The sequence below is a fragment of the Hypomesus nipponensis genome, chromosome 5 (genome assembly GCF_054491055.1).
Source record: "Hypomesus nipponensis isolate SF chromosome 5, ASM5449105v1, whole genome shotgun sequence".
Taxonomy (NCBI): Eukaryota; Metazoa; Chordata; class Actinopteri; order Osmeriformes; family Osmeridae; genus Hypomesus; species Hypomesus nipponensis.
The window spans coordinates 1224607-1363174 of record NC_140365.1 but is presented as its reverse complement, the minus strand read 5'-3'; the positions used below and the strand labels follow the sequence as shown (position 1 = coordinate 1363174).

The window sequence follows — 138568 nt, the reverse complement described above, 5'->3', positions numbered from 1 at the left end:
GGGGGTGTGGCGTGCCAATAATCACCACTCCAACAACCCGTCTATGACGAGGCGAAAGGTGCATTAACTGGTGCCACGTTGATAAACGGTACCCAGAAACTTAACTCCATGTTAAAGCTAATGTGTTTTAGCCACTTCATTTAATTAGATAGCCACATGTATATTCCATATGTTCACTCTTTAAAAAGACAGTCAGTGTAAAATTCTAGATCACTGGTTAGTCTATCAGTATCCCACAACATATTCAGCTAAATAACAGACCCATATAATAACTGCAGTTGATGTTAACATTAATGACTGAAAACGTGTGTAGGTTACAGTACAATCTCACTCTTGGCAAACCCAACCCAGGCATATTCGTCCCAGTCATAAATGTATAGTAAACAATATGCAGCATGAACAATGATGGATGCAGACAGATCCAGACCGGCAAGGGAAACAACCCAGTTCGAGAACTAGATGCTTTTTCCAGTTAGTATTCAAGGCTGCTACCTTATCATGGCTAATTTGAATTGCAATCTGTTTGCGCTAGGGTCCTGCCAGGGGGAACCAAGGACTGAGTCTTATAAACTCTGGGAGGCCACACTCTTGTGCGTCAAGGCAACGTGATTAATCAATACAGCAAGTTTAAATACATACAGGCTCGCTGCATCATTGAGCATTATCCAGGAATATTTAATAGGTCAACAAAAAGCAGGGGAAAGAGAAGGGCTTTCAGACTAAAGGTATGTCTACTGTATCTATAAAACCCATAAAGATACTTACATTTTATTGTTCTTTAAAGAAAATACTGTGTTAACGTCATGCATAAAAGTGTCTTTTGTTTCATTTTTTCTGTCTGTTTTTATTTATTTTTTTATCTTGTCTTATTGTAAGTTTGCAGGGTTACACCAGAGGGGAAATTAATCCTATCTTTCACACTGCAGTCACTTACTTTAATTGTACTTTAATTTCTTACTTTAAGCATGGAAAATACCATAGCCTCTGTTAGTGCTTTTTTAAAACATGATTTTTGATGGGTAATCACATTTTGTTCAGTAGGCTGGTTCTGTGTTGGAAAGCAACTGCTTCTGTGTACTGTTGTGACCGTATGAGATGAACCTTTGTTTTACAAACTGACTTTCTCCCTGTCTCTTTCTCTCCCTGTCTCTCTCTCCCTTTCCCTCTCTCCTTGTCTCTCTCCCTGTCTCTCTCTCCCTTTCCCACTCTCCCTGTCTCTCTCTTTCCCTGACTGTCTCTCTGCTTGTCTCTCTCTCAACTTTGTTGAAGTCACAGCCAAGAGACAGAGCTTCCCCCGGATGCTTTGATCTGAGTCTGAGCAAAGACAGAGATATAGGGGTTAAAACGGGAGTAAATTCTAGCAGAGATCATTACTCCCTACCTTGTTAAGGCACAAATGATAGCTTGCTCTATTGCAAAAGGTAAGCGAGGGGGAACATTTTCTAAATCATTGAAGCCTGTGATTGAAATTAAAGTTTATGACAAGAAGAGTCTCAGTTATTTAACAAGCGTGGAGGTCTTACTGGGTATGAAGAAGGTTAGGGCTGTAAAACCGGATATGTTCATGATATTGTAGGCCTACGATCCAAAGCGATGTAGGAATGTGCAAAACCCACAACAAAAACGATGTGATTTTATTCCAATGCCGGAGAGTAAAAGTATTTGGTATGTAGTCTTAAGGTGCTGGCAAGGTTACAGAATGTGCAGCTGCTTTTTTTGTCAGCTCAACTAGCTCACAAAAAGCCTTGAAAATGCTTAAGATGCTAAATACTATTCCTTGTTCTCAAGTGAATCATCCACTTCCTTATCGTAGGTATTTGTCAGCTATTAAGAACTAGCGTTAGATGACTGTATGGACTGAAAGTTCACCTCAAGGTTGAATCCCTATGCTCTGAACCTCGTGGTTCTCTCACTAAGAAAAGAAACAGCCTTAAATGTAATCAAAGTTGGAAGCCTTTTTGTTCTGACCCTCTCCTTTGCCTGTCACATTAGACTTTCACTGCTCCTTTCTTGATATCTCGTTGAATTTCAAAAGAGTGGAGCGATGCAAGTGTTGTGTATGGTCCGAGGACAGTCAGCAAATGTTTGCTACAGACAGCCAGTTCTGCAGTGAGGTTTAAATCCTTCCTGACCTGCCACTGACTACACTGGGGGGAGACAAGTCTTCTCTCCGTCGTCAAGCACATGAATGGCAACACCGCGTGTAACGCGTCACATAGGTAAGGCCAGGCTTCTGTATTACTTAACCGTTGAGGGTTTGGAGGGTGAGTTTCCATCAAAAGGTCTCGACAGAGATGGCAAAAGTACACACATCCAAGGCCGGATCTACCATATGGGCAATCTGGGCACGTGCCCAGGTGCCTTTGAGCAAAGAGGGGTCCTCCGTGATCAGAGAGTTGTATAATTTTTAAAATATATTTTTAGCTACATAAAAACAGTCTACACAAGGCTTGGTTGGCTTGAAAATTATCCAATCAGAATAAAATAAAAGTTGTTTACAAAAAATTAAATATGAGTACCCTTTAGGTTGAATTCTTTTTAAACTAATGTTTCCAAAGGTAAACATAAAATAATAAAAATAATTAGTTTTGAAAAAACAGTTTTAACAGTTTTTTAAACAGTTGCAAAAATATTTTAGCAAAAATGTACAAAAAAAAGTTTCTAAAGGTTCCAAAATTGATACAAGTTTCCAAAGGTTGAATGTAGGGAGTGAAAGATTTAAGGAGTGAAAGTAAAAAACAAATAAATAGTTATTAATTAATTAAAGTACTGATACCAGAAAAATCGACTTAAGTACAGTAAAATTTAAGCTATCGCTACGTAGCTATAGCCTTTGAATTGATCAAACGTCACTCTGCTTTTTCATCTGCCTCTAAGCCTGCTTTCTTCCAGATCTCTTTTATGGCATTGTAGTCCTGTCAAAGAGGATCTCATTGTGCCCTGGAGAAGCACTCATTTGAATGCATAAGTGAATAATGAATATGCTCCAATGCAATTAGCTAGTCATGTCTGGACATCTTGTACTTATGTGTTCTAATGAGAGGCAATAAAGCTAAAAGCATGGCTTCCAGCCTCCAGAAAATTAGTGTAATTGTGAATACCTGACAACTGGGGAGGAAATAGTGCCCACGATATCAAAAAATTGGCAGCTGAGTTGAAAGTAAACAAAGTGGGAAAACAAATCAAACTCAATGTTTCTTTATTTGAACACAAGAATTATTGTTAGACATTCTTACATTTGCTTACAATCTGCTTACACACAATAATACCCATCTATCTGTTCTAGGGATACAGGCATTTATTTGTATATGTAGGCTTTAACATGAAAAACTGAAATTATCTGTACCTGTTATATGACTAAATATGGTAGCCCAGATGAATACTGACAGTTCAATGCTGTACTGTACCGTAGCAAACATTTAATCTAGCCTAGCACACAAGCTTTAAATACTAAATTCAGTAGGCTGTGTTTAATGTTAAATATGTTACAAGTACCTTCCCAGCTCGTGGCACATTTGGTCCGTGTGACGTTCCCACCATCGTCTCCCCCCCCCCCAAGATCTGCTTCCTGAGATGGGGTCAGGCACAGCTTATACGCACCCTCCCTCCCTGGGGGTATGGAGATCTCACTTAATGGAATGGAAAACTGGAGCTTCTCCCAGATTGTACTTCCTCTCCTGGCAGCTGAGTCACGTGTCCAGCATCCTTCCATACCGGGATCTCTGTCTTTCCTGCAGATGGGGGAAGAGACATGATGGATTTTAGCACAGTGTCAAGACCACACACAGCAGTTCCTGATGAGAACAATGCATCTGTGCTTTCAGAGTAAACAGAGGCAGAGCGAGAGGAGCAGTCTGTTTATGCCAGGGGACAAACTGCCTTCTGGTTTCATTTTCTTTTCCTCAGCAACGGGGCAGCACATTAAGTGTAGTGTCAAACACTGGAAACATTGTCATCTTCAACTACTGGGCGACTTGTATTCAAGCTTTCTTAGCCTCAAGGCTGGTTGATACAGCAATGGCACCATCAAGATGGAATTTGTAACACATGTGTGACATAACATTTTTACAATGCAGCTAATTTAGGGTAAGGTGTTGGACCGTGTACTGTTCTCCCAAGTCCATCAAACAAGTGAAATAATTATTTTTGCCTTTTATCTTTTGATAATATGCAGCTGCAGTACATTTACAGTATACATTTTTCCAGAAATATTGTTAGCTTACACACTACAAGGAATGACTACATTACACTCTTAATTTATTTCTTATTTACAGTGTTACATTTAAATGTGTCTGTTTTCATACAACCATTTGTAGCTATCATACTTTATAGCTGGATCATTATTTAGTACACCCTCAGTAAGACCATTAGCACTATATCTCATCAACAAATGAATATGCTAATAGCTGTGGCTGTGTGACCATATCTCCATATCTGGGGTCCTTCTGGTCTCTGCAGGAAATAACATTGTGCCAGATCGTGAAACAGGTCATTAATTTGGGTGCTATGGCCTGATGTGTAATTGGGTGCTGGAGTTCTATTCCCTTGACTCATAACATAAAACCGAATACACTCCTGGTTGTTAGTTCCCCCTGGGCAGTTTTATTTGTACAAAGTTTCTCAAGTGAAAACAAAACTGGAAAAACACTAATGGCTATTAATTGTGTTAAACCGAGAGGCCATTAAGTGGGTGGCTGGGCATTAAGGGGAACAAACCACTCTAGAGAGAACAGGCCATGAAGGGGAAAGATCAAACTGCTTTGGCCATGCTGCGACTGTATTAACTCAGGTCAAACCAGTGGGATTCAGTCACACTCAAGTCATATCTTCATATGACCTCGTCCACAACCAGCACTGAAAGATAACAAGCTAACAATTAGCATTACATTAAACGAAATAAATGTCATGGAGGGAGTGATGTTGTTGTCAGGGTGATCATGTGATCATTTGACTGAAGCTGAAAAAATAGCATATAAATGTTGTACAGTCAAGAGGTATCGTCAGAAAGTACTTTAACAGTCTTTTCTCTTAAAAACGCCAAGCAGAACAGGTTCTCAGTATGTCTTCTCTTGACGTTTTTAAAGGGATTCCTAACATCTGCCCGGCAACATGAGGATGAAGGTGAAAACAGGACCGTGGTTGAGGAAAGGATGCACTCGATCTGTAACTCTTCAGGGACCAGACAGTGGACTGTCTGTGCAGATAAACAAGAGAACATTTAACATGTCAAACACCCACCATCCTCCTGTGCATGTCCAATAATCCAGAACCACAGCACATGCAGCACATGCTACTATATCCAAGCCAATGTAGTCTATGATGGTCAAAATGCTCTTTCAACAGTAATGAAATTCTGGCCTGTGGCTCTATTGAATTGAGATGAATGCTTCTCCAAGCCTTACATCAGAAAGTTCTAGAAGTTCATTTGTACACCTCAGTCTGACTTTAGCACAATAATGAGAGTTCACACTGTGGGACCTAAGTCACCTAGCTAAAGGCACCAGGCTGCGTGTACAGCTGTTTCTGGTTTGCCACAGAGAACATCTTTCATTTATTGAGTGTTCATTCAGTGTTCTTCAGCAGTGTGGGTGCAGGGGGTGCGCTTGGTTCCCTTCCCGGGCCACTCCAGGGTTGCCCCTCCACCTGCGCTGGTTAAGAGAGAGTCTCAGCCAGAGATGCAGCGCAAATGAAGCAGACAAACGATCCTGGGCTGTCCTCCAATACCACCCCTCTTCAGGAACACCGCCTCCAGGGAACCCAGGACGTCTCCAACAAAACACGTAATCGCCCATGTGCACTAAATCCTTCTGAGGTTGCCTTCACCGAGGCCTGAGCTTTGAGACTGGACACAATGTAACTATTTTTACATAGTTATTTATGTTCAGCTCACCAGACAACTCACATTCAGATACAATAAAATGTGGAACAGTGATCTTTTATGGATTTTCAGTGAATGGGACAGAAAAATAATGTCTGTTGTTCGTCCATGGATGATCAAAGCTATTCAACACTTCCTTCTGTTTTTATATTATCTAAGACTTCCTACAGTAGATTTTGATCAAATGAACTGTAAATAGGGAAAAATAAGATTGGTTTACAAATCAGAAAAGCAGTTTGTCCCAGAGACGTGATCGTATTTTGTTGATGGAAAAAGAAGCTGGCTTCCTTACAGCTTACAACAACATTGACAGATTCCATGTAACAAACTGCACAGGAACAATACAATTATTCAACAAGCTTTATTAGAAAACAAAGCCCCTTTTCCGGCGTACTGTAGCGGGATCTGGCCACTGAGAGAGCCAAAGAAGGAGAATACAGAGATTAGGGTTTAGTACTGTAGTAGAAGAGCTGAGATTCAATTAGAGCTGAAAAGCCTCCTTAGATAAGTGCTTCATCTGCACGGAGTCTCACACTCCAGAGCATGTGCATGGAGTACATCGCAGCTACATCCTCCCAGTTACAGCCAGACTTGGTGTCTGCCAAACAAGTAACAGTACCTGATTCACTGATTAGTGCACCATGTTGACTCAGTTGATTGTGGTTGTACCTATTTTTAATTGCCTCAATTCATCAGTTTCATGTGGTTGAGTTCAAATGAAAAGGCACGTTGAGAATGCAAATACAGCAATCCACAAATCACAAGCTCCTCTTTCCGGCATCAACCTTTTGTTAACTGCATTTGTTCTCTTAGATAATACATTTTTTGTGTCTGAAAAGTGCATGTTTCTGGCTTTGGTCAGCCATGACTCTTGAGAGCCCATCCATACATCAGCGGAGGTTCTAGACCATTTCAAGTTGGGGGGGGGGGGGCAAGCTGGGGGGGCATGCTAGGGGGGGCCAAGCTGGGACCAGTTGTACTGTTGGAGGGGCCAATTACTTTAAACATAATTTTTGTCATATCGTTTTATTTTCACTGCATTGCAAGTATTAACAGGCAAAAGATGAAGTTTATTATTACTCAGACTCTTCATTTAGGGGAGCCACAAGGGGGTCCTAACATGATGTCACAGGGGCACTGTCCCCCCACCCCCAAAACCGCCCCTGCTGTTCTTACGACAAGTCTGTGGAATCGCAGGTATGATAGAACAAAGTTGTGACTCCACGTTGTTCACCTTTGGAGGAAAGGGATCATTTCTACACTTTCAGTGTAAAACAACATGCGTACTGACCTGTATCTGAGCAACATTCCCATAACATTTACATTTAGTAGACCCTCTTATCTAGAGCGACTTACAGTAAGTTCAGGGACATTCCCCCCAAGGCAAGTAGGGTGAAGACACAACATCATTTTTGCATGGCTGGGAATTGAACTGGCAACCTTCAGATTACTAGCCCGATTCCCTAACCGCTCAGCCACCTGACTCCTGACTAACCTACCACTGAGTTCCTCCTGTCAGAACAGTTTGTACCTTTAGACTTCCTCCTGTGTTCCCGTGATCCTTCCCTAGAGCTGATGTAACTTCCTGTTGTCCTTCAGCTGTTCATCCATCCAGACGCCTGAGGACTTCCTGCTACTTCAGAACTGTCTGAAAGATGTCGAGGACATCTGGACAAAGAAGGAAGGAGCTGAGATGAAACATGAAAAAAACAACACAGAACTTGGCGAATCATCCAATCTCAAATCTCTAATTGAACTGCAGCATTTTCTTTGTGAAGCGCTCTCTCTTTTTCAGGACCTTGGAGAGCAACCATGCTCTGTTTGCTGGTTAAAGTAGATGCTTTGGTGAGGACACACTTTGCTTTAAACGTACCAACTTTGCTATGGTACTTTGTGTGATTCACCCTTGCTCAGAATGAAAATTATACAATGAAAATCGGGGGGGATCAACTTCTTCTCCAGCAAGCTGACCTTTTTTGGCCCTGTGTGCATAAGGATTTAAAAAAATATATTAGTAGTATTATACAATAAGTGGGAAGGGTTTTGCTCAGAGGAATAATGAGAATATTTTATGGCAAATCATCGGTTTGTATAAGTGTCTGCTAAATGAAAATGTTATTACATTAAATACATTTCCAATTCATTTGAGGAAATGTCCGTATTTAATTGTAGAACAGATTGCTTGCTATACCTTAATTGGTTAATTTGATGACGAGTTACTGTACACCTACACAAATGTAATCTACTCTGGTATCAAACTCACACAGTGAAGCAGATCCGCTTTATAACCTCAAACTATTCAAATGCTGCCCTTTAACAAACAATACATGTTAGAGTTGCATCTTCTCCCTAGATTAATCCAAACGGTATAATCCTGAAACATCACCATCTGAACCGCGAGTATAGATAATTTGCTTTCCAAATACGCCCGGAACTTCCAGCCAAGGAAAGGTCACTCGAAGAGGTCAGCGAGCTACAGAAGCTGAATCCAAATGAGACCGTTATTCCGTCTTCACAGCTTCAGATGCAGATGTCTAACCCAGGATTTGCACCCACTGACACACGCGATGGTAATGAGTTGTTGAGTGTGAGTAATAACAGTTGACTTGCAGAGGTGCATGTTGCTACCAGAGCAGGTGAAAGGTCACGCACCTTGGCTTGTAACGTGTGGCAGGTGTTCAACACCAGCTCTCATTCTGGATGAAAAAACAAGTCTTTCGTTGGTCGAGACAGAGTTGTAAATTGAGACTTTAGTGGTGGAAAAATGATGTATTGATCTAACGTTGTACGATATTCTACATGGATGCCCTGGCAACGGGCCTTTGGGACTTGATGCAAACAAGAAATATGAGGCTGCAGTGTTTGATCCTTGTTGACTGACAGACAGAAAGAATGAGGCTTCAAAGCTTCGCGTTTTGACTGCTTTTATTCAGATGATGAAAATGCAGTATGATGGAAAATTGCTTGAACTAAATCTTGTGGAGGAACAAAAAATGTCTTTGCATATTTGAGTTTGAAAATACCCACAGCAGCCATCTTAAAATGTTGTTTTAAATGATTTTGATGTTTGAAATTCAGTTTAGTTATGGCCAGGGTGTGAAGGAGGAGAGATTTATTTCATGTTTTTTGTTTACTAATGCTATACAATTGTATCAAAAGCAATTCCCTAAATGAACATTGACGGAATTTCTGCAATAATCTATCATGATCAATCTTCTCACGTTGTTCTTGTTTGGAACAAGGCAGTAGTGCTCTCTTGCCACTCATTTGCATTTTGATGGTATGAGCCGTTTTTAGGATGTTTCGCTGGGACTTCAATATATGCAAGTCCTTGGAGAGAATAAAAAAACTTAAGGCAAAATACAGATCTGCTCCGCCTTCTCCCCTACTGTCTCTCTCCCTTCTCTCTCGCTCTCTCTCTCCCCACTTTTGCTCTCATTGTTCTCAAAGTCCTCCCATTAGGGTTCCCTAGAGCAGATACGCAGTTTCTTGGACTCCACTGCTAACAAGAAAATGTTGGCTTCTCTTACTCAGCCACATCCATATATTCAGGAAGATTCATCAACTATTTATTCAGAACAATGTCTTCCTTTCTGGCTCTCTCCCTGGTGAGATCCCTTTGCACAGGAAGCTTGGTACCAGCTCACAGAAAAGTATTTTTTTACCAATCTTTTACAGTATCTTTATTGATCTGGACATTTCAAGTCCAACATCAAAAACATGCTTTGAATGTTGTAAGCAAAAGATTGCAGAGGTACAAATTTATACTTGGAATTCACCAACAGGAATGTGTTATTTATTCAACAGGGTAGTTGAAACACATTTGTGTTTTTCATACATTATCAGTGTAGTATTAGGTTTGGGACCAACACAAAATACATACACAATACACTCTTACTCTAACAACATGGATTATTCATGTGAACAGTATCACAGTATTAGATCTATTTTGTCACAAACAAATATAATCATACGGGCAAAGCAACATTATCAGTCTGTACGAATATGTAATAATAATAAGTAATTATCAACAGATATTATATTGTCACAAACAAATATAATCATACGGGCAAAGCAACATAATCAGTCTGTACGAATATGTGTCTGCCTATATTAACCAGCTCCTAATATATCTACTTGCTGTAAATCACAGATATACAGTCAATCCCTTTACTTTGTCTCTTAACAGTGCCTTTTTGTAGATAGACGACTTCTTCAAAAAACTGACCACCATCACAAATCATGTAAAACACTCCACAGACATGAGTCATGTGTGGCTGGAGAGAGACAGCACCCAGCAGGGACCTCTTATCACGCCGTGCCACCAAGCCTGCTCCAGACCACGGTGGAGACAGCAGGCCTGAACCCTCTCCTGCACCTCTCCAGGACAGTTATTTTCTCAGAAACTCTGCTCATGCTCCCCTGGGGAGCTAATTCATCACAGGGTGGCCCTGCCATCCTGGCCTCGGTGACCCGGGTCTTTCCAGTCGACAACGACCCCTCCCCCCCCCCCCGAGTAGATCACTACGCCTGGATCCAGGGGCATCCATCTTGGTGGTGCCTCCCTTGCAGACAGAGCTGAGGATGTCCGTGGGGGCTGTCCACCGACCGACCCTCCCCTCTCTGAGAGCCTGGGGGGGCTGGCCACCGACCGACCCTCCCCTCTCTGAGAGCCTGGCGGGGCTGGAGGCCGAGGCCAGCCCGCCACGACTCCAGGATCTCAAAGTGAAACCCTCCGTTCCTCAGAACCGGCAGACCAACAGGGACGTATCAGTATTCAGCCCAACACATTGACGCCCATTTATCATTTTGAGTGTGTGTGTCTGTGTGTGCACATGCAGCAGATGTGTGTGTGTTTGTGTTTGTGAACTGGCTATCATATGCTGTAAGGACCAGAATAGTAAGAATAGTAAGAAAGGAATCATTGAGATCATTGAGCTTGTGGAGACATCCTCTCTGTCCTTTCCAGGTCTATAGGGGGTTAGGGTTGGAATTATATTGAGATGGGGTTAGGAGTAAGGTATAGTTTTAGGATCAGGGCTTGGGTTAAGATTAGGGAATTCTGGATTCTAAATATGACCGACAGTTCACACAAAATCAGCCAATAAATGTGTGTGTTGTGTGTGTGTGTAAAGTTAAACAGAAAGCCATCCAGCTCTGGACTGAGTGGAACTCTGTTCCTCCTAGGAGGTCCTGTCATTATCTGCTAAGAGGAAATGACCAACAGAAGGGGTCTCTAACAGGGTCAAAACTGTCAAATCATCTCACTCTAGATCAGAGCTGACAGATCTGACAACATTGGGGAAAGTGTTGGCTTGTCAACTGTTTCTGGATCCAAGTGTCACATTTAATGAAAGGTAACTGACAGTTTAAAGAGTCTCTGCTACAGTAGCTCAGGCCACTCAGATTGAGTTGACCGCTTCAGGTTTCACACGGTGTTGTGATGGTGCTTACCTCATACTATGTCTTCAGAAATTATCCACCAGAATCTGCAGATTAGCTTTCCTGGATCTTCACAAACACTGACTGTTTACAGTTTGGAATTAGGTGAGTAGCATTTCATACAATACAACCATGTTTACATGGTTAGGATCCGGCACAAGACATAGGAAATGCATTTGAGTTCATAAAATATACACACATTCTGTTCAACCTTCCAGGATGGATTTGCATCTCTGGGGTCCCTTGCTGTGCATATTGCCAAGTAATTATCAACAGATATTAAATAATTTCATCAAATTCAGAACAGCGTGTTCTTTGATTCTGCTGGAGACAGATTCATCCCTTTGAAATTATAATGTTCGCTTGCAATAGTTTGGTGGGTTGTAATGTTGTTGCTTTGTTATCCAAATGCCATGTGTACAGGCATTGTACTAGGAAAACAGGTTTGGGCACATGGCATTTGGGGAACAAAGTAACAATTAAACCGCCCCAACCATTATAAGCGAATGTTAGTCTCTGCTACATGATGATTTTCAAAACCCTGTAGTATGGTACATATTCAGGTTTTTGCATACTGTACTCTAAGTATACTGTGCTCTGTAGGTATGCACCATCACTAGGGAGGGCTGAGGGTGAAGCGGTGATGCAGTGGGCAGAGCTGAGAGGAGATGCTGGGAATCAGGCTGAGAAGGTTGACCGACTCCGGCCTGCTGTTCCTGTTCTCAGCGATTTCTTCTGCTTTTTACATATGAAAGTGGAGCGTGGGAGCAGAGTGACAGCTAAGTGCACCCTTCATTAGTCATGCTGTGTGTAACAGAATCCCTCCTCCACTCACTGCACACCAAGGTTGGAGCCCGGTGACTTTGAGAACCTCACATTTGCGATATTTAATTAACGCACAAAAAATACATACCTTCTCTCTGCAGGTTGATTAAGATATTTGTGTATCTCTGTATGGTACCTCTACCACGCATACTGAAGGTACCCCGTTGGAAAACGGGTTTGTCATTTGATCATTTTTGTTGTGCAAACATAAATAATTTTATGGAATGAACTGTAGTGTCTTGTATTGTCTTAGCCAAGAAAAATCTGACAAGCAAACAGGTATTTGTGTCAGAACAATGCAGATATTATTAAAAAACACAACAACTAAGGAATCGTTCTTTAGCAAAAAGTTGAATTACATTAGAATATGGTGTCACTATTTAGAATAATAAACAAAAAGAAAATAAAGCAAGCGCACATCCCTTCTACGTTCTACACTAACGTTACATTAACTACCATGTAACTTCACAGCAAAACCTACCCTTTAGGGTAGGGAACTGCCTTGTAGTTAGACTTCATTCAGGGTTTAGTGGTACAAGCTGTGCTGTCTGAGGATGAAAACAAATCCTACTTCTCAGGCCCCCTTGTTGATAGCTGAAAATCACTTCTCAATACATAATTGATGACTTCTATGAAGCTCAATATTGTTTATGAAAGCTAAAAGATCATTTAAAAGAGTGCTCTCTGTAAAATAAATCTATGATCCAACAGAGTCCCTGTTGTACCTTCATTCTCGACTTTTGAACAGAATTTTTTATTTTCTGATCTTCTAAACTTTGGTTGCTGAAGATCTGAGATTCTCCAAAGATTATTTCTAATTACAGCATTCTGGTCCTGCTGTTTACACCAATCTGCCCGATGTTGACGAACCTGCAAGACGTTCAGAGTGCGCAAGGGGTTCCAGCTTCACCAGACCAAGATTCCATCCCTGATGGAGCCGAATGTACGGTCTCAAGGTTCGAGACAGTAGCAGAACCGAATGTGGTTGTTTAGGAGGCTGGCTTGGTTTGCCACCTCAAAGAACAACTGTCTTCTGTCTTCGGGTCTCATTGTGTGGGCTCCCCTACAGACCCCCCCCCCCACACACACACAACACACCTACGCAACACACCTAAACCTAGTACACATGAAGGAAATCTTCCTGAACTCATCCTGTCATGTCTTCCTCTTGTTCGTGTTGAAATTCTGCTGACTGCACAGGTTTGTATTCCACTGTAACAAGGCTAAGCAGTGAAGGGGAAAACGTGATTTTCTGCCGGGGTAACAATTCCCAGCGCTTTCTACTCTAAAAACTAATTAAAGATGTGAGCTATGAAAATGTATCATCCTTGTTGTGCAGCTTGGAAAACTTCATTACTGCCTTCTATTCCCCTGTCTTTCACTCTGTCATATCCTGCTACTGGCTCCAGAGGAGAATGACAGTGAGAGGCAGGGATCAAGGTGTCTATATAGATTAGAGGGGATTAGGAAACACTCAGCCATATGAGAATACTGAATACAAAATATTTAGACACAAAGTTTTTAATGTATTGCTGCATAATACACAATGGAGAAATCAATGATACGAGTGTCATATGAAGATATATGATTGAGACGTGCATTTTAAAGATGGCGTGGCATTGGCCAGGAATGGAGAATATATGGTCATTAGAATATTGATTTTTCTAGAAGATTATGTGCTTCCTGAAAGCAGTCCTAATAGTCCTATATTGTGTTCGAAATTGAACTTATTTCAAGCTATAAGTATAATGAAGGGATAAAGAAAGAGTCTAATTGTACACATGTCCAAAAGCGTGAACCAGGAGAAGCTCTTAAATGATGCGATCCAGTCTCTCAATCTTCACTAGCTTCTCTTTTGCAAGGAGGCAGAGGTTTTGAACGATGCCCACTGTCACTACCAAGTGCAGGACACATGCCATTAGATTCTGTGTTGGCAGAGCTGGCCATTGTCTGAGTATGATCTGTACGTGAGTAATCAGGTCAGTATAACAGGCAGGGGAGCAGGTTTCAGTTTAGAAAATGGCAAATCAGTCCCACACACTTTTAATCAAGAAAATCATATTTAACATCTGTATCCTCAGTTCAAATGAGTCCCACCCACATTTGAAGACCAATCTATGCCCCTGGTCAGAAGTCCTGTATCTCTGTGAGGCGAGTCCTCACCAGTTAGAGCTGGACCGGAGGGGATAGGGGCCGCGCTTTTCACCAGTTTTCACTTTAACATCATTTCATCCTTCATAATCAGACTCACAAGCACATTTTCCCAATATGGTCTCTTTCAAAGTAGATTTATGGCAGCATATTTGTTAGTAATTTGTTGCTGTAATAAAGTGTATGATTACAATAGCATTCTTGCATTCAGTAAGGACGCTAATTAGTTTTATTTTTGTTTGTTGTCTTCTTGCTGTGTGATTGTGAATTAGGATAAAAACTCATCTGCTCTGAGCTCATTTATTAGATGTGGGATTTCTTTATGCTACTGATCCAAACATGAACCAAACAACAGCTTCAGCATGGCTGCTATTCATTCCTACCCTCATGTTTCTCACAACAAAACTGTAAGCTGATTGGTCCTATTGAATTGCATTGATAAGTGAGGTGCTTGACTGGCAAATGAGTGACCACAGCATTTGAGCAATCAATCATACTGTGTCATAACACTATACTGTATTTATTCGTATTAGGTTCTGGGAACATGTTGTGAGTCTGGTCCAGTAGTAGGCGTATAAGCCCTTGCAACACCAACACAGCTGTTAACACTGGCAGCTCCAACCACTAAACCAACTCTGTTAGCTATGTGTTATTGACCCAGGGATCCAGGCAAACACCAGTCTGTTCTTTTTCTCACGATAACGTTGTACCGTTTGACCGGCGGTGTCAGTGCCCAGACCTGAGAGTTCTCTACAGAGCAACTGTCTGACACGCGCCAAGCCCCGATGACAATTCAATCAGGGTGCTATGGAGGGGGGCCCATTGAGGGGGGCCCTTCGATGGGGGCCCATCGAGGGGGGCCCAGGTTTATTGACAGACAGATGTGGGCAGATCCTTGGCAACCAGTCAGAAACATGGCCTTCATGCCCGGAGGGCCGAACTCGTTTAACAGGATCTCTGTGCTGCAGAGAGAGGATCTCCTACTGTGGTCTCACGGCTCTCTGCATAACAATGAATTTAAATCAACTGCCCCCCTCTTGATAAATATTGTGCAAATGCGAAATAAATAGAACAATCTGAAGGGGTTTTCGGCACATTTATCTTGCAGGAATGTCAAGCTGACCTACAGTAAATGGAAGTGCTGAGAGACGATATTCACTGGCTCGATCCTACACTGTCCAGACCACTCTGAGATTGAAAGGCTACAACGTCAATGTTTGGGTTGTTTTAGCGTCGACGCAAAACCAGGAACAAGCCATGACGAGCCATGACAAGCCATCTCATCGGCTTGATAGACAACTGCATCGCGGATAAAAAAAGATGTTTTACTGAAGAATCAGAATCATGTCACTGTGGAGTAGATCTGATGTCAGTCAGTGAGAAAGGAGGTGTTTCTCGTGGTGAGCGTGAGGCGGGAGATACGGCTCACACGTGTCTCAGACGCTTCCGTCTTTAACACAAGGTGACATGTCATTTCTGGGACACACACGACCAAACAAGATGTGTGAAGAATCAGCCCCACTCCCCAAACGCATACTAAAACCCTCCTGGTCTCCTTCTGAAGGACGAGACACAGCCTCGTGTATGTCACACTGCTGGACGACTTGGTATGCATGCCTTCTCTTTCATTGAACAAATACTTTACTACTGCACAATTGCTTTTTGCACCGAGCGCAGTGGGTGTAATCATATTGGCTTTGCAGCTCAAAGCGCTCAGCGTGTGCCAAAGAGAGTAGAAAAGACTGTAGCTTAACAAAATCCAGGAGGGAAGGAATTCTCTTTTGAATCTTACAAAAGGTTTTGTTTGTTTTCACGGTAAATAAAACAGTCGGACTTAGATTTTTACACTTAGGCCTACTCAAAGTCCAAGATCCGATGTTAAACAAGTAAAATATATGTGGCACAGTAATAATCAATTTAGTTAGAAACTGAGGTGTGACACAGACACTATACAGCATGTTGTATGAATGTTTTCTTAAAAACAAACTCTTCTCCCTCTGCTGCACCGGGGGCGGGTGGTTGAAGGGGGCCGTGTCGCCTGGAAGTAGCTTTCAGTCGCCTTGATAATATCTGTGCTTTGCCGTTAATGCCCTCAGTATAACATTTGCAGCAAGAGGTTTATTTTGCAAATGTGAACTCTTTTCCTTAGAAGACCCGATAGCTCTCCAAGGGTGCAGAGGATCATGAATCATGTTAGCACTAGACCCCCAGCCTTACATCGCACATCCCAGCTGGAAACTTAAATACTATCAAGAGAGGCATCTTCACCCAGGGACAGTTTAGAAAACACCTGTGGCTGTTTTTTTCTTTGTCGACTCTTACCCAGCCTGACTCGTGTTATCACCCGTGATGATCGCCTTCCTGCTCTGGAGACGGTTACACTTGGCCTTTTGCTGCAGTAGCGATGTTCCAGTCTTGCCGGTCCAGCCATCAGTGTTGAAACTCCTGGCGGTGTTTCCATGGTGACGAGCTCTCTGCCTCTCAGGGTATTGAGACACGCTGGTGGTCGCTGCAAGGGCTGTCTCCTGTCACTCTGTCTGCTGAGGGTACAATCTCCTCTCTCTCCCTCTCTTTGGTAATCTCTCTCTTATTCTCTCTTTTTCTAAAAGTCTCTCTCTCTAAATCCCCCTTCTCTCTTTTCGACTCTTGCTCGCTCCACGTTTCTCTTCTTTCTGGTCTCAAGGACGTTTAATCAATTCAGTATTTTGTGTAATGTTGCTCAGCACTTTAGTATTTAGTATGTGTCACGCGTCTAGATTCATCTTTGAAAGTGTAGCAAGTATTGCAATCAGTTGTGTTGCAGCAGACACATTATGGCCAGTGTGATCTATTATGTTTGGACATTAGGCAGGAGGACGGATATGGAAACCAGCCATTTATCAGCACACTGCCAAACCTGTGCAGTTAAGGAGTCTTTTAGAGGGGGGAGAGGGGGGCAGGGTCACCCCCATCCTTGGCCCAACCTGTGACATCATTGTACAAACAGATGCTCTCTCATGTGACCTTCCTCATTCACTACCTCCTCTCAGATCTCAGAAAGTGATTTTGTGACTTTCCTGTAGGTGGAACTGCATCTTGATTTGTGTTATTTGCCAAACGTCCCCGTTGTCTCAGCATGCCAATCTCGTTAATCAACCTTGATTATGGGGAGATTATTTCACCTGAATAATTGCGTTTTTTGCTCTAGTAACTTTCTCAAATGTCTCTCTATTAAACGCATGACTAATGTCGCAGGGAATATAAAATGGGTCATTATAAGTGATTATTTCCATAATCTTAAGTGACCCTGTAAGCATAGCCCTTTCCATATTCCTTCACTGTTCTTTATTACTTGCTGATTCGACTGAAAAGAGCAGAGGCCAATTACGCTGGATACCCTGGCAGCTCATTTTATTATTTATTTATTTAACTGTTTAAAAGGACAAACCCTGGACTCGATGTTAAGGGCTGATGTTGCCATTTGAAATTAAATTGCAGTCATGTAAAATGTCATCATTACACAGGCAGGAGAGCTCAACTCCTAACCCAACAGGGTTAACCCGACAGGGGTAGGAGTTGGAAGTGTTGATACGACTGTTGACACTTCATCTTCCCCTGATGTGACGGAAAACAAATCCAAGATGACCACGGCTAACGCAGTCTGTTTTTCTACTCATGGCCTTTTTTGGGGAATACGGCAGTTGGTGGGTGTTGGTGTGGTGGGTAGGACGCAGGCCGGGGGGCTCTGCAGGAGGGAGGGGGGCAGATGCAGATGTGTGTGGACACAGCGAGGTGGATGTGCCAGGAAGGGTGAGTGCTGTTCCAACCTGTCACCGTGATTGGCTAATTGGCAGACCCCCTAAATCCGATGAAGCGGCAGGCGTGTTCATTACCGTGCCAGCGTGGCACCTCTACAAAGATAATTACTCTGCTAAAAACAAGGCAAATTGCCATAGTCTGGGGTCTTTATGCTGCGTTAACGCAACAATTTTCTGCTGGAAAAATTGTCCAGTGAATGTCACCAGTGGGTAGCTGTGAACCTGAAACAATCAGATAGTTCAACATGAATAGAATTAAATTCTAATGTAATAGGGCCCTTTAAACCAAAATCTTCCATGTAGTATGTTGGTGATTCTACCTGGTTTAGTTTCCCCTCTGTCATACAGTACTTCAGTGACTATTAACCGTATACATCAACACAGGTGAATACCCTTCTAATCTAAGAACTTTACACATCTACATAGAGAAAAGATGTACACAACATCAAGCTATATGCAATATCATAGGACAGGCAATAAACACTGAATATTAAACTTCCATCTCATCTTGGCTGTTAGATTGTGAGGAGCCGCATTGCTGTGTTTGAGTCACAAGTGCTCTGACCTGCAGTCATACATAATTGATATGTAGCCAGTCTAGGATTGTGTGTGTAATCTGATTAAAGGTGTACTTTGTCGAATAGACTCAGGGTGTGAAAAGAGAGCTTCACTTTTTCACTTATTGCCAAGTTTAAATTACACGTTATTACAGTGCGGAGATTGACTGTGTGCCGTGTATTGACCCAGAGACACTGTAGAGGACTGTCATGTGTTTTCCAATCACATCTATCGAGGGACATGAGTCCAGTCCAGTGAGTATAGATCGGATCCATCGCTTTGCAGATGACTGATGGTTTCACAGTAAAGACACAGAAAATATTCTGTTGGAGGTTGCTTTCCTGTAAACATACCCTTTGGAAATTAATCGCATGATCAATATTCTTTTGCATGTGTGTATGAGTGAGTCTGATCTCAGATTGTTGTTCTAAAGAATGTCAAGGGGTTTTGTTTTTTTCTTTCACCACCCACCCACTCCCTACCTTTCCCCCCCAAAAACGCCAGAGACGTCAAAGAGAATGCCGTCATGTTTCCTGACACCGTGGGAGTTTTGTTACAAGCAAATGTCAAGGGAAGAGTTCTTTGTTTGTCTTCAAAGATACCCCGACACCTGTCGCTAAAGTCCTTTTTTTGGAGGCTAATTACGTCTCCCCCGACGGTAGTTTGTTTCCAGTGAGGTTTGAGACAAATGTTAAAAATGTTTTTGTTTGGCAGTATTATAACTTTTGTTGTCTTTCACCACAATCTTCAACACGAGATTACAAGACATGCTATCCCCATTGTGGAGCACATTTGGAGCTTTTCAAGTTCAATACTCAGGAGTGAGACAAAACAATAAGTTACCATCACGATCACAATGCAACAATAGTGAGATTTTCTTGGATCTGAATACAAAATAAATGAATATTTCCTTGAGAGAGAAAAAACACCCACACTTCTTCACAAGATGTAACTCTACAGTTCTTCAAAGCCAAATCTTAGGACACACAAATATAAAAACATTTCAAAGAGGCCTTCACCTCTTGAGGTGATCATTTCATTTGTATTCATTGGTATTCCTGACCCTTTCACCACACGGCCATAAGGCTTCCCAGATCCCTAAGCACCAACCGCTCCCAAACTCCACCCAGTATACGTGCAGCTTGCATAATACGTGCAGCCTGGGAAAACATATGCTCACTGTGAATACAAATACTACTTCTACCACAATATATCTATGATAGATGCCAGAATTAATTAGTTTGACACCACATTTTGTCACACAATGGATAGACCCAAGTGTTTTCTGAGGTAAATTAAGAATATCACCAGTGAAATGTCAGTGTGGTAACCGTGTTGTCAAATCACTCTTTAATTTCCCATGTTCATGCTCCACGAGGACCAAGGACATGCAATTTTGCAGACATAGTACGCATTTATATAGCAGTGGTAGTCTGTTATCAGGTAACACTATGTGATTATTTTCTCACTGTCACCATACAATTTCACAATGCAGCAAAACCACTTTTAGCCTTCTGCACAGATTTATAATGGAGATGTAGATGTACAAAATTGTGAGAGAGCTCTAACTGAATTGATTAAAACATTAAGAGTAATTGTACTCCAAATCAATGAGCAGATCCCATGAAATACACAGCCCAGGAGCGAAAAGAAGGTTGATTTTGACTGTTTGGTTTTTTTTTATCAGTATACTTGGCTGCATCAAATCTTCATTATATTAGTAGTGCAAATCAAAGCAGATATCTTAATTACGGTTGAACAATGATTGTTTAATGGTAATGCTCCTCTCAGAGAGTGGGTTTCATTCTTTAGTTACTGGAATAAAACGGGACATTCCTGCAAAGCAATCCCTTGATGACGATTACTCAAACCCTCTTCTCACAGAGAAAGAACTGTGATAAAAGTAGTATTGTTCAGAGACTAGCTATGGCACCATTCAACAATCCCCCGGTCCAACTGTTCCGCTGATGCCAGCTGTACCCCTTGTGCCAGCTGTACCATTTGAAAGGAGCGAGCCAAGAAAGGGAAGGCAGTGTCCAGTAAGATCTGATTCAACCAAACGACAAACTGTACAATACAATGTTTTACTTCCCCCCCCCCCCCCCCCCACTCTGAGAAGTTGGGAGTTTCTTCTTTCTATCTTCTTTTGAGGGTTTTGGTTGGTTATAGGTGCTGCAGATGTCTGTGAAACCCTCTGTGACATTGCAGATGAAGTGGGCTTTAATAATAAGATTTCACTTGATTTAATAGAACCTGTACTTACTGATAACTATTTGAGTGTTCTTGTCTTGTGGTGAGACATTCCACGGTCAACACGGCTCAAACGAAGCAATGACAGTAGTGCAAGTGATTACTGCTTGCAAAAACACCGTCTGTGGTAGCGAGAGCTGTTTTGTGTGCAGCCCCTTTATTGATGCCCCTCAAAGAAACCCTCCTACTGTTGGGGAAAGAGTGAACCAAAGCACACATCCTAATGGTTTCTGTAATGTCTGAAACATGGAAACAAGATTTCTGTACTGCACTTATCCTCCTGACTGCTAAATTATGGTCTGTAGTAATACATCTACAGAATTATATGATGCTCGTTCTTCCAACTGCAGAGGGTGGGGTGCGATCTTTCAAATACACGATCAGGGTGATGGCCCTGCCAGATTGGAGGCGGTCAAAAGATGAACAGATTTTCATTTTCCAACATGGCAATTAGGGTATTTTTGAGCTTTCAACAAAAGTGGCAGATGGATGAAGCAGTATGCTGTTTCACAAAACTTTGAGCCAGTTACTTTTCTTCCTCCACCCACTATCAGGGTGTTCACATGTCTGAGACACAGCCTCTGTGGGATACAATGTGGGTGGACCACCGTGGGTTATAATTCTGTAACATTTGTGTACATAGATTAAATTAAAGATCGTTGTTGATCTAATTATGGGGATGCTGCATTGGTGGAACATATCTCAGTCAGTGAGAGGGCATCAGGTGAAAACAGAAATATTTAGTTTTTTTTATCGGACACTGTATCCTAGCTACAGATGTGTCACTGTATATAATTGGCTGTCCTACTGTGGCAGGTGTCTACAATCTCCTCAAGGCTTCTTTGCTCACACTGTGCCTTTGAGAAGAGCACTCTCCAGTCTCCTTTACCTTTCAGAGCTTCACGCTACCACAGCAACACGTAAACAAAAAGGAAAGGCCTTCTTTTGATGAAAAAGCTTCGAGAAGAAGTTTGAGATCTTGCTGAGATGAAACAATCAACAAGGCCAAAGTGTGGCTTCCCAGGCCGGTATCGACGTGTGTCATCTGTTGTCTAAGCAGTGGCGATCACACAGCAGTTTCAGGGCCATGCCTGCTGTCCGCTTCTTTCAGCACTCAACCACAGCTCTGCTGGAAGCAGCCCTTGCAATCTACGACCATATCTATAATACAGCAACATTTTTACATGACAAAACACCAGTGTGTGTGTGTGTGTGTGTGTGGTGTGCAACAATGTCAGCCTACTGTTGTTGTTCGGATAGATCTGCAGCAATTAAACTGGGACTAGGGTGTTGTTTGAAACGTCGTACAACACTGTGCTTTAAAGCACGTGAAAGGGTCTACCAGCCCTTAGGTGGGCAGTCATTAGCTAATTACAGTCTGCCATAGTCACTCATTTCGTCTGACACATACTCATAAAGCTTTCATAAAGCTTTCATAAAGCTTTCTATACAACACGTCAGTCTAGTCAGTTGTCTGATGTCATCTAGCTTTAGGTTGCCTGTCAACCAATCATTAATGTGACAATACAGTTATTTCTGGCTTTTTCTGCAAAGTATAAAGACTTATTTTTATTTCATGCACACTATTCCACAATCATATATAAACAAACCAAAGTGTATCTTTGCAACTAAATGCTTTCAATGTAATAAAATGTATTTTGATGTGTTGCATTGCTGCAGTTCAGATACTCACAAAAAAACAGCCAAAGTCTCCATTACATGCAGGTATTACAGCATGTGATTATAGTATTACAGCATGTGATTATGTTAACATGGTTGGGGTTCAGAGACTTCATGTGTTGAAATGACAAATCAACACAGGCTCTTACAAGGTGAGATCCCAACAGTGGTTTCACAGAAGAAACCTCGGACCCCCCCACCCCTCGGAGAAGGCGTTGTTAGAGGGGGAAATGCATGGCTAATTTAACATACCATCAGCAGTGACATTTTGATGAATGGAATAACCTATACCTGCACATGCAGTATGATGCTCGATTTACTTTTGCTCGCAAGTCCGAAGGCTGAAGATAAAAGGCACTGAGCTCGCAGTATAGAAGACTGAACCAAGATTGGACAGCTGTTAACTGGGGTTTTTTCTTGTGTACTGAATGAGGCATTGTCATTTGGTTTCAAGCAAAAACAAATAACAAACATGATGACACTAACTGTAATTCGTAATAAAATGACATGAGATCTGGGTGGGTTCTACAGGAAGTTATGACACTTTCCTGTCTTCAGCATTTGCCTGGAGCCATTTTAACATGTGGCATAACCCTCTTCAATGGCTTCAAGATGGTAAATATTTATTTTGTTTCTGACTTTGCAAGCGAGACTGCTGAAACATCTGGATTCCCAGATTGCAGAGTGACATGGGAAATCGAGCACAACTGTTTAATTGCCTTCAAGGAAGACGATAGCTTTTCACTGTCTCCCAAGGAGGCAAAAGATATTTAAACTTCAAGAGACAGATTATTTTTGAGTATGCAGCCTAACATGACATATGTCAGTCAAGTTTGAGCTCCACATCTGAAAATAGTTTTATCCTGCTGCTATACCCAGCTTGTCATCCGGGCAACGTCATCCAATGTCACCAAACGGTTCCAATATCCATTGTTGTGACTGACATTTTGTTGGGAGTGTGCCTAACAATTGCCCCAACACGGCTACCTCTACCAACTTCCATATGGTGAAAACTGAGAAAAGCCGAAACTCCCATTTAGGATCCGATTTACTGCAGTTTAAACAGAGGAAAAGTAATTTTTCATAGAATGATTTGAAGAATTCTAAGACCACAGCGTTTTAGATATGGGTCTACAGGCATTTATGGCAATTGGAAGAAAGTGTAAGAACATTCACAGTTATCATATTACACTAGGCTAACTAAGCAATAATGATCGTACTATGAATGTTGATTCAGTGTCTGATGTCATCTAATTTATGTTAATTTCCTCTGCCTTGGTAAATCAGACTTTATTACTATTACTGTCAGGCTTTTTTCCATCATCAAAAACAATTTGGCTTCCCTCCAAGACTGAAGTCTGCTTTCTGAAATGAGCTGTGTAGTGTTTCCTTCTGTGTATGTCTCAACAGGAAGACAGAGAGAGAGAGGAAGTCTCTCTCCTGCCCTCTCTCTCTGCCTGCCCTGTCTGCAAAGGGACATGATTGGAGTGAAATTAATCTAATTAATGACTCATTCAAGGTCACATTTATCAGTTACACCCTCAAGGGTGAAATCTATATTTAAAAACTGGGAGCAGATATGTGGAGGCCTCTGTGCTGTCTACTCACCAACGGCAGACTGAGTATGTTTGCAGTTTCCTTGCATCTAAAATGTTATCACATTCTCAGTGGCTCAAGTCCCCAAATATTCACAAAGATGATAACTGGTATGTTTACCACACCAGTCAAAAGCTGCAGACCAATGAAACAAGACCAGATGATGCCCACAGGTAAATGAACATGTTACTGATGAATATTCACGAGTGTTTGCGCTTGAAAAACAAGAGATTTGTATTAATTGAACCAATTAAAATACAGGTGATGCCCATTAGTCAATCTTTTTTACAGTCTTCATATATATACGCCTCCCAAATCTAAACTGTATTATCCAGACAACACTGTTGACAGTTTGAATCTAGTAGGCCTGTTCCTCATCTTTTATGCTCCGGCAAAAAAAATAAAGAACATCTGTACCTCGTTCTCCCAGCCTCCTCGCTGCGTACCTGAACAGAATACAAATCAACACGTACTAAGGCAACAGACTGACACGTATGAATGGTTAACAAAAGACATTTGGTAAACACGATTTCGAAGAATATAAATGTAAATTCTAGCAAGTCTCTTGTCTTTGGACACTAATTGGGTTATGCTCCAGTTTGCGTCATCCCAAAAAAGTTTTTTGCAGCGGGACACTTTATGTACTTTTACGCCAATTAATGCATTTCTTCCTGACGTACTTGAAATCCTCCGTGTGTCAATGCAGTTCAGGGGTGTACTCAAGGTAATCCTCCCGAAAGACTATCTTGACACAATCAAAGCTGGCTTGTCTAAAGTAGAGCTAATCAAGGGCCACACAGTCAAGCATGTTAGACGTGAACAACCCCGCAGGGGTGACTCACGCTGCTCAGTCAAATCTTTGTTCCTTTTATTGGCAGGTAACCTTGGCAGAAGTGAGAATATTTCTTAAATCAATTAATTCAATTAAAACTGTTTTTAAGTGCTAACTTGAAGCTTGCCCTTAGATCTGCATTGACAATGAAATAATCAACTACTGTTTGGGCTGTGGGTCTCTCTGCTTGGCACTTACCAGCAGACCTGCTGTGAGTACATGATTCTGAACCGTAGAGATGCTTTAAGACTGATTGCCCAATGGGCAAAGTTTATGTAGGATTTGAGGCAAGAGTAAGAACTGAGATTTACGGATATCCTGAAGGGGGGAGGCATTAGCAATGCAGCCGTGGGGAGAGAATGTGTGGAGGAGGGAGGGGAGGCCAGGAAGGGGTTGAGCTTGAAGAACGAATCCCAGGTTTATTGGATTTTCTGACCAGCTCAGTAGCAGGCTGGGAATGGATCGGGCCCTGAAGACCGGGCAGAAAGTGGTGAGGCGTGTGAATGATAAAGATCAGCTATCGGCAAATAGATTTTTTTTTTTTTGCTCTGTCTCACATTGTTCCCAGATTCTTGATTCCTCTCGTCAAAAACGTTTCGAAGCAAATAAAGCCATCAAAATAATTGTGTCAATGCTTTATTGCAGAAGTATGATGAGCCGGGGTGAGTTCTCGTGTGTTCAAATTGTATTATTTGGTTGCAAGTCTCGTGAGGGAAAGCTAGTGAAGGTTGTTTTGAAGAACTGTTTCCGAGGTCGAGACATTACGAGGTGTTTTCATCATGGCGGCGGACTCCCTTGGCTCCTCGTGAGCTTCTGAACGAAGACATGAAGCCGTCCAGAAGGCAGAGCAGCAGAGGGTTAAGAGAGGAACAAAGTTAAGAGGCAGCCTCCAACTGGAGTCTACTTACTTTACTGTCTTGATCTCTGACACCCCAGAGAGGCCTGGGATATTTCCAGACTCTTTCCCACATTTGTTTCACCACCCTAATTGTCCCATAGGGACAACAAGCTCCAGGCTCGGGTGCGAGATAATCTGCAAATCAATGAAGGTGGTTGTAAAACTCTTACTAAGCCATGTCACCCCAGCTGGAGGTAAATTCACTCTGGAAACTTCTAATTAGGAGTGTCAAATGTGTGTCCACCTATAGAGATGAAGCGATATTTTGTGACATGGTGACAGTACGCTTTCGGGCAGAACAGGGCAGATTTAGTCTGATAAAACTAACACCAGGAGTCACGATCACAGCACAGTTGAAGGTTAGACAGGAAGCAGAGACTGTTGGATGTGATCCGTGTCATGTTTAAATACTCAACAAGATCTTGCAACTGAAAAAAATGTGTGGTTAAAAACCATACTGGTTTTGATATCATGTGGCCTCACCCAACAGTTCTTGATGTTCTCTATGAGGTTCGTCGGTGTACTTGTTTCCTGACAGCAGTCTGCTGGGACGTCCTTGACGTGAATCTGTATGCAGTGTGTTCCCTCCCCGTAATCCATGATTTACACAGTTTGTCTCTAAAGAACTTGCTGCCCTGACTAAGACAAACAAAGGATCTGCTTGAAGCCCTTCAGGATTACAGCCAAAAAATTATTATACCTACATTCCTACATCATTTAACGCCAATATAAACATTCTCATGGACGGTCATCTAACTGACAGACATCTGTCTCTAAGTGAATTATGGTCCTGCATTCCTAAAACCCTCATTGTGACAATGTTAAAGGGACAATCAAAACCAAACTTGGTATATCACATGCAGTATGCACTAAAATGTTGGTCAATCTGACTAATTTACTTGAAATGACTTGACCTCACAATTATTTCTACTCAGGATAATTGCTTACAGTAGATACAACAAATTAAAGGGGATTATTTGACATTTGGTAGGTGTATTAAGTGCGTGAATGTGTTATAACCCTCGAGACCTATTGGCAGAGCCAGCGTATTCACTGTCATGCTGTAAAGAAATTCATTCTCTAATCCCTCCATATAAATGAGGCTGCTATTCTGCCATGTCACGTCCAGGCTTAGAAAGATTATTCTTGAACCACATCGAATGCCTAAATAGATTAAGAAAACCAATAGCGCATCCAGTTAGGAAACTTAAAAGCTTTAAAGTCAGAATTAACTACAGGCGGTGCTCTTAAATATACTGTTTTAAATAGTAGATATGTCATTTCTAATTGTAAAGAACATATTTTTTATTGCCTTATAAAGTACATCCCATTGCTATAGCCTGCACACTGGACCATTTATAGAGTAAGTTAATAGAGTAGTGACCACAATAGGCTACTACTAGATATTAATCCCAATGTTCTCTCTTGGATTGCCATTCCTCTTCACAACATAAGTAAAAATAACTTTTAAAATCTATGCTAATGAGTTTTCCGTCACCAACATACAAGCACAAAAGCAGCTCCAATCTCAAAACATACAGTCTCCCACACGTATCGATATATTAATATAACACAGGCTATATATACTGTACTCTTACCTAACCCAAGCTAATTCATTTTTTTGTTGTTGCATTAATCAAGAAAGCCAGTGCTGGCATCTAAGTAAATTAACCACGTGGCTTACCTTTTACAAGAGTTGCAGTTGGCTAGCGCCGCCGAACCTGAGTTGTGCATTTTCGCGTAAACTCCTTTTCAAGCGCAGGCTCTGGCTGAACCATGGGCCTTTTTTGTGGAGCATTGCTCGTCTATAGTTCGGAAATTTTATTTAAGTCTAGGTTGTGATACCAAGTGGAGATAAATTAACGCCCTCTACCACTCAAAATGTGGGCAGGATACTTAAGTAAAACGGATTGGTTGGGCTAGTCAGTGCCAAGGTTACCTATGGGTTGTCTTCCACAGCTAGCTAGTAACATTAGCTTCTTAAATGTTTAGGAGTATCGCTTCAGCTAGCAGGTGTATCGTGGCTGTAACTGAAGGACACTCTTGCTAGGTGGCGCGGGTGGGCGCATTTTTTGTAAAAAAAAGTCTTGCTCCCTCTTCATTTCTGGAACTGCAGAAAGCACCATGCAGCCATTCCCCAAAGGGGAACACGCGCTTCCCCCGATGTGACCTCACTTACATGTCTAACTACACCCACAGACACCAGCAGCCTATTCAAATCTAGTTCTTGAAATTGTTTTTCTTTTACCACATACGACCAAACGCAGAAAGTTAAAATACGTTTAAACAATACGTAGCCATTTAACAAGATTTAGTCAGTCTTAAAAAAATCTAGATGGAAATAAGTTGGATTTCTTTTCAACTTCAGCCCTATAGTGTCCCTTTCATGAGTTTAACATTTCAAAGTGTGCAAGTCTTTGTAGTTTGATTTCGAACCTGTGTTCACAGGGGATGAAAGAGATTTACTTTTCCTGATGCCTTGTAAGCATGCATAAAGGTGGCCTTGATGAACCAATTCTTTCAAAGCAAAGCTTGAGAAGTCTGAAGCTCACTTCAGATAGGCCTACGTCAGATGTTCCTGTTGAGCTGTTCGACAGTTGAAATTATTCCATATTTAATCAGAAATTCACTACTGGGTTCAGATGTGTTGCAAAGAAACCTCGTAGAGAGTGCAGAAAACGGCTATAGCCGTTGTACCCGTCAAACATGATGACATCACCAACCTTTGATTTCACGCTGCTTTACCTGATCGAGGAATGTTCTCGGAGAGAAACACTAATGGATGTTTGAGTTTAAACAAATTTGTGTCCTTAGTGGACCCTATACTGCCGGCTAATCTGAGATGGAATGATGAACGGTGCTAATCGCAATGAAAACGTATTAATTGTCAGCATCAGCAATTAATTAAATATGAGCATGACCAGTTAAAATAGAAGGTAAGTTCAACTGGAAAACTATTAATACTTATTTACAATAATTCTGAAATGTTCTGCTCATATGTATGGAGATAGACGTACAGTAAAGACAAAGGTATTGTGTATAAACATCTAAATAATTAATCGCAGGAGTGGAGACAAATTCAAGAACCCAGTGACCCTTTAAAGATTTACTCAACTGTTATCTCCAGTTGCATCTTGTACAGAATGATTATTCTCCCTGAAGCCAGTCTTCAATGGCCCTTTGTCAAGTCCACATCTCAGGGAAAAAAAATAAAGTTAAGCAAATCAATTTTAAAGAGATACATTTTCGACTAGTAGGTAGAGATCTGACAGAGTCATTCATCATCTGGGCAGAATCCTAATAAAGACAAATTCAAAGTCCTTTACTCTTACAATAGGGAACTTATCAAACGGCTTCAGACGCTACTGAAACCAGTTTACAGCCAATTAGTATTTTTAGCAACCAGTCTGACCCCTCAAACTGAAAAGATTTAATGGTTGTTGACAGGAACATCTTTGATGCACTAGTTGAGCTGAGTGTGTGTGGAAAATGAGAACATCTTCTCCAGTAGTGTGAGTATTTCTGAACACAGTTCAGTTTCCACCTTCGAAATTTTTTTATCTTGTTTGACATGTCTTGTGGTGTCTCTGCAAGAAAAGAAGTAGATGTTTATGTAGGCTATGTATATGTAGGTACAGTAGTCATTAGTGGATATTAGTCATCAAGCTATAAACAGCATTTCTAAATAACATTCCACCATCACTCCAGAGCCCACATTAAGAGAATCGTTCAGAAGACAGATTAGCAGTAGACATGTTTCACAGTGAGTTCTGTTCCGGTTCCCACAGACAGAAGGATGGCTTTGCTTGAAAGAAAGGATATAACAACGGTTGTCCAGGGTGACTGATGGAGCTGGGGTAGAGAGCAATTGTCAGGAGACAAAATATGGACTTTCTTGGTCTCAGATGTAGTTTTCCAAACTAAGAAACAGACAGGACCATGTGGTGTTCACATCCACTGGATTTTGAGAAATGACTGAATATCTACTTGGATTTTCTCATCAGTTTATTCCATGCAAAAGTAATCATTTTGCATTTCAATTGGCTAGCACTAATGTATTACAAATAACTCTGGTACAATTTAAAGACCTGTTGCTAAGAAACAACATTTCTCAACAGACTGTGCTGTAATATTCTCTGCTGTCAGCTCCAATGAGAGAGCTCTCAAATGATAGAGAGACATAGAGGCAGCACATTAATACAAAACTAGATTAATATGACAGTAATTGATCATGTCATATATGACACTGAATCATGGCGCTGTTTGGCATTTCTGAATGAAGCAATTGCAACAGCCCCAAATTCAAGAAATCAAGACATTTTTTTAAAATGTTTTAGTTGTTTGTGTTAGAAATGAGGCAAACAGTTAATGGGAGGTTTGATAACATATCAAAGGCAAAGGAAAAGTTACATAAACAAAATCTAATTAAATACAAAACCAAACCTGCATGAATATTATCTGGTCACATCATGGGTGTAAAAACAAATTTCCATTCAATGATTTTATGCAGTTGATTTTTTATCAAGCTTAACTTCTTTATGTACATGGTTAAAAAATAAAAAAGCAAAATAAATGTCAATTCTAGTCACACGGTTGATAGTAATGGTATTACTCATAACTTGGAAAAAGACTAGGGAATCATGTAGCCATGTTTTATGAATTTTATTTAGGCCTATTCGTTTCTCTCTGATACTGTCTCTGTAGACAAAGAGAGAAAAAATGCAATGCAATAGCAAGATATGACACAGTCCTCCAAATAAATTGTGGAGATTGGATTTCCAGCTCATTTAACCGACAGAAAACATGAGAATGTTATTCAGAATGGGAGTCATTTGGATTGTAATGACTAATCCGGGGCCCCAGGAAGAGGAATTTCTGTGACTGAGTAGGGAGGTTAATTTGAGCACCTCTACAGGTGTTGGACACAATCATATCTCTGCTGCCTCAGTAATATAATAGTTACTTTCTTTCCATCACACACATATCTGCGCGGAGATTGGATGCCGGCCTTTACCTTCGGCAGCATGACAGCTGGTCTTGATTAGTGTCGTCGCGGTGCCCATTCTGAACACCCAGGTGACTACTCACACTGCACGCTACAACCTGTGGCAGAATACAACCAGAGGTCCCACGAAGTCGCATTGATTTCCAATCAAGTCACATCCAGATGTGGCCGGGCACTCAAGTGACATTTAGGGGCTCGCAACCCTGGGCTTTACAACTGGATAACAGGAAGCATGTCTTTAGAAGAGACGGAAAGAAACAGCATTACATGGTGTAATGATGTGAATAATCATAAAAAAATAAAGATTATTCATGACAAAGTACAGACTAAAGATGGTGAGAGAGAGCAAGAGAGAGACAGAGAGCGAGGGGGGACTCAGAATTAACATTAAGCTAACATGGCTTGTGTTCTCTCACACAAGGTAGAATGAACCCCTCTAAACAGATGTACAGCAAACTCTCAAAGGAGAGGTTCTCTCACAATCTGACAGGCAGCCGTCAGGGTGTAAAAACTGACTTGGGGACGAGCCAAGGTTTGCCCATCCTCCTATTACTCCCTGACAGTGGGAATAGAAGCCATTATCACTGGCTGTTCAGACAGTGTTTATTGGCCAACTAGACATGCACTCAAGGGCATCTTTGCAACCTCCTGGAGCGTCAATGCTCTTATGTAATTTGACTGGTTCACACAAGCTTACTGACAGCACGTACAACATCCTCTGCTAATCTTAATGTTTTGCCAATCCTCCTACAACTTCAGCGAAATTATTTTTAAAAAGCCATCAAAGTTTTAATCACTGAACTCCTTTTAAAACATGTGTTCTTTGTTAATGGCGACGTGACAAATGTAATTACAAACAATGTCAGAAAGTAAATAAAATGGTCATGTTTTGGATTACTACACCAGCAGTTAAGTGTAGATTGGCTAAATACAGATTATATCTAATGTCAGTTTATTCTGCTGCTACAGCTATCATGAGTTCAAGACAGCGTTGTGTTGCCCCCATGTGTGCATGCAATGCACTTCAACTGCAAGAATCTGAGCCACAAACAGGCAACATATTGTGATCTGCATGTGATTCCAATTTCTGGAACAACTCGTTTCAATTAATCGAAAAATGCCAGTAACATAGAACCAGATTTGGCTGGTTTTGTTTTAATAACACGGAATTCATACATAAAAAAAATTATATAGCAAAAGCAGGGTACATCATTGTTTTGTTAAAATACTACTACTCAAGTTATGCTTAAAAGGTAAGATAAAATGTAATTTAACGTAAGAGCAGTAATTGTGCAAACTAAGCGATGGGCTACAAGGTGCATACAAATCACTTTTTGTAAGAGAATATGTCAAACACAGACCTGCAAGAGCCAAATGCAGAAAAAAATGAAAACATACAAAGCTGTTTTTCTTCTTCACGCTGCCAAACAACACCAGCTCTGGCAGTGCAAATGTTACATATGAAACCATGCCAGGTTTCAATATCCACCAAAATGCCATCTAACACTCCCTGGCATTCCCCTTTGCGGCACTAGCTTATAACCTCTCAGGCCCGGAGCTGGATAAAACAACAGAACAGATTTAGACTGACACGACAGCATGTTAGGTTTCAAAGTGCATCAAACAACTGCAAAAAGAGTTTTACAAAATGTCTTAAAAAATTAGAGAAGCCACTCACTTCGACAAGTAACAATAGCTGTGTTTTGTTGACTAACATTTCATTTATTTTTTATTTTTTATGATTGACCAAACCTGTGACCTCAGTATGATTCAGATGAAAGATTGATTACGCAAGTGTTCCTCAGCTCTGACCCAGGCTTCAGGCTCTGACCCAGGCTTAAGAATCTGATCCAGGCTTCAGGCTCTGACCCAGGCTTCAGGCTCTGACCCAGGCTTAAGAATCTGATCCAGGCTTCAGGCTCTGATCCAGGCTTCAGGCTCTGATCCAGGCTTCAGGCTGACCCAGGCTTCAGGCTCTGACCCAGGCTTCAGGCTCTGACCCAGGCTTCAGGCTCTGACGAAGGCCTAGGGTCAGGCTCTGGACTTCTTGTCTTTTCTTCCAGCTTCGCAGGATCCATCAGCTTTTCTTTTGTGAGCCTGAAAAATAAATGAGAAGCAGAATATTTTTTTACACAGTCGGGTTCTTAAATCCCCTTTATTAAATCTTTACTCATTAACCACCCCCTGGACATGAGGATTAAGTTAGTTGAGTCAATACACATCATTGTTTCCAAAAGCTGTAAACATCCGTTACTGTTTGGCTTTTGGGAGCTCTCTTCTTCTTCTCAGCTCTCTCTTTCTCCTCAATCTCCAGGTTCTCTTTCTCGATGAGAGAGATGAGTGTGTTACAACGGCGTTGCAGTTCCTGAGAAACACGCAACAGTATTGAAACAGATGCTCCTACATCAAACAACCATCGATGAACCCTTTGTTAATCCCGTCGCCCCTTCACTTTTTCTTTCAACTGTCATCTCCGTACGTACCATGGCTGTCCGGGACTTGATGAACCAGTCGAATCTGAACTGCGGAGCGTTCCGGACGCACTGCCTCAGTTCCTCGTAGACGCACTCCTTGTCAAAGCCCATCTTGTGCAGCATGCAGATCAGGAAGCGATCCTCCTCCTCGGTGTAGTTCTTGCCTTTGTTGGTCCCGTACTGGATCCTCAGCTGGTGGAACGGAGCCTTGTACCTCGCAATCTGCAGCACACGCCAACATACGAGGTTAGGGCCCGACCGTGAGAAGCTGGCTGAATGACCTAGCTTCAGACTGACAGGGAGCTTTGAAACACGGGCGGCACCTTGGCGTCTAACGCCTTCTTGATGCTGATCCTGCGCTGGATCCGAGCCTCCCCACGCTCGATCTGGGCCATGATCTTCTCAACGTCCTGGAGTTCATTGCAGCGCTCCCAGAAAATGGCTTGAATGCGAAAAAATATGTTTTAGAGCACTGGATTGACATGCATTTATCAATGACGCATGTCTGAATTTTTGTCAAAAATAAGCAAGTAATAATATTTTGGAAACTGGAGCAAATAAAACGTTTATTCAGATGATGTGGATGATAACAGCAGTAATCTTGTGTATCTCACCAGAATACTCGATGACTTCCTCAGGGCTTTTGCCCTCCACTTCACGGGCGATGTTGTCAATGTCGTCACGGCCGTATTTCTCGTTGGCTTTGATGAACTGATTGAAATCTCGCTTGTTCCAGCTGGTGAAGCCCTGCATAACAAGCAGTGGAAAACAAACAAGCCCCAAACTGCAGCAGGTCCAAGTAAATACTAGATCCACTTACTTTTGATAGGAACACCCCTACCAGATCAAAAGGAGTTTTAGATTGTAAAAATTTAACATTTTGCATCTATGATCTGAAAAAAGATGGTGTGGTTTATTTTGAAACGACGGACTGCCTGTACGGTGTCCCCTCGGGGTCACACTGTACCTGCGTCAGCAGCTTCTCCTTTTCCTCCGTCTCTTCGGCTGTTAGAGGCCCCGCCTCGTCGATCTTCTTCTGCTCCTCCTTCTGCACCTGGGCAGAGCCGGGGACATCAGGGCTCCTGGGCACCTGGAGCACCACGGAGGGACAGAACACTCTCAGGCTCCAGGGACTCTGCATCCCTCCACCTCTCTCTGGCCCCACCTCTCTCTCTCCCCTCCCTCCCCCCATCTCCCCTCTCTTTCTCTGTAAGAGCAGGGGCCACAGACCGGCCGATCCAGGGTGACAGCAGAGCCCTGGGCAGATGTATGCAGGGAACAGGTGGCATTAGAGGGGGCGTGTGTGACTGTGTGCCTGGCACCAAGACACCGCTGTTCAGGTGCTGGCAGCTGCTTCCCTGGCCCAGCGAGGACCCCGGCCCCTCTGTCTGGGACACCCTGACTCTGTCCACTCTCTCACAACTCATTTGCCTCAGTCCAGAGCCAGCGCCAGGGAATTCAAACTGTCGTTTTTTCCGATACAGAACTTCTCAAATACAGAGCCACTCTAAAAAATCGTGTTTGCAGGAAGTGCCACTGGAGGTATTGTGGAATTGAAAGGATTTTGTTCCATACTGCACGACAGCTGACTCGCAGGTCACGGTGATCGTTATTGCCCAGGAGGGCCAATTTAAAAACTAGACAATGGGCACCCTGGCGGCTCACCAGATAAGTGCGTAGACCATGTAGGCTGAGGCCTTACCGCAGCGACCCGGGTTCAAATCCCTGAGCTGCATATCTTCCTCTCTCTCTCCTCTTGCCTTTCCTGTCACACTTCAACCTAAGAACCGTCTAATAAAGCATTAAAAACTCTCCCCCCCAAAATACATTAAAAAATAAAATCACCTTGTAGCCTATGGTCTTCCTGTAGTGAAGGATCTCCATTTCCAGCAGCTCAAACAGGCGAGGGGGAAAGAACTGGAAGTCCTGGATGCTGGGCTGTTTGGGCGGCCGAGGAGCCTGAAAGCCAGTCAACACGTCTCAGTTACCACCGCAAGGACCAGACCAACATTTACCACTGAACACCCCTCATGACTCCACTGACCAGCATCGCATCAACACGGCTGAAAATGGAGTCGAGTTGCAAAAGCCATCCTCTGTAGCACACACTGTAGGCAAGGCCGCCCTTGAAATTTCCCGGTGATTAATGTGTGAGTGAGCGTTACCTTCGGGGCCCGAGGTTCACTGACGCGCAGGGCTTCTCTGAAGTACGCGTCCACCGCATAGTTGGCTTTCCGCTCTCGTTTAGGAGGTTCGATCCACTCCATCATGCTCAGCTGAAAGGAGAGGCCCGCGTGGGGTCAGCCGTCAGTGCAAGACTCGGCCCTGTATGGTGACCGTTATAACTGGGAGGCAGATGGGTTCTTAAACAGCAAACGCTTTTCTCCAAAGCTACATTACAGGGTGGATCTGAACCTGAGACCGCTTAATCTGCAGTAGTTTCACCAAAGATCCACACCCATCCCCAGTGCAGTACAATGAGAATGTAAACACAACACATAACTCCAATCAACTCCATCGAGTCCCATTAATAATACTTTTGAAATATAACCGTAAAAACCGCGGGTCTGAAGGTTGTTTACTTTCTGCTTCTCTCTGTAATCCTCCCCTTCAAAGTTGTAGAGGCTGGTCTCTGCGGCTCCCATGTCCATGGTGAAGTTCCTGAGAGAGTCTTCCCCCAGCTTCTCCATGCGCTCGTTCATCTCCGCCGTCTGGGACAAACATCACAACAGTTACACTGCGTCCCGGCTGGACGCAAGAGTCCCACTGCCGCGAGGCATAGCTCACCTTCTTAGCTCCTCGCTCCAGGATGGTGTTGATGTCTTCCTCCGTGAGCTCACTGTCCTTGGAGGCGAACACGTGCGTGGCGCCGTGGCGAATCATCTGCAGCATTTCGTCCTTCCCCAGTTTGGTGGACTGCTGGTCGATCAGCCTCCCTAAGACGCACACAGCATCGTGGTGGGAAACACAACCATGCCAAGCTCCAGTTCATCTCCTAACGTAAAGTCCTTTTCTTGCCTGTCCCAAAGAAGGTTTTCCACAGAGGTTACTCCACAAAACTAAAGGAGAGTCTGTGGTTTGTGGAATTACAATCGTTAAAACGTGTTGAAAACTATCTTGATTGTTTTGCGATACATTTGTGATACAAGCCATGCTAAATACCTTGTTGAATAACAATGGAGTCTAGCCTCAACTTCCTCTCAGCTCTCTCTACAATCCTCTCCTCGACTGTATTATCAGTGATGAGGCGGAACACACGCACTGGTTTCTTCTGACCAATTCTATGAGCCCTGTCCTAGAGGGTCAAACACAAACACACTGGTTGCCTTTCAGAGTCTACATTTCAAACAAACACAACATCATCAGTAGGGGTGGGAATCTTTTGGTACCTCACGATTTGAGTCTTGGGGTCACGAATCGATAAAAAATCGATTCATGATAAATAAATAAAAATTGAATAAATTACATTGCAACAAAAAAAACACAACCCCCCCCCCCCCCGATTTTATACATTTGTGAAATGATGTGAATTGCGATTCAAATGTGAATCGATTTTTTCCCCACCCCTAATCATCAGTCAGGCGTTAAGGAAACCCCGTCGTTTCATCCGAGGTATTTTAAGACGAGCAGTTGAGGCTCCAGCAAGAAGGAATTCGGTCGTACTTCAGGGACATTAGCGATAGTGACTCTTTAACATCCAACACAGACAGGACTGAGATGTTTCTAACCATGGCCTGCAGGTCTACTTGAGGGTTCCAGTCAGAGTCGTACAGGATGACCACATCGGCGGTTGCCAGGTTTATGCCCAAACCCCCAGCTCTGGTGCTCAACATGAAAATGAACTTGCTACTGTTCGGAGCATTGTAGGCCTCTATGGCTTGCTACAAAACATGTTCACAAGGAAGAAGAAAAAAAAACAACATTATGTACAATATTTCAAATGTCTTCATTGTGGCAGGGAGGGAAAAGCAACACAGAGCAGAGGATGGAGGAGTCTTGTTTTGGTGTGTGAGGACTGCAGACGTGTCTCTTCTCTACCTGTCTGGCTTCGTGTGACGTGTTCCCGTCCAGACGACAGTACTCATAACCCCTCCACATGCAGTAGTCCTCCAGGATGTCAAGGACGCGGGTCATCTGACTGAAGATGAGCACTCGAGACCCTACGGCCAATCAGACAGTACAGTCGGACGGTTACAGAACTCGGCACACAGCCAGGGCACAGGAGCAAGGAGCAATTCCTGTCTTCATAGAGAGAGAGGGCAAAGAAAACTAACAGATTATTCATGAGGCTCCCTTGCAAGGCAGTAAGGTTTAATTAATGTAATGTCAAATGAGCCTATTTGACAGTCAAATGAACTTTCCTCATCAAAAAACCCAACATGAGCTAATGAGGAATTCAGCATAAATTCAGTCAGGAAGCGGAGATAGGAGTCTGCATGGCATAAGGATGTCCTCACTCTTTGCAGAGATAATCATCAGGTTCAAAGAATAGGTATTCTGACTGGCACAGAAAAAAAGTACCTGTATCTATTCATGCAATATTACATTTCTCAATTCCTCCCATCTCCTCAATATAAATCAGAGTAATTTTTTATCTCATTCACATCCTATTATGTAAATAAATGAAAAACAATCTGCGTGGAAACCTTGTTCTTGGACTTTGGGCAGAAGCTTGTCCAGAGCCATCATCTTGCCACTGTTGATGACCAGGTGTGTGTCTGTGGTGTAGGGGGGCCCCGGCTCGGCCCCGTCAAACAGGTAGGGGTGGTTACAGCACTTCCTCAGCTGCATGAGGATGTTCAGCAGACGCATCTTATCCATCTTCCCTGCTGAGTTCAGGATGTCGATGTCCTTCATCAGGATACGAGTGTACCTGTAACAGATGCAGACATATTCAAGGACGAAGCATCTCAAATAGATTCTACGGGTTACAGTGGAATAAAAGCTCCAGTCTGTCAGAAATACCCACCATTCTCTCTGCATCTTACTCAGTCCCAGGTAAATTTTCACTTCCTTTTTAGGAGGTAGGTTTTTTTCCACCTCCGCTTTGATGCGACGCAGGAGAAAAGGCCTCAGAACCTGAACAAACATACCACACACAGCGAAACACCATTCACATCATGTCAGGGGGAAGCTTCAAACCCATGACAGGGTTGCAAAACATTTTATATGTGCATGTTTTGTGTTCGGTGAGATTGTTTCCCGTTTCAGGTACAAACTAACTACAGAGAAACACACAGTGAGCAGTTTGGGTAGGTATTCTCTAAGGACCAGGAATTCAAATCAAAGCTTACCGCATGCAGTCTCTCAACCAGCTTCTGGTCCCCTAGACAGTTGTTTGTGTCGAACCAAGAATCGAAGTCCTGAAAATGTAAAAAAAAAAATACAAAAGAAATGTTGTTCTGTTCCCGATGCTGTAGAATGCTGGGTAACAGCTCGCAGCCTTCAGATAATGAGACGAGAGGATTTCCTTTTGATTCAGAGATGCAATCTGGAGAAGCTGCGACAGGATCCGTTTGTTGAGCAGAGCGCTCAGGGGGCAGTCTACGAGCCTCGACACTGGGATGAGTCTGAGGGATGATGACTGTGCTTGGGGCGAGACTTTTCTCTCAGAAAGACAACAGTGTGGTCCCTTGATGCTTAGAAGTTCAGCGAATGACTGAGTCTCACTGAATCTGGTGTATATGTGACATCAGAGACAAAGACATTTAACGAAATAAACACCCAAAGGGTGTTTCGACGCAGAGCAACACTCATCTCTTTTTCCGCAGCAACATACCGTCTGAGCAGAGATATGGACCGTGGGGGTGTCCTCTGTATTTCACCTGGAGGACAGGACTGGATCAAGAGCAGTGTTTCCAGGCGGGGGGAGACTTACGTTGGCAGAGTTGAAGACATCCGGTAGGAGGAAGTTGAGCAGAGCCCACAGCTCATGGAGGTTGTTCTGCAGCGGCGTGCCGGTGAGAAGGAGGCGGTTGGTGGTTTTAAACTCCCGCACAATCTCAGAGAGCTGAGGACAGATGACAAATCTGAAATGAGTTTCACCACTGAACACCGTGGGAGCTTCTGATAATCGGATAAAAAACGACTGTATACAGAATGATGGAAGTTGAAATAAAGGGTACATATGAAGGGGAGATAATTACTTTGGATTTCTCATTTTTGATCCTGTGAGCTTCATCGATGACCAGATATCTCCAGTTGAACCTCTTGAACACAGACTTTTCTCGGATGACCATTTCATAGGACGTCACACACACATCCCATTCTCCAGGCATCATGACGTCACGCACAAACGCAGCCTAGACAAGTAGGACCCAATCAATACAGTAATTCTTACGTTTCTAGTCTTTGATAGTGATCGATATATAGTTAAGACAATATGTAGGCCAGGAGCATAGCTTTATTTTAAAATGTGTGAGACTGCTTTTTAATATTTTAATAACTGAGGAATGCGACCGTTAAATATGTCCCACCAACATATGAAACCTACACAACTGCTGTAGGAGACTAGTTAAAAAATGACAGTTCAATACCCGAGCATCCTTGTCTCCGATAAGACAAACAGCCTTCAGAGTCGGCACCCATCTCTTGAACTCATTCATCCAGTTGTGTAGCGTTGACTTGGGAACCAACACCATGTGAGGGCCCGGAATGTTCCTGTAGTGCTTCAGGTATCCTAGCAAAGCGATGGTCTGCAGGGTCTTCCCTAAGCCCTGGGGTGCAACACACAAGTACAGGATTAGTTGGGCCCAATCTCAATCGGGACAGGGGCCCACAGGGAAGACACGTTTGATTGGACACCGGTCGTTACGTTACGAGTTGTGTCATTACCATCTCATCAGCCAGGATCCCGTTGATGCCGTTCTCGTACAGAGAGATCATCCAGTTGAGCCCTCTGACTTGGTAATCCCTCAGCGTTCCGTTTTTAACATCTGACGAGACGTTTCATACGGTAAAAACAAATGAAATATGTTGTAAGTTAAGTATCTTCAGAGATCTAAACATGTTTTAGTATCTAAGATCTAAATATGTTTTAGTATCTAAGAGATCTAAATATGTTTTAGTATCTTCAGAGATCTAAATATGTTAGTATCTTCAGAGATCTAAATATGTTTTAGTATCTTCAGAGATCTAAATATGTTTTAGTATCTTCAGAGATCTGATTCTTTCAGAGCAGTGTGGCGACAGAGGCAGGAGTGACAGTCAAACAAAACAAGAGCGTCCTACAGGAGGGAGACTCTTCGAAGCGGACGAGGACGTTGGCAGCCTTCCTACTCTCCGACAGAAGCTCTTCATCCTCTTCCTGTTCTGTTCTTCTGTGACGATTACTGAAATCAGATCCACAGTCACTGATTACAACGACAACACTTGGTTATCTTGTACTGGAGCACAGTGAGTTATTTCTTAAACATATCTCATTCACCAATATTCTTCCCTGCCTGCATGTTTTTTCTGATGTTGCTCCTTGATGTTATTTGTTTTACGCTGATGTTTTAACACAAGTGTGTTCTTTGCTCTCTCACTTTACTACTGTGCTCTTACAATCGTCGTTTGTGTGTTTGACTTACTCTCCGATAGAGAGCAGGTTTTGTGTGTTTCACTTACTCTCCGATAGAGAGCAGGTTTTGTGTGTTTCACTTACTCTCCGATAGAGAGCAGGTTTTGTTTTTCGTCCTGTTTGACACGCGGACGTCCGAGCTTCACTTTCAGAGGGGAAGTGGGAGACTTCTGGGACGCAGGCTGAATGAAATGTGCAAACAGCTCTGTCTGCTTCAACAGGAACTCAAAACGATTTGCTCGGTCTGTTTTCTAGACAAGAGAAGAGGGGAGACAATGAAAAAGAAGAAAAACAGACAAGTTGTGTTTGGGTAATTTACATGATGTTGGTTTTGAATCTTTACTCTCCCTACTGATTATGAATCCCAATGTGCACTACCTCTATCTTACCACAGGGGGGAGACAGAAGGCAGAATCAGACAAGGAGTTGTTTTTCAGTCTCAATCTATACTGTTACATTGTAATTCTCGTTTCTTGAAATGTTTACTGAGTAAACAACATGGATCTCCAATTAAATCACCTTGACGTAACATATCTCTGGGTATCTACCTGCTTCTTATACTGGGAGATTTTGCTGTAAGCTATAATTAATTACCTAATCTATTTATTGACGATATTGAACTCTGCAGGGAGCGATCAATCCCTTAAAAGTGAGTGGCAGGTTATGTTGGATCGAGGAGACAGAGATTCCTCACCAGCTTCTCTTCATACTCAGGGTCCACATCGCCCTCCACTTTAGCCACAGCCTTGGGAGGTATCTTGAGCTGGAAAGGTGGGTCGTCAGCTGCCTGCTTCCAATCATGAGATCCCCAAACATGCAAAGTTATGTCCAGGAAAATACCACATGGTCTGTCTTTCATAAAACCGTACAACATGTCTATTGAAAATGGGAGGCGATATTAAATATAACAGTAAACGAGCCCAAAACAGTGGAACTTCAAAATACACCCAACTACATGTTTTGGAAATGTATTTATGATTATTCGCTCCTATCTTGCGTTAGCTCATGGTTATATATACATATATCTTTTTTTTTTTTTTTTAATTTTTTAACGTGGATTACTGTTACAAACATAGGCCTTTGCTACATATATCTAATGTGAATGCATTTGTATTGGGCTTGATTCTACCTATCTATATTGTGCTACATATTACTAGCAAACATGTTGCTGACAGTACCATGAGCAACAAGCATAGACAGTTGTATACTAATAGGCAGGCTGCTTAATGCACATTGTGATTGACTGGCCGCCAGCTAGTGTGAAGCTAGACTGGCTACGAGAAACCTGACGACTTTGGCAGTGACAGCGCAGGTAGCTTTAGTGGAACCAGGAGGTATTGCCATGCTGTTTTTGACAGCTTTAAAAGTCTGCAGGACTCACATTGTCATACAGCTACGATGTACATGTCGATAAGCATAACAGTGCATGTTAGCCTGCCTGAATACATGAAGCTAGCTAGCTAGCTCACATCTGTAGCTAGCTAGCTCGCTAGGACTGGGCAGATGTGCCTTCGCGCCATTTTCACCCCGAGCCCCCCACCCCCCACTCCCCCAAATGAACAATACAGCAAACTTCTGCACTGTACCTCAAATGTCTAAAAATGAGATGTCCGTCCGTGTATCTACTCACCTCATCCATTTCAGGATCAGGCTCTCTGGAAGTTGACGGAACCTCTTCATCTGACATTGTGTCGAATATCTATTTTTCATCAGTTAGCTAGCTGGCTCGGTAACGTTATTTGATTTCAGTCACTGTAAGTTCGACATGGCCAAAAACCTCCTACGTCACTGTGCGGGGAGCGAGCCCTGTACACGCCCCCTGGCACAGAACATCTCTCGCGCGGATGTGGCAGTGAAATGCCGCGATACCACAAGTAAGAGGGGCATTCCCACTGTGAATTAAGAAATAAACATTCTAAAAACCGTCAACCAACATCTTGTGTCACCCTGAAATTACTACACTGGTGACTAACGACCTTTGTGAAAATACTTGATCGATGTCGTGAGTTTACACAATTCATTTTATGAACCTGTGATTGAGCGCCACGAGAGGGCGACTAGTTATTAGTTACTGATGTGTACAAGTAAATGTATTTGGAGGGTTTGCCATTCTATTTACCACAGATTCTACAGTTACAACCAAACAGTTCACCCAATATTCAGCGATATAGCGTTCTCTTATGCAATATATACTTTAAATGAATTTATTCCAAATATAAAGCACTGTCATTGTTGCTGAAATTGATAACTGAATAAAATAAATCGATATGATTAATTTTTTTCGAACATATGATGTAAAATATTATCAACTGTAAAATATCCACTCTACAGCAGTAATGTTTTTATTTTTCCTCCATAGCTATGCTGTATGAAAGAAGCCACGAGCCTAAGTGACAGATGGCAGAGAAAAGTTCCCACACAGCATTTTTCTGTGGCGCAACCATTTGTCTTTTATCCTTTTCAAGATCTTAGTTGTGGCTGGTTTTACAAACAAATTTAGATGAGAGTACGGTCCTACTCCACCCTGCACACCGTAATTCTCTCTCTCTATAAACGTTTTCTCGCCAATATATGAAAATAAATGTTACAACCCCCGCCCTTCCCTCTTTCCCTCTCTCTCCTCAGCCACTCGCTATTCTGTCAGAGACGCACGCTTACTCACACCGCTTCTCCCCACCCACCCACCCATCCTCTCTCTTTCTCTCTCTCTCTCTCTCTCTCTCTCTCTCTCTCTCTCTCTCTCTCTCTCTCTCTCACACACACACACACACACACTCCCTCTCTCTCTCTCTCTCTCTCTCTCTGCTCTCCTTGTCTGTCAGTGTGATCAATGGCTTGACTTCCTCCTTTTGGTACGGCTGTAGGCTGTATACAAGAACACAGGATCTGCCTGGCGATACGTTCAGTTTCACAACAGCGGTTACATTAGCTTGAAGACAAGTACACCTTGAAAACACAACGGATTTACTCTGCAGTCAAGATGAGCGCAGGGGATGAGGTCTGCACCGGCTGGCTCATCAAATCTCCCCCTGAGAAAAAACTAAAGAGATTTGTGAGTATGGTAACAGGCTGGGTGGGTGTTTTATGTGCTATTGTGATGTTTTCTACCCAAGCTGGAGTAGCACCAGTTCCTGCTGCAGAGCAATGTGTGTGTGTTTGTAAGTGTGTGTGTGTGTGTTTATGTGTTTGTAAGTGTGTGTGCACACGAGAGAGACACACAGAGAGAGAGACAGAGACAGAGACAGAGACAGAGACAGAGACACAGAGAGAGAGAGAGAGAGAGAGAGAGAGAGAGAGAGAGAGAGAGAGAGAGAGAGGAATAAGACAGACAGAAAATAGAGATGTTCCTCTATCAACACAACAGCTCTGCTGCGCAGCTGTTTACATTAACATTTTCAGATGTTCCTTTTGCATGTTGCTAGCTGGGACACGTATCAGGATTAGTGTACAGCTTCTGGTTTTTCTATCTCTGAGTCTTTCTTCCTCATTTTCACAGTAGTGGTACTGTAGTCAATACTGATGTTCAGCATCGCTGCTCTTTCAAAACAATAGATGTTTTTCCCATGGTCCACAACGTAGACTTGCTTGGAGGTCCCTTTTGGTTGTGTTGTTTTTGTCCTGCACCTGTGAGCAAAACATCGTCTTTCGCTTTAAACTTTGTTTTGAAATTGTGTCTTTCCACATCAAGATAAATGGAACTTAACTGCATGAGTGTTATTCTGTTGGGATCATGTGAGAGTGTTATTGTGTGGGAGGGAAGAGGCAACACACCCATTAGGAGTTTGGCGTTGAGGGTGTTATATTCTGTGAAATTTGGGTGTGTATTGCGAAACATGGGAAGTCCTGCCAAGCACTTCAAAATGACCCGACAGGCAGAAATGACCAGGCGGTATGATGGCTGTTAGCACTTCCTTTACACAGAACATAGCTCCGAGAGGACTGTTGTTAAAACTAGAACAGTGAAAGAGGGACTGTGGTGTTTCTCTTGAGGTAGAGTAACTTCACAGACGTTTTTTTGGCAGAATATAGTTCAAGGGCTTTGTGGAGGACACAGACAAACAGGAAGTACAAGGGTTTCCATTGTAAGGTCGGACCATGAACAGTGCTCTGTGTAAGGGACCGTCAGAGTAACTTGAAGAAACAGACAAGACAGAGAAAGACACCAGGGATCCAGTCCAATGACAGTGTGAATGTCTTCTAACATGTCGAAACAGCAACACATCATTTCAGACACAGTGGTTGAGAACGAATTCATAAGAAAATAAATGTATACTAATGTAAGACTCTTTTCGTGAACTTCTATTTATACATTTCCTTATTAGATAAATTCTGTAAATTAAAATACCATAATTTAATTCTGAATTAGTTTATGTAATGTATTTTTATCCATCCTCAAAAGTTTGTTTCTAAACAAATTGCTGTTTAGATGTAATCATATATACAGATTCCGCCAAGAAGTGAGTTAACACTAAGGGTTATGACATAGATAGTGAAGAAACCAAAACTGGCCTTATCTCTGTTACAGTGTGGGAAGAATGGATGTAAATGTGCGTCTGTATATGGATGTAAATCTTTGGGTTAGCCTCTGTTTACGGTAGGACTGAATAGGACTCTGGGTACAATAAGGCAAAGTTTTGGTTTAAAACAAAGAGAAATGGTCACATGTTGTCATGTTCATACCTTTCGAAACACAACACAAGTCTTACAAGTCTAACACGACTTCTTGAGAGAAGTAGCTGGCAGGGTAACAAGCCAAGCTACATTGCAGATATTGATGGTACTACAACAACAGGAGGATTGACCTCACAGTGTTGTTGACAATATATTCACCCTTTAGTGACTCAATAACTGGCAGCAGTCCTCTTGCCTTCATTAAATATGTATTTATGTATTTTTAAAATATTTTCTTAACTTTTAAAAGGAGGTTATCATTCTATGCCTCCCAAAATGTCATGCTGGCAGTCTACTGACAAGATCAATAATATATGAATAACCTGGATTCTGAATTCATGAGGCAGTTGGGCTAAAATATAACAACCAAACAAAAACACACTGTAACATGGCTCTTTAATCGCCTCACAGCAACATTAAATAGTTTACCGGGCCATCTAAAAACCAAATGACCAGAGGATGTAGCCTACTAAGGTGATATAGCTGTTTGTGACTCTCTTTTTACACAGAAATAACTTCCCCTTTGTGGCACTTCTGGGAATCATTGCTGTCAGTTCCTCCCAACACACAAGATGAGAACATGGATGTCTATTCTGGGGGTCTGTCCATGAACATTAGGTGATATGCATGGTCAGAGGAGCAGCACTGCTTTTTCCATGACTAAGTCTGTCTGTTCCACGCTGAATTGCATTTGACACAGGCTGACACAGGCCCTGATGCTGAGAGGGGCCCCATCATGATGACAGTGCTTTGTATTTTATCTGGTGCTGTCAGGTGTTTACATAGTGACAAAGGGATTTGTGAAGTTTTTTTTGTTTTGTGAGATGCTTTTGTTGTTTTCAATATGCAGATTTTTTTTCAAATACTGCATACTGTATAATTCATTACCCCTAAGTCACAGCAACATAACAAAAAAAGGCAGAACAAGGACTGTCCTTTCTCTCACAGAAGTGTTTGGAAAGTAACTAAATAACTGATAAACCATTCAGGTGCACAAAGGATCTGACCCTGTATTCCACTGTAATATAAAGTTATAATACATGGAACAAGTCAATTTAGCAATAAGCAGGTGCTTTTTTCCAAAGCGACATACAGGAGCAGATTTTAAACCTCTTGATCTGCAGTCAAAAGTTTTAACTTTTGTTTGAACCCCCACCACTCTCCCCTCATCCCCCAGGCGTGGAGGAAGCGATGGTTTGTGCTTCGCCGTGGGCGCATGAGCGGGAACCCTGACGTTCTGGAGTACTACAGGAACAAGACGTCTAGGAAGCCCATCCGCACCATCGACCTGAAGGACTGTGAGGTCCAGCTCATGGAAGAGCAGTGGCTGGTCAGGAGGGAGTTCCAGAACCAGCATCTGTTCGTGGTGAAGACCTCCTCACGGATCTTTTACCTGGTGGCCAAAACGGAGGAGGAGATGAACTGCTGGGTGTACAGCATCAGCCAGATCTGCCACTTCGGACCTCTGGACGATGGGACAGGTAGGAGCCATGAAACATCCAATCAACACAGACTAGAGTTAACCCAACTAACCCAACTAACCAAACTGACCTAGACTAGAGTTAACCCAACTAACCCAACTGACCCAACTGACCCAGACTAGAGTTTACCCAACTGACCCAACTGACCGAGATTGGAGTTAACCCAACTGACCCAACTGACTCAGACTAGTGTCATAGCAACAGTGTCCAAGCCTCCTCAGCTCAGATAACATACATTTTCCTATGTACATTCACCTATTTGAATACCGCACTCTGTCATTTGCATTCGTCATTTCAAAAGTGTTTACAGAGCGTTCTGTGTGGCTGCTCGCCGCATGCTGAAGCTCAGGCTGAAGCGTGGTTCAGGCAGGGCCCCTCAGCCTCCGTCTGGTTCAGACAGGATAGGCACTCTGGGTAAGAGCCGGCAGTTGGAACATTGAGTAAAACATTGTCATCTGTGTGGAATAGATAGAGAGACGGCCTGATGCTGTAACAAAGAGGGGAGATATGGGAGTGGAGCTGGTCTGCACATCAGGGTTACACATTACTGGAAAAGATAACACAGAGTGAGTCAATGAAACACCCAGTCCTGGTTGACCCCCCTGCACAGCACAGACAGACCTCCTCCAGACCCCCCTGCACAGCACAGACAGACCTCCTCCAGACTCCCCTGCACAGCACAGACAGACCTCCTCCAGACCCCCCTGCACAGCACAGACAGACCTCCTCCAGACCGCCCTGCACAGCACAGACAGACCTCCTCCAGACTCCCCTGCACAGCACAGACAGACCTCCTCCAGACCCCCCTGCACACCACAGACAGACCTCCTCCAGTCTCCCCTGCACACCACAGACAGACCTCCTCCAGTCTCCCCTGCACAGCACAGACAGACCTCCTCCAGACCCCCCTGCACACCACAGACAGACCTCCTCCAGTCTCCCCTGCACAGCACAGACAGACCTCCTCCAGACCCCCCTGCACACCACAGACAGACCTCCTCCAGTCTGGGGAAGGAATTATTTTTCAACCAAGAGAAAAGTGCAAAACGTTTATTTCTCCGAAGCTGGATTATTTTCCATCTTCAAGCATTATATTATTCAACAATAACCTTTGAAATGACATGAAAACATACGTACCATCACCAGTTCAGTCTGGGCCTTTCAAACTCTCCATACAATTTCTGACCTATTTTCAGTAGCAAGATCGTGTTTATGCTACACATGTTGAATGTTTATGCAACATGAAAGGTGTTTACACAACACAAGTCTTGTGGGGGTTGAGCCACACAGAACATTGTGTTTAGCAGATAGGTTTTTCAGTTTAGATGGTTGATTAAGCAGCTTATCTTTGTGGAGGTAGTTCAGTTGAGGGGGCTCCAAGACAGGGCCCCCTGCTGGACATTTAGTGTAACAACGTTTAAGACAAACGTTCGACAGATACTGCATGAAGTCATGTATGATGCTTCCCACCGTAACACTGGTCACCATCTTCGTTGCTCTCTCTCTCTCCCTCTCTCTCTCTCTCTCTCTCTCTCTCTCTCTCTCTCTCTCTCTCTCTCTCTCTCTCTCTCTCTCTCTCTCTCTCTCTCTCTCTCTCTCTCTCTCTCTCTCTCTCTCTCTCTCTCTCTCTCTCTCTCTCTCTCTCTATCTCACACTCTCTCACATCTCTCTCTCTCTCTCTCTCTATCTCACACTCTCTCACATCTCTCTCTCTCTCTCTCTGTCGTTTCAGAATCAGAGGAAGGCTTCTCTCAGACCCCAACCTCCCAGCAGCCCTCGCCCGCGGCGTCCTTTACAGGAAACCATGACAGGCGAGCGACGCTGAACCAATCAGAATCCAGCTACCCCCGGGACTACCTCTTCCTGTCGCAGTGCGAGACGGGGGATAGGGTCAGTATCAGAAGGTACGGCTGCCTCCTGACCCAGCGTGTGGGGTGGAACATCCCTGGGGACACCCTGTGTGCTAACACCGCTACCCTGCTCTGCTGCTGATAGCTGGTGTTGATGTTTCACTGGTGTCTTGATATTGGTAGGGACATGCTGACCCCATTCTCAACTCCATTCTTCTAATGCCCTGGGATATCAGACCAATAATGACAATGTTTGTTGTTAAAGATATATTATGTTGTATGCTGTTTGTTAATTTTTGTATTTTCTTTTTTTTCTGACAGTGACAGTTTTTCGAACTCGGAGAGATCTCTGGAACAGAACTCGTCAGACAACACTATCGAAGACTCCTTCTCTTCACCTCCATGCACCGACCCCTCTCCATCCCCTTTCCCCCTCACAGGACCCTGTCCATCCCCTTTCCCCCTCACAGGACCCTGTCTGTCCCCCTTCCCCCTCACAGGACCCTGTCCATCCCCTTTCCCCCTCACAGGACCCTGTCTGTCCCCCTTCCCCCTCACAGGACCCTGTCTGTCCCCCTTCCCCCTCACAGGACCCTGTCCATCCCCCTTCCCCCTCACAGGACCCTGTCTGTCCCCCTTTCCCCACGCCAGGACATCCGAACCCCCCTTCAGCGCTCCCTGCGCCCCCACCTTTCTTGACAGGCCGTTCAACTTCTCATCCTCATCCTCCTCTCCACCAACCCTTCATCGCACCCCCGACGTTTTTCAGTTCGACAAGCTCTATTCTTCTCCCCTGTCGGAGGTGAGTGTGGAGGGGCAGACCCCTCCCCCTCTGCCCCCGAAGCCCGTTCACCTGTCGGAGGCCACGGCGGATGAGGGTGCCCGGGTGGCCCTGGGGGCTGCAGGGGGTCTACCTGCCCCTCTCCCCAGGAGGATATCCCTGTCAAGCCTGGACTATCCCAGACGAGGTGAAGTATACACCTGCACAGCCCCTCCCTACGGCTCTACACTCACACTAAGAGACACTGACATATTAGTTGTGATGCTTTTTATTGCACATTGGCCCTACGAGGTGATTTAAGACCTATTAGCCACACAGCCACAGCAACACATTTATTGAGGATACATTTTTTCATTTCCAGTAGATGTTGAAGGCAGTGCAGTGAGGAACTGGAACAAACGACTAAGTCTTAATTTGGTGAGAGAACAGTTTTTTCCCCCTCATTGTTTCACATAGAGAACTGATAACTGCATCATCATCAACTCTTCTGCCTCGCATGTCACAGACGACATCTGACAGGTCAAGTTTTCAATCTCACGTTCCGCTCGTGTTTTGTCTGCTGATCTTGCCGGGTCTGTGTCCAGAGTCCCTTTGGAGGCCGACAGAGCTACCTGGACGACTCCTACGTCCCCATGGCTTCCCCCGCTCTCTGCGGAGTAGAGGAGGGGTCAGACGGCTACCTTCCCATGAGCCCCACCTCCATGAGCTTCACCAGCTCCAGCATGAGCACAGACTCTGTCTCCCCTATGGGGCTCCCTGCAGCGCTGGCTCCGCCGCCTGTGAATCGGGATCTTAAACCTCGCAGGAGGGGTGAGGACAGAGAACACATTCCTATTTTTAGCGTCAAAACTGTTTTGTTTGTTTTTTTATTACGGGGAATTGCTTTAAGAAGCGTTGAAACTTGCTTTCGCAAGCATGTTGTGCACTGACACATCAGGTTTTTTCACAACACACTTCATCTTGTGACTCCCATGAGTCTCTCTATGACACATGAGGAAAAAGACTGTTTTTTTTTCCCCCCAGTTCTTCTTTTGTTTCATGACTCATGGTTTGCTGCACAGCTGAAGTGTCATAACAAGCATGTGTTTCTCTCTGGTCCTCAGCACGGCCGCCCCCTCTAGATCTGAGAGGGCTGTCCACCATCAGGGAAAGCTCTCACCTTCCTCTGAGCAGGACCATGACAGAGCCGGGGTGAGATACCTGCTCACACCCACAACATCCTGACCTGCGTCATGAAGCATTGTTTTAGATTAGAAGATAATCATTCTACGACTTGTCATGCAGAACTTTGTTTGATTGCGTGTGTATATTTAGCTTTGTTTGTTCTATTCCTAGAAATGTCCTCCTGGAAAGAAGACATGTAACAGCGGGGGTTAAAGATCAAGACGTCAGCTGCAGTCCAATAGTAATGTTGTATTGTTACACAGTTGCACATATTAGTGTTACACAAGGGTTGTCATGTTACCATGAGCACAAACAAACTCTTAAGAAAGTTCAGGTCAAAGCAAAAGCTGGACAACTTTTTCACTTTAGATAGTGTAAGAATCTAATCCTTTCAATATACCTTCCTATGACGTGTGTCGCTTTGACTGAGGTTGTCCTCATCCCCAGCAGGAGTCCAGACAGATGTTCCTCCCATCTGCCGACACCACAGCCCAGCTCTGGGGCCGGAGATCCAACCTCGACTACCTTTCTCTGGCCTTCAACCCTGCATCTCCCTCTCCTGTACAGAAGGTAAAGAATTATGTTGAATGCAGTGGTCAACAGATGGGAATAGACTGTCTCCGCAGCCCGACAGGAAATCAATTCAACCTTTTAATGGCATTAACAGGGCCTGTTCCTCCGGTTTATCACACAATTACAGTTTTAAGGACACCTACATAAAATCGTAGTCTGGATTTTGTGTATCCAGTATCACAGAGCCTTTCTCCTCAATAAGTATCTTTTCTTTAACATGTATTAGCAAACATTGTAGAAAACCAACTGGCATCATATTCCTACAGACAGCCAATACATAGAAGGCATTAGATTTTCTATTATTCAATCTTTTATGTCACTCAATCTCGAACCGAAAGAGAAATTCTGCGGTATCCAGGCAACAAGTCCTCGTGCATGTACATATTGTGTTTAAGTGCAACATATTGTTGAAGTGGCACTCCGGCTCTCTGTTGTGGAGTGTACCCAATATCGATGGATCTGGACGCTTGATGGAGTCTCTGCATTATTTAATGTTGTTTCCATCAGATCGTCATTTCTAAAAGCCAAGAATACTGTATGTTAGTATCCTTGTTTGGTCTCCTCTCTGTGGCAGACATTTTTTGTAACAACGTTCTTAAAGCGATGGATTCACCTCCAACATTAAGCACATCTGCAGCAGAAAACAGAAAATAAAAAAAGACTGCCATCCCCATTGAATGGTGCAGAAGTGTCTATCTCCATAGTAATAAGCCGGTGACTCAGTTTTTGTGACGTTCTTTCTGACGGTAGATGAAATGCTGAAAGTGCAGAGAATACTAATGCTTGCTCACAGGCTGCCTCATTTGAGAGAACATATGACAAGAATTTGTATTTGAATTTGGACGCATCCTCTGCATAACTGACAGTCAACAGTTACTCCTGCTGCAGTGTGCAGTTTTTGTTACAGTCTTTATGATGAAGTCTGATTATGAAATGAGAGAGACAGAAAGAGAAAAAGAGATAGAGAGACAGAGAGAGAAAAAGAGAGTGAGAAATAGACTGCAATACCGATAGGTCAATGGACCTATCAACAATAGGACGATATGTTTAGGGGGCATCTTTCAGCAGGATTGTTTATCAACTCCCCCCCTTTCCCTCCTCCAGAAGCCCCTGCTTGCTGATGAGTACAGGGTGGACTACGTCCAGTTGGATGAGAAGAAGACCCAGGCACTGAAGTACACTCAGATGGAGTGGAAGGACGTCCGACAGTCCAAGGTGTGAAACACAGATGTTGTTGGGAGAGTTGGACGACATCTCAATGTCACGCGTTTACGCGCGCTGGTATGGTCGGATGAAGAAAGAAAACACACTTTGTAACACACCTGTTCGAATATAAACATTTGAGGATGGAAAGCAGTGTTGTCGGAAGGTGTCTAAACTCGTTGTCTATGGTCTGGGGGACACTCTGTTTAAACAAAAAAGAAATAGAGAGAGAGAAGTAATGGTTGATACACTGTGAAAGTCATCCGACTGTGCTTTGTGTCTCTGTTGTTTTTGTATCAAGTAATTTAATTTAGCAAAGGTGAAAAAGACACTTAAATACCTATGTTCATTCTTAGGTGAAACTAGATTTCGAAATAAATAATACAGAAAGTCACAACACAATCTTAGACGTAGACTGGTCAGAGTATGAAACAACTGAACCCTCAGCTGAAAGGAAGGCCTTCGTGGAAGTATGTCCACAGATATAGATCTTTGCTCAAAGAGGCGTACATGCACACATTTTCATGTTTGAAGGCTATCTAATCATGGCTTTGCAGCAGACTGGTTTGTGGCCATGTGATATCAGAACAGGGAGTTGTAAGGAATGGTACAGTCCATAAAGCTAATGCTGTCTGTCATAAAGTTTAGACCTGATGCTGTGTTCTTCAGTCAAGCCACTGTAACCCACGCCATCTAAATAGAGAAGCACAACTCACTCAGCACGCCTTTCTGCTGAGATGAAGAAGGTAAGAAGCCTGATTGGGTCAAAAAAGCCATTCTCATTGCATAGATAAACAAAGAGAATATGTGGAAAACGTAGCTTAGCTCAAACTGTACAGTCATCATGCTCTCTTGTTAATTTCAACAAATGTATGCTTTAACTGGTAAGTGTAATGTGTGCAAAAATGCACACCGCACGAATATTTTCATGCTTTAATAAAAATCTGCCAAATCGTTTGTGCCTAAATGCGATATCTGTCGTTCCCATTATTTGCCTGGTGAGGGCGCTGTGATGCACCACGGTGAATTATACCACAAAGATTTGTAATTTGACTGCTCCAGTGAAAATACATGATAAAATGGATAAGATTAAACAATAACATATGTACGCATCATCTTAAATTGTTCAAATGTGGATTTGATGTTCGTGTGCCGATATAAACGTCCTTTAGAATGTCTGTCATTACATCACGTTGAGCGTTACGATGACAACAATCAATGAAAACGCGCGGTAAACACGGTAGTGCAGCTTTGCTGTGAAATCAGAGTCCTTCAGTTTCAGTTTTTGGGTGGCATACTTATGTTCAGTTTGGGTTAATTGATGACACTGCAACATTCACAATAGAAGACCTCAACAAGCACGTCGATGTGTTTCAATTTATTCCAAGCCATAGTCACAGAATAAATTATAGATCGTCCATGATCATTGATAAAACAAACAAAAAAATAACAACTTAACAATTCAGATACAGTACTTAAGCATTTGTTTCCATTGTTACAATGCATTTATTATAAATTAATGACAATTCATACATCAGTTTAAGATACTTAACTTAATAATCAAAGCTCTTTGTCCTTCCAATATTACTGCAGACTTTCATAATGCACTTTTTTAATATATCCAGTGCAATCTAACATCTTATATCATTTTTGAGGCATATAAATATCCTTTTAAAAATTGTTTTGTCCCCTTGGATATAAATATAGAGAACGATAACCAGCTTGAGCAATTAAATTGCATCCTCTATGTGAAATTCTGCTAAAACTTTGAAACGTGAGACATTTTATTCAAATGCCTTACAACCCTTAAAGACTAGAATTTGCCGTGTCATTTCAGCCTTTTGGCAAGCATCAAAGTGAAGGCTTTAAACTGCTATGACAGGCATAGAATCAGGATGTCATCACATTGTGCTGGCACCATTTCAACTATCCCTGGAATAGGACAACTGACATGTTGTATTGTAATTTTTTGAATAAAAGTAGTAGTTTGTTATTCTTTCACTTTCAAGATCAAGGATGAATTTCACATAAAAATATAGTTCCTAGGTAAGGAACTTATTGACTTGGACCATCAAGGCCCAGAGTGTATTGTGTGTTTTCATGTTTTCATTCAAACTCTTAAGACAGAAGTATTGTTGTTGAATGGCTAATTTGGGTGGCTGAAGTGCATTATAGCCATATATTCCCTCTCATGAAATTAGAGGTGCGTTTTGGAGAAGTGCAACTATCTCAACATGACTGTGATAAGCCCAAAAATAGTTTTTCATGGCCCAGAAAAGCTCTCGGTCCTAGTCATTAAAGCAATATGCAATTTATGAGAGATTAATAAATCATAACATCACTAACTGACTCTGCTGTCTTGGTGCTGTAACTGGTTAAGGAGACCATTCACAGGACAACACAGGATCGTCGCTGTCTGTCAGCAAAATATATACACCATGAGTACCCTGTCAACAGTATAAGATGTCAAAATTGAAGTTGATGATGTTAATTCTCTTTTCTTTGACCCGTACGAATATAATTGCACAAAGAATACCTGCAATGGAGAGTTGTCATGCATTGTAAATAAAACACTGATTCTAGATGGGGAGGAAAATAATATTTACAAAAACAATAAGAGTGTTTAATTTGGCCGGCATCGTCAATGCTAAAACTCTACGAGAAAGAAAAACGAGAACTCATAAAATGCCCATTAAGGTCACAGTGAACTGTAGGACACAACCAATTTTGGCATAAAGATAAGTGGACGACGAGTGCTTCCTCCTTTTCCCACGTGGACACTTGTGTTTTGTGGTTCACCACAGTTCCCTAATCACGTCCACAGACAGAGATCATGAACAACATTCCCACAGGTGGAGGGGAGGGTGTTTTGGTTTTCTGTTGGTTTCCGAAGGTCATCGATCTTTGTGGTGGAGCAGTTGCTACTTGCAGTCATACGGATAAAGTGATTAGAACAGTACAGTCATCAGTACGATGTTCACAAGCTAAATGTTTCCAAAAATCCAAAATACTTCCGGTCCATACTTTTCGCGTCCGGTTTCCACGACAACCGTGCCTCTCAAAAATAAGTTGGTCTTGCAGGAGCGTCTCTTACTTCCTAAACGGGGTTAACCTGCTGAAGTTCTGCCAGAAAGGTGACTGGCTCCTTTTAGGTTCATTGAATTCAAAGACATCTGATTGTGCCATTCCATCAGCTACCAGGTACTGTCCTGGGGCCATGGGGTCACCAGGGGGGGGGTAAGCAGGGGGCACCGATCTCTGGCCTGCATATGAGATGACAGGAGAGTTAGACAGGGGGGGGGGGGGGGGTTTACACAGATGTACCTAAAGATAAATGAGCTTCATGGGTACACTACAGATGGAGTTTACCTTTCTGTTTGGTCATTCTTCGCACTGTCATGGCAGCCTGCTTCTTCTGATATTGAGATATCTCAAACCCTGAGGGAACAGACACCGAACGCCAAAAGTGTTAATCGAAGCACACGGCACCCACGCTGAGAGACATGTGTTGTTTTTTTAGGGACACAATTCTTTTATTACACCATGTTTTGCTATACTTTCTTTTATTTTTAAATGAACAACAAAAAAAAGCACACCTATTTTTTCATCCTCCTGCACCATTTTCCTCTCCTCGTGAAATGCTCTGAGCCAGCGAACTTTCTCCTCCAGCTTCTTGGCCAGAAAGATGTGGATCTCGTCTGAGTCTTTGTTACTCAGCTTGAACGCGTTCTTTACGCTCACGTTGAAGTCGTCGTCCCGCCCATCCACGGCGTCCACAACGTGGTACCTGTCCATGTCGATGCGGCCCTTGTAGTACAAAATGTCTCTTCGTATTAAATCCTGTGATAAATGAGAAAGACAGATTGCAGTGTGCAGCGTGCTGTCAGAGACACAAAGAGGAACAGATTCTCCTCGCTGCCAACGTCCACTTTGCGAGCTCTTTAATGCAGAGAGACACAGTAAAACACCAGGGACGACAGGCAGATAATGAAATAGGTACGGGTTTCTGGCCAGGATCAAGCACAAGTCCATTTGACTAATTGCTGCCTATCAATATCATTCTGACAGGAGTCCATGCAATCAGCCCGGCAGTATGAATAGTGGACTTTGCTGCCAGCAGATGTTCAAGATTCCTGGCGTCCCTGTTAGCGCGACCCTGTTAACGCATCCCTGTTAGCGCTGCCTATTCCTTCCACGTGCTTGCATCTCGCATCCCATCTGCCAGCGGTAAACTCAGACACAGCCCTGCTGTGCTGTACTCACAGATCTGTTTGGACAGGACAGATCTGACATAACATGCAGCTGTCATGCAGCTCAATCAATGACAGGGTGAAACATCAATGACAGGGTGAAGAGTCAATGACAGGGTGAAACATCAATGACAGGGTGAAACATCAATGACAGGGTGAAGAGTCAATGACAGGGTGAAACATCAATGACAGGGTGAAACATCAATGACAGGGTGAAGAGTCAATGACAGGGTGAAACATCAATGACAGGGTGAAACATCAATGACAGGGTGAAACATCAATGACAGGGTGAAACATCAATGACAGGGTGAAGAGTCAAGAGAAGACCCAGGACTCACAGACACTGAGAGAATGATGGGAGACGAGCCCAATCACATTCAACCAACCAGCAATGAGGGTCAGTGTAAATGGAAGTTTTACTTTTACTCAACTATTCGACTGACTGTTCGCTACAAATGCTAACATGGTCTGAACTAATGCTGGAGGTGTCATCAATTCTTCAAAGTGTGCATTATCACAGGTGAACTATCCATTTCAGAAGTGAAAAAGTGTGGGGTTTTGTGGCAAAACAAATAACTAGAGGCAGAATAGAGATTAACTAGAGGCACAATACAAACTCCAGCTTGTATCCTCAGTAGGCAGAGCTCTGGGATGTAAGCAGCACTCTCATCTCGAACCTCTGTACGGCTGGAACAAGACACGGGCTCAGCACTTTCTGCTGTTTCCCTGTGACTTTGTGTTTAGCACAATAAATCATTACCTCGGCTCAGACCCTCCGGCAAGCTGAGCTGGAGAAGTGACTTTCTCCCTCAGTATTGACCTTCCTCTGGATTCCTGGGAGAGGAACTAAATGTGCAAACACACATTCTGATTTTTCTGCCAAGGTTTTCACAAACCACGACCGATTGATCATGCGAGGCGTGTTCACAACAACTGGAAAAGTGCGGACTGATACAAAATGGAAGGCAGATGAGTAATGTGTGGATGCAGATGCAGGTTCAGAGTTTGTTAAAACAGCACGAGAGGGACCTCGCCCTCACCTTTTTACACATCACCATCTGGTGGTCGAACAGGAAGAAAACCCTGGTCTGACTCCTCCCGTAGGGCTGGTATATCCAAGACAACTCCCCAGTGTAGACAAGCTCCGAACTCCTGTCCAGGAGATCCTCCCCCTGCATGCACAGGGGAATAAAACAAACGTCTTGTTTTGAAGAGAAAAACTTTTCTAACTATCTCATCTGCGAGCAGTGAGCAATCTCACTGTATGTATTTCGTTTTTGGTTTTGTAATTTGAAGAGTGAAGGAGGGCCTACAGGTGATTTTGTAGCTCAGGTGACCTTGTCTGAAGTTAATCTACTGTCGTAGACCACAGCTTTCCAAAGGGGTAACCCAACACAGACAATAAATACACAGCAAAGTAAGGAAATTCTTACACTCGTAAAGAAAAAGAATTTGACCTTTTTTACTTGACATAATTACAGTGCCTCTGTGACTATGCAACCTCAAGAAAAATCCTCCCGAACTGGGTCAGAGCGACCTGCCAACGCACTGCCTCTCCTGCACCAGGCATCCTGTTCAGCAGAGATCAATTCAGAACTCATTTCATTAGCTTCATCTGGATGAAAAGGGGAGCTTCAAAAACCCTGTCAACAACTAAGTCTGCTTCTCATTAGAACGAAGACAAGTGAGAAGGAGGCCATTTATATTTGTTCCATCTTGAAGAGAGAAAAAACCCCACATTCCTTCCTCTCCAGCTAACTCTTATCAAAGGTTCTGTGTGACAACATATCAACATCTTCCTTGTGAAAATAAGATCCTTTGAGCCTCAACTCAAAAATAAAGTTTCTGTGTTGAGAAAAGATGTAATGAGACCACAGTGAAAGTCCTTGGTCTGTGATCACCAACAACTCTGGTTTGCTGTCCTGTTTGACTCTTACCTCCCAGTGTATCTGTTTCCTGTTTGACTCCTACCTCCCAGTCTATCTGTTTCCTGTTTGACTCCTACCTCCCAGTCTGTTTCCTGTTTGACTCCTACCTCCCAGTCTGTTTCCTGTTTGACTCCTACCTCCCAGTCTATCTGTTTCCTGTTTGACTCCTACCTCCCAGTCTGTTTCCTGTTTGACTCCTACCTCCCAGTCTGTTTCCTGTTTGACTCCTACCTCCCAGTCTGTTTCCTGTTTGACTCCTACCTCCCAGTCTGTTTCCTGTTTGACTCCTACCTCCCAGTCTGTTTCCTGTTTGACTCCTACCTCCCAGTCTATCTGTTTCCTGTTTGACTCCTACCTCCCAGTCTGTTTCTTGTTTGACTCCTACCTCCCAGTCTATCTGTTTCCTGTTTGACTCCTACCTCCCAGTCTGTTTCCTGTTTGACTCCTACCTCCCAGTCTGTTTCCTGTTTGACTCCTACCTCCCAGTCTATCTGTTTCCTGTTTGACTCCTACCTCCCAGTCTATCTGTTTCCTGTTTGACTCCTACCTCCCAGTCTGTTTCCTGTTTGACTCCTACCTCCCAGTCTGTTTCCTGTTTGACTCCGACCTCCCAGTCTGTTTCCTGTTTGACTCCTACCTCCCAGTCTATCTGTTTCCTGTTTGACTCCTACCTCCCAGTCTATCTGTTTCCTGTTTGACTCCTACCTCCCAGTCCAGAACAGACGCCTGCCACTGGGCCATCTTGTCGATGTTTTCCAGGCGACGCTTGCGTTCGTTAATCTGCTGTGTGACGTTCCGCATGACTGCCAGACCAGCCGCAACATAACGGTAGTCGCTACAAGAAGAATGAAAACACAAACTGAAACATTCAAATCCGGTCTGGTGGTTAGACAAGCCTGGAAGTACAACTGACGACTACCAATAGTAGATGGATGGCAAACACACCATTTGTAAGTAAGAAAACACTTTGCGGCATACCTGTGGTCCTGGACGGTGTACTTTAGCAGTTCGGCCAGCTGCAGAGGGTACTTGCAGATCTTCTGGACCGGAGTGAGCAGGAAGCCGTCAATGGCGATGTCAATCATCTGCTGGACCAGACGACAAGCCTCAAAGAAGTGCTGGTAGCGTCCGTCCCTCATCAGTCTGGACAGCTCCATGCAGGCGTCCACGTGGTTGTTGCAGTACTCTGAGTATATCCAGAAGCCATCTTGCTGCGGGACAAAACACGGATCACAACATCACAGTTTTAAAAACTGTCCCTCAAATCACAACCCACCAGAGTTGGCAAAAGTACACACATCCTTCACACTCAAATAGAAGATACTCTAATTAAAAAGACATGAGTTGAAGGACTGAATGAATATTTTCCAAAAAAGGTTGAATTATGTTTTTCATATTCAAACTGTCTAAACTAAATTAAAAAAATTAAAAAGTATTTTTGGGGAATTCTTTTTTTGCAAATATTTGCACTTTTGTTACTTCCCATATCTGCAACCCGCCATTACAGTTAATACAGTATAACTGTTGACGATTATGTATGCAGTTGAACAAATGCTGATTCCGGTGTGTCTCTTTCTAGTGTGAGTGCAGAGTATCTTACGTGCTCCAGGAAGCAGGGGCCTATCTCACTGAGGTGGGGTTCTTCTGTGTTGTACTGCTTCTCCAAATCTCGAACAAACCCCAACTGGAATCTGTAGATGTCCTCAATGTTCCCGAATATGACTTTCAACTGGTCATCGTTAAACATGTCCCTTCTTTTTTTGCATTGTCGAAAGTAACCCTGCAGAGACAGAACAACATCAAGGAAAGAGTGAGACTGGTCTCACAATACGTTTACGAACCCCTACTTGTCAATATAATACACAATACATATTCAACACATTTAAATAACAGGTTAGCCAGACTTAAGTGGCTTATAAATACTTTGTTGGGCATTCATATCTATAAAGGTTATAAAGTTGTTATTTATTACAAAGAAAATATTTTAACTATTTGAACTTCCAATCCCCTACCAAAACGGAATAATCTTAATAAAATGTTTAGAATTGACAGAGCACATCAAACCAGAGGACTTTCTACATGCCTCCAGCAAAGCTGTTTCTGTACGCAGGAGTCTGTGTTATGCAACACAGGCCTTTCCCTGACTCCTTCTCTGGAAGCTCATTTCTCCAATAACATTTCCAGTCATTCATGAAAAATCCTCCACTTTCACAGAGAGCCCGGTTACGCTTCACTTGCCTTCTCCATCCACCTAGACGTGCCCCATTTGGACCATGGGATGGTTGTGCTTAGTGCGATACCGACTTAATGTTTCAAAAGTTCACTTTGAAGAATAGTGTAATTCTGCAGGGGACCTGTGATTCATAATGTGTTTCCCTGAAATCCACAAGATTTAAAAAATGATTACAGTGAAAAACCCTGATGTGAGTGTTAGCTTGGTTCTTTGCCTCACAGCCAGAAAAGGTCAACCCGGACCACATTATTTGTGTGACAATCAGAGCCTCGGAGATACTTCCTGCTATTTTTCCACTTAAAAGTTTTGATGGCGTAACGTCTTTGTGAAAAGAGCAAAAACGAATAAAATAATAATAAAAGCTTTTTGAGATCTTTTTCATGTAGCCTCTTAAGTGTGTTGTTTGACAGAGACCGTCAGAGCGTGAAGAGATGGAGTGCTTGTTACTATATCTGTTGGTGGAGAGTGCAGTGAGACGGGGGAACTGCTATTTCCACACGGAGCACCAGCTCTCACGGGTCAGTGTTCTCAGTCATTGGTTTTCAACTCTCATCGGGACACACTGTAGCTGTGTCACTTTTGTTTAGGACGCCGTTGATTGAAGCCAAGCCTCTGTGAGACTTGTTCCAGTCCCGGCCTGAGAGCAGGCCGTGTCACACCACATGCAGAGACGGGGAGCAGAACCACGTCGGTTTTGTTTTGTTTTGTTGTTTTACCTCAGCGATTTTCAGGCGTTACTGATCGTTACTTACTGACTTTTAGAACGACGACTGGATGACAAGTGCGTCTTTCCAGCGAGTGTTCTGCCCGCACTCCCCGCCTACCTCACAGATGTCCTTCAGGTGTTTGATGTAGTGGCGTTCTGTGCTCATGATCTCGTTGATGACGTTGGCCCTCATCTGGTCGCGGTTCTGCGCGGGCTGGCCCAGGCAGAGGCAGTCGCTGCTGGGGCTGGCCTCCGCGTGGCCGTTCTGGACCTCACTGGGCCCCTCCACGGCCTCCACCACTGAGCTCTCTTCCTGGTTCACCCACAGCTGACAGGAAACACACCCAGTCAGCCTGGACACGTGCAACCACAATACGACTTCATCTTAACGGAGATAGAACGCAAATACTAAACAAAAAGGTTATTGTATTAGTATAATTATCCTTGTAGGAAATGCAAAAAAATAACACAACCAGTCAGATTGGACATGAACAACCAAAATAAGAGTTAAACTAAATTGATATAGAATACAAAAATGCAACAAACAAAAAAATTGTTGGTATATGTATCTTTGTTGAATATTCAAGAGAGAGAATCAATTCACGCCCGGCAGATCTCTACAGCGTGTGTAATATAACCGTCCTTATTGAAATAATAATACTGCATTATGCAACAGTCATTTTGTTGCTGACAGCACAGGACTAAATGACCAAGGCCGTTACAGCAGGGATGTAATGGTTATAAAACACGTACATGATTGTCTTTAGGAGTCTGCAAGACTGCTCCATGTTATGGAGACTAGGCCTACAGCAAAACACACGTCTACACTGGACAACAGAGACAATCTAACCTGATTATATAAACATGGAGTTAGTCGCAAAAACACTCTACTGCTAGCATTACTCCACTGCAGTCCAAAGCACTTTCTTTTTTGTAACATTATGTGCAAACAATGTTGTTACAATGACAGCCTGTTTAGGCAACAGTGTTCTGAAGGCTAGTGTTAGACTCAAACTACATAAATGATTAGCTCTTCTACTGCATCTGTAAAAGAACAGACTGTTAGAAACGTGTGAAAAGATTTGCCATCCTTATGAATTCTAATAAACACATAGCAGTTATGTTGAAGTTAAATAGTTTATGCAACAAAATATGAGACGCTTACTTTGTGTAGTTGAGCATCAAAAAGTAACAAGCATGTAATTGGAGGTTAGTTTGAGTATACATCACTGCAAAATAAAACTTGAAGCATGTAAGGCCACAGAATGAGAGAAAGAGATATTGGAATGCCATAACACAGACTGGATTATAACACAACAGAATGTTAATCCACAGTACATCCACGTTATGCTGGCTCCAACGGAACGCATGCATCCACATACGTCTATAAACACCCATTATCAGGTGCTATTTCACATCAACTGCAGTAACTATCTGCACATAATGGCCACAACTTTAAAGCTAGGGAAAGAGTAGAAAATACAAACAAAGAAGGTGACGTCTTCCTGTTCTTTGTTCTATCATTATCTGTCACCTTCTCCTGGGTGGAGGAGTTGCAGGAGTTGTGAGCACATTAGCGCATTGCATGCTGGAAGGCATCTCAAGGAATGAACTGTCACTTTGTGTAATCCTCAAAGGGAACTAATTTTAGACTGTTTGCCAGAGGACACTGGGTAGGTAGCTGACTCCTGCTACAAATCCAAGTAATCATGTTGTTCAGGAAAACACACATTAGAAGCCAGCTATGATGCAACTGCATTGTTAATCTGTACTTTTTGCTCTAGGGTCTGATAAAGCCTTGTTCCTGGAGTTTTATCTTATCCTGTTTTATCTCTAACAAAGCATGTCATTAAGTAAGTGATAAAGGAGAAGATGAGATAGCAAGTGTGAGCTTAAGTATTTATTCCAGATACTGAAGGTTAATGGTCACCACAAACCCGAGCTCTGGCCTGCATGCCAGTGTACTGTGACATACAAACAGGCTGGTGTCTTGAATGCAATAATCTGCCGACATGTATGCAAAACGACGTCACTACCCAGTATTATTAGAATTATTGACTGTTGGACGGTGAAGCAAATTGTCCTCCTGAATTGTTCTTTGTTTATGCATCCACAGGACATAGAAGAAGATTGGATATCAAACAGCAACTCCAGCTCATCCAGCCACGGATCCAAACATCCCATAATGCCAACCGAGATCTCCTCTGAATGTGATGTTAAATATGCATGTGTCCATATGGAGGCCTTGTGAAATGCGGACTCTATTTCAGACATCTGGCCGCAGTCCTGGTCCTCTCTTGTCTCTGCTTGAGTCACATCTTCTATGCGTGTCTATTTAGAGCATACTCCCCCCCCCTTTCCTCAGAGCACTGGACAAAACCGTATGGAACATTCATTGAGTAGGTGCAAGAATCGTGAAAGGCTCTTAGGGTTTTAAAAGAATGTATGCTACCTAAAGTAACTTTCAGCATGCTAACAAATCCTGCTCCATAAAAGAACCATTAAAATTGCTTTTCTTCTGAAAATCTTCTCCGTCCCCATTGGTCGCTGAGCAATCCTCGTTCTTTTGGCCGAACCTGTTTGATATGTTGCTAAAAGGTTCATTAAATATGTTTTACTGTTGATGATACAAATCAGTGTCTTAGTAGTTCCTCTTGAGTGAGAGGAGGTGGAGAGTCAGAGCAATTAACTAGTGCAGCACAGGCCTGCACACCCAATCTGAGCAGACACAACTGGCATAATCAATAAAAACACCTCTCTATGGTACATCACAATCATTCAGAGGCAATAAAACATCTAATTAATTATTTATTCAATCGTTTCTAGATCTACCTCAAATTTTCCTGCTTACAAGCACATTGTTAAAAGTGGTTCTGTTCTGTCTGCACTCAGACACCCACAATTATGGCCTTTGTTTTGCAGATACCAGGAGATAGCAATATTTGCTGAAGGTAAATTCACATCATTTTGGTGAGGGAGGAAGGGGAGATAGGTAGATTGTGGGTCATACACTCTTAAGATTCTCCCTGGTGGTAAAGTAGACAGTTGAATGCCTCACAGGTTCGAGATTTGGAATATGATCAATGGAAGCAGCAGTAGATAAGCAACAGGATGCCAGTTATGGGGTGTGAGATGCTAGTATAACAGTTATTCTTTTCATTTAAAAACTCGGTTAGACGCACCTTGGTCGTTGTGTTTTGGAACCGTGACGCTGCTATTGGGTTGATATAGAAAACCTGTTTTGTTTGAGGTTGGGATGGGTGAGATTCAACCTTTGAAAAGAAAAACATGGCACACCTGGTTCATATCTGGTCAAGCACTTCAATTTCACGGGTACCAAGCAAAGACAACCAGCCAGTGACGCCCTGACTATATATGTTTCAGCAAACAACAGTATGAGTCATCAATGTACACATCTATCTTCAACATAGGCTCTAGAGTGAGATTGTCGTGACCTATGCTGAATAACAATGACACGACAAATAACAATCAATCATCACACTGAGATCCGGCCGAACCAGCATACGGCTTCAGAGACGAGAGATACAACCGACAACAAGAATCAGCTTCTCACCCTCACAAAGCTGGCAGGGAACCATCCCTCCTCATCATCGATCTGGCCCCACCACCAGTCCTTATTGGACGCGTCCAGGACCTTGATGACATCCCCCGCCTTAAATGCCAGCTCCCTGTCGGCCATGGTGACATGATCCCAGACGGCTTCTGCACTGACGATGGATCCTCCACTGATCAGCTGGGGGGGAGACAGGAGGGAGAGAGGAGGGAGAGAGGAGGGAGAGAGGAGGGAGAGAGGAGGGAGACAGGAGGGAGAGAGGGGGAGAGAGGGGGAGAGAGGAGGGAGAGAGGAGGGAGAGAGGAGGGAGAGAGGGGGAGAGAGGAGGGAGAGAGGAGGGAGAGAGTAGGGAGAGAGGAGGGAGAGAGGAGGGAGAGAGGAGGGAGAGAGGAGGGAGAGAGGAGGGAGAGAGGGGGAGAGAGGAGGGAGAGAGGAGGGAGAGAGGAGGGAGAGAGGGGGAGAGAGGAGGGAGAGAGGAGGGAGACAGGAGGGAGAGAGGAGGGAGAGAGGGGGGAGAGAGGAGGGAGAGAGGAGGGAGAGAGGAGGGAGAGAGGGGGAGAGGAGGGAGAGAGGAGGGAGAGAGGGGGGAGACAGGAGGGAGAGAGGAGGGAGAGAGGAGGGAGAGAGGAGGGAGAGAGGAGGGAGAGAGGAGGGAGAGAGGAGGGAGACAGGAGGGAGAGAGGAGGGAGAGAGGGGGGAGAGAGGAGGGAGAGAGGAGGGAGAGAGGAGGGAGAGAGGGAGAGAGGAGGGAGAGAGGAGGGAGAGAGGGGGGAGACAGGAGGGAGAGAGGAGGGAGAGAGGAGGGAGAGAGGAGGGAGAGAGGAGGGAGAGAGGAGGGAGACAGGAGGGAGAGAGGAGGGAGACAGGAGGGAGAGAGGAGGGAGACAGGAGGGAGAGAGGAGGGAGAGAGGAGGGAGAGAGGAGGGAGAGAGGAGGGAGAGAGGAGGGAGACAGGAGGGAGAGAGGAGGGAGGGAGAGAGGGGAGAGAGGAGGGAGAGAGGACCTAGAGGAGGGAGAGAGGAGAGAGCTAGACAGGAGGGAGAGAGGAGGGAGAGAGGAGGGAGAGACTGGAGAGAGGAGGGAGAGAGGAGGGAGAGGAGGGAGACAGGAGGGAGAGAGGAGGGAGAGAGGAGGGAGAGAGGAGGGAGACAGGAGGGAGAGACCTGGAGAGAGGAGCTAGAGAGGAGGGAGACAGGGGGAGAGAGGAGGGAGACAGGAGGGATACAGGAGGGAGAGAGGAGGGAGACAGGAGGGAGAGAGGAGGGAGAGAGGAGGGAGAGAGGGAGAGAGGGAGGGATAGAGGAGGGAGAGACTAGGGAGAGAGGAGGGAGAGAGGGGGAGAGATTATTAGACGGGAGAGAGGAGGGAGAGAGGAGGGAGAGAGTAGGGAGAGAGTAGGGAGAGAGGAGGGAGAGAGGGAGAGAGGAGGGAGAGAGAGGGAGAGAGAGGGAGAGAGGAGGGAGAGAGGATGGAGAGACCTGAGAGAGAGGAGAGAGGATCTAGAGAGGAAGGAGAGAGGAGGAAATAGACCAGAGAGACGACTAGACACCGAGAGAGGGGAGAGAGGAGGGAGAGAGGAGGGAGAGAGGGGAGAGAGAGGAGGGAGAGAGGATCTAGAGGAGGGAGAGAGGAGGGAGAGAGGGGGGAGAGAGGAGGGAGAGAGGAGGGAGAGAGGAGGGAGAGAGGAGGGAGAGAGGAGGGAGAGAGGAGGGAGACAGGAGGGAGAGAGGAGGGAGAGAGGAGGGAGACAGGGGGGAGAGAGGAGGGAGAGAGGAGGGAGACAGGAGGGAGAGAGGAGGGAGAGAGGAGGGAGAGAGGAGGGAGACAGGAGGGAGAGAGGGGGAGAGAGGAGGGAGAGAGGAGGGAGACAGGGGGGAGAGAGGAGGGAGAGAGGAGGGAGACAGGAGGGAGAGAGGAGGGAGAGAGGAGGGAGAGAGGAGGGAGAGAGGAGGGAGAGAGGGGGAGAGAGGAGGGAGAGAGGAGGGAGACAGGGGGGAGAGAGGAGGGAGAGAGGAGGGAGACAGGAGGGAGAGAGGAGGGAGAGAGGAGGGAGAGAGGGGGAGAGAGGAGGGAGAGAGGAGGGAGAGAGGAGGGAGAGAGGAGGGAGAGAGGAGGGAAACAGAAGACATCCAGAGAGAGACAGCACTCAGACATCAGATTTTCATACATTTTCATGCGTCTTTCCGTAAGTTTTGGTTGTTTTGAATGACTGTGGGTGTACAGAGAATTTCTCAGAGCAGCCGTGCGAGTGACAGCAGATAACCATGTCACATGTGCAGCTAGGATGGAAAGATTCTCCTGATCCCACTGTTCCTTTCAGCTTTGCACATGTCGTCATAGTCTGGTCACACTAACTAGGCTCCCAGCAGCAGCATCCCCAGCAGCAGCATCTTCTAAAGGGACTTGAGAATTTCACAGCACCTGTGCTACTTTCAGTCCTACTTTTCCATCTTTCTAAATTGTCCTCAGTTGGGCAGCAAAGGCAGTATATTTACCTTATCATATCTAATGCGGATTCCCTATGTCCAAATACCCTTTCTACACATAAAGGACCATTTTTATGGAAGATGTTAAAATGTTGGTCTATATTGTTCTCAAGGTAGTGCGCTTGTGTGGATGTTCTTTGCTTCAGTAGCCCATACTAAGTGTACTGAGGGATATGTTGTGGACACCAGAAAAAAATAAGTCAACAATAAAACAATCATGTGATACTATAATGGAACAGATCTTCTATGTAGTTTACAGCCCTCACAAAGACTGCTGCAGATGTGACCCCATAAGGAATGAAATACAAATATGTTTAGAGTTAGAGGCAAATAATGACTGGCACAATGGCACAGTGAGTCACTGATTAAAAACTTCAAAACCGAGATGTAAATTACAGTCAATAAAGCCAATATGTTCTGTCTGATACATTTTTAGCATGAGACTTGACTCAGTCTGGAGAAGAAAAAGTATTTGTATCTCTATGTGCATCAGTGCATTTCTATTGGAACGTACCTCTGACTACTTTAAACACACACACCTCTGTTTTGATATTACATCCTGTTTAAATCTTTTTCAAAAACGTGTCTTTTGAGCTTTTGGACAATTCATTTTACAATTGTTTTCATGATAATCATATTACCACCCAAGCTTTTGGTTGACAAAGATCTATTCTGGGATACTACACCGTGAATTCAATGCATTTTTACATACTTTATCTCAATTTACTGTTCTGCTGTAACTGACTGCATTCTAACTCTGTTTTAGGTTACTGGAAATTATTATACAGGAAATTATTCTATAGAATCGACAACTGTATACACAATGGTTTTACATGCACAGCTCTTGGAAGCCAACTGTATAATGAAATACAAGACATGTCTGTGCTATCAATATGCTGTGGCACAGCAAAAGTATTCGGTCAGAAATCGGCCTAGCCAAACAAACATTTAAATGCCAAACAGACAAGCTGTTCCATGGAGCACCGGGCCTTCAACTGATAAACAAGACAACCTGACAAGATGCGCATAAAAACTCCATAATAAATTAATCTTAATCAATACTGTCACATTGCCTATGGTCCTAAACCCTAACAGCTTTTTTTTTTCCTCACAGATGATTCGTTTTATAGCCCACTAAACAATATGACACACACATCTCAACACATGGCTCGTCGACATACTATTATGTAGCCTATTATCAACAAATAATGTATCCATTGGCTTTTGCTTAATTGCGTTCTAGATTCATCCGTACGGCCTAGCACTTCCTACACCTGAAACGTGCGACAAGGACATATTTTAAACACCGCTAACAGTCTTGGTCTAAGCAATAGCTCAAGCTAAGACGTTATTGCCCACATCACGCCAATAAAATAGAACGCAGGTCTGGGAAAAGTGAAGCGAGACCTAGATATCCTTACAAACCACAGTTGCAGTCTCTAGCAAGCTACAGTAACGACATTGACGGTCGAAATATAGTCTATTGTGGATTAAATGTCCTCCACAATACGACAAAATAGCTGAAGATGAAATAAAAAATAATACCAGCGCCATTCATGAAGCGTTAAGGCCTTCAGTGCCCCTCCGATGAACGCGCTATTGCTCCCACTCCCATTGCCTCCGTTCAGCTCCACAGTGCGTAGGCTTCCTGAGTGCGAGCTGTGATCCATATGCTACGCGCAGTGAGGTAGGCTACAGCAGACGCGCCACAAATCAACTTGCCATTGGTTTCTTACGTGCAATTGAAGGTCTTAACGTGATCCAATAGAATAATTTGCCCACAAAAAAAACGTAATATTGGCTTAAAATTTATGACATCTACATTTGCAGCCCATGCTCAAAGTCTTGTCAGTACACAACCTCAATCATCATCCTCACCATCATCATCCTCATCATCATCAGGGTCAATACCGTAAGATCCCCTTCCACTCTTGCTCCCTTCGCACGGTGGTTCCCTGAATAGACGAACCTAGTGCAGTTCTCTATTTGCTCGTACGCGCATACACCCAATGTGATGATAACGTTGCCGCTGTGAAATGATGCTGCAAGTCTCTGCTTACTGGGGAGGAAACGTGGGCGGGGCTTCTTGCCTGGGATTCAACAAACACAGCCAAGCAATGCATGACTGATGCTTTACTTTGGGATGCCGGGAATAGCCTTGTAACCTGCACGCAAGATCAGATTAACGTCAAAAAACAAGCAATTGCTTGTGATCGATCTCTTGAAGCACCTTCACTAGCAATATTGTCGGTCTCCACGTTATCATTATCAAATAACTGACCAATACCCTTCGCCCAGACTTGACATTTTACATCACGCTGGGGGCAGGGACACCTCAGGCTGTAAAAGAAGATCCACTGTGAGCTTGTGGAGAAAAATGAGCTGACATTTGTCATTTCAAGAAACTGGAGAAAACTCTGTATTTTCAATCAATATTGTCTTCCGGCAACATTCCTGACAAGAGCAGGGAACAGGGATTAAAGCAAAGACACAATTATTCATATAGCTTCCGTCATAAAAAAATAATCAGGTAAAGTTAATATTTTACGTCACTTTAAATGAAAAATCATCACAAACAGTATGTTTTTTTCTTGCTGGACTTCCATTCTTTTTTCTCTCACAAATTGATCAAATAAATTGTTTGACTGCAGGATAGTGTAAACACATCTCTGCCCTCAGATAACATTTTGCCTAAACCTTCCACATTTAAGAATCTCCAACTGTCTTCACTGAGTTTCCCGGGACAATGACAGTGTAGAAAGGCCTTCACTGCTGTTAATGAAACAACAGAAAAGGTTGTAAATCCAGTCAGCTCTGAGAGCAGGGACGGCTGCAGCAGCATGCTGGGGCTACACCACTGCAGCAGAAAATCTACATACTTCTCCAGCCTTTGTAGTAGATGTAGTGTGGTGCAGTGACCCAGTCAAGGCCCAGATCCCCCCTGCCTCACATGCAGTCTGGAGGTCTAATCCATTTCCACTGTTTCGTTTCATTTTCCTAACAAGATGTAGAAATAAACAATCATTATATTACATTATATTATACTAATAACAATGAGTATTGGCATGTGTATATATAAAACATCATATTTTAAGAGGGGTGCCATAAAGAAATAAAAGCCATCTGCTGTGATGAAAACTTGGAGTGAGCACAGTGGCTGTCCACAAGGACTTGGATAGAGGCCAGACCACCTTAGGAGCAGCCTTTTCCCTCATCTCAATGTGTTTACAGTTCAGAGAGCACAAGGAGTTACATAACTCAGGAAAACAGCCCTGCCATCACAGTCTTGCCTTAGCAGACTGTTGAGATGAGTGATAGACAATGGTGACAAATCTGTCACAGTCAACGTTACATAGCAGGCTTTTTTAATAACTAGTCTTTAGTGGTTACACATTTTGACCTCTAATTTTTGATTTTCTCTCATTGAAAAATGTTCTTACATTTGGTCAAATCTTCTTTGATTGGACTTTTATTCAAAAAGCACATTGAAATAGAATGACAAACAAAAATTTATGCCAAACATGAATCACAACAAATTACACTCTTAGCATTAGTTCACCCATCTGACACAAAATGTGCTAACATTAATTGAATCCCCATATAACAGCAGTGACACTCTGCGGTGGGATGTTTAATCTCTTACAACGCTGTAAGGATTCAGAAGCTGTTTAAGACCGCCTGTGTGCCTCCAGGGCAGATGGGTGGGCACTGACTCGCTCCCTCACCATTCTGCCTCTGATGGGTGGGCACTGACTCGCTCCCTCACCATTCTGCCTCTGATGGGTGGGCACTGACTCGCTCCCTCACCATTCTGCCTCTGATGGGTGGGCACTGACTCGCTCCCTCACCATTCTGCCTCTGATGGGTGGGCACTGACTCGCTCCCTCACCATTCTGCCTCTGATGGGTGGGCACTGACTCGCTGCCTCACCATTCTGCCTCTGTTTTTGGTCTGTCACAATGTATGCTTCATGTTTTGGCTGCTTCCAATGTTTGGGGCTATCTCATTGTTATGATCAGTGACCTATGCTCTTTTGTAAAGCTCTCTCTTGGAAGTCGCTTTGGATAAAAGCGTCTGCTAAATGAATAAATGTAATGTTTCAGATGGTTTCTGTTGGCCAGCTTCAAACCAAATCTCTTTTGGTCAAGACACTTGACAAGTGTCATCGATGGTCCATCATGGGAAGATCCTCAACTGAATCACGTCATACCTCCTGTGACCAGTAGAGGGTCCCGTCTTTTGTTTTACTGAAGACTCTTCCTTGGGGCCCAGTTTCCCCAGACATTAAGCCTAGTTCTTAAGTATGAGAAATATTCTATGAAGATCTCTGTTGAAAATGTTTTATGTCTAGGACAAGGCTTAATCCAAGTCTGGGAAACTGTGCCTAGAAGTTCAATCTGATGGGTTCTGCTGTAATAACATGGATTCACATTATGGATTAACACATTAATTCATACTTCTTTTATTTGTTTCCATGAATATCAACTTTGACACAGCCCTGTCTTGTGAAACTGCTGTAACATTGAAAGGTTTTATTATTATTGGTTTATATGAAAGAAAATGAAGGATGTTGAAACCTAACATGGTGAATTTTCTCTAAAGGTGAAATAATATTCCAGACACTAATTAGTTCTTGATATAAACTAGAATAGCAGCTAAACTGTAATGTGAGTCAGCTTTCCTATGATCAGTGATTGCATCAGAGGAAATAGAGACTAGGCTATAGATTGAAGTATCAACTGGTAAAGTTATATGAAAATGACTGATATTTAGGAAAAGAGGAGGATATGACACAATAACTTATAGTTCACCTCACATATTAAAAGTAACACCTCTCCAGTAACAACTCTCCCAGTAATAACCATGTTCAGTATTTTCTACAAACAAAACAATATTCTGATACTTTAAGAGATGAGAGCTAAAGTTACCTTTCCGTGGTGTCAGCAAACATGCCAGTGACACAAAATACAGCCTAAAAATCATGATAAAACCGGATACATTTACAGGTATTTTCTCACATAAAAATACTGTAAATTATTTTCAAGAATACAGTACTACATTATACAGATCTGAAGAAAAACAAAGCATAACTTCTTCAAAACAAAAAAGGTCTATAAACTAGACTATTAGAACATTGTGAAATGATGGAGGATGAGCTCAAACTGATCGCGGTCTATATATTGTCTACAGCTCAGCTCAGAAACAGGGCTCCTCAACAGTCTCTGAAAATAGTGTCTGATGAGGTTGCACTGCCATTAAGATCTTCACATTGCAGACACATTTGACAAACGCATTTCAAAATCACTTACTAATTTAGCAGACTATAACAGAGAACTGAAATCTAAAGTTCAGCTGCCCTATCTATAAATGAAACTAGAAAGACAAACTTACAAAATATACAAACATTAACAGCTGTAAATTGGATCCTGAAATCCAGCCAAGTGTGTAACAAACTATTTCTGAAACTTTGTACAAATACCAGGCGTGTTGTGATGGTAGTGTGCAGAGGATAACGCAACAACATCAATAATAAGGCTTGTGCATCACAGTGAAATACAGTAGCTTATCAATAAAAAAAAAAAGAAAGAAAATAAATCTACTACATGTCAAAAATGTAACAATCATTAAATTTTCGGTGATGTAAACACACTATATGGTGTCTTTGGTGGCACATTGTGTATGAGTATGGGTGGCAGGCCTACGTTAAGTGTTGTGTAAAGGTGTCAGCAGGTCAGATTGTAGGTTTGCTCCAGCCGTGTGTTTGTTACCAGCCGGAGGAAACCCTGTATCCATGGCTGGTCTGGCTCTGCTGCAGAAGCTCCTGTCTCTGTCCCCCAGGTCCAGAGAGCCGGAGACAGGCCTGCCGTGAGCGACGCCTCCTGCTCTCATCTTACACAGCTGACCAGAAGACTGACAGTTCAGTGAAGAGGTGTAAAAAAGTTCCTCGCCCCCACCATCTGAAGCCAGATCCGACCTCATGTACAAGGTTTCCCGGTTCACTGATGAGAAAACGCATGGGGCTTGGGCTCCACTGGCCTCTGATTGCAAAGGAAGGTGACAGGGTCTATTCACAAGGCCTGTGTTTTGAGAGTTAAAACTGCAGGACATTCTTTCCGCTATTATGCTTACAGACTGCTGCTGTGAGTTTCTTGCGGTCTGCCCGCCAGGCTGACAGGACGGCGGGGCGTGTCTGGCTGGGGTCAGACGGCGGCTGGGAAAGTTCTCTGCTCTTCTCCCGTCTGTCAGAGTGGACACTGAGGATCTCTCTGCCTCTTGTTGCCATGACAGAAACATGAAGCTGCCTCCGTCTTTCCTCTCCGCCGAGGGCGTGTGTCCGTTCTTCTTACGGTGGAGAGAGGACACTCTCTTTGACACTCTCTCAGTCACATGACTGGACGGCGGCGCAGCCCCACTTCCCAGGTAGATGTTCTCCAACTCCAAGCAGTCCGTATCCAAAGATCTGCTCCTCCTGTTTAACGCCAGGCGGCTGGGCGTTGCCCGATTGGCTGGAGTAAGGCTGAGGTGACGTGGTAGGCTTGTGATAGCCCAAGTGTTACTTAAGAGACTCTGTTCATAGAGGTCAAACATTCGATCGTCACATTCGGCAAACGCATCTTTCTGCAGGTAGCTCTCTTCAAATACTTCGTAAGGCGACGTGATGTCCTCTTCTATCGTCATGTCAACCTGCTGGTCGTACTCTCCTTCATTATCCATGTCAACCACATCAAAGGTTACCATGGCAGGAAGGGCCTGCAGGTTTTGGGCAAAGGGAGAGGTTGACTCAGAGCCACTCATTCCTTCAGTAGGACCCCCGAATAAACGTGCATTTTTTGTAAAGTCAACAAGGGCTTGAGAGAAGCTAACTGCTAGGTCATCCTCCATTTCCGCTGTTTTTTGCTTTGAAGTATTTTTGTTGTTTTTTAATTGTGGGGCAATTATCTTGTTTTTCTCTGAGCTCTGTTCATGGGCTTGACTTTTGAGGTTACTAAATTTGTTTCCGTGTTGAGAACTTTTCCCTTGATTGAAAGCTTCCGAGGTGACTAGGTCTACAGAGGCCTGTGCTTTTGAAGTCATGCTTTTATTCAAGCCTTGGCGGTGGAGGCCTTTGGTGAACAAAGCAAGCTCTTTGGATTGTTTACTGCTGTCACTTGGCAGCTTTGCAGAGTGAAGATCCTGGAGAATCCTAGTTAAACTCGTGTTTTCAAACTCTAACGAACCCATTTCAGAACCAAACGCCTGGTGTTCTTTTACATCAGCAGACTTGTCTAAGTACCCATGGATCACGGGGCCGGTCAGCTTCAACTGGTTATCAAAAGCTGGACTTATAAGACTGTCATCTGGCCCAAAAAGCTCATAAAGAGCGTCGCCACTGTAACTGTCCCTCGGAAGTCTGTCTCTCCTCATCTGGTCAGCCTTTTCGTGGCCTTCTTCATCCGGCCCCGGGGTCGTCGAGTCGTAGTAACCCTCGTCGCTGTTGGGAACGGACTCCTGATGGTCACTCTGAGGAGTCAAAGCATCTCCGGAGGTGACGGTGTCTGTGGGTCCCAGGGTGCCGCTGCTGCTGAGGTCTGTGTAGAGGCAGCTGGACGGCTCCTCTGGAGTCAGCCTCAGGCTGTCAGAGTGTTCCACCGAGCTTTCGTTTTGGTTGTGATTAAAGCTAACGTCCTCGGCAGCCTCGTTGTCCCAGAGGTCTTGGAGGTCCACCTCGTCGGGTGTGGCCATGTCTTCCCCTCCACCCTGGTAAGTTACGTAACAGGAACTCCTTTTGCCCCCATTCCTACTCCTTTCCCCTGAAACCGTGCTCTCTGCGATACTGTCATCGTCCTGGTCGGCGATGATGTCACCACATCCCGTTAGCGAATCAAAACTCTTCAAGGAGGCCACGTCTCCAAAGATCAGGCTGATCTGGTCAGAAGAGCCGACAGACAGTTGGCTGTTCACGGGGTATTCAGGATCGTTGTTCGGGAGAGAGTCGAACGTGTTTGAGATTAGTTTACTGTCGGAACCAGGCGAGTCGTTATTCTTTACAGCCACTTCTTCCTCCAGTTTGTTCTCGGAGCCAACATTCAGGAAATCTTCTTTTGTTGTTTTTTCAGAAACCACGACTCCAACATCAATACATTCAGGAACAGCAGGCTCACCCTCTCCTGTGTTTGCATTCAAGTCAGGCACATACGGTTCAGTCATCTTACCCAGGCACTCAGTGATATTTTGGTCAACGTTGACCTGGGCAACAGGCACCTCTTTGCTACAGACAAAATACATTGGGACCCTTTCATGTTTCTCAAGTTCACCATTTCTGTTCTTTTTATGTCGCCTGATGCTGTTAAACAGTCCCCTCAAACCTTTTTTCTGCCGTGGAAGAGACATAGACTTCTGATCACCAACTGGATGTCCAAATTCACTGCAACCGCTGTTTGCAGCAGCGTCTTTTTCGATGTGGTATTCGAAGTCTCCTGCCGGTGCAAATCCACTTCCGACGCCGTCCTCCCAGTTTGCCTTGCTGAGTCCATCATGTGTTCTGCTCTTTCGAACTCCCTTTTTAGAGGACCACTTGTTCTGGTTTTTGTTTCTACCCCCAAAGAAGCTCGGAAGTACACAAATGCTTTTCCTTCCACCAAACAATCTGAGGGCCGTTCTCCGAAGTTTCCCTGAAGGTGGTGGCTCGTGGGGGGCATCGTTTGTCAGATCAGACGGAGGCGTAACAGCGGCGTGGCCACTCGACTGCTCACAGCTGGCTGACAAACACTTGGACTCACTCTCTGTCTCATTCACCCTGCTTGGCTCCATGGCAATATGATTTAAAAAAGGCTGAAACCAACAGATACCATGATGGGTATGCTGTCAGGTCATGAGAACCTATCGATACATGTCTGTCCTCCAATCGCCATCTGCTGCCATATTCTGAGAATCAAAACAAACAAAAGGATTAGCCTATCTATACAGCAGACTATTTAAGATGAGTAATAGTTGTATTTATGATCATTTAAATGTCTTAACACAACGTTTACATGCTGGCTAGATCGATATCCTCATTTAGTTTCATACTGTCTGCCTTTGTTCAGCGAGTAACGTTAGCCACATGTATAGCGAAATAGCACGCTATGGCTAAATCCATGTAGAACTAGCAAGGCTAGTCAAAATAGATTTGGTGATAAACGTTCAACACCTCGTATCATCCTATTTTGGCACAAAGTTAACTTGCTGTCTAGCTGTTAAACGTGAGAAAAACGTTAAATGGCTGGATAGCTACAGGTAGCTAACGTGTTGTTAGCTAGAACGTCGTCTCAGTCTAGAAAACAAATAGCTCGCTGGCAAGCTAAGTCAGTGGCAAATGCTATGCTTGTTAGCGTAGCTAATTTAGCTGGCTAGTCGCTGCTATACAATGTCAACTCATCGCAATGGGACAATCAGGCTCCGTTAAATATTCCCATATTATTCTTGTGTTATCAATGCACTTTTTAAGATTGAGGGAATTAGATGACTTACATATTTGACCGGAGTTCTCGCAAGGTAGCTATGGGTGACTAGCTCAGCAAACTAGCCAGCTTGGTCCAACGATAATAAACAATCCGGCTCCAGACGAGGTACAGACGGTGGCATGGAGTTAAATCCGATCCATCCTGAGAACGGTAGCGAAGCAGAAACGCCACCTACCATTGGTCAATTGGTTTTGTTACCATGGTACCTCACCGACGCTCTGTGTGGCGTCAAGTCGGCATTACGACAGTCACGACTATGACTTTGTCAGTCACGATCAGACTGAATAATTTTCATTTGACTTAGAAATTCTTAGTTTATATATTGTTCACATTTGTACAACGAGAATCGAATAGTACAACTTTATAGTCTTGATTCCATATTGTTGATAAATCCCAACTGTGTGTAGAGAGATAATTCAGTATCGGTAGCTGCCATTGTCATCTCAAGATATGACAAATCTGGAGTTTAGGTTAACATATTTATGACATTTTATTGACTTTTATGCCTTCAATTACAGTGACATTGCAGCATACATTTGAGAAAAAAATTGGTAAAAAGTCATAATTAACAGTTTCATATATTATACAAAGAAAAAAGATGACCTCATCACGCTCAAACAACTTCAACCAAAGCCATTTTAATGTTTCACACAGTTGGTATAGTTTGTTTTAACACCAATGGTTCTTGGTGTGATCAGAGTTGTAGCGTAGTTGTTGGTGTGGATTTGTATTGCAAGAAGTTAATCAGTCTAGGTGGCATTTCCAGATTATCAATGGAATGGATTCTGTTTATCTTCATGAGGTGTCCCCGGATTGCAAGTCGGCACTGAGAGAGGAGGGATTTGGGACATCCTTAAAATGAGAAAAACACAGAAAATTAAGACACATAACAAGGGTCTGGAGAAAAAGCCTAAGGAACTAAATAAGTTATATATCTATATTGGTTGATGTTATTGATAGGAAGAACTGCAGCATGACTTCACCTCTTTCCTGCAGAAGCAGCTCCACTGCTTCGTTCTGCTTTGTGGATTTCTCTATTATCAGCGTGGGGAGGTACACGTTCGCACCAAAGTCAATCAACAGCTGGATGTATTCCACGCCACAACCATGCCTGAGGCACATTTCAAGCACTGTTTTAGGCTGCTTTATTTTGCTGAGCAGCTTAGTGTCCGTGCAGTTGTAATTCGGATCAGCCCCATAGAGGAGTAAGACTTTAAAACAGTCCAGGTGACCATACACTGCTGACAGATAGAGAGGCCCGCTAGATACGCTAGCGCTTGAGGTCCACAGCAAGACTTTAGATCTGGAGTTGACCTCTGCACCGTGTTTAAGTAGCTGTTTTAGGATCTCAACATCCCCTTCTCTGGCTGCTGTAAGGACAGGCGAGCAGTTGTTGTACAAGCTGCCGTTTGGGTTAGCCCCGGCTCTGAGAAGTGCTAAAACACAGTTCAAGTATTTCCCACAGACAGCGGTGAAGAGAGGAGTCTGCGCTTTCACGTCTAGGCAGTCCACTTCTGCGCCGTGGGACAGCAGCACCTGTAGACACCCGAGATGACCCCGGGATGCAGCCATTCGTAATGGTGTGCCTGGAATTCCCCAGCCACTTCTACAGTTAATGAACTTCTTATATTGTTCTTGTGAGAGTAGCTCATCAAGGTATCTGTCATCGTTGTTTGACACTGCTTGATTGAGCAGCTGGCTTTCACCGCTACAGGCGCCTTCGTCTGCAACAACTTCCAAATGGTGCATAGGAATCTACATCGAAACGGAATAGATTGACGAACAAAGTTATTTTGAGATCTTGACATGATTAAATAATATGAGCTAAAGTAGCTAAATTAACTAAAATACTCCAACGTCATCCAATCACTTCCTGAAACACTACGATGCTGCTAGATAGCTTGTTGCTAGCCTAGCTTCCACGGTCCATAGTCTTCAACTGTTTGCAAAAATTGTGACTGGGAACTCGTAACGAAAGATGTACATTGGGTGTAGTATAGTCGCGAACGTGCAAAGGAAATGGACACGTTTTACCATACATTTTGTGTGGTTTATCAAGCTAACGGCTAAGACTAGCTAGCTAGAGCTAATGTCATCTGAAAAGCTGGGCTGTGTTGTTGTCACACGGCTGCCACGCCAGCCTGAACCTGCAGTAGTCAAGATACCAGGTTACATTGCCAGAAAGTTTTACTAAACTATTACGTACTAAAATCTAACCAAGTATTAATCTACAACAAACTGCAATGTAATTAATAATATAGCAACCAATCTTTTGCCTACCTGCGAAGATCAACTGTGCGATGACGTCAGTGATACTGGGAAACGCATGCGCAACTGTCATGATTAGGTAAAAATAAATAAAAAACTAATACAAGAGCCATAGAAAAAGTTTGTAGTAAATCGGGCAGACCCTTTTTTTTTCCTTTATTTGAAACCCCCCCAAAAAACATTTTTTGGAAATGGCAGCAGTTCATACATGAACTAGGCTACAGTGGCAAACAAACTCTGAATACAAAGTGGTTGTTCAGCTGATCTTTGACCTCTTGTCATGGACTAGGATCATTACAATAGATTGAAATCAATAAGGTTGATTATGACAACGGATAACCTAAAGTACACGAATACTAGAACTAACATCAAACCAGTGCATCTACAACTGATTTATAAAAAGATAGTTATTATATAGAATGTATGTAGAATAGAAAATTACTTTGTAAAATAATCTTAGCTGCACTTGTGGTAGCGCTCATATGTAAAAAATAAAATGTGTCTGGCTGTGCTACATTTTCTTAGTAAACAAAATGTTGTTCCCTTTCGCATGTACATAGAATTTGTAGAAAAGTGCTCAAAAAGTACAGTTGCATCTAATAATGGCTCATAACATAAAGCCCAAGAGTAATGAAATGTCATACAACAACAGTGTACAAAAATCTTTTCATGTTAATAAACGTTTTTTTTTTTTTAAGGAATACAACATTGAAGTCATCATTTGCTGAGTTGACTGTTTCCACCCTGTTTTGGACAGTGGTATTCAAGCAGCCTCAGGTCAAGAGGGTTGGTCAACTAAACATGCTGTATAATTTCCCTATGCATTCTTCCCTTGTTTTCATATCCTATATTCGTCCCTAAATATAAACCTTGAACTTTCAACACATCCCTTTGTTTCTGCTGATTCACAGGATTCCAAGCCTTTGTCCAGAAAAAGTGGCCCGGTGATAAAAAAATCGCAATAATTTGATACTATCAGTGCAGAGTGGTCAGTATGAATCATTTTCGATTGTATTTTAAAAGAAACCTATGCCACCTCCTTGGATTCTCCATCTGGATTTTCGATCACATCACTTCCATCCTTGGCATCCGTATCACCATTTTTGTAGAGGACGATCCCTTTGTCTCTATCAGCTTCAGCGGTCTGTAACAGCAGTTCAGCCTCTTCAGCACCATTCATCTCTGGTTCCACCTGTGTGGTTGAGTTGCTAGTGGGTTCCGGAGATGGAGAACTTTCTTCTTCTGGTGACGCTGGGCACAGGATCTTTCTGGTCTGATCTGGCAAAACCCCATCAATGACTGCCAACTGCTTCAATGAAAAACAAAAGTGGAAAATTCAATATGGCTTCCTAGTGATCTATCTTAACTCCCAAATAAACTGCAGCCCTGCATAAGTACTAGATACTAACCTGTATCCTTGGTATGCTGATACAGGCTCTTACAAGTACTAATGCATGCCAAGAATATTTTACGTGTACAGACTTAAACATAAAAAGAAACATTTGTTCAAATAATTAAGGCAGTGTGGCCATTTAAAGAAAACACTTTGCCTTCACAACAACCTGTACCAACTTACTCTCTGGAGATCAGTCATTTTCTTCTCCTCCTCGACCTTCTTCTGAGTGATGCTCAGCAGGTGGTTCAGTATAGATTGCTTTGGTTGCATGCCCTTATCAAAATGATTATACATGGAACACCAGAACCTGCAAACTCAAAATATTGAGCAACAAGTACACAAAAAACAGAAAAATCCTTCTGGACTGGAGTGATATATCGGATTGAGGGAAAGTTTGAGCAGTGACAAAAAAAAGCTCACTTGAAATTCAGCGGCAGCGTGTTTGGCTTCAGAACATCTCTGCTTAAGGAGAATTTGTGCAGAGGGTTACGGAACTGCTGACTGTTATCCAGAAGGAAAGGCCAAACAGAGAAGGTCCTCTCCTGTAGTCTGAAAATGTAAACAAATACAGATCACAGGACAGAGACGTTCAAGTTACCAGGCTGCTTTAAGGAGACATTGTTTAAAAACAGGCCTACATACCTTATCTCCTGTCGTTCTCTCTCGCAGTTACCTATGAAGTTCCCAAACTGGCACGTGTACACGGTGTTGTGGATTTCAAGAAGGTATTTCTCATTGTACTCAAAGGAACAAGGAAACTGCTCCATCAGGTGCCAGAGGCATTCAATAAACTGGGTGAATACAGGAGACACCTCCTTGGGATCTCCCTCCAGGTGTCCACACCTGCCATGAAGAAGAAAACATCATGATCCTCATCTTCAACACCATTTAAAATGTTCCATCATATTAACATAACCCCATTCACAATGCTATTCTAATGTAGCAACAAGCATAATGTGAAACACAGCCAGCACTGCCAAATCAGTTCCCTTGTTCTTGCAGCTCACTGTACACATATTTAGAGACAGATGTATATTATTTAAAGTTACACATCCATCTCCCCAATGATTAGTATTCTAGGGTCTCCTAGAATGAAGTTGGTCTAAATACCTTTGTGTGAATTTATGACCCATGGATATCCATTCCTTTTCGATCAGGACCTTAAATAAAAACAACAAAAACATGTCTGTGGCCTATTCTTAGATGGGACACAACCTTGTCTTATAAATACAAGTGTGGCGTGAAATGACAGTTATCTCACCATGAGTCCCTTAATAGTCCTGTAGTAGGGGTCTAGAAGGATGCTCGCCAGCGAGCAGACCTGGGCAGTGCGATCCCAGCCGTCAGAGCAGTGAACCAGAACACTAGCCTTTTCCTCAGACACAGCCTTGACAGAAAACATGGGAACTCTCTCTTCAGCTAAGCACACACATGCTATACACATGGAGTTGTACCTTATTACTATTCTTATTGTAATTCTGAATTTCCCTCATGATGTAACTTAAAATGTGAAAAACCTTCGCCAGAAACACTCCAGCATCCATCACAGACTTGATATGTCGCAGCCATCCCGAGTTCTCCAGGCCTGTCAGGTAGTCACTCATAGTAGGAGCCTTCAGGGTGCAGACTGGTGGAAATAAAGGATGACAATTTCACAGCACAAACATGAAAATTGTCAATATTGCCAACAAGCTTACATATTTATAGGACATGAACTTTGTCTCGAGTTTGATCCAGCAACAGTAAGACACAGCAAAGTCATTTATTAATACAACCCCATGATTCATTTTTGTCTGAGTGAGAACAATATGGCACTAACCTTCCACAAGCTTCTGCAAACTATTTCTCATCACATGGATGTTCTCAATACCCACAAACTGGAAACGGATGTTGGAGTAATTATCTTCATTTTCATAGCCTTTTCCAGCAGCTCTGTTGGCCATGGCATTCAACTGCGTATTAAAAAAAGAAAACCGTTGGGGTTTGACTGAAATGCATCGCTAAGTCTGGTCTAAGTACAGAGGAAGTGGGCCAATAAGCGTAGATCACTTTACCTTGGGCCTGGTATCCACTACATACATGAAGGGAGAGTTGGGATTTGCCCTGCTAATAGCTTGAAGCATCTGTTCGTCTTCCAAACTTCGTGTGTTGAATCCAGACAGAGGCTGACTGCAACGGCAAATGGCAGCCTGGTCAGGGAAGGGAAGGACAGAAGACTTACTGTCTCAAAACATCTCAAATTGACTGTACATACATATGCTAGGACATTGTAATTGATTTTAATAATAATCATCACTGTAACCCAAAACACGGCTGGGCTTACGTTGGTCTGCTTGTGGAAATAGGACAGAGTAGGCATACGTCCTCTGCTCCTGAATTTAGCGCTTCCTACGACAACATCTTTACTGGCCGATTTAGGAATTCCAAGTTCTGAAGGATACGTGCTGCAAATCTGAAGAAAGTGAAATCATTCTTCAGTGTAAAACAAGTCGTATCTTGCACAAATATTATTGAGTAATTGTGCAAGATATGACATGTGTAGGCTTTATTTTAATATACCGTTAAATAGTCAAATAATCATTGTACTGGTAAAGAGCACACATCCAACTGATAGAAAAAGTGATTGACACCAAGTCTGACTGACCTCGTAGTTTTTATTGAGATCAGTCACTTCCCAAAACTCATTGGGTAATCCCATTCTCTTGTAATCCATGGCCATGTTTATTTTACTCCAGCCAATGGCTCTTTCATCTTCCTGTTGTTTGGGATTGTAAAGAAAAGCATAGAGCTCTTCTAATTTCTCTGTGAAGAGTAACACACATCATGTATCCAAGTCACTGCATTACCACACAGTTTTGCAAACTTTACATCTCGAGTCAAGCTCTAACACGTCACTTCAGGTAAGTGTCTGTTCAATAAATAAGTTAACAGTTTACATAAATAAGGTATTTTTAAATGATTTTACAGGAGCAGAGGCAACAGTACCTGGTTGGGCAAGTCTGACCAGGGACTGATAAACATTCTGACAATCCTGCTCGCTGGGAATCAGAAAGTGAAGAACGAGGAAGTTTTTGCAGTGAATGAGAAGGGGACACCCTGTCGCAGAAAGCTGGAGTTTCTCTACAGTTGCTATGACATGGTGAATGTTCTGTTGGAAGAGATTAAATAAGCACAAAAATTCTTACTGCACTAACATCTTTCTAAGTCAATACCAATCCACTTCTTGGCCTCAAGTTAAGTCCTTGTGTACAGTAGATGCCTTCAACATTCTGCATTCAATGACTTAACATTTGATCAGAAATTCAGTAAACACCATGATTAGAGGAAGGGGAGAGAGTAAGATGTAGGCCCCAATATCCTACCCATGTTTCTTTGCGAGTGTTGGAAGATGTGTCAACAAAGATTAGATGAGTTGCTGTCAGGTACAGTGTTCCCACAAGTGGCTTCTTGGCAGCGTGCCTGTCCAACAGTTTCACTTGTTCCACCTGGCAAGACATGACGGCTACAATAAGTCAAAGGTCAACAAATCACAACATATAAACTGCACACTGCTTCGAAACAGCATATGTTTACGTAGTTTGATGAAGGCATCATCCACAGTGCACAGTATTGGTGTTGGTTTGACATGTTGGTGTCTTACAAACAGATTGCAATGCACAATACTTAATTGACACAAATTAAACCACACCAATAACTTAGTGGCATACGGATATATACATTTGCGTTCGTGACAGACTAGACAAGACATCTGAGTATCTTGTAGTAACTTGCTAGGGAAATTAGCCGCGTCCTCTGGCTGCCTGTGGCATTTTCCCTCGAAAACTTACTTTTGGTGTTAAAATATGCTCCATCGTTAGATACTGTCTACTTTCTGAGACAAAAGAATCATCGGTTTAAACGGCAACTTTTTACACCACTTTCTGTTGCCATATCCCTAGGAAACGAATATGCACATTGGGCAATTTTGTCTTCCTTCCTACTTACCGAGTTGCCAGGTACTGTATCATATTAACCCCCTAGAAAGATGTTTAACATTCAGATATGACGTACAGTATTACTATGCACTTCAAGTTTTGAAACTTTATAAATAATTCACCTGAATTGTGTACAGTGAACAATGAGTACCCTTCTCCCGTACTTGTATAGAGTACTTGTAGAGTCTTTGGAAGTGTTTTATAAAACCTGGCAACCACTATCATGTCCGCAAGGTCAACCAGCAAACCACTACACAGTAACTTTTTAAAAGCAAAATGACTACCAGCACTTTTTTGCCACCGCGGATTGGGATCCATGTGCCTGCTTTTGCCCCTCTCTATATAATTTCTATAGTTTGCAAATAATGCGGATAGTCAACTGTTCAGCTATCCATTAAATCTATAAATTTTTGGCCCACATCTGCGTCGTGTTAACGCTATCGTAAAAACACACAGACACTAGACAGCCTGAGTCATTAAAGAACACTAGGCCCTACATCTTAAAAACTGAATTTGGGTGCGAAGTTTTAGGCTAGCCTATCCTGATTTGCCTAATTACTTGGGAGGACCCCCACTGGTCCTCTAATTGTCATGCGAAGGACTCTTTTATTTACCATCCCATTTAGAATCTGATAACAGTGAAAATGTAATTGCTCAGTAAAGAGCCATTTAAAATCGTTGTAGGACATGTCCATCTGTAAACACAGACGGAACAATAAGAGAAGGATTATATAAATGTATTTACAGGTAGTACCAATTTCAGTGATAGCAAGTGTTTATTTCAATTGTATTTAAAAACGTATTATCCTGTTATTTTCTATAGACTATGATCCAGAATCTCAGTTTTTCCTGCATTCAGTTGGTCACTATTGATCAAAATTACCTCCACCTCAGCAGCAGGAATAGCCTAGTCATGTCATGTCATGTCATTAACATAGATTAGGCACAGCACAAAGAGAGTAAACTGCCATTGTCTGAGGAGCCTTAGATTAGCATTCAACAAACAATACCAGACAGGGCCGCATCTGTCATGTTAATTGGGTGGTTGCTATAGTTCAAAATATTTATTCGTATTAACACTCTTTTCTGTAGTACTTCCCCATTTCAAATAGGCTACATGTATTTGTTCTTAAAAATATCCACACCCGGGTAACTTTATTCTTAAATAATGTGAACAAATCAGTGCATTTGAAGTTTCCACTCAATTAATTTAGTCAACTTATAACACCTTCACGTTTTAATACATAAAAAAGCCTAGATTGAAGTGGTCGATGTAAAATTTGACTGGTATTTTCTAGTATACATTTGAGTGAATGTGTACTAAGTAAAGTTTAAAGTTAGATGCATGAAAATCCTCAGTGTGGACCATTGATGAAACAAAGGCGTCGTTGCCTAGTCAGTGGCCCCTGTCTACACCCCTCCCACCCCTGACCACAGTGGGAATAAAAAGCCACCAGTAGCAGAAGTCACAGTTTGCTTGAGTTACTTGAGAGAGAAACAATTCATCTCACTACGAGGAGAGAAGCTCTCGGATCACAATTTGGACTGTGAGTTTGCCAAATCTAGTTACAACATGCGTATTTTAGTTGCTCTGTGTTTATTTGCTTTCATGCACGGATTTGCGGACAGTTCTGGGGAGTATTGTCACGAATGGGCAGATTCGTATAACTTTTGGCACGGCGGTTTCCAGTGCCCGGAGAAATACGACGGTCCAGACGCAAAGTACTGCTGTGGTACTTGTGCGCTTCGTTACTGTTGCACAGCAGCTGAGGCGAGATTGGACCAGAGCTCCTGTGTGCAAGAAACCGTTTTGGATCGAGGAAATCACGAAAAAAACAAAGAAATTGCGCCTAAAGGTATGAATCATGTTGTGCTTATTCTCCGTTTTTTAAACAGGGTTAGTCCTTACTGTGTGTAGGGTTTACTGTGGGGCCAAAGTTTCATTTGTGAAAGTTTGATATAGCCTATTTAATCTCATTAATCTTGTTTCTTTCTTTTTCTCTTTCAGTGCCCACTTATCTACCATTTTTGATAGTTGTGAGCACATTCTTATCCTTTGTGCTAATTGGCACCATTGTGTCCATATGTTGTTGCCATTGTCTGAAGCCCAAAGGACAGGATCATCCGAATGTTTCAGTGCCCATCCAGACTGGCCTGTTGGACGCTGCCAGAATGTCCCCTGAGAGCATGACTCCATCTCGCGAGTCCAGCTCAAGTTCCACCTCAACTGTTAGATCGACCACGTTACCAAGAGAACCAAATACATTCACACTTGGCTCCGAGGTCAACATGAGCATGTATGCGCCTTTGAGTAACGGATATCCAGTCTCAGGATCCCAGTCCAATCATTATGTTCATCACGCACAGCCGCCCGGACCTTTTTATCAGCCCTACATGAACTATGGAATCCCTCCAGAACATCCTATGCTAATGGCGCAAAACTTTGTTGATAATCGACCAGTGTACGGACCGTCGCTAGTCCGTCCTATTCCTCAGACACATATGCACACAGAAAAGTTATATACTGGCGTAACAATATGAAACAAATACCCTGACACTTGAGACTTTCACCAGAACCAGAAGAAACAAACAGCAACACATGTTTGGTGTGCTTGCTCTGAAAGCATTTTTAAAATGCTACATATCTGTACATTGTGTGTACTGACATATTTTAAAAAAAAAATGTTTATGATATAAGATGAAAAATAGTTATTGCACATATTGTCTTCGACACAAGGTAGTTAGAGAATCCTAAATTCATCTAGGCTTATTAAATGATTCAATCCAATTCAAGGCCAATTGTCTTTCAATGCATTGTGCTGCAAACAAGCTATCCTGGCTGGGAAATCTGGATTCAAAGTCTTTTGTGATGTAATGGGAGGTTTTTTAAAAGGAGCATTACTGGTGTGAGACAATGAGTCAGACCGCAGGTGAAGACAACGGAAGGCAGTGTTTACTAAAACAGGCAGAGAGGATTGTGGTAATCCTGGGATGGGGGTTGGGGGGATAATGACATATACATGCACAGCTGGGATCAGCAAGTTAAGTGACTCAGGTAAACAAACTACTTTAATCTATGTTTACTTGATTAGGGGCACATACACATTTTATTTGCATTTACTTTAGTTTTAATCAGTATTTGGTGGCATGATCCTCTCTCATTCCTCTCCCTTCACTGTGTGGAAAAAGGTTTCCCCCAAAACGTTTCAAAAGTTTGAAAAAGATTTTCGAATGAAGCCACCTTTTCTTTAACTTTTTTTTTTTTTTCAACCCAAAAAATCAAACTTTAGAAACGTTTTTTTCTAAACGAAAAAAAAAAGTTTAAATTTTTTTTTTACACAATATTTTTGGAAATACCCCCTTCCCCTTTACAAACCACCCACTTAAAGTCTTAAACAGAAGAAAATCCCAACACAAAGGCTTAATGTTATAGTAAACGTTGCCATTCCTATGTTCCTATGTTGTTTTGGGCTGGAGTCTCTGGTTTTTGTGGGCTTGTTTCAGATGGCTTCAGTTACTGAAGAATGCTGATGAATTTAGCTCAGATTTGTGTTCCGATTATCTTTCTATATATAACAGCAGGGCAAGAGACATATTATATGCCTGAAACTACATGAATTATAGAATAAATTCAAGTGTCGAGCCGTCCGCTGGATAGATAGGATCTAGACATTTTGTGCCCCCCCCACCCCTCTTCCCACGTTCACTGCCAGTGGTCTGCGACAGAGGGCGTCCTACTTGTTGCTAAGAAACCGACTGTGGGAGGCAGTCAGAGATGATGAAGGGAGGGGATGGTGAAGGATATCGCTAGCTAGCTAGCTGTTGTTTGTTTATTGTAATTTACGAAACAGATCAAGTACTGACGTAAATATAATATTTCTCTTCGGCATTAAGCTTTCTTGACCAGTCATCAGGGACGAACCATTTACGCGTGTCCTGTAATCGTGGGTAGTTAATTCACTTAAATAAATGGTTTTGGAGCTCACAGTGCCCGCTAGTGCAGGCCCATTGCTTTACCGCTCCGTTTCGTACATTGAGCGAGTTTTCCGGGTGAGGGTAAACCACAGATCCGCTGTGTCAAGCTGCAACGGCGCAACTGCTAGCACCAGCAGCATAGTTATCTCTGTCGAAGAGGGTGAGGAAGATGACTGCACCAAGGCAAAGGTAACGTTGACAGCTTTGTTGCCCAGCTAAGTAACGAGCTACAACCCGAATGGAAAGTCTACTGTAGCTGCTAATTCTGAAAAAGCTAAATAGCTACCTAGCGTTTTGGTCTACTGCAGCTAGGCTAGGTACTAGTGTACGCTAGTGTACTTAAGGTCTAGCTAGCTAACCAGTTTGGGGTTCTCAGCTTCACACCGTGTTGTTGACAATCTCATACTGGCACAATATTGTAACTTTTAATAAACTTAATGAAAAGACAATTACATGTAACTTGGCTTGCTAGATACCGTTGTGACCATTACCTAGCTATCCTGGTTTGTGGTACACTTTATGTTTGGTATTAGCACTACTAGCTTTAACGAGCCGGCAAACCACTACTGTTGCTATAGCTTGCTATAATGTTAATTGGTCAACGATCATGTTTTATTTGACTATTTCACAGCCTTTGAAAGTTTCCAAAACAAGGTGTTGCTTCCACTTCATGGCACTTAACTGAATCCAGCAGAAAAAGGATGTTTTAAAACAAAAAAAACAAACGTTGCTATGTTCGTGCCAATCTAAGTTGTCTAGCGCATAGCTCAAGTTATTATCTAGCAATAAGGGTGTGCGTTTGTGTGCACTTATGAGTCTAGCCACAGCTAGCAATATATGAGGAGCGCTTTCCAGCCCCGATGTTGTGTGGTTACATTGAGGGCCCTCCATTTGGTCTATCTACGCTTGCAAGGCTTTCAAACAAGACTGAGACGGGTGTACTTGTTGCTATGAAACAGAGCTGTAAAGCGTGTGCAATGTGCAGTGGTCGACTCGCTTGGCCTTGCTGCGTGTGCGTCTGTTTCGGCGTATGATGTGGAGGCGGCGAGGGAAAGGACGGTGTTTCTCTAGGGCTGCTGCTGCAAGCTCCTCTGTTCAACATAGCTGTTCAGTTCAGGCGATTTTCAACACGTCATTACTTTAGGTTCTAGGCCACGAGACAATGTCCGAGTTTAGATACTGAAGGGCAACATGCAATACGAGTGATGTTCAATTATCTTATATTTGGCAGATCAACCATACAGGACTTGACACCAAATTTGTGTTTAAAAGGTCAGGCAGAAAATGTGACTGATTCTTGCATAGTCAGAGCATGCTCATGTGTCGTGATCATCATTCCTCTTTCTTCTAGACTGGTGGAAACCGTATAGGCCTGCTTAAATATATACATTTTATTTTGTTGACATTTCAAACGCTGGATTACAGACTGTATGCGTGTTGAACATGTAATGTATGATTTAAATGTTTGTTTAGTCTGCGTTGTGCTTTCTTGGCTGGTCAGGGAAAGACTGGTTGTGTTTTGTGTTAGTCGTGACTGCTGAAAACCAGTTAGCCGATGACAGGAATCTGTTGCTAGGCAACGTGTATGTCATGGGCTGAGACTGTTCAAGCTACAATGGTAGTATTTTACTATCTGGAAGACCAGAGGGAAAGTCATGTTTTCATGAACAGGCACTGAGCTTGCTATAGCTTATAGATACGAAGCTCTCAGGTGTGCTTCCATACTACTACCAATATATAACATAAATCTATTAAGGATTTCTTGAGAATACTTCCTTCCAACAGTATTTATCTTAACAGCAACATGGGGGATGTTGTGACCAAATGCTGGTGTAGGGTCCTATTAATTTAACATGTAACATTTTCAATTAAATGAATGAAGATTGTAATTGCTGATAATGTGCTGATGACATAATTATATATATTTTAAGAAAGAAAGAAACTGTTGTCATACCAGCAAGTTAAATGCACCACAGGTTAAAGCTTAGCAGAATATATATATATATAAAACAAATAAAACACTTTGTAATTAACAGTGACCTTGCGATCTCTTCTAGGATTACATAGTATCGCTGACCTCGCCAGCTCACAGGAAGAGGGAACATCTAACACTGACTTTACATAAACAGCTTCAGCTGCTCAAGTCTACCATCGAGTATGAGTCTCAGGCTGTAGTGGAGGCGAAGGAGCATGTGGTGGAGATCTCAGGTGGGGAGGCTAACGTGATGACAGCATGGTCCATGGTGGAGAGGCTCAAAATGGAGACGCGCCCTTGCAGGGAGGAGGACACAGGGCTGAGGGAAGCCCAGCATGCCAGCGGAGAGTCCGAGGAGGGCAGCAGCTCTGAGAGCGAGTCAGAACTGCAGCTGCAGGTGAGCGGAGGCATCTGCAGTAGGAGGAGGGAACCGTTGGTCACCAACAAGCCCCACCGCCAGCTGTGTCGCTCGCCCTGCCTGGACCGGCCCAGCTTCTCCCAGAGCAGCACCCTGCAGGACCCCCACGCGGACGAGGCCAAGGCGGGGGCGTTCTGCAGGCCCGCCAGCGACCGGGAGTACCAGACCAAGATGGAGTTTGCCTTGAAGCTGGGCTATTCCGGGGAACAAGTGGAGACCGTCCTGAACAAGCTGGGGGCGGCCGCCCTTATAAACGATGTCCTGGCTGAGCTGGTCAGACTGGGGAACAAGGAGGAGCCGGACAGCCAGGCTGGCAGCGGCACGGCCTCCTCCATGTCTCGGGGGGGCCCCGGCCCCAAGGAGGCCGTCAGCCCTGAGGCCTCCCTGGAGGACGAGTCGGTGGACACCTACGACAACCTCCGACCCATCGTCATAGACGGCTCCAACGTGGCGATGAGGTAGGCAGCGTTGACGCGCGTGACACCTTCACACGCCTAAAATCACAGTGTCTCTTGTAGAATGTTCTGAGACGTGTGTCTGTAATGGGTTACCTTCGTATAACAGACTTTTTTTTTTTTTTTTCCTATACACAATCTGGGTTTGTTTTGTTTTGTAGCCATGGAAACAAAGAGGTTTTCTCCTGCCTTGGCATTCAGTTGGCTGTGGAATGGTTTCTGGAGAAGGGACACAAAGACATCACAGTATTTGTCCCTGCCTGGAGGAAAGAGCAGTCCAGGCCTGATGCCCCTATAACAGGTATGAAGGCTGCCTTCTCTTAGTGACACAGATGACTGCTTCCTAACTCGCTCAAAACAACTCTGCCTGTAATGCCCTTCTTTTAATGGCACTTAGACAAGCAACAGTTACGTTACCCGAGAGTACATTTAGAACAGCAATAAAAGGGATTTTTAATGTTGTTCAGTAAAGTTAAAGTGCTGTACTGCATTACAAATATGGATCATTAAATTGTGACCAGATTTTGTAAGTATGATTCATGCACCAAAAACATCAGCTTCTCTTGAATTCATCTTTTCCAGATCAAGACATTTTGCGAAAGCTGGAGAAAGAGAAGATTCTGGTTTTCACTCCATCAAGGCGTGTCCAGGGAAGAAGAGTGGTGTGCTACGACGATCGCTTCATAGTGAAGCTGGCTTGTGACTCTGATGGCATTATTGTGTCAAATGACAACTACAGGGACTTGCAGAACGAAAAGCCAGAGTGGAAGAAATTTATAGAGGAGCGGTTGTTAATGTACTCGTTTGTCAACGACAAGTAAGTCCGTGGTAGCAGTCACAGCGAGTTGCGTTACTGGTGAAATTACCCACTTAATTATCGCAATGAATCATTATTTCTTTTCACTTTTTTTCCTTGTTTAGATTCATGCCTCCCGATGACCCGTTGGGAAGGCACGGCCCCAGTTTAGAGAATTTCCTCCGCAAACGGCCTGTTGTCCCGGAGCACAAAAAGCAACCTTGTCCATACGGTAGGTCACCTTGAAAACAGATGGACCATTCTCTTATTAACAGCAAACTCTCCTAGCGTTGGTCTTCTAACGTCTTCACGGTGTCTTTGAGCTACAATTCTTGTATGAAAAGTGCTATATAAATAAAGTCTTACTTACTTTACACAGGGAAAAAGTGCACCTATGGCCACAAATGCAAGTACTACCACCCAGAACGAGCCAGCCAACCGCAGAGATCGGTGGCAGATGAACTGCGGGCGTTTGCCAAGCTGTCTGCCGTTAAGACAATGAGCGAAGGGGCGCTGGCCAAGTGTGGCACTGGCCCAGCGACCAGCAAAGGGGACTGCGGCTCTGAGGCCAAACGGGTGGCCCCCAAGCGCCAGTCTGACCCCAGCATCCGCTCAGTGGCCTGCGAACCAGACGAGAGACTGTCTGCCACTCGGAAGCCGGAAGCCAATTCTGTGCCTTCTCTAGTGTCAGCACTCAGCGTGCCCACCATGCAGCCCGCCAAGAGCCACGCGGCCGGTGCCTTGAACACGCGCTCTGCCAGCAGCCCCGTGCCGGGATCCCTCCAGTTCACCCACAGCTCCCTGGAGCACATGTCCAGCGGGCAGTACCCTCCCATACTCGTCACCAACAGCCACGGCGCCTCCGTCACCTACAGCGAACAGTTCCCCAAGTACGACTCTGTAAGCGACCACGGGTACTACTCGATGCTGAGTGATTTTTCAAACTTGAGCATGAGTAGCATGCACAACGTGGACAGCTTCTGTAGCATGGAGCACGAGCACGGGGCGTACCAGAGGGCCCCGGGCCACCGCGCAGAGCCCTGCCTCAGCCACTCCACCAGCGAGTCCTTCTCCTCCTACGGAGACCTGTACATGAGCTCCGTGGACAGCAGCCTGGATGACAGCGCGAAGGGCCAGCAGCAGTCTCCCGCTCAGAGCCGCCTCCAGGCCTTTTCCCACGGCTTCCATCACGACGCCCTGACCAGGGTACAGAGCTACGGCCCCGAGGAGCCCAAGCAGGGCCCCCGCAAGCAGTCCGTATCCCACCTGGCTCCCCACATCCAGCACCCTGTGGTTGGAGCCAGGTCGAGCTGTCCTGGGGACTACCCCCTACCTCAGAACACGCTCCCCTCCTCGTCCTCTCAGCCAGGACGCTCGCTGGGCATGACTCGCATGGACAGCATCTCCGACTCCCGGCTGTACGAGAGCAACCCCATGAGGCAGAGGAGGCCCCCTCTGTGCCGCGAGCAGCACGCCAGCTGGGACCCTCTGCCGTGCGGAGAGTCATACGGCTACCACTCGTTCCCCCTCAGCAGCAGCCTGATGCAGCCCTGGTGTGAGAAGGTCATGGTCCGCAGCATGCCCGACAAGATGGAGCAAATCTGGCGGTCGCCGTGGGAGAACCCGTTGCCGCACGATCACCAGGAGCGCCACATCATCCCGGAGCATCAGTACCAAACGTACCGCAACCTCTGCAACATCTTTCCCGCTTACGTGGTTCACTCCGTCATGGAGAAGAACCCTCACCTGACCGACCCCCAGCAGCTGGCGGCCGTCATCGTCACCAAGCTGAGGTCGTGCCACTGAGGTCGTGCCACTGAGGTCGTGCCACTGAGGTCGTGCCACTGAGGTCGTGCCACTGAGGCGCTTTGTTATGGCTTGCGTTCGATCCCCGTTTTCGGTTGTGTGTGTTGGATCGTCTGTAGTAGAGGTCGACAAGTAAGGGAATAGATTGTGTTTTCTTTTTTTATCAATAGACCCAATTTCAAGGTTAGGAGGTATCACAAATTCCAAACGACCACTGGCAAATGTTCTGCTGATATTTCGTGTAGAGCACGGTGTGTTAAGTACAGAGAGGAACAATTTCACTATGTGTAAGTAGTTCATTTTCTGTATGTCTGACACTTTTGTAAATATCACATGGCTGTGTTGGGTCTTTTGTGCGATGGTTGGTGGGGTGAGGAAGAGGGAGCTGAGCGAGGAATACCTCAGCAGGAACTTTAATGGCCTTATATCTAACAACCTCACTGCTTCAGTCAATTATAACGGGTTTCAATGAATCTTGATGTGGTTGAGGTATAATTTGCTTTTAAAATGTGAAGCATTGTAAGTATTTAGAATTATATATATTTTTTTCTCAATCTTACTTTGCAAAGCTACTATTTTGGTAGGATTTGTAAGTGCACATTGCGAGCCAACTCTAAAAACATTTGACTTAACACGTGTGCACACATCTATTGTATATATAACATCAAACAGCCATTTCAAAGACGTCTAAGCTGCTGAATAATGCCAAAAAAAAGAGGATTTACTTTTTGTCAGACAGTGTATTGCATTGAGGTTGAAATGGAATGTCAGTGCTTTGGGAATTTGTTGTATTGTATAGCTTACTGACTGTGCTGATTAGCTATCTAATGCAACTGTGTTACTTTGATGTGATGTTAATAAACTTTGGGTATGTGTGCATGTATATTTAAATATATATACATACACATATATACATAGAAAATATATATAATATATATATATATATCCTTGTGTTGACTTGCACCTTGAGACCTGGCACATTACTTAATGGAGCACAGGACTGTGGCAGTGCGTGAAATGTGACTTATTTATTATTACTTAAGAGTCGAGGTCTCATCGGCAACATGCTTTAAGAAAGCATAAGTTTCCTTATTAATGCTGAGAGAAATCCAATGTAAATGAACACGTGTAAAGACTATATAACATTTGAATGTGATTTTGCCCCAAGAAATTTCGGGCTTTGTTGATTTTGTTTTTTCATGAAATAAGAGGCGGCCATGTTGGGCCTCTTACGTCTTCATGAGAAGGTGAGACTAACCTAAATGTTTCTTCCTGTGAAACACTCAGAATGCCAAGCTGCCGTCAGGGTGGTTTCTGGCTTTTGACTTACAGTTTGTGTGCCAACCTCTCACTTCCTTCCCTTGAGTTTGAAAGGCTTCATAATGTTGAATCATGATATATTTTAGTAATGCAGATTAACAATATGAAGCCGCAAGAACGAAGCAAAACAGAACCCATGTTCTGGACACCCTTTCCTTCCTCCCCCCCTTTAAGCGCCGCAAACGACTAAGCCACAAATGTCTAGAAACGACCTTTGTTTGTTGATACAAATTGTATCTATTTCTTGATTGTAAAATATATTTATGAAATGTATAGTATCATCATAAGGTTTTATTCAAAGGAAAAAAAAAAACAATGCCATAATGTTGGTGACACTGTGTGTCGCTGGGAGTAGCCCATCGTTATTTACTGTTTCTTACGGGGCACAGTAGTTTACTGACAGGGGCATTTACGTGCTACACTAACGTACACAGATAGTCTGTGTGCAGCTGTAGGCCTGGTGTCTCCTCTGTGCATGTGCGAGGGAGAGGGGATGTTGAAATGAAAAGTCACAGTGCGTTTATTCAAGTTGTTACATTGTACATGATGCTGTGTTGTAACCCATGCAGCTTGGTGAATAAGTATCAGTGCAGATCCTACTGCCTAACCCAGGCCTTTGTCCCCTGTGATCTGTGCATTATAACAGTACTATATGTTAGTCATCGTATTTTGCTTGAAAGCACATATGCCTAAATTGAGGTTGCTAGGACAATTGCTATAACAAGGGGTTAATCATGCGGTGATATGATGCTATTCTAACAACAGAAAATCAAATCAAATGTAAGTTTGTAAGTATTTATTCATCACAGAGGTTGCTCTGCAGTTATATTTCTGATTGCACATTTTGTATCTATGAACATTTCTTTTGAGGAGTTCCCTGATTGGGATCATTTTGAAGTGAGTGTTTTCCACTGTGTTCAAACTGGAAACTATATTACTCACACTGTTGGTTTGAGAATTTATAATGTATTTTCTGGAGCTGTTTTGTGGTGGATGATTTCAGTGATACTTTAAAGTCGTCATGACCTTGTTAATGGTGAAGTCTGACCAGCAGGAGTTATTGTTGGGGTCCTCTACTGACAAACAGGTACATTGTTTACGCAAACTATTTTCATTATGTAGTTGAATCAGTGTTGTGTAAATGCCAGCTCACATACACGTTTGAGAATCTCTTCCACACCCAATCATCCCCACTAGTTTCTCTCAGGTACTATGAGATGTATTCCAGATTACAACTTTGCAGACAATACTATTAATGTTTTCTAATATAAATGAACACACCAAGTCAACCTGTTGAATTAGTGCAGATCTCATGTCCAAAACGATAAGTTGAACTGTCTTGTATTGTGATTTTTTGCAACGTAAAAGCGTTAAGAGTGAGGTGACCATTTAGGTTGTATGTTATGAGCTGCAATAGTTAATTGTAATCTGTGTTGAATGCAAAGCATTGCTTTTAAATTGTTTTAAGTGACAAAACAAGAACCAAAAGACAAAAAACAACCTATGATCTATTTGGGTCAGTTGGCTCAAACAAAATGTAAGTCTTAATGACAAAATGTGTTTGTTCCTTCTAATAAAGCTATATACTATGTTAAAGTGTCTTTCAATTTTCTTTAAGATATAAAGATCTATTTGGTGCTTACTTGTATTGTCATTGTGCCATTGACACTAAAACCAGTTTAGTATTCTTAAAGGTAATTGTTTATTTGTTTAATTGTTTATTGACAATTCTGCTCATCTGTGTCTTATAAGGAAGGCTCCTAGTCTTTCCTACTGAATTCTCTCTGGGAAATCCCTACAAAATGACAACTACACCATGTGCCAACCATTGTACTTGAGGCTGGTGTAATTAAGTTAATTCAAGAGCTGTGTTTATTTAACTGCCTATGGTCAAGCAAGCCAATTTAAATCTGCAATGGTTAATGTTAAAGTGATGTGATTACTGGATGGAATCGGTGTGTAAATAAGAGGAAATGCAGGACTGTGTAGGTGATATTCTACATTTATTAAGAAGAATGATGTATGTCACAGAGTCTTAACAAAAAGGAATTCTTGGTCAAACGGCTGTACAATGGCAAAGACAACGCTGAAGGCTCTGATCTGACCAAACATGGCAGGTGGGTTTAAAACAGCTGCAGTCCAGCTTTTATCTTGCTGACGTCACCATGTGTCCAGAGAGATCCATCGTTGGCTCTGAGAGGCGGAGGGACCCTACAGGAGAAGACATGGAGGGAAACGGCAGAATAGATTACAGATCACAGATATGTCTTGTTTACATTAGACACATGGTTGTTAACACGCATCAACACATTTCACAAATGTATCATTCAGACTATATTCAAACACTGCTAGAGGAGAGATTTCAAGCAATGACTATACCGAAATTAAATGCCAGACTATGTTTGGATGTGTTGGATTCAATGATAACTGTTCAGTATCTTACCCCATATGCACGTTGTGATGTGAGGCACTCTCTATCTCCCCCTGCTGGTCAAACACGGTCATGGTGGAGTAGTTCTCTACCATGAGGAAGGAGGGATCCTCCGATTGGCCAGGAACTTTACCCAGAGGGAAGCTCCTCCACTGGACCTTGTCTGCGAGGGAAACACCACAACAATGGTCAGTACGGAAGGGTTAGGTACATCAAGCAACCACATAATAACAAACTATGTCTATGGTATGGTAGGAGGGAATCTGATTCTTAACAATCAAACCCAAAGGAAGGAGGACAGGATGTGTGTTCTCTAGTGAATGACTTCAGCTGATAAACCGACTGATAGACACGATATACCAAACTAGCTGAGGGTCTAAAGCCTCTCTGACTGCCATTGCAGTGCCCTCCTCCTCCCCCTCCTCCTCCTCCCCCTCTTCCTCCTCCCCTCTTCCTCCCACTCCTCCTCCTCCCCCTCTTCCTCCTCCCCCTCTTCCTCCTCCCCCTCCTCACCTGTGCACACCTGCCAGGGCGAGCCCCGCAGCTCCCTGGCTCTCTCAGCCAGGACGTCTGCGCTCAGCTGCTCCTGCCCAGCCTCCGTTCTCCCAAGCGGGGCCCCCGGGGGGGCACACCCTGCCTTGGGCCGCTGGCCGGAGGCCGGGCGCTTGGAGCGGCTCAGCCTCTCGTGAAGGCTCTCCAGGGTGAAGATGGTCTGTCCTGAGAGCTCCTGGGAGGGGGGCTCTCTGAGGGGGGCTCCTGTGTGTAGATGGAGCACAGTCTGAGCAGCTTCTGCTGCGTGTCCAGAGGCAACGGATGATCCATGTCCTCGAGGATCCTGGAGAACCAAGCAGAAAACACACACGCAACGTCTGAAGGGTGGCTTTACACATCCATAGTTAGGTGTTCTCTTCGCCCTTCCATTCGCAAACTACTGTTGTTTATTATCTGTCACTTTGGATAAAAGCTAAATGAATAGAAATAACTGTTTCATCCCAGAAGCAGTGACTATTCTCTGGGGTTACTCACTGTTTGAGGAGGTGAGGCGAGGCCAGGCAGGGCGAGTCCAGGCATGCTGACAGAAGCTGCTGACATTTCAGATGGATTCGGTTCGTGAAAATCATGTCCCTTATTCTGGCCTTTTTCTCAATCTTAGTTTCGTAATGGTATTCACTTCCTGTGGAAAGAACAGCAAAACATAACAAGGTCAAGGAACCCCAGCAGTATTCTGGGATGACAATAAGAGCAGAATGCACACTTGTTTACAATCCATGTACGTATCTTTTACTGAGGACTTTTAAACATCAGATTATTTACCAGACATGTATAAAGCGTATTCCTGGACTAAAACCTTTTTCAATTGAGATCTTAATTGACATGTTCTCTTAGATTGCTTAATCCAAGCCTGGGAATACAGGCCTTTAGTGTAATAAAAGTTCTTCAAACAGGAAAACGACTTGTCGTACTTGTGATGTTGCAGAGGAGGAGCTCAGAGATCCAGGCAGCTAGGTAGTAGCAGCTGTGCGTGTTGCTCTCTCCAGACTGCTGCTTCAGCTCCAGGAACAGCTTCTCCAGGAGCAGGTGGACGAGGAGCGGGGAGGTCAGCAACCTCAGCAGGGGCAGCCAGAAGCGCAGGAACACCCGAGGAAGGCAAGGGGAAGTGGGGTCGGCATTATCTTGTAGAGACAGAAGACACCATAATTATTGGTGAAGTTTAACTCAAAGCTTACGTTGATTCTGTCCATTGGTTTTTACTGTCAACCAGATTAAAACAGCACTGATTGGTAAATCTTTCAGGAAATGTATTTCCGGCTTCTCATGTGACAGTGTGCTGAAACAAATGCTCTTAACTCCGAGCTTACCTGACTCATCAACACCTAGGGACTCCAGCTGTTCAACAGTTGGAACCAGAAACCCATCTTCCAACAGCACGTCTATAAGTGTTTCACTAAACAAAAACACACGACAAGAGCCATTTCATTCATTAACATTTGATAATAGTGAGACACAATTGATATGGTGCAGTGCATGTTTGATGTTCACCTAGACTCGAGGGCGAAGTGCTTGATTTGAGCAAGGATCCAGCTCATATCTGCAGACAGCGCAGGCCACACCCTCTTCTGTTTGTCTCCCCCTGTCAACTCTTCAAATGTCTACACAACAGGAACAGAATGATACACAAATCATGGCTGTGTTTTCAGTAGAAATCATAACTTAAAGAATATGAAAGAATATTTAGAAATACACCTAGAGTTGCTGTAAACTATATCTATAAAGTGAATTATTGTGACAATATACTATTCCAAGTTATGGAAGGTAAGATTGATAGAAACAGATAAACTGAAATGTATAGACAGGAGTAAAAACGGAATGAGTGAAAACATAAATGAGAAAAACAGTTACCTGAAACTGCTCTTTTTCATACGATATCAAGAGTTCCCGTGTCGTCTCTGAAAAGACGCAAAAGCACCTCAGTGACTACCAGAACAGCCCCTACGTCAAGGAGCCTCACGCTCTAACCACTAAGCTGAAGCCTCCCATTACGCCTGACTCACTGTAAGTTTCCATTTCTTTCTGTCTGTCGATGAGCTCATTCTCCTGCTTCTGTAGCTCCTCCCCCTCTTCGCCATCGGAGGAGGAGTCCCAGTCGTTGTTAAGGCCGCCGCCCAGCTGTCTGGACCAGTACTCTTGCTGAAGCCACTCCAGCACAAACTGACAACCTGCCAAACACACAGCAGGTTCAGAACTTCTTAGCTTGTTTTGATTCGTTTTTAAGAGTTTATTATTAGGCAACCCTGGGGGATGTTTCTCCCTGCTGGTCCAGTGAGGTGGCACTGATAGAAGATTGACATTGAGACGTGTATTTGAACATGACAGATAACATCACTGTACTCACCCTTACGACACCATTTCAAGGTTGGGAGCCTACGGTGGGTTATCTCATGCCTGAGGTTAACGATCCACTCCGGAATCTTTAACTAGAAAACAAACAAACAAACATTTGTTACATGATAAGACTGACTTACTGACTGGCGACACCATGTGTCAGGTTATCCTGGGGTTATGGTTAGAACTATAAAATGTTGGTTTCACATACCTGGCTCGCTAACCTTCTCAAAGGTTGGGCAACCTTCTTCTGCAGACGTTCTGTCATTGAATTGACAAACCTATTGGTAGACAAAAAAAACTAAACGTTGAAGAATAACACAAAACTGAATATGCTTTCGTTAAATATATTAAAGATTCTGGCACAAGAGACCTGTGATTATCCCCACCTTACGAGCGCAGTGCCATACAACAGAACAAGATCGTCTGCTTCCAGCTTCCCAGAGTTGTCAAGTATTTGACACCGTACAAGGTCTGCTGTGTTCTCAACCGCAATTGGAGTCGTATGGGCATACCTTATACAGACAGAAAATATTTTAAAGCATGTTTAATATGAATATGGCTACAGTTCGGCGAGCTACAAGCTTTGCAAGCCCGCTATTATATATCAGAGCGAGTAATTTATGAAGTAACTGCAAAATATTTTTGGCTTTATATCATAATTTGAAATAACTTTTAGTTTTACCTGCCCTTCCATGCAGATATTCTGTGTAGAGCATATTTTTGCAGAACACAATCCTTTGAATACAGGTACTCAAGAACTTGGTCCCACTCTGCCTTGTTGATCCAGGCAACAACGTGCCGTCTCTTATCTGTATTTTTCTTCTTCATATTTACTACAACTGTAATATAGTACAAGTTAGTTACTAAAAAAGTTTAGCGTTCGACAGCTATTTTTAATAATAAGCTATCTAAAGTAAGCTAACTAGCTATCAACCTGATAGGTATTAACATGAGTGCTTTGCGTCTGGCAACTTTAGATCCACTCAATCAAGAGGACGTAGCTTTTTTTTTTTTCATTCCTTGTTATTCTCTTAAATTTTATCATGTGATCTGAACTCTAAGCCCATATACTGAACCAGGTTCAAATGTTTGTCAGAGTACGAGGTTTAACTGAGATTGCGTTTAGTAAATAGCCTTTCAAGGTAGTGTGCTCTGTCCTCTGTCTCGATCGGATTAAGACAACAACATACTACATCCGGTTCCATCGATGGTAGGAAATTAATGCAACAGATTCCATGCTCAAAGGTTCCGTCTATTTCCACATAGTGCCTAATGTCTGAGGCTTTGTGTGTGTTCCTATTGATATTGACTCAAATGTTAAGTTATTTAATGAACTATGAATGTATACTTTACTATAGTGGGTGTTTCAAATGCAATAAATACATTTAAATAATTATAATAATAACTACCATACTATAATAGCTCAGAAATGTACAATAAATGGTTTGAAAAGCTAGGCCTACTCATTTTGAGTCTTGTTGAATCACGTTTTTATAATTTAAATAGCCCATCACTACTGCTGACACAAAACATTTTTCTCTTTTGGATGATTTACCACACGGATTAAGCCTATTGTTTGAAAGTTTGTCATCCCATGAAGTCAAGCCATCATTGGGAAATTGCGTCAGCAGCGGACTATGGGATACCCCCGTTTATCCACAGGAATTCTCAACTCGCGTTTAAACGTTTGACAAAGCCAGCGGCTCAAATACAGGCGGAGTCTGCTCAAAACTCAGCGTTTACCCTAAAGTCTTCATTGGCCTGGGTGTGGTTTTCAGTCACAGTAGGCTACCGTTAGCAGGAAATCAAGCGCTGAACTACTAGTTTCAGGCGAAACAAAGAAAAAGCAAGTACATAAATTCCGCAGACTGAAAGTAAAAATCTGAGCAAGTTTATTGTGCGCAGACGTTTTTTTTTGTTGCTACGCGCCTTCTCTAATGGACAAAAGTTTTTGCTGACTGCATTGTTGAAAGACTGTTAATTTCCAATTTCAATAATCTGTGACTATAGACAGAAGACAAAATGCCGAAAACGGTGAGTAGTATCTTTCTTTATGAGATGGGTTTTTTTTCACATTGTTTCCTCACAGTCCTCTTCCCTTCATCAGGACTAGATATAGCTCGAATGCTATCTAGCTTACAATAGGCTAGGCTAAACGATACAAATTGGTAGACGCCTAATACATATATTTTTCTTTACACTAAAACTGTAGCTATTATCTATTGAGCCATAGGCTGTTTTAATAATTTTTTATTTGTCCACTTTCAAATGTAGCCTAACCTACGACACGTAGACTGCGGACAGGGATTTGGCAGATAAAACTTTTAAACGCGCATCAATGCGGCAACATGAACAGTTTACTTTTTAAGATCTAATACCTAATGTTTCATGTCCTTCCTCATGGATTTTGAAAAGGTTTTAGATGCTTTTTTATTTACTGTGGGCTATCTATTCAGGCAATCCCCCAAACCGTTATTTTGTGTCAATGCCCCCTCCTCCCCCGCTGAAACGTGATTGGCTTCCGAATGAACTCTCAGAGGCGAGCAGGCCAGGTTACTCGTGTCCAACATAAGCAATCCTCGAACTTAATCCTCTCTTATCAACAAAATGTTTATTTGAAATATTTTATTTATTTGGAAACAACAAATAGTTCTTGGACCAGGTTATGAGAGCTGAACCGGAAGATGCGACAATTTCTGCCATAGTGATGGGTAGTTTCCTCCGAAGTTTAAGCCTGATGATCTCCTCAGCTGTTTTGAAAACACGTAAAGGAGGATATATCAATTAATGTTAGGTCAAGTAGTGATTTGTTCATTCAGTATAATTCGAGATACTCAAAAGTTGGTGTTCCTGTCATTTTACATGACCTATAAGTTTGCTCTACTGTACTTAAAAGGTGTCAACATTTAAATTATTTAAATGAATGAAGCCTTCAAATTGTCAATTGGCTTCCTCTGCTATTCACAAAATATACATAATAAATCCATGTATGCATGCCAGCAGATGCATGAATTGGTTAATTAGTCTGTCAATGATTATCATCGTTTTTAGATTGAATGTGGTGAAGTAAGTAGCAACATTACTTAGAAAAACTATACAATTCATGTATTTTCTGAATTTACTAGCAAAATAAACATAGAACTTTCTGCTGAGTTAATTATGTTGAATTAGATCAAAAAATGTGTATTTTTCAGCCTTCATTATTACATAACCTAAATAACCCCCAAATTATATTAGGCCTTAAATGAGCTAGTTTTGGCATTGTTTCAGCTTCCCAAGGAACAGTAATCTAGTGACTCAAGGTTTCTGAGATTACGTCAGTTCCTTTTGGCCGTTTCCTGGCCTGCAGTGTCTTGACGCAGCCTCTAAAAGCCTTATTTGGTGTTTCGCAGCACAGACTCCCCCTTCTCCTGTCTGCATAACTGCAGCATGGCTTTCAGCTATCGCTATTGCACTAGCGATTGTGAGCCCTTCTACTTGTCACTTTATCATAACAAACTTGATTCCATTGAGTCATTTTTGCCTAATAGGGCCAGAATGACAACGATACAGACTTTGACACAGACAGGCAGTGATTATTTTTGTAATAATATGATATATTATTATATTATCACAGTCGGTGAGGGTTAGTGAACTCAGTGCAAGCATACATTATATCCACAAGGTCATATCAGAAATCTTACTTCTATCTTTTGGATGAAATCTTAAGATGTAGAAACATGTGGATGTGGATGTAGTTGCTCTGGTCCTTAATTCACTTTAGCGGCAAAACAATATTGTACACATTGTTTATTTACCTCAGCACACAGTATTCTGAGTTGACTGAAAGGATGAAAGTGCCTTTATAATGCTTTTATATATTGCGTTGTAGAAATACAATTTACCATATGAACGAGTCATTATTGGTTTACATGTGGGAAAAGGAAGGTAAGTGAGAGCCTTTCAGTAGAAGTCAAGTTCTTAATAAACCCCAAATGAAGGCAGGCGAGGTGGAAAGGCCAGTGGTATGTAAGCAGGGGATTAGAGGCCTCAGAAGTGCACATAGCACAGCTCAGATTAACAATTTGTAATAAACTGATCTACAGGCGGTAGCGGTAGCATGTGGAAGGTTTGGGGGTTGTGGCCCGTAAACGGGGTTCGTCTGTGAAAGGGTCATTCTGCTCGGCTCCTAACAGTAAGTTCTGGTGTTTTTTGGTGGGTTTTAAGGGAATTTGACGTTGATTAGTATTTGGTATGAAACACTAAGGTTTGAATGGGAGAAGTGTTTATGATGAAGGTTGTGCCCACATTACAGTGGTGTTTATGATGAAGGTTGTGCCTACATTACAGTGGTGTTTATGATGAAGGTTGTGCCTACATTACAGTGATAGGAAGTATTTAAACTTTGTTTTTAGTGGCTTGCGCAATGTGAGATTATGAAGCTTGTTTTGACAATGGCAGTGCGAGTAAAAGTGAGTTATTAATTTATTCCAGGTTGATATGACACACACTGTTTATTCCCTTTGTAAAATATATGATATTCTGTCTTTTGCTAAATCAGACCTTGGTTGATAGTAATGTCTTACATAGTTCTCAGAATTTCTCACAAGGAATGTCAGCTACAGAATACATTAGCTAGATCCTTGCCTCACCTTTTCCCAACTATATCCATTGGCTGACAGTTTCTACTTAAGAACGTCTCATTATCGTGTTTAGGTGCTGGTCCACACGTGAATAAATGTATAGGTAAATCATATACAAATAAAAACCCTATGGAAAATGTTTCTGAAAATGTGATTCTTTAAGGCTATCTTTACAAGAAGAGAAATGGAAACCTGATAAATAATGTTTCATTGATTTTATTTAGCTGCCATAAAATCCTGTTCATTCGTAGATCAATGTAATGTAGTGTGTTGTAGTGTTCATCTTTGTGGAGTCTACTAATGGAGACTAACGATTGTCCTGACAGGAAGAGTGGAAATATTGAAATCTACATGGTCCTTCAGAGAGGGCGTTCACAGCGAGGGCTAATAATAGTGTGAGAGAAGTGTTCCGAGTTCTGCCGAAGCGAGACCCACCCATACCAGTCAGAACATTCACATTCTTAGTTCCTACTTCATGCGTGAGGAACTATTTTTATCCTGGAAAACAGCTTCTCAACTGCACTGGACTGATGACCAAGGGCTTGATGGATTCGGCTATTGAAACTTTGTCTAATCTGTAATGTTATGCAACCGGTCTGGTTACAACCTTAACCCATGCATTACCTAGGCTTGTTTTTCAGTCTGCCAGTACACTGCCTGGTAGGTTTAGTGAGCAGTAAACTGTAAAAACACAGCATTGTGGATAGAGGAAATGATGAAACAGGTCCAGGAACCACTCCCTAAAACTCACAGAAAGCTGCTGTTTGTACCTCAGCTCAGTAATACTGCTGGTCCAGACATGATCTCTGTCATATACAGGAACACAATGAACTTACAAATACAAAATGATGAAACTGTTAGTGATATGCCTGGAAGTGCTTGTCCCTTGTGGGCCGACCTAGCTCCGACAGGCTGGGTGTTGAGGCCACCCGGCTGGTGGAACATCCTGCAGGGCCTCCCTCGGCCCTCCCTCGGCCCTCGCTGGGCCCTTCTCGCTGGGCCCTCTCAGCCCCTGCGGTGCTGGCGATGACAGGAAGTGGCGGGGTGACGAGGGCCCTGAGCGGCAAACAGGGTCTGCTGACACAAAAGAGAAAGAACGCAGCCCTAATCAACCACACAGCTGGGAAATAATGCATGCCTTTGTGGCTGGGTATGGGCGTGGGCCCTGCTCAGTTATTTCCCCCCAGACAGACCCTCTGGTTGTTTGTGTCATCTCTGAGAGGGACCGGTTATAAACAGTTCATAACATGTGATAAAATACCAGTGGACGACCAGAGGAGGTGTTTTGAACCCAGACATAAAAATGTATCTGTCTTTAACTCGTTCTTGTACTGTAGCCTGTGGAACAAGTCACTCATGGGATTGTAATGCAGCTGCCGTGTTCCTGTGTGTGTGCAGTAAGAGAAGAAGAGCTGTGCTGCTGCAGCTGGCAGCAGAGTGGGAGAGGGGGGGGAGAGTGCCGGGGTGAGGCATGGCCGGATGTTCGCTCAGGCTCTGCAGGGCTGCCTGCCTCTCTAGGCCCTGCCTCGCTATGCCCTGCTTCGCTAGGCCCTGCCTCGCTAGGCCCTGCCTGCCTCTGCCTACCTCGCCAGGCCCTGCCTCGCTAGGCCCTGCCTCGCTAGGCCCTGCCTCGCTAGGCCCTGCCTGCCTCTGCCTACCTCGCTTGGCCTAGTCACCAGAGGATGTGGTTACTTCCTGTAGAGAAGCTTAGCAGCGAGAACACTGGGTGACAACGTGTGTCTTAACGCAAAATAAAAACCTGTGAATTTCACTTAGAGAACTGCAATCCTCAGCTCAGAGGCTTCTCTCCAATGTTAACCAGCGGAAGCTACCGTTTTCGCGGTTACATTATATAAATGAACAAAACTCTTTTCTTCCAACAAACTAAGATTCTACGTAAGAATCAAAGGAAAGTAAATCTTTTGAAAATAAACACTTGAGGGGATCTTAAAAAACCTTTATTATCTGACGTGTCAGAATGACTCCTTTTTCGATCAGTTATTAAAAACCTCCCAGGACAGGAGTTGTGAAACTGTGCGTTTCCTGCCATTGTGTTTGGTCAACTCTTTAGGCTGATCATTCATTTCTGTAGTGCAACTCCCCTGAGCTAGTGTCTGTACCAGGCACGGCCCAGCAGACTGCTCTCTTCCACGCCTGTCCAACCGGGATCCTGTTCTCCCCCTGCTCTCGTTCCTGAGCAGGGCTGGTTCCTGAGCAGGGCTGGTTCCTGAGCAGGGCTGGTCCCTGAGCAGGGCTGGTCCCTGAGCAGGGCTGGTTCCTGAGCAGGGCTGGTCCCTGAGCAGGGCTGGTTCCTGAGCAGGGCTGGTTCCTGAGCAGGGCTGGTCCCTGAGCAGGGCTGGTTCCTGAGCAGGGCTGGTTCCTGAGCAGGGCTGGTTCCTGAGCAGGGCTGGTCCTAGCCCCCAGAAACACCCAAACACAACTAACATCCTCTGTCTGGCTTAAAGAAAAAAAAGTGGTAATTGACTTTCCGCTCCGCCACACATTTTGTGGGTTCTACCCGCGCTTGTCTTCTTCTCAGTTTTCAAACCACGATGACCTTTTGAATGAGAACAGCAATCTGCCCACTCCCAGCCTCTCAGGAATGGCAGTTACAGTTCTGAAAGATGTCAAACAGAACGTCAGGAAGATGATGCGACGTTGAATCCTGCCGTGAGATCCTCAGCTTGGGATTGTGGCTCCGTAATGATGATGTGAAGAATACTGCTGAACAAAAATAAATGATTTTTTACTTTAGAGTTTACTGATGAACTGCTTATATTGTGTCGACGACCTCAGACTAACTGCCATGTTTGTGTCCTGATCAGATAAGCGTGAGAGTCACCACGATGGACGCTGAGCTGGAGTTTGCCATCCAGCCCAACACCACGGGGAAACAGCTGTTTGACCAGGTACGGACTCTCTGATTCGCTGGGAGACGCACACGTTTTCACATTTTTCACACATTTTTCTAAAGCCAATCATTGAGAATTGAAAAACCAGAGGGAGGTGAGTTTATTTTTAGGGAACTCTCGCTGTTCAGTTCGGTTCTTTCCATCCAGTCAAGCTGTGCTGGATGATATGTTCTGGTGCCCCTGTGGCTCTCTGGAGGAGTGTGCTGACCTTGAGGGCTGAGGCCTGGAGGAGTGTGCTGACCTTGAGGGCTGAGGCCCCACCGCAGCGTTTCCATCCAGCCCAGCTCCACTGCTACATGTCATCCCCTCTCACTCTCTTTCCTCTCTCTCTATTCCATCACTATAAAGACAATAAAGGCAGAAATCTTCCAGAAAAAAAAGTAATATAGGCTTGGCTGGGCTGCAGACAGACTATTAGTCATGGAGTCTACTGGCAGCAAAAAGAGCTACATTTCCAGGACAAGGAAGGCGGGCTTTGTTCGTCTAACTTGTCGTTTGCTCTCTCCTTCCAAGTGGAAAGAGTAAGTTCTCTCCTGCAGCAGTTGGCAGTCTTCAGATAATGTCAGGCGTGCCACTAGGATGAACCGGATCAGTCTGTGTCAGCTCTGCTGTCTCTGGCTGGTCCAAGAGACGCTGGACCAGAGCAGGGCTGCCGTCACCATGGGAACACCCCCACCTACCTGGAACTGCTCACAGAGCCAAACCACCTCACCAGCCATCCCCTTTCTCCTGTATTCAATGGAGGGACATGAGTGAATATCTGTTACCATTTTAACAGGAACTATTCTGTTCTGCTTCTCAATTCAGTGTCATTGTCACAACACAACAACAATATGAGGACTGCGGCTTCACTTCAAATGTAGGGACAGGCATACAAACACAGTATGTATACATAGAAAAACACAATATAGTCAATATATAGTATAATAATATAGTTATAGACATGGTAAACATGGCAGCAGAGCAGAAGAAAGTCATTCTCAGTGAGGATAGGACGGTAATCTGCTATATTACTGGTTACCAAGCTACTTTACAAGACAAAACGCTCGTATTCACTGCTGAGAACTCATTGAACTGTGAGGGGGTTTCTAATCACAAACACTGGTCAGTGTTGTCTCATGTAGTGGAGGACAGTCTGAAGCGTTCGAGGACTCCATCTCCTAACCTGTAGCCAGATAATGTTATCTGGTCTATTTATAGTGTTGCTCAGTCAGACAAAGAGTTTCAGGACATGCTCTATGTGTGCCTGTCTAAAAGTTTTACCCCAACAGAGAGTGGTTGTTTCCCCCCTGCTGAGATGAGAATTCCATCTCCTCCATTCTCACAGGTTGCTTGGACATACAATATGACCTGTATTGTTAACATTATCATGGAGAGTTGAGCGATGTTGATTCCCAAGTTGTGTTATTGTGTTGGTCAGGTGGTAAAGACCATTGGACTGCGCGAGGTGTGGTTCTTCGGGCTGCAGTACCAGGATACCAAGGGCTTTTCCACGTGGCTTAAGCTCAATAAGAAGGTGAGACCTCTGCTTTGTTGTAGTCGAGTAAAAACGTCCAGGTGTGTCGAAGGACTGCGCCCCCCTGCGTGACAGAGCGGTATGACCCACGGGTCCTGACCCGTGACCCTGTACCCAGTCCTGACCTCTGACCCCTGACCTCAGGTGACGGCCCAGGACGTAAGGAAGGAGAGCCCGCTGCTCTTCAAGTTCCGGGCCAAGTTCTTCCCCGAGGACGTTTCAGAGGAGCTCATCCAGGAGGCCACACAGAGACTGTTCTTCCTGCAGGTCAGACACACACACACTCACTCACACGCACACACACACACCACACACACACAGTGTGTGACTCCCCCCCTGCTGTGCCAGGTGAAGGAGGGCATCCTGAATGACGACATCTACTGCCCCCCTGAGACAGCTGTGCTGCTGGCCTCCTACGCCGTGCAGGCCAAGTACGCCGACTACAGCCCAGACTCCCACAGCCCCGGGTACCTGTCTGGAGACAAGCTGCTCCCCCAGAGGTGAGGAACCAGGGCTACACCTCCAGCCTCCTCCTGATCCCCCTCCTGGCTGGAACCGGCTGGAACCGGAGGTGTCAGGATGGATCAGAGGAGTTTTAACAGTTTTGAGGGTGTCAGTGTGAGATCGATGACTTTTTTACCGTTCCACATTTTCTTCTGTGGTTTTTCATGATTGTGTCGTTGATTTTGCAACAGTGAGTTGAGAAGTCCCTGTAGCGGTGCTGAGTTCTGTTAGAATCGTGTTGTCAAGCTGTTAGAAACAATGTGAGTGTGTGTGCAGAGTCCTGGACCAGCACAAGCTGAACAAGGAGCAGTGGGAGGAACGCATCCAGGTGTGGCACGAGGAGCACAAGGGCATGCTCAGGTAAACACACACACACAGCTAAACACACACACACACACACACACAGGTAAACACACACACCTTTAAACCCTTCTGAAAGAGATAAACGTTACACACAACATCACTTGTGGAGCCAAGGACATCCTCCTGAACAGAGAGCGTCCACAGAGAGCACGTGCTTGAGAGGTCCCAGCGGTGTCTTTCTCTGTCTCCAGGGAGGACTCCATGATGGAGTACCTGAAGATCGCCCAGGACCTAGAGATGTACGGGGTCAACTACTTCAGCATCAAGAACAAGAAGGGCTCTGAGCTGTGGCTGGGAGTGGACGCTCTGGGCCTGAACATCTACGAGCAGAATGACAAGTGAGTGACTCACCATGTGGGCTTGGTTCACCATGAGAGCAATGATCTTCAGCAGGGAGCTAAAAGCTGCCAGCTCAATAAACGATGGAAAGAATCAAAAGGTCAAAATATAAAAGTGGACGTGTTGTTTCATGCAGGTTCTGATTTTCTCGGCGGTCAAGCTGATGTTGCTTCCGGTTGTTTTCTTTGTCTTTTTCAGAATGACCCCTAAAATCGGATTCCCTTGGAGCGAAATCAGAAATATTTCCTTTAACGACAAGAAGTTCGTCATTAAACCCATCGACAAGAAAGCACCAGTATGTGGCCTTCAATGCACTTCCTCTGCAGAATCATTATTTTACGTGCGATCGCTTTTCACGAAGGCTTGGCAATGAGATGTGTGTAATTTGTGTGTTTTCTCTCAGGATTTCGTGTTCTACGCACCAAGACTGCGAATTAATAAGAGAATCCTGGCTCTGTGCATGGGCAACCATGAGTTGTACATGCGCCGCCGCAAACCCGACACCATCGAGGTGCAGCAGATGAAAGCCCAGGCACGAGAGGAGAAGAACCATAAGAAGATGGAGAGGTAGAAACACCCACAAACACCATGATCCACAGCATGACAGAAACACCATGATCTACAGCATGACAGAAACACCATGATCTACAGCATGACAGAAACACCATGATCTACAGCATGACAGAAACACCATGATCTACAGCATGACAGAAACACCATGATCTACAGCATGACAGAAACACCATGATCTACAGCATGACAGAAACACCATGATCTACAGCATGACAGAAACACCATGATCTACAGCAGGGGTGTCAAACTCCGGTCCTCGAGGGCCGCTATCCTTGATGTTTTAGATGTTTCCCTTATACAGCTCACCTGATTCTAATGAATGGTCGTTATAACAACCCATTTAATTGAATCAGGTGTGTTCGAGCAGGGAAACATCTAAAACATGCAGGACAGCGGCCCTCGAGGACCGGAGTTTGACACATGTGATCTACAGCATGACAGAAACACCATGATCCACAGCATGACAAAAAACACCATGATCCACAGCATGACAGAAACACCATGATCCACAGCATGACAGAAACACCATGATCTACATCATGACAGAAACACCATGATCCACAGCATGACAGAAACACCATGATCTACAGCATGACAGAAACATCCAGAAACATCCAGAAACACCATTATCCACAGCATGACAGAAACATCCAGAAACATCCAGAAACACCATGATCCACAGCATGACAGAAACACCATGATCTACATCATGACAGAAACACCATGATCCACAGCATGACAGAAACACCATTATCCACAGCATGACAGAAACATCCAGAAACAACATAATCCACACCATTTCCACCAAGATCGTGACTTCACCAACATCTTTGGCCTCTCCCAGGAATGTCTCAGTGTGTCCTCACAGCTAAACACAAAGGATACTCTCACAGCTCCACAATCTGCAACTAACAAACACTATTTCTCCTCCTGGCGAAAAGAGTTCTGTCGTGTTTCTGCTCTGTCAGGACTGGGGAGTAGAGGAGTGTTTCTGTTCTGTCAGGACTGGGGAGTAAAGGAGTGTTTCTGCTCTGTCAAGACTGGGGAGTAGAGGAGTGTTTCTGTTCTGTCAGGACTGGGGAGTAAAGGAGTGTTTCTGCTCTGTCAAGACTGGGGAGTAAAGGAGTGTTTCTGCTCTGTCAGGACTGGGGAGTAAAGGAGTGTTTCTGTTCTGTCAGGACTGGGGAGTAGAGGAGTGTTTCTGCTCTGTCAGGACTGGGGAGTAGAGGAGTGTTTCTGCTCTGTCAGGACTGGGGAGTAGAGGAGTGTTTCTGCTCTGTCAGGACTGGGGAGTAGAGGAGTCAGAGCGCTCTGCTCCAGGCTCTGTATTGTGTGCTAAAGACAGGCTGACAATGTCAGGAAGTGTTGTGTGGTTCCTCCCTCATGGTTCCCTGTTCTCCATCAGGGCTCTGCTGGAGAACGAGAAGAAGAAGAGAGAGGCGGCCGAGAAGGAAAAGGAAAAGATTGAGAAGGAAAAGGAGGAGTTGATGGAGAGATTAAAACAAATTGAAGAACAAACTAAAAAAGCTCAACAAGGTATTATAACTAATACTAGCCGTATAAGCAGTAGATAACTCAAGTCAGAATAATCTTTTGATTTTCAGAAATCATTACCAATGATCGCATAATACACAGTCCTGTGTACCCATTCAATGCGGAGTGATTGGAGACCTTACAAAAATAGATGTAATTACCATTGTGTGGGTGTCTGTCTGCGTGCTCGTGTGTGTGTGTGCATGTGTGTGTGTGTGTGTGTTTGTGAGCAGAGCTGGAGGAGCAGACTCGCAGGGCTCTGGAGTTGGACCTGGAGAGGAAGCGGGCTCAGGAGGAGGCTGAGCGGCTGGAGAAGGAGCGCAGGACGGCGGAGGAGGCCAAGAGCGCCCTGCTGCAACAGTCTGAGAACCAGATGAAGAACCAGGAGCATCTGGTGGGTCGTCTCACCCCCTCCACCTCCCCACAACCATGTTAGCTCCACTAACTCAACCTCAACCCACCTACTCAACCTCAAACAAAACAGATTATCTGGGCCCTATCTCTCGATGTTTCCGTTCTTCTCCCTGGTTGTCACCCTGGCGTGGAGGAAGTGACCCTGACTCCAGTTTGTTCCCTCAGGCAACAGAGCTGGCTGAGCTCACCTCCAAGATCTCCCTGCTGGAGGATGCCAAGCAGAGGAAGGAGGATGAGGCTAACCAGTGGCAACAGAAGGTACATTCTCCTGCTGTTCTCCTGCTGTTCTCCTGCTGTTCTGCTGCTTCTGTGCCCTCTGACACAAACACATTAGCACATATTTGATGTAAAACAAATCCCTCCCTCCCTCCAGCTCTGCCACCCTCATGGGGGGCTGTAAGTGCCTCTCTCTCCTGGTTCTGTTGTTCCCGCCAGGGAGCCCCTGCTGGGCTGGCCGCTGCAGAACTTCATCCCCCACCACCACACTCTCCCTCCTTCAGCACTCGAAAGAATCAAAGTCCAGCGTCAACAGCTCCCAAATGTCCTGTGATTGTGTTGTTTTGAACGAGAAAACAAACCTTTCAGCAGCTGTACTATTCATAGGCTCTAGTACTGTTCCCCCTTCGACGTGTGTGTGGGGACAGATGGTGTAAGGGCGCCTCCGGTCGCTCCCTGTCTTCTCTAACCTCCTCACGGCGTGTTGTCTCCCAGGCCACCATGGTGCAGGAAGACCTGGAGAAGACCAAGGAGGAGCTGAAGAGCAGGGTGATGGCGTCCCACGTCCAGGAGGCCGTGCAGGCGGAGGACGAGCACGACGAGAACGACGAGAGCAGCGCCGAGGCCAGCGCCGACTTCGCCTCCGCTGGCACCTACAAGGACCGCAGCGAGGAGGAGCGCATGACTGAAGCAGACAAGAACGAGCGCGTGCAGAAACACCTGCTGGTGAGTGTCCGTCCCTCCCTGGGGTCAGGGGGTCAGGTGTGCTGCGCTGTGTGACGACGGCAGCGCTGATTTTGCGTCTCTGCCCGCAGGCGCTGAGCTCCGAGCTAGCTAACGCCCGGGATGAGACCAAGAAGACCCAGAACGACCTCATCCACGCCGACAACGTGCGGGCGGGGAGAGACAAGTACAAGACCCTGCGGCAGATCCGCTCAGGGAACACCAAGCAGCGCATCGATGAGTTTGAGTGTATGTAACCTGTTCATGACTCCCCACGGCTACAGCCCTGGACTGGGTCCCATCATCTTAGACTGTAGACCTGCCTTTCACGAGCTACAGTGCCTTACACCTACACAAGACAAGTAAATATTATGTGAGGAAAAAGAACAATACAGCACATTGTACAGTAATATTGATACACAAATCAAGTATTGTCACCATAGGCGGGAATTTGGCGGATGCAGCTGTTCTTAAGGGAGATGTTTTAGCAATACAAGAACGGTTTTGAGAACACACATTGGATCATACCCTTTTTATGCTTTAGAATTTGGGACCACAGTTGATAGAGGGTGTTTGATAGATTGTAATGGTGCAATTTTAAAATGAATTCCGCACTCATCATCATCATTTCTTCAAATAACTGAAAGGACAGGCAAATTGTACTATGTTGTTGTCAATTTAGGTATCATTGTTGAAGAGCATTGTTTTAGGTTGGATCATTTACTGTAATCTTTTTGGGCAAAGAAACCATCAAACTGTATTTAGTTTTGTTATGCTATTTTGATTTTAAGCTTTTTATGGTGGCAGTCTTCTCAACAGAAGGACATCTTTTTGGAAAACCTTTGCAGTATTATTATCACACATGATTTTACTATGTAAGACCACATTAAACGAGCGCTGGAATCCCATGTTTCAGAAACACACACACTGACTGGTTATAGATGAAGGTGTATCTGCTATGGCGTATAGCCATGCACAGTAGTAGCTCAAATAATTAGGAATTCTTTTTTTATACAAATCTTTTGCTAAACTTTTTACAACACAGTATGTGGCATTTGAAGCACTATGATTAAAAGGTCTGCCTCTAAAGGCTGTTTTGTAATTTGGATTTTTCAAGTTGTGATCACGTGTAAAAGATAGTGTTTTATCTTTCTATTTTAAATTATGAATGACTGTTAAGTCAGCAGCCAAAACTGAAATAAGATCAATATAGTCAGGAGGGTCCTTTTCCTTTGCAGAGTTTTTCAGAAGGGTCTTTGCTGCTTGAAGTCTTCATCTGTCAATAAAATAGAAGAAACTTCAGTTGTCTTTTCTTACACATTTGTGTTGTTGTTTTTTTATGTCACTGTACTGTTTTAAGAAATTATATTATGTATTGGCAATCGAAATGTCCGTGACAATTTAATACCACACAGCCGCAATACCTTTCGTGGACACTGGGGGGACCAATACCGTTATTTTCCACAGCACAATTCAGAACAATCCACACCTAATCTTTCTAAATATTCCTTGATTGCCCTATATTCATATTGACAACCACATACAGACATACCAATAAAGGCAAATCTAATTGTCTTTAATTAACCTTTATTCATGCAGACTGCTCTCTCAATGACATTTTACTCTGTAAATAGTGAGTCCTTTGAATTCTTTCTCATTTCAACCGATAGCACAAAACTCTTTAATTAAACAGAGGCGGCACATTTTTTTGGACAGGACATTTAAGTTCTTTATTAGGGGCCGTGAAAAGCCCACTCATCGAGTGGATGTTGTGTCACAGAAACCTCCTCTGGCCTTGCTCTGGAAGGACAGACTGTTGCATGGCAACCAGAGCACCAATGAAAAAACTGTTTGGCTAACAAAGTGAGGTTTTTTTCTTCATGTTTTTGATAACTGACATGTCTCGATGTATCTGTCCTTTGTTTTAGCATACAGTATGAACAAACGTGAATGTTACACAGGATGGCAAGTGAATCGTCATCCTGTTTCATCAAAAGAACAAAAGACATCTAAAGAACAGCTGTGAAAATGTTATTCATTCCCTCAAAGGCACTTTACTTCTTAAACATAATTTACTTTAAAACTGTTGACAATACCAGGTAGAATGTATTTTGCTATTATATAGCAGGTACAGAATAAGCAGTTTGTAAGGGGGAGGGCAGAATCTCATCTCACATCAAGTCCTTCCTAGGAGCCCTGAGAAGCTCCAGATTAAGGCCCTCCCAGACAGGAACGCTTCTACCCTCCATCTCTCCCTCTCTCCCCACCCCTCTCTCCCTCCCTCTCTCCCTCCCTCTCTCCCCACCCCTCTCTCCCTCCCTCTCTCCCCACCCCTCTCTCCCTCCCTCTCTCCCCACCCCTCTCCCCACCCCTCTCTCCCTCCCTCTCTCCCCACCCCTCTCTCCCTCCCTCTCTCCCCACCCCTCTCTCCCTCCCTCTCTCCCTCCCTCTCTCCCCACCCCTCCCTCCCTCTCTCCCCACCCCTCTCTCCCTCCCTCTCTCCCCACCCCTCTCTCCCTCCCTCTCTCCCCACCCCTCTCCCCACCCCTCTCTCCCTCCCTCTCTCCCCACCCCTCTCTCCCTCCCTCTCTCCCCACCCCTCTCTCCCTCCCTCTCTCCCCACCCCTCTCTCCCTCCCTCTCTCCCCACCCCTCCATCTCTCCCTCTCTCCCCACCCCTCCCTCTCTCCCCACCTCTCCCTCTCTCCCCACCCCTCCCTCCCTCTCTCCCCACCCCTCCCTCCCTCTCTCCCCACCCCTCCCTCCCTCTCTCCCCACCTCTCCCTCTCTCCCCACCCCTCCAATCAATCTCTTCCCAGATTGTTTCTCACTTGTGTAACAAGGTGACGATTTATTTACATCTGGGTCACACGCAACAGCGCAAAGATGTTGACACTGGAGTTGGCCCAATCATCCGTAATGGTCAAATGATGTGTTTGTAGGTGAACATTTCCCAGCCATCTGCTGGGGTTAAGTGTGGTGCCTTGACCCCGTGTGGAGGCTGGGTAACCCAAGGATACCCGTCTGCAGCAGGAGGCCAGTTATCAGGAGCAGTCCTCAGACACACTGCTCGTCGCCATGGCAAAGTGCTTCCACCTTCGCTCGGTCCTCCTCAGAAGAATGCCTGGTTTGCTGCGGATCTCTGGGATTCAGGGCGGCTGCATTCATGGCCGCATCTGGAACAGTCAGGCCAGAATCCTCCACGCTCAATCAGTTTCATGCTCTGACTCTAAAATCAACAGGTTGGTGGATGAACTGTATGAAATGCAACGCCCAGTAGGAATCTGCATCAGTATTATATTTCTATTTAAAAACAATAGCATTAAAAGCATTTGGTGGTAAAAAAATATATATATATTTGAGGTGATTTATGTGGACTAGCCAGGTCTTTTAAACTTCATGCTGACATTTTCAATTCCCCTGAAAATAGTTGTCTTTATCTCAAGCTCTGGATAAGAGCGTCTGCTAAATGTTATCTGTTTTTACAGTTTGCCGGTAGACAAAGTCACGATTCACTTTGTTAACCAAGATGGTATCAAAACAACCACAGCGGTAAACGAAGGGCAATCTCTGTTGGATGTCGTTGTCAACAAAAACGTGGATATTAGTGGGTTTGGTAGGTAAATTTGTGTTCTACCTTTTGTGCCCTTTTAGATAAGCAGGCGTGGCCTGACAGAAGGTTGTCTAGTGGAATTTCCACATATATGGATGCATGCAGCCCATATGTGTGTTAGTGTGGGTGGGGGATGACAGGATTATATACACATAACTTCATACTAGATTGTACCGCTGTGCACTAATATTATATTTTGCTGCAGATCTGGGGTCTGTTGTCTGTGTTTAGATGACCACTGTTACATGAAAGTACCTTGTAATGAGCCTATTTCTAAAGAAATAAATGGAAAATGCATTAGGAGGACAGAACCTGTAGATTTGGCAGATATGGGATTTTCTGAAGCAGAATCCTCTGAATGAGATCATGTGATCTTGTGATCGTAGGCGCGTGTGAGGGCACCCTCGCGTGCTCCACCTGCCACCTCGTTTTTGAAAAGAAGATTCACGAGAAGATGGAGCCGATGGTGGATGAGGAGATGGACATGCTAGATTTAGCCTATGGTCTCACCAAGACGTATGTTTCCTGACAGTTTGAATTTTTTTTCATACAGTTTTCCTCATGCTGGGTCCGTGCTTCAGAGCTTTTTAGAAAAGCACAAAATCGATATTTCTATGACTGGTGCTTTGTTTTCGTCCATGAAACATCCCCTACACAAAACAGGAAACGTTTTGTATGTGCGTTATTGCTTGAACTTCCACAAATAGTCAATGAGGAAACGGTTTAGTTGGGCCTCTAACGTAAGATCGTATGTTGTAAATTCTACGAGCGTGAGTTTCACGCACGTGCCTGTGATTGGCAGGTCTCGTCTCGGGTGTCAGGTGACGGTTCAGCGGTGGATGGACGGGATGACGGTGTATGTGCCTCGAGAAATGAGGAACGCTCTGGGATCCAAGGACAGCTCGTGAATTACCGTGAACTGTTTTCTTTTGATGTTATTTTTACTTCTTTTTTCTCGGTCTCATTTTAATAAACCGTTCTTGTCACTGTGCCTGATGAATCGTTTTTTTATTGACAATAGAAGCGATTTTACTGCACAGACGTCAAAGATGTCAGGTGTGGCAAATTCGAAGTTAAGCGGTCAGCTGAGATCTTAATTCTCATCATACAGGAAACGTTAAAGACACAGCTGTTGATCACCAAGGCAACAGAGCAGCTCTGACGTTTCCCAAGTCCTCTGTGCATGTGTCGTGGTCGGGCTTTGTGGCAGCGTTATAAAAATCTAGACAGATATTGGAAAGTATTTTGTCTTCAAATTGCAGTGTGCTTGACATGTATTATATTGCAAGTCACTGTTAAATCCATCAAAGCTTGGGGACTGAGTACCGCAATTAAATCATCCGTTTATGACACCATCAACAAAGGCTGCCGTTTTAGCATAGGGCCTGTAATGGTTTCAATATGAATTAGTCATGCTCATCTTGCACTATCGGTGGTTAACAAATGCTAACTTTAGGAAATATACACTGCAGCTAGTATTGCCTCACTAATCAAAACGGCTTCTTCATGTCTATAATATAGAAATTATGCAAATACTTTTAGGCCTAATTGAATTGTATAAATTAGTCAGTTTTTTGATGATGAAGACTGAACATACAAACAATATGTTGACTAAAACTGAAAAGATTGGAAAGACAAATAAGTTCAGAATGATTTACTCTTCAAGCAGTGCTATAACAGTTTGCTTGTATACAGGAGGACAACACTTTTACTTCTGGGGTTAACAAACATCTTTGACTACTTATAGTAAATAGATTGATTCATCATTTAAAATTAAATAACGTTGAAATGTTGGAAGTCACATACATGTATTCACAGAGTTTATAAATAAGGTTAGCTAATAAAAACCTCGTTCTATTTGAACATTTCCTTTACAGAGAACTATAAGTATGAACATTTCCTGTACACAAGTCATGTATTATCTGCCTAAACTCAGTCCCCTACTTTTTCCAGTGATGGTGATTAATTTGGGCCTGTGTACATAATACTGTTTGATTATGGATTCCGTCTTTCCCTTGCAAAAACACTTTAAGTGTCAGTAGTGAATGCTGGAGAATGGTTGTCATTTTCTCAGATTGACATTTGTAAAGGTGTGTTGTTGAAATAGGCTCAATTTGACTGACTTCACTTCACATTGACATGACCTTTCATCACAAAATATATGTTTGGAACGTGAATCGGAACCACAGGGAGCCAAATCATCTTGGATTTGAAGTGTCATAAAACCTTCTGGACTCCTCTAGTCCAGGAGGAGTCAGATGGCTGAGCGGTGAGGGAGTCGGGCTAGTAATCAGAATGTTGCTGGATCGATTCCCCGCCGTGCCAAATGACGTTGTGTCCTTGGGCAAGGCACTTCACCCTACTTGCCTCGGGGGGAATGTCCCTGTACTTACTGTAAGTCGCTCTGGATAAGAGCGTCTGCTAAATGTAAAATGTAAATGTAGTCCTATGTTCATACGTTAATTTAGTCTTCTCTCCTTTTTTCTATTTACCTTCTCGTAACCATGCCACACCTAACAACACTAATTTCACCCTCTAACCAAATGAGTCATCTCCCTGCCACAGCTTCGAAGGTTTCTCTTTTTGATCAAACATTTTACTTTGCCACTGCTGTTTGCTCAGCAGCAGGTCATTTTCCACCCCTTTAGCGTCAGTGTTGCAGCTCTTGCTATCGCTGTAACTGAAGTACTCTCTGACTGTGTTTCTGACTGTTGCCGGCAGTTTAATTCTAATTGTGTGACTGATGGAACTTGTAGCCTTGGTGACGGTTTTGGAGGACAACTGTGGAGGGGGGTTCCCTCCACCCAGCTGTCCCAACATCACATGTCCGCGGGTCAAACTGGTTTGTAACAATGCCACTTTGTCCTCTCTGGCATTGGGAGGCTGTCTGGTTGAAACAGATTGTAGAACCAAGGAACTGTTCTGGCCGTAGAACACAGTTTGGGGAATGTGGAGCTTGACTGTTTGGCTCAGCAGCTCTACATCCTCTTGCCGTTCCCCCCTTGTGTCGGTCACCAGAGACACTCCACAGCCACCTTCAAAGTGGTCGACCTGGCTTCTCACCAGTGCCGCATTTGAAGCTGAGAGGAATGTTATTTTGGTCCTATTCACCTCCTTTCTATTGTTTTTCCCAGCAACTTCCACATTGGCAGTTTTTTTCAATTGAATGTGAGCGATTGATGTTTTCTCTGAGGTCACAGGGGCTTCGTTCTTCTCCTTCCAGTGCACCTGCTCTTCTCCCCTCCTGAGAGAGTCCTTTCTCTCTCTACCCGTCAGATGAAAGTCAGGATTTTGTCTCCCTTTCAGTTTGAAGAGACTAGGCAATAGAAGATTAGGCTCCTTACTATTCTGAGGGCATGTGGACTGGTAAAACTCTGTCTCACCTACACCTTCTTCCTCCCCTTCATCATCCTCGTTGCACCACTCCAAATACTCCGGCATGGGGAACGCAACGCTGCAGTCTTTCGGGAACTTCTTTGGAGTGTCAGGTGTCAGGGGGCGTAAGCGTGCCGAGGAGCCAAACAGGAAGGGGAGGGAGCTGCCTTCGCTGGGAAAGGACAGCGAGTCGGAGCAGAAGGCGCTGTCTATGGAGCTCAGAGACGAGCCGGAGGGGGAGGTGGCTGTGGAGGAGAGGCTGGAGACACTCGACCTGCTGGAGGTCAGTAACCGCTGGTTGTGGTGCCAGCCCCTGGAGGCAGCCTGTGCAGATCGCAGGAAGGTAGAGCGGCCACTGACGAGCCTCGAAGCATTGGCCCCCCTCAGCTCCTCGCCGGGGCAGACGGGAGGGTGCTGACCACACATCATAGCAGCATCACAGCTGGACTGGCGTGACACGGGGATGTGGATCCTTGCGGGGAGCTGGGGGGAGCCACGACACACGCTGGGCTCAGAGGCACAACGGTCTCTGGCTGAGGTGAGGCCCCGGGGGCCCACCAGGGAGGAGCTGCTGGAACAGGCAGACATCTCCTTTATATTCTCCCAGCTACACGCGCCGTCCTCGTTGATGTGTTGCCTTTTCAAAAAGTCAGTTTCATCCAGGAAATCGAAGAGCTCTTTATCCTTCTTCTTCAAGACCAGTTTTCTTAGAGGCACGAGATCTGGTTTTCTCTCTGAGGAGGGAGAAATGTCTGGCCTCTCTGTGTCCCAGTCCTCCAGACCGTAGAGCTGCTGGCAAGACTCCACTTTAATATGAAAAGGGTAAAGACAGATGATAAGACCAGGAGTAAATGTTTACACACACACACACACACATATGTATACAGTATAGAGAAAGGGCATCTATGCGTCTATATTTCTATATATACTGTTTTTACAGTATTTTTTTAATTGATGGATAAATGTATTTTCTGTCTAAGGCCTCACCTTTCGATGTTTTAGATTCAATATTTGGTTTAGTAAAAATCCTCTGAACATCATCTCCAAATATAGTTGGAGTATTTTCTATGAGGAGCTGGATGAGAGCTGCAACCTTGAGAGATTTAAAAACAGAAGACGAGTGTTCACAAACAGTTGAGGAATAACATGTTCTCATTGGAACATGGCCATGTGGTGAGTGACACACACAACTCATACAGGAACGTTGCCAAAAATTCTGTGTTGTTGACGCACTTAGAACTAACAATTGATGGCTAGAAGTATTACAACACTACTGTATTAAAACTAGGTTTTGCAATACATAATTTACTCCAAAATTGTTATACCTGGAGGACACTGTGTTATCCATAATCATAACTGAGACTGACAGATACCACAATGAACTGCTGGTTGCATTTAGTATATTTCCTATGGACACAAGAGCTTTGAACCTCACGAACAAAAGTTATCGCAACAAATCTTTTACTAAGTTGAGGAGGTGTCAACGTTTTCAGAGGAGCAGAATGCGTGTTTGAAGTCTGTTTACTCTGATTGGAGGGTGTGGTATCGTGATAAAGTATCTCTACCTTCTTGGTGGACTGACTCTCTTCTTCCGGTGCAGTGGGTCCTGGGGGCCACAGCATGTTGGGGGCGATGCACAGGGCCAGGTTGAAGGCGTTCATCTGGTTGTGTTGTGAGTGTTCCTGAATGTGGTAGAGAAGGCCAAACAGGTAGCGCAGCAGAGTGATGTTATCAGACGGCAGCTTCCTCAGCAGCCTGTGGGCAGGTGAAGGAGATGTCAAGACACTGGCAATTGGAAAGGCAAACAGAGTATGTGATAGGGTGGGCGAGGAGGTGAATCTGTGAGGGAGAAGACGAGCTTGGAGGTTTTCATTTAAACCTTTCTTACCCCATTATCCCTATTGTGCTCCGCACCAAATCAGAAAACACAAATTATTGCAAAATTTGAATCTTAATTACGAAAGTGTCGGACTCGAGGGAGCTCAGATGCAATGTGTCAAATGTCAGTTCACACCACATCTGTGTGGGCCGGGGGCCAACTCATTTCCTGAGATGAATCACAAGACAGGTCCTAATATTCCCACAAGAGCTGCTTCAATCTGAGCCTGCAGCAGACATTCAGACCTAACAAAGGAACAAGCGTGTGAGGGAACATTGGGTCTTTCTTTTCGTGCACCTGGATTGTATTTCCAACTGAACAACTCACTTAATGCCACAGGTGTGTTGACACCATTATTTAAGGTCCAATTATGACATGAACTCTAAACATACACCAAGATGATTTGGATTTCAAAACACAACTTTAAGAAAGTATTGCGGTTGCTTGTCCTAACTATGGGATGTAGAAATATCGACAGAGTAGAAACTATTCCAGCTTTCAAGAACAGAAATTATTCATACAGATTTGCAGCTAGATAGTTTATCAAGAAGCCCACAGCAATGAGTATTTTTTTTATTTTTTTTTACCTTTGTATCATCTCAATCTTATCCACACCCTCCAAGGTCTCCATCCACTGTCCGTAAAGACCAGAACTAAGCACACTGCCAGGGATGTTACGAAGAAAGTCCTGTTGAAAGTCTGTCTCGGTTAGTGTCTAAAGAGCAGCATGAGGAACATGAGAAGAACTTCTGCGCTTGTCATCTGCACTAATCAACTCCACACTGTTCCCTGATCGGTCTTACCTGCTGATCTCAGCAACCAGCTGATTAGAGTCGGTACTTTTATTTTATTTACCTGCGTATCTGTATTTTCATTGTATTATTCTATTTGAATTGTGTTGTGAAGCACCATAAGTGTTGCAGTTTTGCCCAAATGACGCTATTTAAATAAAGTCTGATTTGATTTGATGGCTGTAGCCCTGATTGTACTCATCCACCGTACCAAACCAAAGCCGGCATTACGGGGCACTCACAGTTAGCACGGCTGCAGCCACAAGCACAGACCCCCCCTCCAACTGAACTGTGCCTCCCGAGTTCAGTTTTTCCTTCAGCTCGCGGCATGTTTTAGCGTTGGCTGAGCGACGGAAGATCCCTGTCGTGTTTGCTCCCTCGCGGTACAGCAGATACAGCATGTCCTTTACCAGGAAAGCAAAACAGAATCAAGTCAGACAGAAATGTAGATTTTAATTTCTATAACGTTTATTTGTGCAGAAGATACAGCTACGTTTATTGAATGCTCTACACTGTATAGCATTATACTGATATGTGAAAGCTGACCCTGGACGACAGTATTTAGTTCTCTGATGTTTATTTCATTTTGTTCATTGTAATGATCTTCTGAATTCATAAATAATTCATCTCAGCTGCCATCATGCATAGTTGCATTTACATATTTTGTTGAACCTCCCCTGACACTTAATTTGATTCCAGAATCGCCCTCATTGCAAGAAATGACTTTATTATTGGCTCTGGTTATGCATCCGTTACGAGGGTTGGTAACGTCGTTCACTTCATCTCACCATGATTGGTCTGGGGAGGTTTCCATGGTGACAGATGGAGGTCAGCGACTGGCCAAAGAGCTTCTGAGAAGAAGCTGAGGAATGAGGAAGTGCTTGTGAGGGGCTGGGAGCCGCGCGCCTCAGAGCCCAGTCTATCAGGGACTTCCTCCTCTTTACGTGTCTTTGAGACGAATGTGCTGAAAGCAACACATTATTGATCAGAAAAAAACAAAAAAGTAAATTCTGTAGTCCTTTAAGTGGATGACAGATTGACCACACCATGTTCAGATTGCCGTTATATTGAAAAATGCATTTTTTATGAGGAATCTTGAGTAGGTTAACTGTTTATACAGTGTGGTGAATTTATCAATCCAGTCATGTAAAGGAGATGTCACACATTGATATGCAGTTTATGCTCCCTATACTGTCATGGAACATTGTAAATGCCATAATTTACTAAATTACAGGAAGAAGACTGTGATAACGTCTGTTAAACTGCATGTGCTGGCGTGACAGGAAGCTATTTACTATCTGCACTCTAAACAAACCGCTCCCATAACGAGGGTACGGTATGTCATATTCAAAGCACGATTTGGGAGGACAAGGAAATTACATGTTCTAAACTTGCAAGATTGTAGCCCTGCATAACTCAATGTAATCTGTCATGTAGGCCTGCAGGATTATAATCTTTAGTAGATAAAGAATATACATATATATATATATATATATATATATATATACATATATACATGATATCGTAGATTCACCTGTTCCTCCCTGACCCCCACTGATAGACTTGGCCCTCAGGATGAAGCGTTGACCAGATGCTTCTTTCAGCAGCTGATCAAGGAAGAGTCGGCCATCCACAGTCGGCAGGTTGGTAGAGACGGTTGATCGCAGCCCGGCAGTTTCCTTCAGGCAGTGAAGGATGATGCTGTAGGGATGCTCATGACCTGCCAACAGACCAATCAGGTTCAGCCACACGGAGATTCCGAAATGCTTGTCTGTTTGGAACCCTGGTAGAAGGAGCATGTGTCAGGAAAGACTGTTTCTGACTGCTTGGTTTTATAACGGTTATGTTTATCATGGCCTATGTGTCCAATATGTGTGATGTCTAGATTTGTGTGCGAATTGGGATTTTTATAGATTAATTTAAATGCAAATCATGATTTACGTGAATATGTTAAAATGGAAATTCCCACTTGTATGGATTCACATCAATACAAATTATTATTCGTCTGAATTTATATGCACATTGTCCTTTGTATGCATTCATTAAAACATTTCCATGTTGACCTGAGGATCATGGCCGTAAGCATTTATTAAAAGACAACCAAGGTCACACATGAATCCTTTGAATCCTCCCAGGGCTTTGTATAGTATTCCCTGGCCCTATCACCTGATTATAAATACAAGTCTAAAGCTCTCTGGAATAATGTGATCTACAGACATGTGAAATTAGATACAGAAAGCGAGAGAGATGGAGAGAGCGAGACATCAAAACTAAATCAGTTTGTGCCTCTGTCCTGATCATTTTCTGAGATGTATTTTCCAGGGCGACTTGACCCTGAGCGCTCACCGATGAGGGGGTGTGGAGCTTCCTCCTTCCCCAGGATGACCCAGAGACGGTAGTCAGCCGGCTGGGCCTGAGGGAGACGGGGAGAGAGAACACTTCAGACTCCGGGCATTAGACACAGAAAACACCTCAGGAGACCACAAACAAAACAGAGCACATCCAAGACGATCTACAGCTCCACAAGTGCGGATCCAAAATCAAAATAACTTTTTTTTTTTGTTGCTCAACCTGTCTTTTCAAATTATTTATCCTTCTTTTCATGATGAATGAAATAAAAAACGCTTGGAAATTGAAAATACTGTGACAGTAACTTACTGAAAGATCCAACTGTTGGGTGACAATCTTAATTATTTTATTTACGTCATCTTTGTTGTCCACATTCACGGCCACCTGGGTTAGAGTGAAAGAGAAATCATTTGAAATTAATTATGTCTGACAGATTTCCCAGAGCACGACAGGAAGTCACAGACACCTCCCTGACGCCAACATAAACTTCATACCATTGCACTCTTTCCAGTGTCCATGAGAACAATTTTCATGTTGACATTATTCGGATATTCCCCTTCTTTGGATATGTTGATTCGCCTACAGCACAGACAGACACACACACAGGTTGTGAACAAGGTCCCAACACTATCGCATGTCTTTAATCGCTGACATTTATATACAAATGCTTCATACATATTCATTGTCCAATTAATCTATATTGTAGGATGTTCTCACCATTGTAAAGCTAACAGCCACTTCTCCTTTATCTCAGATGAGCTGAAAAGAGAGAAGACATAAAAGCTCTTTGTGGCTCTTTCTCTTGCTTCTATTCATGTACAGTATAGTAGGAGAGACCACCTCAAAAGGGCACAAGAGTCCAGGAGGATGGGCAGGTGCCGCTGGAGTCTCTTCAGTTCTCCAACTGAAGCCTGTCGTATTCTGAACACGAGCAGGTGAGAGCCCGGAGAGGAAAACTGATTTCAGCACAAAAGATGACAAAGAGAACGGTCACGTACCTGAAGGTCACCACGTAATTAGTGACGGGCCAGCCAATGACAAAGGACTGCTTGTTGCTCAGTTTCCTCTCCGCAACCTCATCCGTGCACGATGAAAGCCACATCTCACACAGGCTCACTCTCACTTTCAGCTTCAGGCTTGATGACGACCTGGTTCCCAGGGAAAACACACATCCACTATACTTAACTGACAAACATGATTGTGTTTGGGATTAAAGTATAGCTGTGATAAAGTACAAAGATTTTTAATAATAACTCACTTTGATTTAGCGATGATGAGAGTGTCGTTGAAGAGGAACAGGTGTCTCGTCTGAATCTGTAGGCCTGTGCTTAGTTGCACTCGCTCCTCCATGACAAACTCTGACATCTGGGACATCAGGCATTTGACCTGCCCTGCTCTGGGTGTCGAGGCCTGGGCAGCATCCCTGTTGATGACAAACACCCATTGTCAGGACATCCCACATGTTGCGTTGCTGGGACGATTATAATATTAGTGTGTTTATTCAGCAGAAACTTCTGTAGTCAAACATGGGCATATCTGCGGGGAGGTTGCAGTAAGTTGGTTTCTCGTTTATCAAGAAGTGTCAAGTCCTCACAATCTCAAGGAACCCACATGGCAGAACACCCAATTATATATAAATGGGGATTGACAGACTGTTTTATTTCATACAACACATGTCCAACTATGGGTAATTTTCAACTGAAGTCTCCGATTAGTTGTCAGTTGTGATTTTCAACTCAAAAGCTGAAAGAATTAATGAATTAGACAATGATTCATATTGGTTCTCCTGTGAAGGCTTTTCCTTTCAATTGGCTGCAACTACGCTGTGACGAACAGACGGCTAATCACCACCTACCATAAAACACAATTCAGGCTTTTACAATCTGTCCACCGTTTGGAGGAGAGTAAGGCCAAAGAGCAATCCACACACGTAGCCTAAAACGTGGATCAACAACCTACACACACAATAAGGTGAAGACAGTCTAAATTATTTATATATTTTTTTTTACTTGGACTGAACCCAGATGGCAAAAGCCCCACAGGCGGTATTTTACCAGAGTTGTTTATTTTACCCCTCACTATTTATCTGCTGTTACCATGATAGAGCAGCACTGAGGCCAAATAAAGGCAGGAATTCATCAGACAGGGCTTCCGACGGCTGTGTGCTGTATAATGCGTCACTAAGACAGAGAGCATGAGCAGGGCTTGACAGAAAGGGGAGGAGGGTCAACCAGTCCAAAATATTATCCCACTCCAGCCCAAGGACAGTTAAATATACAAGTAAAAAGTAACAGATGAGTGATTTGACGGAGAAACATTCAAATGTTAGTCCACACTGTAGCCCAAAGACAGTAGAATTGTCACACTACGATTATCTGGGAGCAGAGATCGTCTCCCCAGGCTGGGGTGTATGCATAGGCTCTCAACGGCCTTATGAAACTACGCTGTGAACAAATATGTCCGGTAATAATCCTACTCTGCAGAGAGATGACGCTCTAATTGATGACAGATGCAGTAATGTTCAGTGGCCTGCACAAAGTTGACTTTAAAACAAACAGTATCACTCGTTTTCCAATAACAGTTAGCTGACATGGTTGACTTGATTGTTTTTCTTGTCAGATGAGGTAGTCATGGCTAAACGCAGTAAAAACACTTGATCTCTGAGAGGAGAGCGATGAAGCCGCTAACACAAACAGAACAAGCTGGAAGCGGCGGGTGAAGACGGATAGATGAGGAAGCAGCGTGGTTCATGTCTGACCTGTTGTGGCTCCGTTGTTTCCCAAACGCCTTAGCAATGGCTGACTGGCCAGTCTGTCTTCTCTGGAGCGTCGTTTTCATTTTCTGTGAGAGAACATATTGTCTTTTTGTTTCTTCATGTCAAGCAAGTCTCACATTCGAGGAACAAGAACTTTCCTGGAAACAGAAGCTGTTGGATCACTGGGATCCTTCAGAACAGATGAAGTTGTAAATATCGTTTGACCTGTTTATTCTCTCACAACTAAATATCTTGAGATATATTTGACAATAGTGCTGGTTTCTCTCACACTTTTTCTTCACACAGTAGTTGTTGATTAGGACTACACACATTTTGAATACAATCTGGATGTCTGACACAATATTTTGGGGGTTTAAGTCACATTAGATTCTTACACCTGTTTTCTAACAAGAGACAGAAGACACCAACAAATGCAGATTTAATTTAAAATGTTTTTCTTGTAAGAATTATAGTGATTAAGCCAAACTCAGCCAGTGTTTTGGGGACATTTTCAAAACATTGAATAAGCTTAGAGATTCAATAGAGAGAACAGAATAAACAAGCAGATGCCATAAACAAGATAGGAAAAAACCTTGCTATTGCTGACATTACAAACCCGACTGTCAAGAGCAAAGATTGTTTCATTTCCTGAATGCAAGGTATGGGGAGATGCTTGTCAAAGCAAATGACTGGCACTTTAAAGCACTGGGAGAAACTATGCATTGCTGTAGCATCCTCAGTGTCTTACACAGAGGAAAATGATTTCTCTAGACCTCTCAGTCTACCATCTCGCTGACAGGTGCCCTGCAGACAAACACTTACCCTAATGTGCAGAACTGCAATGTTTACTACTTCTTGCGCTAACAACATTGGCCTGGTTTCCCAGATTCGTGAAGAAGCCCTTAACTGTAAGAGCTTCTTAAGAACGTTCTAAGAGCGCTTAGCGTTAAGAGCTTCTTAACAAATCTGGGAAACCCGGCCATTGACCTTCTTGTGAGATATGTCGTCGCTGTTGATCTGGATGATAAAAGTGTCATCTAACGTGAAAATCAATGTAAAGCACTGTAAAATGGCACTGGCAACAATGTGGATGTAGTAAATGGTACCTGGTCCAATCACAGTCATGACAATTTAAAAATAATGTCCAATGGAAATTAGATCATGGTTTGACAGAGATTTTATAAAAACAATAATAAATTGTAATAAATTGCTACTTGCCTTCTCTTTGTCTTGAATACTTGACTCATTGCTGTTTGCTTTAGAATGGGGGCCAACACTTTGTTGAGGGGTCATCTTTAGCTCAGAAAAAGTCAAACTAATTCACATGCTGTGTTATGTTCTGCTGATCTAAGATACCTATCTAATCCACCAAAGATGAAAAATAAGTCTATTGCTGATAAATACGTTTCTAAAAAGAACTACTTGATGTGACAGAAATATGAGTCTGTCTCAAAGTCCCTCGGAGAGTGCCACTGCAAGGCACAGGCGATCTGTTCTTGCCCTCCTCCCAAATCCCATCTCTTACAGGGTTGGGTCATTCCCTCCTTGCTGACTAAATAAGGATATTCCAGCCATGACTCCTCACAGTACAGTAGCTAATGTGAAACATTTTACACTTTTTCTCGAGTTACAATTCATTCTCTGCTCTTCCCCCAGGAGGCACTGGTACACTCAAACTATAATTTCATTCTGTACAAGTGAGTTCTACATTAATAAAATGTACAACTGATGATATTGAGGACAAAGTAGGCCTAATAAATTAAAGACCAAAGCACCTACTTTGACTAAAGAATCTAGAAGCCCTGAAATGTTTCACCAAAACCTCAAGTATTTCCCTAAAAATTAGCAATAATTGTATTGTTAAAGTGAGTTGACAGTCAGACCTCAAGGGCCTAACAGTTGAACATGATAAAAAAAAACAACAAATGAAGTTAGAATTTGTGCTTTCTGACGTAAGTTGCATCCACCAGTAAGAATTGTCACTGTTCTGACTTTTAAAAACGTGTTTTAAAAGCATTCTTAACAGAGTTGTAATTATTTTTGTTGCGAGATGTAAATCGACCACGTGTTTCTCAACAACTATTTCAAATAACAGCCAATATGTTGTGTCAAGAGGTTTTTAACTTCCCGCATGATTCTGTCAAATATCCCTACACTGAAACTAAACTATTCACTGGCTGATTGGCTTCTTTCGAGACACCATCAACCACACCACCACCTTGTGTCTGAAGACTTTTGAGCATTATGGCGTTCACAACAGCTGCTTGCTTAACAATGTCCTGATATTGTTAACTCAGTCTCTAAAGGCAGTATGTCAATTGCTTTCCAAGCAGAAAAGGCTCATGATTGTGGAACATACATAATCTATAATTATAATCTATAATTGTGTATGTGTGGTCCAGATGTAAAACATGAACTGTAGCGCATCCCCAAGAGAGTCTAAGTGTCTGTAAGCAAACAGTCCATGGTCATTTCAAACCCTGTGGACAGTATTTTAGTCTACTGTACACGTTTACATGTAACATTTGGAAACACCTAGTCTTTTATTGTTTTTGAGAAACACATGCATGTTTCTGTTGTTTATATACAACAAAATAGGTTATTTAATGGTATGAAGATTTATTTTGACCAAAATGTACATATATTGGTGCAAAAGCTTAATTTTCATAAACCTGTCACCTTAAGCAATATTTGGAGAACATGCTAACTAAATACATGTAGGTTAACTGCCCTACAGTCCCTGGTTGAGTGATTGAATGCATACATTAAAAACAATGAAATACAGGAGGTGCATGTGTTGCCCAACAATGACAAAAGTGGTTGGAAACTAGGTGTTTCCAAACTTTTGACAGATGGTGTACATGTTTGTATGTAAAGTTCACATGTTGCCATACCTTGTGAATTAGGCAAATGTTTGACAGTTAGAATAGGATTAATGCCCCTTTAAATGGGATGTGTTTACAATTGTTATCATGTTTGAAGCAAAAATATATATTAGGACAATAAGACAGAAGGTGAAGTTCAACAAATGAGTTTGCCTTCACAGCCAGTCGGAGGTGTTTTGTTTGGTCAGCTCTTGGTGACAGAACTTGGTTTAATTTCCGCTCACACAGCCTATTACTCTTTCAATGTACCAGAAGAAAAAGACAGAAAACTATGTCATTTTCACTTCAAATCCACCATCCATACCCTTCTCGAATAAGATCTTTTGAATGTAATTTTTAAGTAGCTATAACTTGGTTTTCAGATGAGGAAGTGAGTGGCCAGAGGAAGTCATTTTTTTGGTTTAGTGGTTAACTGAGTCTTCACACGGCCTGTGAAAGTAGGTTTCCAGTCAATCTAAACACTTTTTTTTGTATTATTGGTGCAAAATGTGCAATTACTCATGACTTCACATGTCATTTACATTTACATTTATGCATTTAGCAGACTTTTAACCAAAGCTACTTCCAAAAGAGAGCTTTACAAAAGTGCATAGGTCACGGATCATAACAACAAGTCCCAAACCTTGCGGGTAACCAAAACATGAAGCATACTTTGTGAAAACTAAATAATTCCCAAAGGGAAGAAAGGGAAGAACCATAAGAGCATTGAGATCTCACAGGTCAATACATTATCGTTTTTCTGATGTTCAGCACCAGTCCAACTAGAGAGACAAAAGTCAGACAACCAGGGAATACCTACTGTACATCCCTCTCGATCACCTCATTACAAGCAAACAAGGAACTACCTACCTACCTACCTACCTACCGGTCTACCTGCCTGCTGGCCTATTTGCCTGCCTACCATTTTTACATGCCCCCTGGGTTATTGTTCTTACAGTGTCTAGAGTGACAGTTCTAGTACCATCTCCAGTTGGGTTTAGATCTCACCAACGCTACTGGCTGCTAAAACCATTCTCTTTTATGACAGGAGATCAGCCTCACCATCCTTTATTATGATCAACGAGACAGAATATGGTGGTCTAAACAACAGATAAATAGGCCACATTTTTTAATGTTTAAACCAGGAGTGAACCATAAAACACAAAGAACAAACAGCCTCAGTGGAATATGTAACACTCATTTTCAAACTGCCATTTAACATTTCACAACCTGACATGTTGTCACTTTGGTTCCAGACATTTCCTGCCAGCGTGCGTTGCACTTATCTTCCTTATTTCGGCTTCCTCTTTATAATGCTGTAGCTTAGTAATGATCAGGCAGTCGTTCTGGGGAACAGAGGCATTCCATCTATTTGATCGGAGAAGACCAATCAAGCAGTCAGCTCGCCAGAACTTCAGAAGAATCCTGTCAAAGAGGTACAGCACTTTTCAAAGAAAGAAAGAAATCTAGATTAGTTTGTCAGTCTAGTATGCATTTTGTTTGAAAATGAAAACTTTTGATCTATGACCTTGTGGGAGGTGGGGTTTGATTCAACGGTTCTATGGTCTTGATATCACATTTACTGACTGAAGGCAGAAATGAATCAGACAGTTTTACCTTTGTTAGACCAACGTTAATATCTGTCAAAAGGTGCAGCATAGTACTTCAGCTCAGGGGTTGTTGAGGCGGTTAGGGTAGAGTAGGCCTACTATGTGACTGACAGGTAAATACACCAGTCAGTAGTATGCAGCTTAATCTGTATCTACAGAGAACTTCTAAATCCTTGCATTGTAAAAACAAAAAACCACTGCACAATACTTGTATTGTTGTTCCACAGGGCTGTCTTCAGAGAGCAGGCCCCTCACTTAGTGTGTTTGACAAGCTGAGTTGGACACTCAGTACACAGGGTGTCAGTTTGTCAAATACCCCAAGTGAGGCGTCACTTGTCTACTGTTCCACTGGCAAACTGCCTTCTGCTGGTGACCTTGACTGCAAGCCGTGTCTGGAGTTACTTCATCAGTGAGATTAATCATCTTGAGTTCTGCTGATTGGTCCATTCATGTGTTGTGCTGTGTTGTTGTCCAGGATGTACCGTGTGCATGTAGTATTAATATGTTGATTATCAACAAAGAATACTAATATAATACACACTAATGCACCACAAATGTAACTCCTCAGGGCATTTCAGGGTTAAGTTTCCGTACTAAATGTAGGCCTATTTTGACATTAAATGTTTATCCAAATGTTCATGTATTATTTTGTTTCATTGCGTAGGCCTGATATTGTAATATTTGAGTCTTTGAATGTATAACGTCAGTATTTCTTAACCTGATCATGTTGAATGGCTGAATATAACCTTTATTTCAATACATTAAAAATGCTACATACAAAACGGAAATAATGAGTCCTTATCTAGTTAGGGTAACCGGTTGCGGTAGAGGCTTACTTCTCTAAGATGTTTTAAGATAATAAATACATTTTTTATCTGTCAGTCTCACATTTCCTGCCCCCACAGCGGGTTGTCTCATCGGAGTGAATGGGAGCGCGGATGTGTGTTATCTTGTGATCAGATGGTAGCACTAACTTAGTCAATGCAGAGCTGTAGCAATGGCCTCCAAATGTAGCCTATCTATATTATTACAGTCGCTTTAGAACTTGGTAGGCGTGCCACTGTCATTCATAGGGCTACATCAGTTTGTAATAGAGCGCTATTTTAGAACACTATTTGAGGGGAAACGTGAAGCTACATTGTTAACAATCAGTAGGATTTGTATTTGAAATACCTAGTCGTACAATATTCAAAGTTTTCTGCAATTTCCCTAAAAGCTAATTTTACTCAGAAATCTTTTCAGTAAAACACGTTGTTTTACTTGCATCGAGTAAAAAAAAAAGTAAAAAAAAAGGCATTCAATTGTAATGGACCAAGTCTACTTTGCAGCGCCATCCAGAGGCTAACAATTTATATTCGAATTTTTGTTAGCTAAAAGTGAGAACGGGGGGCTGGAGGGGTATTTTGGGTTTCCTGTCATTAAACCTAAAATGTTGTGAGTCATTGGTACTCCATCGGTATATCAGGGCATGCAATTCTAAAACGAAACCATGCCTATGGTGAAATGACAAAAGGTTGTTATAGGTTAAGATAGATTACTTATATTTGTTTGTGTTTATCCTTTAATCAATCACACACGATGCACAGTGAGCGTGGAATCGTGGAGGCAGTCAACAGAGCCTACGACTCAAATGATCAGTGGGGGTTTGGATAGGGAAGAGGATGCGCAGCTAACTGTAGTCATTGCCTATATCCAGTGTGATACCGGGTTGATATATCCTAGATGGACAGGATAGTCTAGGTTTCTCCTCCGTACTCAACAGGTAGACACAACTTAATGTGTAAAGCCGAAGATACAATGAATAACACCGCATACTTTCTCAATCATTTCTACTCGTCGTCAAATTCTTCGTTTTGGAATTTTTCCCTGGATGAAGGAATGTATGGCAATGGTACTAGTTATGAGACCGAATCACAGAATTCAACCACAAAAGCTATTCTGATATTTGCATATTCAGTCATCATCACAATTTCACTTTTTGGAAATATTGTGGTTTGTCACGTCGTGTTAAAGAACAAGCGGATGCATTCTGTCACCAGCTTGTTCATTATGAACCTGGCCGTGGCTGATTTAATGATTACTCTTCTCAACACACCTTTCACATTGGTAAGTTGGAGCAGGCGAAGACGACTTACCCAGTGATGATACATTTGAAATAAGTGTATAGGAAGTGTTGCCTACGGTTATATGCAAGTTATGAACACCAGGTAAAATAACTCTTAAACCATGTTTAGCCTATTTGCGTCTGATACATTGGGTATGTTTAATCAATTATGAAAGACGAAATCACCAAACAGTACTTCACTAGTAACTGCTGAAATTCACTTGCATCGGTTTGATTTCAATCTAGACTGTGTATTATTGCATTTTCATTCAATTTTCAGGCTGATTTAGATTCAGAAGAGGCTATATACCATGTTAGAGATATGTAGTCTTTAACCGAGTGACCACAATGCACTTTTCTAACATTAAGTTGCTTAGTATATTTACTTAGCCTCTGTGTAAAAGTATCTTACTGTGTAAGTAATAAAGTGTCAGATAAGTATGTGCAATATAATTAGACTGGAAATGTACAGTCCTTCTAATTAAGGTTCAATTAATTGGAAAAAATCATGGATCCTCTGGTGATAATGCCATAATCCCAAACAGTTTGACTGGATTTCATGGATGTTAATAATTGACATTGTTGCTCACGTGTGTGGTGTTTTACAGACTAGGTTTGTGAACAGCACCTGGGTGTTTGGCAAGCTGATGTGTCACGTCAGTCGCTTTGCCCAGTACTGTTCTGTCCACGTCTCAGTGCTTACCCTGGTAGCCATCGCCCTGGACCGACACCAAGTAATCAAAGATTAATATCTCACATGGATTTTTTAAAATTTAAATTAAGAAATCTATCAGTGTTTTTAACAAAGCCATCTTCTATTGTAGGTTGTCATGCATCCAATGCGACAGCGGATATCAAAAGTCCGTGGAGTAATTTGTATCATTGTGATTTGGGTGACAGCTTCCTGTTTCTCCCTACCTCATGCCATTTACCAGAAGCTGTTGCGCTTTGACCTTGGGTAAGGTTGCTCCAAAAATTGTATCAAGACAAATCAATATTTGATAGAAATATCTATATAGATTTACACAGTAAAAGTGTATGATCAATATAAAACATTTACAGTACATTCCATTGTATTCATTCAGCCCACACTTTTATCCAAAGCTACATACATACACAAACATACAAAACGGTCTATAATCTTTCTAAGCAACATGCAAATGAACTGCTTCTCAGCTACCAGGCACAGTGCAACATTAATATCTCAACTAGTGCAACAATAACAGCCCCGAAATAAACAGCATATTACTGCCAAATGTGCTCCAATTTACAATTTTTTTGTAAATTAATTAAGTGAAACTATTCTCTCCTAGTCACAGGAAGGTCCGAATGGTGTGCCTGTCGAGTTTCCCTCAGCCGTCTGACGTGGTGTGGCAGTACCTGGATCTGGCCACCTTCTTCCTGCTCTACGTGCTGCCTCTGGCAATCATATCCATCGCCTACGTCATCGTGGCCAAAAAGCTGTGGACTCGCAACGCCATCGGGGACGTGACTATTGCCCAGTATGCCGCCCACAGGCGCAAGAAGAAGATGACGCTGAAGATGCTGATGCTGGTGGTGGCTGTGTTTGCTGTTTGCTGGTTCCCTCTCAACTGTTATGTCATTTTGGTCTCCAGCAAGGCAATTGACACTAATAACGCACTCTACTTCACCTTTCACTGGTTCGCCATGAGCAGCACCTGCTACAATCCGTTCATTTACTGTTGGTTGAACAGCAGCTTTAGGTCAGAGCTCAAGTCTTTGATTTTTATTTTTCGCCCAAAGGTGGAAGCTGTCCCTTGCTAAGGGTTTCCTTTCAAACTTGTATGGATATAATGATAAGGATGAGGCTGTTACAGACTTCACATACACACACACACAGTCTCTGAAATAAGCTATTACCACTATAAAGAGGTGGTCCATCTTGTTTTCTCATGTTTACAGCATTATTCATGTGGTGCATAGAGCTAGTCTCTGCTGGCCAAAAGGAGCTGTATTATCTGAAGGTAGTAAAACAATAGACATGCCAACACATTCAGCCAGCTGGGAAGAACATACTGCAATTTCAGTACTACTGCTCTCCTATGACAGCAGCGGTGTAGTTATGGCTTGAAAGATGTGGGGGTGGTGGGGAGGGGGAGGGGGGGGGCAGGGAAGTCAATGCCAATGTGTAAAACACAAACCTCACATTTGTTAGAATCGTGCAGTAGATGATGTTAATTCAGAAGAGTTCAATAATGAAGGATGATTTTGCATTTTGATGAGTTTCATCTGCCTTTCATACAACCTGCATTCAGTGGATGACGAAAAGAATGAAACAGTAATTATTTGTGCAGAATGCGATAAACATTTAGACATTTAGCGTAATGTGTTGTGCTGTGTTATTCACATTGTGAAATTGTAAACTGGTAAAGTACTAGTTCAACAGTTTTAACTCGGTAAACAGTACTCGGTACTTGGTAAACAGTCTTAATTTATTTTGTTTGTTGATTCATATAGGAGTATT

At 43.4% G+C, this 138568-nt stretch overlaps 13 protein-coding genes and 2 long non-coding RNA genes across 26 annotated transcripts; 7 read left to right on the top strand and 8 right to left on the bottom strand.

Moving 5' to 3' along the window:
* Positions 1-25639: 25639 nt before the first annotated feature.
* On the bottom strand, positions 25640-28115 carry LOC146287664 (uncharacterized). 2 transcript variants are annotated; one of them, XR_014755200.1, is made up of 4 exons: positions 27592-28115; positions 26391-26546; positions 25918-26042; positions 25640-25822 (listed from the first exon to the last, which is right to left on the bottom strand). It is a non-coding gene; the product is annotated as an uncharacterized LOC146287664 (long non-coding RNA). The 2 variants fall into 2 exon arrangements; XR_014755199.1 differs by having other exon boundaries at positions 25640-26042; positions 27592-28113.
* A 3921-nt stretch (positions 28116-32036) lies between these two features.
* On the bottom strand, positions 32037-42748 carry smarca1 (SNF2 related chromatin remodeling ATPase 1). 3 transcript variants are annotated; one of them, XM_084698169.1, is made up of 24 exons: positions 42578-42748; positions 41642-41737; positions 41032-41198; positions 40617-40717; positions 40221-40321; positions 39923-40102; positions 39533-39688; positions 39265-39396; positions 38681-38749; positions 38356-38465; positions 38033-38259; positions 37425-37546; positions 37115-37267; positions 36549-36681; positions 36174-36322; positions 35969-36097; positions 35552-35662; positions 35232-35345; positions 34354-34476; positions 34001-34133; positions 33710-33828; positions 33396-33608; positions 33167-33277; positions 32037-33009 (listed from the first exon to the last, which is right to left on the bottom strand). In XM_084698169.1, exons 1-24 carry the CDS (start codon positions 42632-42634, stop codon positions 32944-32946), a joined length of 3072 nt encoding a protein of 1023 aa, XP_084554295.1. In that variant the 5' UTR covers positions 42635-42748; the 3' UTR covers positions 32037-32943. The 3 variants fall into 3 exon arrangements, with proteins under 3 accessions (XP_084554295.1, XP_084554296.1, XP_084554298.1); XM_084698170.1 differs by having other exon boundaries at positions 41642-41734; positions 42578-42747; XM_084698172.1 differs by lacking the exons at positions 41032-41198; positions 41642-41737; positions 42578-42748 and adding an exon at positions 40958-41009.
* A 1012-nt stretch (positions 42749-43760) lies between these two features.
* Positions 43761-53701, top strand: gab3 (GRB2 associated binding protein 3). 5 transcript variants are annotated; one of them, XM_084697497.1, is made up of 10 exons: positions 43761-43999; positions 46796-47099; positions 48832-49003; positions 49271-49917; positions 50095-50147; positions 50315-50540; positions 50834-50921; positions 51066-51135; positions 51342-51464; positions 52572-53701. In XM_084697497.1, the coding sequence occupies exons 1-10, from the start codon at positions 43928-43930 to the stop codon at positions 52686-52688; spliced, it is 1872 nt and encodes a 623-aa protein (XP_084553623.1). In that variant the 5' UTR covers positions 43761-43927; the 3' UTR covers positions 52689-53701. The 5 variants fall into 5 exon arrangements, with proteins under 5 accessions (XP_084553623.1, XP_084553621.1, XP_084553622.1 ...); XM_084697495.1 differs by having other exon boundaries at positions 50092-50147; XM_084697496.1 differs by having other exon boundaries at positions 50092-50147; positions 51345-51464; positions 52572-53700.
* Positions 53702-54033: 332 nt separating this feature from the next.
* Positions 54034-69476, bottom strand: arhgef9a (Cdc42 guanine nucleotide exchange factor (GEF) 9a). Its single transcript, XM_084698436.1, has 11 exons — positions 69393-69476; positions 65362-65541; positions 64970-65059; positions 61906-62115; positions 60449-60628; positions 59827-60059; positions 59554-59683; positions 57961-58092; positions 56267-56510; positions 56040-56108; positions 54034-55933 (listed from the first exon to the last, which is right to left on the bottom strand). The coding sequence occupies exons 1-11, from the start codon at positions 69399-69401 to the stop codon at positions 55761-55763; spliced, it is 1650 nt and encodes a 549-aa protein (XP_084554562.1). The 5' UTR covers positions 69402-69476; the 3' UTR covers positions 54034-55760.
* Positions 69477-72285: 2809 nt separating this feature from the next.
* Positions 72286-77464, bottom strand: amer1 (APC membrane recruitment protein 1). The gene is made up of 2 exons (XM_084698435.1): positions 77337-77464; positions 72286-76751 (listed from the first exon to the last, which is right to left on the bottom strand). The coding sequence occupies exon 2, from the start codon at positions 76635-76637 to the stop codon at positions 73551-73553; it is 3087 nt and encodes a 1028-aa protein (XP_084554561.1). The 5' UTR covers positions 76638-76751; positions 77337-77464; the 3' UTR covers positions 72286-73550.
* A 483-nt stretch (positions 77465-77947) lies between these two features.
* On the bottom strand, positions 77948-79649 carry asb12a (ankyrin repeat and SOCS box-containing 12a). Its single transcript, XM_084698385.1, has 3 exons — positions 79610-79649; positions 78313-79084; positions 77948-78181 (listed from the first exon to the last, which is right to left on the bottom strand). Exons 2-3 carry the CDS (start codon positions 79076-79078, stop codon positions 78024-78026), a joined length of 924 nt encoding a protein of 307 aa, XP_084554511.1. The 5' UTR covers positions 79079-79084; positions 79610-79649; the 3' UTR covers positions 77948-78023.
* Positions 79650-79715: 66 nt separating this feature from the next.
* On the bottom strand, positions 79716-84964 carry mtmr8 (myotubularin related protein 8). 2 transcript variants are annotated; one of them, XM_084698383.1, is made up of 14 exons: positions 84821-84964; positions 84356-84478; positions 83979-84141; positions 83638-83795; positions 83317-83445; positions 83048-83182; positions 82813-82945; positions 82511-82620; positions 82255-82380; positions 82104-82153; positions 81636-81836; positions 81414-81542; positions 81174-81300; positions 79716-80906 (listed from the first exon to the last, which is right to left on the bottom strand). In XM_084698383.1, the coding sequence occupies exons 1-14, from the start codon at positions 84842-84844 to the stop codon at positions 80625-80627; spliced, it is 1890 nt and encodes a 629-aa protein (XP_084554509.1). In that variant the 5' UTR covers positions 84845-84964; the 3' UTR covers positions 79716-80624. The 2 variants fall into 2 exon arrangements, with proteins under 2 accessions (XP_084554509.1, XP_084554510.1); XM_084698384.1 differs by having other exon boundaries at positions 79716-80903.
* Positions 84965-86540: 1576 nt separating this feature from the next.
* On the top strand, positions 86541-87695 carry shisa2a (shisa family member 2a). The gene is made up of 2 exons (XM_084698626.1): positions 86541-86823; positions 86976-87695. The coding sequence occupies exons 1-2, from the start codon at positions 86541-86543 to the stop codon at positions 87506-87508; spliced, it is 816 nt and encodes a 271-aa protein (XP_084554752.1). The 3' UTR covers positions 87509-87695.
* Positions 87696-88719: 1024 nt separating this feature from the next.
* zc3h12b (zinc finger CCCH-type containing 12B) lies at positions 88720-97308 on the top strand. 2 transcript variants are annotated; one of them, XM_084698609.1, is made up of 6 exons: positions 88720-89131; positions 91000-91793; positions 91952-92091; positions 92373-92607; positions 92712-92818; positions 92966-97308. In XM_084698609.1, the coding sequence occupies exons 1-6, from the start codon at positions 88937-88939 to the stop codon at positions 94390-94392; spliced, it is 2898 nt and encodes a 965-aa protein (XP_084554735.1). In that variant the 5' UTR covers positions 88720-88936; the 3' UTR covers positions 94393-97308. The 2 variants fall into 2 exon arrangements, with proteins under 2 accessions (XP_084554735.1, XP_084554736.1); XM_084698610.1 differs by lacking the exon at positions 88720-89131 and adding an exon at positions 90100-90214.
* A 390-nt stretch (positions 97309-97698) lies between these two features.
* las1l (LAS1 like ribosome biogenesis factor) lies at positions 97699-102006 on the bottom strand. The gene is given in 14 exon segments (XM_084698349.1): positions 97699-97923; positions 98156-98306; positions 98657-98884; positions 98887-98978; positions 99170-99317; positions 99607-99816; positions 100003-100088; positions 100184-100293; positions 100544-100590; positions 100696-100860; positions 101037-101118; positions 101238-101307; positions 101416-101541; positions 101712-102006. Coding segments are annotated over 14 exon segments (1749 nt in total). The 5' UTR covers positions 101858-102006; the 3' UTR covers positions 97699-97835.
* A 712-nt stretch (positions 102007-102718) lies between these two features.
* msna (moesin a) lies at positions 102719-116060 on the top strand. Of its 3 annotated transcripts, XM_084698002.1 has the most exons (15): positions 102720-102875; positions 103040-103063; positions 108477-108560; positions 109984-110079; positions 110224-110346; positions 110428-110579; positions 110860-110943; positions 111138-111284; positions 111484-111580; positions 111689-111852; positions 113264-113394; positions 113625-113785; positions 113971-114063; positions 114517-114747; positions 114837-116060. In XM_084698002.1, exons 2-15 carry the CDS (start codon positions 103052-103054, stop codon positions 114999-115001), a joined length of 1740 nt encoding a protein of 579 aa, XP_084554128.1. In that variant the 5' UTR covers positions 102720-102875; positions 103040-103051; the 3' UTR covers positions 115002-116060. The 3 variants fall into 3 exon arrangements, with proteins under 3 accessions (XP_084554127.1, XP_084554128.1, XP_084554129.1); XM_084698001.1 differs by having other exon boundaries at positions 102719-103063; XM_084698003.1 differs by lacking the exons at positions 102720-102875; positions 103040-103063 and adding an exon at positions 107973-108362.
* A 1594-nt stretch (positions 116061-117654) lies between these two features.
* fdx1b (ferredoxin 1b) lies at positions 117655-119330 on the top strand. Its single transcript, XM_084698518.1, has 4 exons — positions 117655-117985; positions 118232-118359; positions 118743-118872; positions 119159-119330. The coding sequence occupies exons 1-4, from the start codon at positions 117822-117824 to the stop codon at positions 119262-119264; spliced, it is 528 nt and encodes a 175-aa protein (XP_084554644.1). The 5' UTR covers positions 117655-117821; the 3' UTR covers positions 119265-119330.
* Positions 119331-119995: 665 nt separating this feature from the next.
* On the bottom strand, positions 119996-129636 carry arhgap20b (Rho GTPase activating protein 20b). Its single transcript, XM_084698944.1, has 14 exons — positions 129509-129636; positions 128009-128173; positions 127749-127898; positions 127468-127509; positions 127245-127329; positions 127060-127134; positions 126748-126814; positions 125936-126121; positions 125190-125365; positions 124644-124805; positions 124198-124298; positions 123297-123486; positions 122719-122824; positions 119996-122537 (listed from the first exon to the last, which is right to left on the bottom strand). Exons 1-14 carry the CDS (start codon positions 129586-129588, stop codon positions 120892-120894), a joined length of 3231 nt encoding a protein of 1076 aa, XP_084555070.1. The 5' UTR covers positions 129589-129636; the 3' UTR covers positions 119996-120891.
* Positions 129637-133705: 4069 nt separating this feature from the next.
* LOC146287651 (uncharacterized) lies at positions 133706-134855 on the top strand. Its single transcript, XR_014755220.1, has 2 exons — positions 133706-133805; positions 134207-134855. It is a non-coding gene; the product is annotated as an uncharacterized LOC146287651 (long non-coding RNA).
* A 987-nt stretch (positions 134856-135842) lies between these two features.
* Positions 135843-137887, top strand: gpr83 (G protein-coupled receptor 83). Its single transcript, XM_084698618.1, has 4 exons — positions 135843-136085; positions 136692-136817; positions 136908-137041; positions 137397-137887. The coding sequence occupies exons 1-4, from the start codon at positions 135858-135860 to the stop codon at positions 137866-137868; spliced, it is 960 nt and encodes a 319-aa protein (XP_084554744.1). The 5' UTR covers positions 135843-135857; the 3' UTR covers positions 137869-137887.
* The last annotated feature ends 681 nt before the right edge of the window (positions 137888-138568 follow it).

What these genes read in the sequence shown, in the direction of transcription:
- smarca1 (XM_084698169.1), bottom strand. Translation starts at nt 42,634, where the DNA reads ATGTCAGATGAAGAGGTTCCGTCAACTTCCAGAGAGCCTGATCCTGAA. An exon ending in TCGGAGACAAGGATGCTCGG is followed by an intron (nt 39,689 to 39,922) that starts GTATTGAACTGT and finishes CTACTTGTCTAG; the next exon opens with GCTGCGTTTGTGCGTGACGT. An exon ending in AAGTAGACCTGCAGGCCATG is followed by an intron (nt 36,682 to 37,114) that starts GTTAGAAACATC and finishes TTGACCCTCTAG; the next exon opens with GACAGGGCTCATAGAATTGG.
- gab3 (XM_084697495.1), top strand. Translation starts at nt 43,928, where the DNA reads ATGAGCGCAGGGGATGAGGTCTGCACCGGCTGGCTCATCAAATCTCCC. An exon ending in AGAAAAAACTAAAGAGATTT is followed by an intron (nt 44,000 to 46,795) that starts GTGAGTATGGTA and finishes CTCATCCCCCAG; the next exon opens with GCGTGGAGGAAGCGATGGTT. An exon ending in CCTGGACTATCCCAGACGAG is followed by an intron (nt 49,918 to 50,091) that starts GTGAAGTATACA and finishes TTTCATTTCCAG; the next exon opens with TAGATGTTGAAGGCAGTGCA.
- arhgef9a (XM_084698436.1), bottom strand. An exon ending in GCCCCTGCTTCCTGGAGCAC is followed by an intron (nt 60,060 to 60,448) that starts GTAAGATACTCT and finishes TTTGTCCCGCAG; the next exon opens with CAAGATGGCTTCTGGATATA. An exon ending in GCAGGAGGATGAAAAAATAG is followed by an intron (nt 56,109 to 56,266) that starts GTGTGCTTTTTT and finishes CTGTTCCCTCAG; the next exon opens with GGTTTGAGATATCTCAATAT.
- amer1 (XM_084698435.1), bottom strand. Translation starts at nt 76,637, where the DNA reads ATGGAGCCAAGCAGGGTGAATGAGACAGAGAGTGAGTCCAAGTGTTTG.
- asb12a (XM_084698385.1), bottom strand. Translation starts at nt 79,078, where the DNA reads ATGCACCATTTGGAAGTTGTTGCAGACGAAGGCGCCTGTAGCGGTGAA. An exon ending in GCTGCTTCTGCAGGAAAGAG is followed by an intron (nt 78,182 to 78,312) that starts GTGAAGTCATGC and finishes TCTCATTTTAAG; the next exon opens with GATGTCCCAAATCCCTCCTC.
- mtmr8 (XM_084698383.1), bottom strand. Translation starts at nt 84,844, where the DNA reads ATGGAGCATATTTTAACACCAAAA. An exon ending in AGCATATTTTAACACCAAAA is followed by an intron (nt 84,479 to 84,820) that starts GTAAGTTTTCGA and finishes ATGTCTTGCCAG; the next exon opens with GTGGAACAAGTGAAACTGTT. An exon ending in TTTGCAGAAGCTTGTGGAAG is followed by an intron (nt 82,621 to 82,812) that starts GTTAGTGCCATA and finishes TATTTCCACCAG; the next exon opens with TCTGCACCCTGAAGGCTCCT.
- shisa2a (XM_084698626.1), top strand. Translation starts at nt 86,541, where the DNA reads ATGCGTATTTTAGTTGCTCTGTGTTTATTTGCTTTCATGCACGGATTT. An exon ending in CAAAGAAATTGCGCCTAAAG is followed by an intron (nt 86,824 to 86,975) that starts GTATGAATCATG and finishes TTTCTCTTTCAG; the next exon opens with TGCCCACTTATCTACCATTT.
- zc3h12b (XM_084698609.1), top strand. Translation starts at nt 88,937, where the DNA reads ATGGTTTTGGAGCTCACAGTGCCCGCTAGTGCAGGCCCATTGCTTTAC. An exon ending in ATGACTGCACCAAGGCAAAG is followed by an intron (nt 89,132 to 90,999) that starts GTAACGTTGACA and finishes GATCTCTTCTAG; the next exon opens with GATTACATAGTATCGCTGAC. An exon ending in GGCTCCAACGTGGCGATGAG is followed by an intron (nt 91,794 to 91,951) that starts GTAGGCAGCGTT and finishes TTTGTTTTGTAG; the next exon opens with CCATGGAAACAAAGAGGTTT.
- msna (XM_084698001.1), top strand. An exon ending in TGAAGAACCAGGAGCATCTG is followed by an intron (nt 113,786 to 113,970) that starts GTGGGTCGTCTC and finishes TTGTTCCCTCAG; the next exon opens with GCAACAGAGCTGGCTGAGCT. An exon ending in CTAACCAGTGGCAACAGAAG is followed by an intron (nt 114,064 to 114,516) that starts GTACATTCTCCT and finishes GTTGTCTCCCAG; the next exon opens with GCCACCATGGTGCAGGAAGA.
- fdx1b (XM_084698518.1), top strand. Translation starts at nt 117,822, where the DNA reads ATGGCAAAGTGCTTCCACCTTCGCTCGGTCCTCCTCAGAAGAATGCCT. An exon ending in CGTGGATATTAGTGGGTTTG is followed by an intron (nt 118,360 to 118,742) that starts GTAGGTAAATTT and finishes TTGTGATCGTAG; the next exon opens with GCGCGTGTGAGGGCACCCTC. An exon ending in GCCTATGGTCTCACCAAGAC is followed by an intron (nt 118,873 to 119,158) that starts GTATGTTTCCTG and finishes TGTGATTGGCAG; the next exon opens with GTCTCGTCTCGGGTGTCAGG.
- arhgap20b (XM_084698944.1), bottom strand. Translation starts at nt 129,588, where the DNA reads ATGAAAACGACGCTCCAGAGAAGACAGACTGGCCAGTCAGCCATTGCT. An exon ending in AAGATTGAGATGATACAAAG is followed by an intron (nt 123,487 to 124,197) that starts GTAAAAAAAAAT and finishes ACCTGCCCACAG; the next exon opens with GCTGCTGAGGAAGCTGCCGT. An exon ending in AGAGTCAGTCCACCAAGAAG is followed by an intron (nt 122,825 to 123,296) that starts GTAGAGATACTT and finishes AAATCTCTCAAG; the next exon opens with GTTGCAGCTCTCATCCAGCT.
- gpr83 (XM_084698618.1), top strand. Translation starts at nt 135,858, where the DNA reads ATGTATGGCAATGGTACTAGTTATGAGACCGAATCACAGAATTCAACC. An exon ending in TCGCCCTGGACCGACACCAA is followed by an intron (nt 136,818 to 136,907) that starts GTAATCAAAGAT and finishes CTTCTATTGTAG; the next exon opens with GTTGTCATGCATCCAATGCG. An exon ending in CTGTTGCGCTTTGACCTTGG is followed by an intron (nt 137,042 to 137,396) that starts GTAAGGTTGCTC and finishes ATTCTCTCCTAG; the next exon opens with TCACAGGAAGGTCCGAATGG.